Here is a 100,949-nt window from a genome sequence, read left to right on the forward strand (position 1 = left end):
TGGAGAGACAGAGATGGAGAGACAGATGGAGAGACAGAGAGAGATGGAGAGACAGATGGAGAGACAGAGAGAGATGGAGAGACAGATGGAGAGACAGAGAGAGATGGAGAGACAGATGGAGAGACAAAGGGGGAGAGACAGAGAGACAGGGACAGAAAGAGACAGTTATAGAGAGATACAGCAACAAAGACAGACAGTGAAGGAGACAGAAACAGAGTCAGAGATGGAAAGAGACTCAGTGAGAGAGAGACAGAGACAGAGGGAGAGAAGGAGAGAGGGTGAGGAAAAGGAGGAGGAGGAGGAGGACGGACCAGAGACGGGACCCAGAGGCACAGCGGGAAACTGGCAAAGGAAAGCAGATTCCAACAAAAAAGACAGAGAGGGCAGGAAGAGATAGAAATGGAAGGAAAAGGGGGAGAGAGGGGTCTCGGTGGGAGCCGCAGCCTGTGCCCCGCCCCCGCCCGGGTCAGGCCAGGTCCTCCCCGCCGCCGCTGAGCCGTGGCTAATGGTATGATTGCTTGGTGGGGCGGGAGGGGAAGGGGGTGGCAGGCATTTGTCAGGGCCAGTGACAAACGAGCCACCGGAGTCTGGGCTCGGGTGATGGATGGCGCGGCCGGTGGGTGGAGGGGCGGGCGCGGGGGTGGGGGCCCCCGCCAAGATAAATGTTTCCTTCTCCTGGAGCTGGGCCAGGCAGTGGGAGGATGGGGAGGGGGCGACGTATTTATGACGGGCCCGGGTGGAGGAGAGGGGGGAGAACCAGGGGGACAGAAGCCCAGCGGGGATACGGTGGGGGGGGGACCGAGTGGGCACAGGGAGGTGGAGAGAGGGAGAGGAAAGGAGGGAGAAGACACAGAGGCCCCTGGAGAGAGAGATCAAGATAGATAGAAAGAGAGATAAGAAAGACGAGACAGAGAAGACATCCAGACAAAGAGACACAGAGATACAGAAAGAAAAAAAAAAAAGGACAGCCAGGAGACAGGAGACAGACAGACAGACAGACACAGTCCAGGCGGAGATGGAGACAGAGACGGCCTGTCTTTTATAAAGGATCCCTTCTTCCCCCACCCTCCTGAGCAGAGACACAGATTCTTGGTTAGAGCGAGCCTGGAATGAGGAGGAGGAACCACACCTGGGCCCCAGAAGGAGGCAGACAGGCACAGAGCTGTTGATAAAGAGGGGAAACCGAGGCAGGGGGCTAGCAGGCCCAAGAGAGAGGACAGGAGGAACCCAAGGTGGATCCTCGTTCATTCGGTCTGCTCCTGCAGGCTTTCAGAGGGGATCCTGGGGACCGCTGAGGATCCCCAGCGGGCATGGCTGCCTGGTGGGCATAGCCCCAGGGGTCAGTCAGTGCTCAGGCTGGAGCACTGAGGGGCCAGTCCGCTGAGAGATCGCCCAGCCTGTGCTGGGAAGACCCGCGAGGTCCCCCAGATCTACTCATAGAGGGCTCCACGCTTCCCGTCTGTAAAACAGGTGCAGGGCAGGGCTAGAGGGCGGAGACCCCTGCAGGCTGGGAGCTGGGGTCACTGTGATGCCAGCCGGGGGCCACTCAGCCGGGCAGGGAAGACGCTTCCAGACACTTTCACGGAGAGGCCCAAGCACCGCCCTTGAAGAGCCACCAACGGAGGCAGCCAATACGCAGAGACACAGGCACCCCACTCCAGCACCAGGCCTGGCTGCCACCTGCTCCCTCCCCCGGGAACAGAAGGGTCCCAGGACTATTGAAGGGAGACAGCCAGGAAGAGGAGAGAGAGAGAGAGAGAGAGAGAGAGAGAGAGTGTGTGTGTGTGTGTGTGTGTGTGTGTGTGTGTGTGTGAGAGAGAGAGAGAGAGAGAGAGAGACAGACAGACAGACAGACAGACAGACAGACAGACAGACAGACAGACAGACAGACAGACGGACGGAGGGCCAGAGGGAAAGACTGGAGGAAGAGCCTCAGAAAGCCGGAGCCTCCCCTGCCTCCTCCCTCCGTCCCCGCCGGCATCCTCCCCCAATCAATTTCTCTCCCAGACATTCTTAATTCTCCCTTCCCAACATCTCGTCTCTTTCTTTAATTGAGAAGATTTATGCTTCAGAGTCCAAGCCCGCTGCGCTTGTTTGGGGGGTGGCAGGGACGACTCCGGGGTCTCTATTGGAGCTCCTGTCCCCCACTCCCTCCCCCTCCTGTCTGTCTCGCTCTGTCTGCACCTCTCTCTCTCTCCCCTCTGCACCCCCGTCTGTCTCTGTGTCTCTCTCTCTCTGTTTGCCTTTCTCTGAATCACACCCGTCATTGGAATTACCTCCCTCCCCACCCCAGTTAAGCACCGTCGCCATCCCAGGTGCCCCTTCTCTCCCTTCCTGCTCTGTCCACGCCCCCGCACCACTGGCCGTCAGATGAGGCCGCACCTGCTCCTCTAGGTTTCAGAATCAGCCTGGGCTAAGGGGACCTTAGAATGCACCCCCGCCCCAAAAGCAAATAGAGGCAGGGACTCCTAACCCTTGCATCCCTCACCCCAAGTCTTGGCTGAGGGCGAGGTGGGGGTGGGGCAGACCAAAGAGCTTTGTGTCTTTAATTAAAAAGTGATTTAAATTAATTTTCTGCTCCAAAACCCCTATCTGGGGTGCGCCGGCCTTGATGAAGGGAAAGGCCTCCAGACCCCTTCCCCTCCGACTGCCTTAAAGGGCCAGCCTCACCACAGGACAGTCACAGGGGGCAGAGCCCGCCGGCATGGGGACCCCCAGACTCAGCCACGACCCTGAGTCCTGGCACCCTCTAGCTTAACTGTTTCTCCATTATCCACAATCCCCCGCCCCCAGCGCGCATTGCCCATCCTGCAGGGGGGGGATCGAGGCTCAGAGAGGGGAGAGTCTACGGTGGGACCACACTCCAGATTCCCAGGTGACCCCTGGAGATGGCCAGGGAGGGGGTCCGTGGTGTGTCCAGGGGGCTCGGAGAACAGAGAGCCAGAGCGAGAAAGGACGGAAGAAGGGGAGAGAGACAAGGAGACAGAGACTGGGAGAGAGGGAGACTGAGCAGGAACCCCAGCCCTGGGTAGGAGAGGAGGGACCTAGGGGCACCAGGGCCGCAGTCTCTTCCTCTCCTCCCTCCACAGCCTGCCCCTTCCCCACTCCCACCGGGAAGTCCTGCTGCTGCTCTAACCCCAATCCCTCATGCTGTAGCTCTGTACGGCTTACCCTGGCTCACCCCCTATCCGGCTCCTTGGTGGTTCTGTTTAATTTCCGTAAGACAGGAGGGCAGAGAAGCAGGTGGCAGCAGAGGTAGCGCTGTTGATGACAGTCTTGAACTATGTCCTTGGAAGGCTGCCTCCAGCCCTCTCTCAAGGTCTCTATTTCCTTCTGTCTCTGGGTCTCTATCCCTCTCTCTGGATCTGTCCCCCTCTGTCTCTACATCTCTGTACCCCCACCCCCATCAGGGTCCTTGTCCTCCGCGTCCCTGTCCCCTTCTCTCTGGATCTCTGTTCCATTCTTTGGCGCTATTCCTCTGGGGTGACTTTCAGGATTTTGTGGGGGGTCAAGTGTCCTTCTGTGAGAATGGGATAAAAACTATGGGCCACTTCCCTGGGGGAAAAACACAGAGGCACCCAGTCCACAATTTCCCAGGGAACTTTCCCCTGGGTTCACAGGTCTCCTGACAGCCACCTGCACACCCCCGCGGGAAGCTGAAGACACCAGGGACTAAAGACCCCCAATGTAAAAGATGCCATGGGGAGAATGAATCCAGGGTCGCCACCAGCCCCCTCGCCCCCTCCCTCAATAGCCTCTTAGATGTTTCCTGGACACACCGAGCACCTTCTGCTCCCCCGACTTTTCCAGGCTTTGCACCTGCAATTCCCCCTGCCTGGAATGCTCTCCCCAGGTGTGTGCACAGCTCAGATGTCCCCTCCTCTGAGGGCTGTCCCTGTCTGTCCAGCCTACAGAAGCCGCCCTCCCCACGCCGTTCTTACACAGCTTTGTTTCAGAGCACTGGCCATCTCCAGGCAGTAGTTAATATTTATGCATCCATTTACTCGACTACCCTCCCTTCCCTACCCATCCCCAGGGAAAAGTGAGTGCCATAAGACTAAGAAGTTTGCCTTTTGTTCCCTGCTATGTCCCCCGAACACCACCTGGCAAGTAGTAGGTGCTCAAGAAGTTGCTGCTGCATGAATCTTTTTCTTGATCTCAGAACCTCAGGTTGAAAGCTCGCCTTAGGAATCCGATGAAAGCCGCGGACTTGCCCTCCAACACCTTGTGTGGGGGCCCAGGGTTTACCCCACAGACTGCAGGTTCCAGCGACTCCCTGAGAGCAGCTGAGAGGGCTGCAGGCTCAAGACAGGGGCCCAAGACGGCAGAGGGGCCTCCAGTACCCACCACATCCAGAGACAGAAACAACACGCATAGTCACTCCTACACACCACACACATGAAACACACACACCACACAGGTACACACACACAAAAAACACACCACACGCACACCACACAGGTACACACACACACCCCACACACAAAAAACACACCACACGCACGCCACACAGGTACACACACACACACACCCCACACACAAAAAACACACCACACGCACACCACACAGGTACGCGCACACACACACCCCACACACCACACACACCAAACACACACACCACACACCCACCACACACACCACACACACAACACACACAAAAAACACACCACACATCACACAGGTATGCAACACACCACACACAAAACACCATACACCACACAGGCACGCACACACATGCCACACACACACCACACACACAAAACACACACCACACACCCACCACACAACACAAAACACACACACAAAACACACCACACACCACACAGGTATGCACACACACAACACACACCACACAGGTACACACACACGCCACACACACAAAACACACACCATTCAGACCACACACACCACACATGCAAAACACACACCACACACAAAAAACACACACTACACACCACACACATGCAAAACACACACCATACACAAAAAACACACACTACACGCACACACAGGTACTCACACACACAACACAGGTATGCATACACACAGATACACACAACGCGAGTACGCACACACACCACACATGCACACACCACACACACCACCCAAAACATACACCACACACATGCACACACCACACACAAAGCACACCACACATACAAAATACACCACACACACACATGCACACACCACATACACACCACACACACGCACACACCACACAAGCACACCACACATGCACATCACACACCACACACAGACACACATACCACACACACAAAACACAAACACAAAACACACCACACACAGGCACATACACACCACACACAATGCACACACACATGCAAGCACACAACACATACACCCGACACACACACACACACACATAAAGGCGCAGGCACAGGGGCCCCTGTCTCCTAGAGGAGGGAGGGAAAGGGGTGAGGGCAAGAAGAGAAACTAAAATCTAAGCGCTGGCTTCCTTCCGGCCTCCTGTCCTCTCCTCTGATTCCGTCCCATAGGAGAGAGGTGGGGAAAGGGAGAAAGAGAGAAACAGAGAGAGAGGTGAGGGGGAGAGAAACAGAGCGAGTGGGAGTGGGGGGTAGAGAAACAGAGGGAGAGAGAGGTGAGGGAGATAGGTAAGGAGGGAGACAGAAACGGAGAGAGAGATGGAGGAGAGGGACAGACACACAAACAGAGACGGGGAGGGGGGTAGAGGTGGGAGGAGGGAGAAACAGAAAAAAACACTGAGAGAAACAGAGAGAGGGGAGGGGGAGGGGTGAGGGGGAGGAGAGAGACAGAGGGAGAGAGGTGAGGGGGAGAGAAACAGAGAAAATGGGAGGTGGAGGGGAGAGAGACAGCGAAGAGAGAGAAACGGAGAGAGAGAGGTGGGGGGGAGAGACAGAGGAGAGAGAGGTAAGCGGGAAGAGAGAGAAACAGAGGGGGAGAGAGAGGTGGGGGGAGAGACAGAGGAGAGAGAGGTAAGCGGGAAGAGAGAGAAACAGAGGGAGAGAGAGAGGTGGGGGGAGAGACAGAGGAGAGAGAGGTAAGCGGGGAGAGAGAGAAACAGAGGGAGGTTGGGGGTTGGGGGTTGAGGGAGAGACAGAAACAGAGGGGGAGAGAGGCGGGAAGAGGTGGGAGGAGAAACAGAAAAAACAGAGAAAATGAGAGAGAAAAGAGACAGGGCGGAGGGAGAGAGAGAGAGGAGAGGACAGAGAGGAGAGGGGGGAGAGAGACAGAGACAGAGGTGGGGGAGAACTCGAGACAGAGGCGGGTGGCTGCCCGCAAGGGGAGAGGGAGACCCGGGGCGGGGTGGGGGGAGAGCGACCCGGAGCGAGCGCGGCGGGAGGGGCGGGGGCCGAGGAGGACGCGTCCCAGGGCGACTCCGATACAAAAGCCGCCGGGAGAGGCCGCGGGCCCGGGCGGGGCGGGGCGCGGATGGGGAGGGGGGAGGGGGGGGACGGGAGGGGGGAGGGGGGGACGGGATGGGGGAGGGGGGAGGGGGGAGGGAGGGACCCGCAGCCCCAGCCCCGCCCCGCCCCGCCCGGCCGCGCCGGCGGACAGTGGGTTAAGCATCTCCGCCGTGGAACTTCCGGATGTGACCACAGAGAGGGAGAGACCGGGAACGGGGAGCGCGGCCGCCAGCACCCCCGAGCCGCCGCCGGAGCCCCCGCCGCCCCGGGCTGCCCCCAGCCCCTCGCGGTCCCCGGTCTGTCCGTCTTGGGACAGTTCGATTCCCTCCGGAGCCCGGGGAGGGACGGGGGGGCCCAGGGGAGGGGGCCTCGGGCGCCCCGCCCGCGCCTGCTGCCCCCGCCCCAGCGGCGATGCGCTCCTGGCCGTGACCCCCGCTGGGGGCGGGAACCGGGGTCCATGCGCGGAGCCCCGACCCGGCCCGGCGCCTGCCGCTGACGGCGGCGGGGGTGGGGGGGCGCGCGCCCGGCCTCCTGCCCACCCCCTGGCGTCGACACTGCGGGCCGTCTGGGGCTGCGGCCCCGGGCTGCGCCCTCCCCCGCGGCCAGGCTCTGGAGGGACCCGGGAGCTGCCGCCGGCCTCAGCCCATGGCCCGGAGGGTAGGTCTCAGGGCGGGGACCCCGCGGCCCGGCCGCTTCCGCACCCCCTGTCCCTGCATCCCTCCTCTCCGGCGCTGGCCCCGCATCAGCCCATCCGTCCTCTCCACCACCTCTCTCTCTGCCCCTCCCTCCGCCCCTGGGTCTCCCAGTCCCTCTGTGCTCCCTCTCTGCCCCCAGGTGTCCCCTCTCCCTGCCCCTGGGCCTCGCCGCCTCCCCACCGTTTAGCTTCTTCTCCCTGCCTCAGTCTCTCCCTACCTCTCTGTCCCCCTCTGTCTGCCCCAGTCTCCCCCTCCTTTCTGCCTCTCTGTCCCCCTCTCTCTGCCCCGGGTCTTCCCCCTCTTTCTGCCTGTCTGTCCCCCTCTCTCTGCCCCGGTCTCCCCCTCCTTTCTGCCTCTCTGTCCCCCTCTCTCTGCCCCGGGTCTCCCCCCTCTTTCTGCCTCTCTGTCCCCCTCTCTCTGCCCCCGAGTCTCTCTGCTCTCTGTCCCTGGGCTTCCTCCTCCATCTCAGCCGCCCCCACCTCACCGTCCCCCTCCTTTTCTGCCCTCCGTCCTTCTCTTCGCTCTACTTTTGTTCCAAGCCTCCCCTGCCTCTCCAGGGCTAGGAGTGGGACAGGGGTGGGAGGGGCGGTCTCACCAGGCTGCTGGCCCCAGGGAGCCTCTCTCCTTGGGGATGGGAACGGGCATAGGAGACGGGGGAGGAGGTGCGCCCTTGCTTTGGGGGTTCTGGGCGGGCTGTGGGGACCGAGTTTGGTGAGTGTGCCATGAGCAGCGGGGAGCAGTTGGATTCAACTTCAGGGCACAGGAGAAGTTAGAAGAGGAAGAGGGAGAGAGTGGGACACGCAGAGCCAGGGTGCCCAGCCGGGCGAGGGCCGGAGGCAGGAACGTTCTAGCCTCTTCCCAGGGGAGTCCTGCTGCCTCTTTGAGCCTCCATGTCTTCATCACTGAGGAAGGGATTTGACCTGACCTAGTGAAAGGTGCCCCAGGCTTCCCAGGTGCATGGTTCTGTGATGACGGGATGCGGGCGTCCCACCCCATAATGGTGTTTTTCTTGGGTGCGAAAGGGTGTCTCTGTGGTGGTGCCTAGTGACCCTCTCCAGCAACAAGTGCTGACAGCGTGAGCCAGGCCCTGTGCTAAATGCCTCCTTCATTCATTCATTCATTCGTTCATGTGCTAAATGTCTCAATCATGCATTCATTCCTGTGCCTGGTGTTAGGCTGTGTGTGTGTGTGTGCATGTGTGCGTGTATGGGGGGGATTTGGGTGTGACTGACACACGAGCGTGCACGTGGGTTGGTGTGTATGGCTGTGTCTCCGTGTGTGGTGGATTCACGTGGCGAGTGGGGTGTGACATGTTGTTGAGACTTTACTCTGATGTGCATATCTACCAACTGTGAAATGACATAGAAGACGGGCAGGCTTCGTATGTGTACTTTGTGTACAACAATGCGCGGTTCCTGCAGGAGGTGTCCATGGATTTCCCTCTCTGTCTGTCTCTCTCTGTCTCTGTCTCTGTTTCCATCTCTGTCTCCATCTCTGTCTCCATCTCTGTCTTCTCACGCCACTCTCTCCATCTCTCTTCCCTCCCAGCCAGACCCTGCCATCTCTCCCTCTGGGTCCTCCTGCCCGCATGTCAGGAATCTCTGCCTGGACGGGGTCCTCACTCCCACCCAGACAGCTCCAGGGGACCTGGAGGGCTCAAAGGGGCAGGGCTCAGACACTTGGGGACCAGAAGCGGGTTTCTGGGACACAGAGAGGCATCTCCTGGGTTCCAGGATAGAGAAGCTCCTCAGCCGAGTTTCGGGGTGCTGACCCCTCCCTGGGACTCCCCCTTCTCTTCTCACCTTCGCCCAGTACGATGAGCTGCCGCACTACCCAGGCATCGCGGATGGCCCCGCAGCCCTGGCTGGCTTCCCAGAGGCAGTGCCCGCGGCACCAGGGCCCTACGGCCCACAGCGGCCTCCCCAGCTGCTGCCCCCAGGCTTGGACAGTGACGGCCTGAAGAGGGAGAAGGATGAGATCTATGGGTGAGTGGGGGCCGGTCTCAGGCTCCTGTCTCTCTCTCTGTCTTCTGTTTGTTTGCTCCCTGGGTCTGTTTCCATCTCTGTGTATGAGTCACTGTCTCCTCTCCGGGTCTCTTGTCCCCTTCCCAGCTGTTCTGCACCTTGCAGCCCCTCCATTCACCCCCCAGCCTCTCCCTCGACCTCTCTCCTTTCCTGCCTCCCCAGACACCCGCTCTTCCCCCTCTTGGCCCTGGTCTTTGAGAAATGTGAACTGGCTACATGCTCTCCCCGTGACGGGGCTGGAGCTGGGCTGGGGACACCCCCCGGCGGCGACGTCTGCTCCTCTGATTCCTTCAATGAGGACATCGCTGCCTTCGCCAAGCAGGTGGGCACCCCCCACCCGCCAAGCACCGCACCGGAGAGCCAGCGAGGAGGGTTGGGTGGAAGGTGGGACATCCCCTGCCGGCTTCTCTCTTCCCTCCCAGGTTCGCTCTGAGAGGCCCCTCTTCTCCTCCAACCCAGAACTGGACAATCTGGTGAGACCCAAGCTCTCCCCCACACTCCCTCCTACGATGGATCTCCTGTCCTGACTCCCCATCCCTGGGGTTGGTTGAGGGGGTGCAGAGAGGAGGCCACCTGGTCCATGTTCCCAAATGGCCATGATTGTTGCCCACATGCCATGTGGTACAGCCTAGAGTCTGAGAACGGGACCCATGGCCCGAGTTCAAATCCCAGCTCTGCCACTCACCAGCTCTGTGACCCAGGGCAAGTCTCTCTGTGTCTCCGTGCCTGGCGTCCCGTCTGTGACGTGTGGCTGGTAGTAATTTCTGTCTTGGAGGGCTGCTGTGGGGATTTAATGAGTGAATGCAAGTCAAGTGCATGGGACAGCACCTGGCACGGCATAGGGCTGAAAAAGTGTCTGATGTTCTGTCCGTCAGAAGAATAGTACCCATGCCAAAGTGAGCGCAGGGACTGCTTCCCAAGGAGAGGAGGCTGGGTGCGGCAGCTCACACCTGTAATCCTAGCACTTTGGGAGACCAAGGCCAGGAGATAGCTTGAGGCCAGGGATCAAGACCAGCCTGGGCAATGTAGTGACACCCCATCTCTACAAAAACATTTAATTAGCAGGGTGTGGTGGCACACACCTGTGGTCCCAGCTACTTGGGAGGCTGAGGCAGGAGGATCACTTGAGCCCCAAGAAGTCAAGGCTGCAGTAACCCTTGATCAGCTCCACTGCACACCAGCCTGGGCAACAGGGCAAGACCCTGTCTCTCATAGATAGCTAGAAAAAGAGAAAGAGGCCAGTCGCTGTGGCTCACACCTGTAATCCCAGCACTTTGGGAGGCTGAGATGGACAGATCACGAGATCAGGAGATCGAGACCATCCTGGTTAACACGGTGAAACCCCGTCTCTACTAAAAATACCAAAAAATTATCTGGGCGTGGTGGTGGGCACCTGTAGTCCCAGCTACTCTGGAGGTTGAGGCGGGAGAATGGTGTGAACCTGGGAGGCGGAGCTTACAGTGAACCGAGATCGCGCCACTGTACTCCAGCCTGGGCGACAGAGCGAGACTGTCTCAAAAAAAAAAAGAAAAGAAAAAAGAGAAGAGAAAGAAAAACAAAGGGAGGGAGGGAAGGAGAGAGGGAGGGAGGGAGAGAGGGAAGGAGGGAGAGAGGAAGGGCTGGGTGCAGTGGCTCATGCTTGTAATCCTAGCACTTTGGGAGGCCGAGGCCGGCAGATCACAAGGTCAGGAGTTCGAGACCAGCCTGACCAACCTGGTGAAACCCCCTGTCTACTAAAAATAAAAAAATTAGCTGGGCGTGGTGCACTCGCCTGTAGTCCCAACTACTCGGGAGGCTGAGGCAGGAGAATCGCTTGAACCCGGGAGGCAGAGGTTGCAGTGAGCCAAGATCCTGCCACTGTACTGCAGCCTGGGCAATAGGGCAAGACTCTGTGTCAAACAAACAAAAAAAGAAAAATAAAGAAAGAAAGGAAGAAAAGAAAAAAGAAAAGAAAAAAAAGAGAAGAGGCCGGGCACGGTGGCTCATGCCTGTAATCCCAGCACTTTGGGAGGCCGAGGCAAGTGGATCACCTGAGGTCGGGAGTTTGAGACCAGCCTGGCCAACATGGTGAAACTCTGTCTCTACTAAAAATACAAAAATTAGCTGGGCACAGTGGTGCATGCCTGTAGTCCCAGCTACTCGGGAGGCTGAGGCAGGAGAATCACTTGAACCTGGGAGGCGGAGGTTGCAGTGAGCTGAGATCGCTCCACTGCATTCTAGCCTGGATGACAGAGCAAGACTCCATATCAAAAAAGAAAGAGAAAAAAGAAGATAGAGAAGAAAGGAGGGAGAAATACTCCAGCTTCTCCCATCCTTTACTCCCCAAGCTCTTGCCAGGGCTTCCTATTGGCCAAACCCTTTATCAAAGGGCTCTGGGAAATGTAGTTTGCAGGTGGGCGGGGCCTGGAGCTGGGGGCCAACAGGCAGCGGGTGGGAATGCCAGTCTGAACGGCTCACCTTAGCTCTCCCACTTTGTGATGGGCCCTTTTTCATCTCTTGCTACCATTGTCTCTACCTCTGAATCTAACACCCACTGTTTCCTTAATTCTGCACGGCATCTCTGTTCTCTCTTTCCTCTCTGCGCCTGGTGTCTTTGTCGCCCTGTCCCTGTCATTTTATCTCACTCTTTCTGTTTCTCTGTCTCTCCTCTCTTCCTCTTTCTCTTCCTCTTCCTTCTTCCTCCCTTCTCCCTCCCCCGATTCCCTCTGTCTTCCCCGACCTCCTATCCCGAGTTTTCAGATGATCCAGGCCATCCAAGTGCTGCGGTTCCACCTGCTGGAGCTGGAGAAGGTGAGTGCGTCTCACCCCCCAACAGCCTCACTTGCCCACCTCATCCCACCCCCTCTCGTCGCCTCTGCCTGCCACCTTCCAGCTCTCTCCCCACTGGAGTTGAAGCAGAATGCCGCCCCTGTCCCTGTACACCCCAGCCCTGCCCCCCCCGGGTGGCCCCCCCAGTACCCCGGTGCCCCCCCAGGTCCACGACCTGTGCGACAACTTCTGTCACCGCTACATCACCTGCCTCAAGGGAAAGATGCCCATCGACCTGGTCATCGAGGATCGGGACGGCGGTTGCAGGGAGGACTTCGAGGACTACCCAGCCTCCTGCCCCAGCCTCCCAGACCAGGTGGGCCTGGGACGGGCACCAGGCATATCGCCCTGCAGCCACAGCTGTGCCTGGACACTGCATGAGGGCATATGCACACTACACAGCCTCAGACGCAGCCACAGTCAGCCTGATCGCGGGGCACGCATATGCACACAGCCACGTACCCACTACACCACAGCTGTGCAGACTCGGATGCGGCTGGGCGGCGGTGCGCACACATGTGCACACCAGCAGCTGCAGATACCACCCACAGACTCGGCTACACCCACACAGGTCCACACACAGCCACACCAACTCAGCAACAGCCATTTCTGCTCACAGCTGGACAGTAGCATCCACCGTGTACTCACACACACCCCCCAGCCATACGACAGCAGCACAGAACACACAGCCGGGTTCTGGACGCCATTCTCGATTGTGTGTGTGTCCACCACATATGCACCCCCACTCCAGTCACACGAAACAGCCACACAGATGGACATAGAGCCCAACAGCCCGAGGTACTGCCTGGCAAACTCAGATATAACCACGCTTGGGCCCGGACTGACCACGGCGCCCTCTTGCACACACGTGACCCTGGTCACGTAACAGTCGGGCTGCAGCCGAGATCGCACACACACACCACTCACAGCCACACGGCCCCAGATTCATCCACACAGACTTGGAAATAGACTCAACAGGCTCAGGTGGGGCCACAAAGAAACCCAAAGAAGCAACTCAATAAGGTGGCACCATCTCAGACGCAGCCTCACTACAGTTTTATCCACTTAGGACACCAGACGGCAAACACGCACAGCACAGCCGTGTGGATCCCGACTCGCCACGGCTACATACAGAGTAGCGGGGCGAAGCCTCGAGGAAAAGTCACATGAGAGCCACACCCAGGCAATCCTACTGTCAACACACCTGGCAATGACATCTTCACAGCACACGCACACCCACTCCACACCCCCTCAGATACACTCACAGGACAACCACCCCACAGCCAGACACACCCAGACACAGTCCCGGAGCCTTTTTTTTTTTTTTTATGGAGTCTCAGTTTGTCACTCAGACTGGAGTGCAGTGGTACAATCTCAGTTCACTGCAGCCTCTGCCTCCAGGTTGAAGCGATTCCCCTGCCTCAGCCTCCCGAGTAGCTGGGACTACAGGTGCCTGCCACCACGCCCAGCTAACTTTTGTATGTTCAGTAGAGATGGGTTTTCACCATGTTGGCCAGGCTGGCCTCGAACTCCTGACCTCAAGTGATCATCCCACCTCAGTCTTCCAAAGTGCTGGGATTACAGGCGTGAGCCACCGTGCCTGGCCAAGTCCTGGAGCCTTATACCCACTCGCACAGGAATCGCGACAGCAGTGTCACATACAAGACAACCAAACCTTCAAACTGCAGTCACAGAAAGAAAAATGTAGCCTGATGATGGCTGGGCGCAGTGACTCACTCCTGTAATCCCAGCACTTTGGGAGGCTGAGGCGGGCAGATCACGAGGTCAGGAGTTTGAGACCAGCCAGGCCAACATGGTGAAACCCTGTCTCTACTAAACATACCAAAAAAAAATTAGCCGGGCGTGGTGGCACGTGCCTATAATCCCAGCTACTCGGGAGGCTGAGGCAGGAGAATCGCTTGCACCCGGGAGGCGAAAGTTGCAATGAGCCGAGATCGCGCTATTGCACTTCAGCCTGAGTGACAGGGCAAGACTCTGTCTCAAAAAAACAAACGAACAACAACAAAAAAAACCCAACAATGGCCGGGCGCGGTGGCTCACACCTGTAATCCCAGCACTTTGGGAAGCCGAGGCAGGCAGATCACGAGGTCAGGAGATCGAGACCATCCTGGTGAACACAGTGAAACCCCATCTCTACTAAAAATACAAAAAAATTAGCCGGATGTGGTGGCGGGCACCTGTAGTCCCAGCTTCTTGGGAGGCTGAGGCGGGAGAATGGTGTGAACCCAGGAGGCGGCAGAGCTTGCAGTGAGCCGAGATCACGCCACTGCACTGTAACCTGGGCAACAGAACACGACTCTGTCTCAAAAAAAAAAAAAAGAAAACCCAACAACAAATTAGCTGGATGTTGTGGCGTGTGCCTGTAATCCCAGCTACCTGGGAGGCTGAGGCAGGAGAATCACTTGAACCCAGGAGGCGGAAGTTGCAGTGAGTCGAGATCTCACCACTGCCCTCCAGCCTGGGCAACAGAGTGACACTCTGTCTCAAAAAAAAAAAAGGGTGGGAGGGGGTGTGGTCACCAGAACCGGAGAGAGGAGCAGATTGCTTGACAGCGGCTGAGATTTTTGGTAGAAGAATACAGCTAATCTAAAACCACAGGTTGGGCAGATTTAACCCAACCTTAAACTGAAGAAGAAGTGTTACTGCAGTCCATATGGGTGAGCTGACCTCCTGGCGCACGGAGCTGGGTGGAGGGTAAATCCTGCCGATTGTCAGTTCCTCAAAGCGTGTTGGAGTTTGCATAAAGAAACGACGAGGCTGGCTGCAGTGGCTTCACGCCTGTAATCTCAGCACTTCGGGAAGTCGAGGCAGGAAGATCGCTTAAGCCCAGGAGTTCGAGAGCAATCTGGACAACATCGTGAAATCCCATCTCCACAAAAAATAAGAAAAATTAGCCAGGCGCAACTGTAGTTCCAGCTACTTGGGAGGCTGAGGCGAGAGGATTGCTTGAGCCCAGGAATTTGAAGCTGCAGAGAGCTAAGATTGCACCACTGCACTCCAGCCTAGGTGACAGAGCAAGACTCTGTCTCTTAAAAAAAAAAAAAAAAAAAAAGAGAAGGCTGGGCACAGTGGCTCACGCCTGTAATTCCAGCATTTTGGGAGGCTGAGGCGAGTGGATCACTAGGTCAGTAGTTTGAGACCAGCCTGGCCAACATGGTGAAACGCCATCTCTACTAGAGATACAAAAAATTAGCCAGACATGGTGGCACGTGCCTGTAATCCCAGCTACTCAGGAGGCTGAGGCGGGAGGATCGCCTGAACCCAGGAGGTGCGGGTTTCAGTGAACCAAGATCATGCCATTGCACTCCAGCCTGGGCGACAGGGCAAGACTCCGTCTCAAAAAAAAAAAAGAAAAAGAAAAAGATAATACATAATACAGCCCGAGACCCCCTTACCTACAATTCTGAGACCCCTTGGCTACAATCTCTGAAACTTCAAAGTTTTGGATTTTGTCCCATAAATTTAGTGCAAACTCATTTGGCAGCAAAAACGGACCCGAACTACTGAGGGGCTATTTATAGCCTTTATTCTACTTAGTTAAATATTCATCCATGTTGCTGTGGAAATGTTAATGAGTTTGATGACGAGGTTGTGCCCCAGAGCCTGCCTGGGACGGCTGCGAACTGCATGGTGCATGCGCTGATTTACTGCCTAAAAATGTGAAATGGGCCCGGCGCAGTGGCTCACACCTGTTATCCAAGACTTTGGGAGGCAGAGGTGGGCGGATCACTTGAGCCCAGGAGTTCGAGATCAGTCCGACCAACATGGTGAAACCCCGTCTTTACTAAAAATACAGAAATTAGCCAGGCATGGTGGCAGGCATCTCTAATCCCAGCTACTTGGGAGACTGAGGCACGAGAATCACTTGAACCCAGGAGGCAAATGCTGCAGTGAGCCTAGATCATGCAACTACACTCCAGCCTGGGCGACAGAAGGAGACACTGACTCAAAATAAAGTTAAAAATGTGAAATGTTCTGAATCCTGAGACACTTCTGGCCCCAAGGATTTTCGATAAGATGCCATAGACCTGTGTAAGGTCGTCTTGTTCGAGCCTCTATGTAGATGAATTCATCATTGAATACTGGCCACACTCCGTCATGATTATTATTATTATTATTATTATTTTTTTTTTTTTTTTTGAGACGGAGTCTCACTCTGTCGCCCAGGCTGGAGTGCAGTGGCCGGATCTCAGCTCACTGCAAGCTCCGCCTCCCGGGTTTACGCCATTCTCCTGCCTCAGCCTCCCGAGTAGCTGGGACTACAGGTGCCCGCCACCTCGCCCGGCTAGTTTTTTGTATTTTTTTAGTGGAGACGGAGGTTCGCCGTGTTAGCCAGGATGGTCTCGATCTCCTGACCTTGTGATTCGCCCGTCTCGGCCTCCCAAAGTGCTGGGATTACAGGCTTGAGCCACCACGCCCGGCCTACCATCATGACTATTATTATCCTTCGTTTTCTTTTCCTCTTGCTTTATTTATTTATTTATTATTATTTTTTTGAGACGTAGTCTCACTTTGTCACCCAATCCAGGCCGGAGTGCAGTGGTGCGATCTTTGCTCACTGGAACTTCTGCCTCCCAGGTTCCAGCGATTCTCCCGCCTCAGCCTCCCGAGTAGCTGGGATTACAGACACCCACCATCATGCCCGGCTGATTTGGTATTTTTAGTAGAGACGAAGTTTCACCATGTTGGCCAGGCTGGTCTTCAACTCCTGACCTCAGGTGATCCGCCTGCCTCAGCCTCCCAAAGTGCTGGGATTACAGGCGTGAGCCACCGTGCCCAAGCCGGCCTAGTTTTTGTATTTTTAGTAGAGATGGGGTTTCACCATGTTGGCCAGGCTGGTCTCAAATGCCTGACCTCAGGTGATCTGCCTGCCTCAGCCTCCAAAAGTGCTGGCATTACAAGCGTGAGCCACCGTGCCTGGTCCTGTCCTTCATTTTCCAATTAAGGAAACGGAGGCTCAGAGAGGGGAAGTGACCTGCCCAAGATCACACAGCCAGGAGGGAGGCAGGGACTGGCTTCCCATTCAGGAGTCCTAGCTCCAGAGTCCACGCCCCAAGCCTTAGCACTAACTTTTTTTTTTTTTTGACATGGAGTCTTGCTCTGTCACCCAGGCTGGAGTGCAGTGGCACAATCTTGGTTCACTGCAACCTCTGCCTCCTGGGTTCAAGCGATTCTCCTGCCTCAGCCTCCTGAGTAGCTGGGACTACAGGTACGTGCCACCACACCCAGCTAATATTTTGTATTTTTTAGTAGAGACAGAGTTTCACCATGTTAGCCAGGATGGTCTTGATCTCTTGACCTCGTGATCCACCCGCCTTGGCCTCCTAAACTGCTGGGATTACAGGCGTGAGCCACCGTGCCCGGCCGCCTTGGCACTAACTGCTAACTCTTGTTTTCTAGAATAATATATGGATTCGAGACCATGAGGATAGTGGGTCTGTGCATTTGGGGACCCCAGGTCCATCCAGCGGGGGCCTGGCCTCCCAGAGTGGTGACAACTCCAGTGACCAAGGTGAGAATCTTGGGAGGTGGAAAGGAAACATGGAAGTCAGCCAGAGGATTGAAGTTAGATTGCAAGTAGGACTTTCGGAAGGGCAGAGATGGCTGGGGTGTGGAGTGGTGTCTTGGGGGAGAGTCCTAGGGCCCTCTGGTCCTCCACTCTTCACTGCCCACACACACAGCATGCCTGCCCTCCCTCAGGAGATGGGCTGGACACCAGTGTGGCCTCTCCCAGTTCTGGTGGGGAAGATGAGGACTTGGACCAGGAGCGACGGCGAAATAAGAAGAGGGGGATCTTCCCCAAAGTGGCCACCAACATCATGCGAGCCTGGTTGTTCCAGCACCTCTCGGTGAGAGCCCTACTGCCCGGGTGCAGGGTGGGCGTGGAGAGAGGGAGAAGGGTGGGCCACAGAGACCAAAACCCCAGAGACACCCAGAAATGGGAGACTGAGATGGCGGGAAATTTTTCGAGACTCTCTTGGAAGTGGAGAATTGTGACAGGATCCAGCAGCAGTGAGTGTCACCTATGTGCAGGTGCTGCTCAGGACACTTAACTCACTAAGTCCTCCCCGCAAACCATCCATTAACCCACGCATCAATCACCCACCCGCCCACCATCCACCCAGCATACCCTCGGAGGGAGGGGCTACTATTATCTCCATTTAGCAGATGAGGAGGAGACTGAGGAACAGAGAGGTTAGGAGACTAGCCTAAGGTCACACAGCCAGAAGTGGATTCAAATGCAGGCAGTCTGGCCTTAACCACTGCACCATACTGCTTCAAGGACACAGGAGAAAAATAGAGCCAGGAAGAGGCTGAAACAGAGAGACACAGAGACCAAGTCAGAGCAAGATGGGGACAGGGAGCGGCTGAGTCATAGAGGGACAGAGACAGACAGAAACTCAGAGGCAGGGAGGGACTGAATCCCAGAGAGAGAGAGATACAGAGACACACACGCACAGAGATAGTGAGACAGAGAGAGAATGTGAGAGCCACAGAGAGAGAAATGGAGGGCCAGACACAGTGGCTCATGCCTGTAATCCCAGCACTTTAGGAGGCCAAGGCAGGAGGATCGCTTGAGCCCAGGAGTTCGAGACCAGCCTGGGCAACACAGCAAGACCCCATCTCTAAAAAAAAAAAATTAGCCAGGCATGGTGGCACACACCTGTGATCCCAGCTACTCAGGAGGCTGAGGCTAGAGGATCGCTTGAGCCAGGGAGGTTGAAGCTGCAGTGAGCCATGAAGGCATTACTGCACTCCAGCCTGAGTAACAGAGGGAGAACCTGTTTTTAAAAAAAGAGACAGAGAAAGAAAGAAACGGATAGGGAGGGGCCGGGCGCAGTGGCTCATGCCTGTAATCCCAGCACTTTGGGAGGCCGAGGTAGGCAGATCACAAGGTCAGAAGATGGAGACTATCCTGGTTAACACGGTGAAACCCATCTCTACTAAAAATGCAAAAATGTAGCCAGGCGCGGTGGCGGGCGCCTGTAGTCCCAGTTACTTGGGAGGCTGAGGCAGGAGAATGGCGTGAACCTGGGAAGCAGAGCTTGCAGTGAGCCGAGATCGCACCACTGCACTCCATCCAGCCTGGGCCACAGAGCAAGACTCCGTCTCAAAAAAAAAAAAAAAGAAAGAAAGAAAAAGAAATGGATAGGGAGGACTGGGCGCAGTGGCTTACGCCTCTAATCCCAACACTTTGGGAGGCCGAGGCGAGTGGATCACAAGGTCAGGAGATCAAGACCATCCTGGCCAACATGGTAAAACCCCATCTCTACTAAAATACAAAAAATTAGCCGGGCATAGTGGCGCGCACCTGTAGTCCCAGCTACTGGGGAGGCTGAGGCAGAGGAATCCCTTGAACCCCGGAGGCGGAGGTTGCAGTGAGATGAGATCTTGCCACTGCATTCCAGCCTGGCGACAGAGCAAGACTCCATCTCAAATAAATAAATAAATAAATAAATGGATAGGGGGAGGGCCACACAGAGACTCTGACAGATTCAGAGGGGGAGGGGCTGGGCTTTGCTTCCCTCCCCCACGCCAGTGAAGCCCCCTCCTCCATGTCACAGGAGCCCCCCTCCCCCAATACGGTCTCTCTAATCGGATCTGGCCAATTAACCTCTAATTGCTGGAACAGGCGGGGGCTCGCAGGCATGTAATTGTCCCAAGCCTGGGGCTCCCTTGGCCTCCATCCTGGGGAGCGCAGAGACGCTCAGACGCGCCGGCTCTCCCACATGTCTGCCTGGGCTCCCCATCCCCCGGGCCGCGGTGGGCCAGACCGTAGGGTTCAGACTGCGGCCGGCCAGGCAGGCAGAGTGACTCTTGCTGGTGGCCGCAGCACCCGTACCCCTCGGAAGAGCAGAAGAAGCAGCTGGCGCAGGACACGGGGCTCACCATCCTGCAAGTCAACAACTGGTGAGTGGCCCAGGAGGGCCCGCGAGCCGGCCCGGGGCGGGAGCCCGGGAGCTGTCCGCGGTGCTGACGGAGACCCCGAGCCTGGCGGAGCCACTGCCCCTGCTCGCCCCGCCCTGCCTCCCCTGCCGCTGTCCTCCCGGCCCGCTCTGCGTTCGTTTTGGCCTCTCTCCCACTCCCTCTTTTCATTCCCCTCCGTTTCCATGACCGCTTCCCAGGTTCATTAATGCCCGGAGACGCATCGTGCAACCGATGATCGATCAATCCAACCGCACAGGTACAGGGGGAAGGCGGGGACGGAGAGCCTGGGGTTCTTAGGAGGGCGTCAAAGCTGGGTCCAGGGCTTCTTGGAGCTCAGCCTGAACCTCTGAACCCCCTTCGCAGGGCAGGGTGCAGCCTTCAGCCCAGAGGGCCAGCCCATCGGGGGCTACACCGAGACGCAGCCACACGTGGCCGTCCGGCCTCCGGGTAAGCCCCGCCGCCTTCGCTAGGCCCCGCTCCTGCGCACCAGCCCTCTGAAAGATGCCCACCTGAGATTCAATTCAAGCAGAATACAGTGTGTCACTTGCCTAGTGGAGAGCAGGTGATGCCAAGACAGATTTCCTGGTCCCCCACCTTTTCCTTACAACCTCATTTCTTCCAGACTTCAAGCCTTACACCTCAGAAGGCTCCACTTTTTCTTAAAGGGCCAGCACCTTCTTATGACTCAGTCTATCTTGGTAGAGGGATCCCCTGGTGTAGGAAGGGGTGGGGGAGACTTAGAGGCATCTGGGGGTGTCTCTGAAAGACCCACTTACCCTCCTTTCTTGTCTTCTAGGATCAGTGGGGATGAGTTTGAACTTGGAAGGAGAATGGCATTATCTATAGAGGCTGGATGCAGGAGAGGTGTGAGTGTCTAAGGGCTAGGGATTGTGCAATTCTCAAACTTCCATTAGACCTCAGGACTCCGAGAATGGGCACATCCAGAGTAGTGGGTCAGCCTGGGTCTCGGTACTGCGGGTTCCCTGAGGCTTGATGGGAAGATGTTTCATTCATCCATCTGTCCGTCCATCCATCCATCATCCGTCCTTCTCCTCCATCTATCCATCCATCTACCCATTCACTTACCCATCCATATCTTTATCCATCCATTACTCAGTTACTCATCCACCCACAATCCATCCATCCAAACCTAGTCCACCCACCTACCCACTCAATACCCATCTGACCACACATTCACCCACTTATTCCATTCATCTCTCCACTCACCAACCCACTCATCCATCTACCTCCACACTGACCAACCACCCACACATCTACCCGTTTATCTGTGCATTCACCCACCTCCCTACCCAGGCATCCACCCATCTACCCATCAACTCACCCATCCATCCACCCACACATCCCATTATCCATATATCCACCTACCCACCACCTAATATCCATCCATACATACATACATACATACACCCATTCATCTATGATACATGTCCAAACATAAATTGAGCCCTTGGCCGGGCGTGACAGCTCACGCCTGTAATCCCAGCACTTTAGGAGGCCAAGACAGGTGGATCACCTGAGGTCAGAAGTTCGAGACCAGCCTGGCCCCATCTCTACTAAAAATACAAAAATTAGCCAGGTGTGGTGGTGTGTACCCGTAGTCCCAGCTACTCTGGAGGCTAAGGTAAGAGAATCACTTGAACTCGGGAGGCAGAGATTGCAGTGAACTGAGATCAACCTGGGCAATAGAGTGAGACTCTGTCTAAAAAAAAAAAAAAAAAAAAAAAAATTGAGTCCTCACTCCATTCTGACATGCCTCAGGTAGGGTCTGGATCTTGAGAAGATTCTGGTCTTGTGGAGAAGTTGGCAACCCCAGTGATAATCCAGTGCCACAGTTCAAACAATAAAACATAGTTTCCGCATAGGAAGGAGTCATCAGCTATCTCTGGGGTATCAGGGAAGACTTCCTGGAGGAAGTGACCTCTGGATGGGGCACTGAAGGATGAATAGGAGTCCACTGCGCAGAGTAGGGAGTAATGTGGAAGGGGGGCATTATTTGACTCTCCCAGGCCTTGAGTCTCCTGTGGCCTGGTATGCTGGCGGCACTTTACAGCATCTTATTTAGTCCTTACCATGACCCTGAAAGGGAGAGACTATTACAGTCTTCATTTCACAGATAAGAAGACTGAGGTTCAGAGAGAAGAGGTCACTTGCACAGGTCTACTTACCCTGCTTACAAAAGCAGGGGGAACAGCATGTGCAAAGGCCCAGGGTGGGGAGGCAGCCTGGAGTTTCCAAAGCACACATCCGAGTTTGACTCTCTCTGGATTAAACCATTTGTGGCTTCCTAGTGCCATCTGGACAAAGTCCCAATTCCTTAGTTTAGTATCCATCTGTCCGTCCATCCCCTGAGCTACTCTGTGCCCAGCCCTGTGGTGGGTGATACTGGGGACACAACAGTGACCATGACAGCCCCAGCCCTGCCCTTATGGGGCACAAAGTCCAGTGAAGGGGACAGACCCATCCCCAGATGGTGATGCTCCAGAATGGACAGGGCTGGAATGGTGAAGCCCAGGAACTGGAGGAGCTCACAGGGAGCGGGCGTTGGACCTGGGATGGGGGGAGGTCCAACCAGGACCTAGAGAGGGCTTCCTGGAGGAGGGGGCATCTGACCCAGACTGGAGGATTCAAGGAAGGCTGCCTGGAGGAGAGGACTTTGGAGGTGAGACCAGAAGAATGGGAGGAGTGAGGCAGTGCCAAGGCCAGGAGAACTTGGAAGTCTTGTGGCTGTGAGACAGTCCTAGCCCCCTGCACACAAGGAGGAAGTTCTCCTTGGGCTGGGTTGAGGCAGGTGGCCGGACAGGTGGCTAATGAATTCAGGGCCAGCAGAAAGGCCCTGAGAATGAGAGTGGAGGCCTGCACAGGGCTTATGTGTGGAGGCGGGTGCTGGAGGCCGAGCCTGGGAAAAAGAGACAGGTAGGTGTATCCAGGCCAAGTAGGGCAGTGGGAGACTCAGCTCTGCCATGGCCAAGCGTGGATGGGGATGGTCTGGGGTGAGTGTCAGAGGGCCTTTGGATCAGTAGTGATGGAGGGGCCTTCTCACCCCACTGCCCGGATGTCCAGAGGGCTCTTTTCTCCACTCCTTTCTGTCTCCTTTTCTGTCTGTCCACTCCTGAGCATGATTTACTGTAGCCTCAACCTCCCTGGGTTAAGTGATCCTCTGGCCTCAGCCTCCCAAGTAGCTGAGACTACAGGTGTGCACCACCATACCTGGCTAATAATCATTTTTATTTTTATTTTTATTTTTGTAGAGACAGGGGTCTCACTTTGTTCCCCAGGCTGGTCTCGAACTCCTGGGCTCAAGCAATCCTCCTGCCTCTGCCTCCCAAGGTGCTGGGGTTACAGCGTGAGCCACCGCACCTGGCCTCCTCTCTCTCTCTCTCTGTTTTGTCTATTTCCGTATGACTCCTTCTCTCTCTTCCCATGTCATTCTCTCTGATTCCTTCCAGGTCTCTCTCTGTCCCACTCTGCCTGTCTCTCTCCTTGTTCTCTGTCTCTGTCTGTAGGTCTCCCTCCCTCACCTCCACTCTGATTCTCTGTCTCCCTCTTTCTCATCACTGCGTCTCTTCTCTCTGTGGCGCTCGCACATCCCCGCGCCATTCCCTGCCAGCCACTCTGTGTCCCCCTCACGTTGGGGCTGATGAGGGATGCACAGATGGGCTGGGATGGGGCCAGGCCCCCTCCCGCTCCTGACTTGGCCTCTCCTCCCCTCTCCAGAGACCCAGCCTCCGGCTGTGACCCCCGGCCTCCCACCTGGTTCTGGTTCCCGCCTGGTCCTCCAGCTTCAGGACCCCACCTCCAAAGGCCCCTCCGCTCAACGCCTACCTCCCTAGGGCCCTGCTGGGACATGAGTGCCCACCCAAGAGGCTCTCAAGGACACCGGCAAGGCCTCCAGGCCCCAAGCCCCACTTCTGCCTTCACCTCTGCCTGGGACCTGAGCTGGGCTCCTGGGCCTTGCCAGAAGATGGCGGCTAGGGCCTCGCCGCCAGGACAGAGAAGGGACGGAGTGGCTGGGCAGTCAGGGAAGGAGGATCGCCCGGATCCGACATTTTGGAGAGATTCCTTCACCCTCCTGTCCCTCCACCTCCCTTCTCTAATTTCTTGGTTTTTTTTAATGATAAAGTCTTAAAAACACAGAGCCACCAACTGGAGTTCTTGTGTCTATTCCAAGATTTCAAATTCTTACCAATTTGAAGCTCATAAGTCACAAATAAGGATACTGATTGGCCGGGTGCAAGCGCGATGGCTCACGCCTGTAATCCCAACCCTTTGGGAGGCCAAGGCGAGTGGATCACTTAAGGCCAGGAGTTCAAGACCAGCCTGGGCAACATAGCAAGACCCCATCTGTACAAAACAAGCAAACAAATTGCCTGGGCATGGTGGTGCACGCCTGCGGTTTCAGCTACTTGGGAGCCTCCCAGAGTGCTGGAATTACAAACAAGAGCCACCAGGCCTGGCATAGACTCCACCTCTTAACTAGAGGGAACTGCAAAATTCCTGCGAGAGATGTGCGTGCAGGGGAGAATGAAGACTCAGGGCCACGCGTGTGTCACTTTACCAGCTGTGGCTCTCCGATCACGTCCTCTGTCCCATGGGAAATGAGCAGGTTAGGCATGGACAGCCTCACTTCCAAGGCGTCCAGATGGACATGGGTTCAAATCTCGCCTCTGGAATGCAACATGACTTCACCTGTCTGGACCCGTTTCCACATCTGGAGAATGGGGAGAGCGGCTGTGCCTGTGTTATAGAATGATTGTGCTGATGGTGGAGGTATTTTGAGGAACACATGGGGAACTGTGCCCCGTGTGTCAGTGCCCATCACAGGCAGAGGCTATCCTTTGTGACTAGGAAAACAGGCTCAGAAACCAGTGTGAGTCCCTTGGGGTTCTCAGCTTTCCAGACCTCTGTCCCCTCCAGCCCCCAGAGAGAGGGACCACCAAGGCAGAGTGTGGGTCGCTCCCCTGTTTGGCTCTGTCTCTCTCCCTCTGGTACCTTTTTTTTTTTTTTGAGAGGGAGTCTCACTTTCTTGCCCACACCAGGCTGGAGTACAATGGTGGGATCTCAGCTCACTGCAACCTCCGCCTCCTGGGTTCAAGCGATTCTCCTGCCTCAGCCTCCTGAGTAGCTGGGATTACAGGCATGCGCTACCACACCCAGTTAATTTTTGTATTTTTAGTAGAGATAGGGTTTCACCATGTTGGCCTGGCTGGTCTTGAACTCCTGACCTCAGGTGATCCACCCACCTCCACTTCCCAAAGTGCCGGGATTACAGGTGTGAGCCACCATGCCCAGCCATTCTTTCTGTCTGTCTTGTTCAGACCTCATCTCTCTCTGTCCCCTTCCCCACTGGAAACCCGCATCTTTGGGGCCTCCCCCCGCTTCTCCTTCAGAGTCCAGGTGACCTCTCTCCCGCAGACCCAGGCTGCTTCGTCCTGGCTCGCTGCCCTCCAGTCCCCTCTCCCAAGTGCCCCTCAGCCCCTCTGCCATCCAAGCACCCCCTTTGCCACCCTCTCCTTAGAGCCATCCTTGGACCGTCGAGTCTCTCGGGCACCCCCCACCATGCACACTGCTGCTCTGTGTTCAAGGCCCAAGGGGCACGTGTGTGGGTTTTTGAGGGACCCCTGGAGCCCCTTTGGGGTGGGCCACGATGGAGAGATTCGCACAGAGACACACACGTCGCTATGAACAGACACACATGCAAATATGCACATGCACACTCCGAAACATACACACATGAAGGATGCACAGAAGATATGCCACACTCAGCCAGGCGCACTGGCTCATGCCTGGAATCCCAGTACTTTGGGAGGCCAAGGCGGGCAGATCACCTGAGGTCAGGAGTTCGAGACCAGCTTGGCCAACATGGTGAAACCCCGTCTCTACTAAAATACAAAAAATTAGCTGGGTGGGATGGCGCCTGCCTGTAATCCCACCTACTCAGGAGGCTGAGGCAGGAGAATCAGGCTGGGAGGTGGTAGAGATTGCAGTGAGCTGACATCGCGCCACTGCACTCTAGCCTGGGTGACAGAGCGAGATTCCGTCCCAAATAAAAAAGAAAGAAGGAAAATATCTGCTGAGCAGAAGAGTGAATGAACAAAATCTCAGGATATGCCAGGAGTGATGGCTCACGCCTGTGATCCCAGCATTTTGGGAGGCCGAGGCGGGCAGATCACTTGAGGACAGAGACCAGCCTGGGCAATATGGTGAAACCCCATCTCTACTGAAATATAAAAATTAGCCAGGCGTGGTGGTGCATGCCTGTAATCCCAGCTACTTGGGAGGCTGAGGCAAGAGAATCCTTTGAACCTGAAAGGCGGAGGTTGCAGTGAGCTGAGGTCATGCCATTGCACTCCAGCCTGGGTGACAGAGCGAGACTCGTCTCAAAAAAGGAAGAAAGGGACAAGTGTCACAAAAAGCAGAACAGGCACAGGATGAGAGAATGGGCTACCACTTTTATGACCTTATGGAGCCCTTCAGTGAGGGCCGTGTCCCGGGCTGTGTTCTAGGAACCGTATACCTGAGAATCTGTTAAACCCTATGGCAGCCCCGGGAGGTGGGTGCCATCACGGTCCCCATTTCCCAGACGAGGAAGCAGGACCAGAGAGGTGAAGCGGCTCATCCAAGGTCACACAGCTGGAGATTGTGGGGCTGGGCTCCATTTGAACCCAGGCAGCCTGGCTGTAGGCCCTGGGCACCAACCACTGTGCTTCCAGCCTCTTTTTTTTTTTGAGATGGAGTCTCGCTCTCTCTTGCCCAGGCTGGAGTGCAATGGTGCGATCTCAGCTCACTGCAACCTCCGTCTCCCAGGTTCAAGTGATTCTTCCACCTCAGCCTCCCGAGTAGCTGTAATTACAGACACCCCCCATCATGCCCAGCTAATTTTTGTACTTTTGTAGAGATGGGGTTTCACCAAGTTGGCCAGGCTAGTCTTGAACTCCTGACCTCAAGTGATCCGCCTGCCTCGGCCTCCCAAAGTGCTGGGATTACAGATGTGAGCCACTGTGCCTGGCCTGATTTTTAATTTTTTAATTGCTTTTGTTTGTCTTTGAGATAGGGTCTCACTCTGTAACCACGGCTCACTGCAGCCTCAAACTCCAGCACTCCAGCAATCCTCCTTCCTCAGCCCCCCCAGCAGCTGAGACTACGGCCACAAACCACCATGCCTGGCTAATTATTTATATTTGTTGGTAGAGATGGCTTTTCACTGTGTCTCCCAGGCTGGTCTTGAACTCCTGGGTTCAAGCTGTCCACCTGCTTCAGCCTCCCAAGACGCTGGGATTACAGGCATGAGCCACTGCACCCGGCCTGATACTGTTTTTGTGACTATGATGAGAGTTTTATCTCTTCCCAAAACTCCCCCGGACTCAGGTGGGATGGGTGATGGGTAGACAGCAGGAAGGACTTCAAACAATCACCCTCCCTTAAAGGCAGGTGGGGGAAGGAATATGAGGGAGGGGCAGGGCCAGGCCAAAGCTTTGAGGTCGGCTGAGAGGGGAGGCAGTTGTTTAGTGTATCTCCTGCGTGATGCAGGGGAGAGGTCCCAGCCGCTGGGACACTGGGAAGTGGGGGAGGGGACAGCTCTTCTCTTCCCCTCCTCCCCCTTTTCCCAGAACCTGGAAATGCCTCTCATTAACTTAATCCTGTCTAATTAAACCAATTGGATGTGCCTGGGGAGAAGGGAAATTGGGTGGGAGGTTTATTGTAACTAAAAATACCTCCCCCACTTCCTGCCAGGAGGAAGCAGCCGCTGGACCTGCGTGTACGGTAGGTGGGCATTGCAGAGCAGGAGGGGCCCCTGGTCCAGGGGCATCCTGGGTCATGGGGGTGAGGACCCAGGGGATAGGCAGGCGGGGCGTGGGGGCTGCGGTCGTTGTGTGTCTGACCCCTGTGTTTCCTCTCGGCCTGTGGACTTGGAATGTGGTGGTCGAGGGCAGCGGTGGAGGGATGTCGGTGTGGCTGGAGCCACCGCCCGTGTGTCCCGTTGCTGAACATGGTGTGTGTGTCGCTGAGTGGCATCATCCGTCACACGTGCCTTGGTATAGGTTGTGTGTCTCTGTGTAGGTTCCTGCCTATGATGACGAGACTGCACTTGGGTTGGGACTGTGTGAAGAGCTGGTCTCTATCAACCGTGTCTGTGTCCATGGCATCATTGTGTCGCAATCGCTCTCCTCCTAGGTCCGAACTTACAGTGGGACTTTGGGAGGCCGAAGTGGGTGGATCACCTGAGGTCAGGAGTTCAAGACCAGCCTGGCCAACATGGTGAAACCCTGGCTCTTTTAAAAGTACAAAAATTAGGGTGGGCACGGTGGCTCTCGCCTGTAATCCCTGCACTTTGGGAGGCCAAGGTGGGCAGATCACCTGAGGTCAGTAGATCGAGACCAGCCTGGCCAACAAGATGAAACCCCATTTCTACTAAAAATACAAACAATTAGCCGGGTGTGGTGGCAGGTGCCTGTAATCCCTGGCTACTCAGGAGGCTGAGGCAGGAGAATGACTTGAACCTGGGAGGTGGAGGTTGCAGTGAGCTGAGATTGCACCACTGCACTCCATCCTGGGTGACAGAGCAAGAATCGGAAAACCTGACTCCAATGGGGATAATTGGATCTCAGGGTGGCAGGGAGCAAGTCACCGAAATTAATCACCAAAGGCAAGGTGGGCATCGTTACCGCTTGCACAGCAGAGTCCAAGCAGCCATCAGAGTGCTATGACTTGGCCGGGCAGTGGCTTATGCCAGTAACCCCAACACATTGGGAGGCCCAGGTGGCAGAATCTCTTAAGGCCAGGAGTTCGAGATTAGCCTGGGCAACATAGTGAGACCTGTCTCTACAAAAACATTTAAACAATTAGCCAGATGTGGTGGTGCTGGCCTGTGGTCCCAGCTACTGGGGAGGCTGAGGCAGGAGGATCACTTGAGCCCAGGAGGTCGAGGCTGCAGTGAGCTGTGATTGTGCCACTGCACTCCAGCCTGGGCAATAGAATGAGACCCTATCTCTAAAGATAATACATTTTTAAAAAGAATTCCAGGAACCCACCCCTAAAACCAGCCCTTCCCCACCCTCTGCAGAATAAAGGCCCCATCAGAAGGGACATGCTGGGCGTCAGGGTCAGAGGAGGAAAGTCGGAGCTAAGACCTGAAGGATGATGAGCTGTCAGGTGGGTGGAGGGGAGAAGCTCAGGAGACCGGGAAGGGGAAGGCGGAGGTGCACAGGCCCTGACGGGACAGAGGGAGCCGCAGGAGGGAGGCCGGCATGGTGGAACCTTAGGGGAAGGCAATGATCCTGCCTCCCTCCAGGGGGCGCTGAAGAGCCGTAGATTTCTTTCTGTTAACTGCTTTATTGAGACTTGTATCATACGTAAAATTCACCCATTTAAAGCGTACAGTTCAATGGCTTTTAGTGTATTTATAGGGTTGTGCACCTGTCACCACAATCAATTCTAGAATATTTTCAACATCCCCAAAAGAAACTCTGAACGCCCTAACAGTGATTGCTGGCCCCCAGTCCTTGGCAACCACCAATCCCCTTTCTGTCTCCATGGGTTTGCCTATTCTGGACATTTCACGTAAGTGGAATCACGCTACACTGCCCTTTGTGACTGACTTCTTTCAGTAGCATGTCTTCCAGCTGTAGTGTCTGTCAGTCATTCCGTTTTTGTGTGTGTGTGTTTTAGTTTTGTTTCTTTTTTAGAGACAGGGTCTTGCTCTGTCCCCCAGGCTGAGTGCAGTGTTGTGATCTCAGCTCACTGCAACCTGGATCACCCAGGCTCAACTGATCCTCCCACCTCAGTCTCTCGAATAGCTAGGACTACAGGCATACGCCACCACGCCCAGATAATTTTTGTATCTTTTGTAGAGATTGGGTCTCACTATGTTGTCCAGGCTGGTCTCCATCTCCTGGGCTCAAGCCTCAGCCTCTCAAAGAGCTGGGATTAAAGGTGTGAGTCACCACGCCCAGCCTGTTATTCCTCTTCATTGCCGAATGATATTCCATTGTCCTGCAAGAACTTTGAGCAGAGAAGGGACAGATTCGGGCCAGTGCTTTATCCCGCCAGTGGATTACAGGGCATAGGACCGGTTGAATTGTGTCCCGCCAGAGGGTGTGCTAAACTCCTCCTCCCAGCGCCTGGGCATGTGACCTTATTTGGAAAAAAGGTCTTTTCAGATGAGGTCACAGGGTGGGCTCTGGTCCAACATGGCACGTGCCCTTCTACAGAAAGGGACTGCTGGCAGCCTGACAGAAGCTAGAATAGGCTGGGAAGACTCCTGGCAGGTTCCCGAAGGAGCTCAGCCCAGCCGACACCTTGACTTCCAATTTCTGGCCCCTAAGAATGTGAGATATCTGTTGTTTCAAGTCACCCAGTCTGTGGGGTTTTGGTACACAGGGAGGCAGAGCGGAGGCGAGAGGGTGACGAGGAGGGGAGGAGCACAGGGAGGGAGGGGCTCGTCCAGGGACTGCAGGAAGGTGCATAAAGGATATTGGGGCCCAGCAAGGTGGCTCATGCCTGTAATCCCAGCACTTTGGGAGGCCGAGGTGGGAGGGTCACTTGAGGTCAGGAGTTCGAGACCAGCCTGGCCAACATGGTGAAACCCTGTCTCTACTAAAAATGCAAAAATTAGCCAGGCACAGTGGCGGGCATTTATAATCCCAGCTACTCAGGAGGCTGAGGCAGGACAATCATTTGAACCCAGGAGGCAGAGGTTGCAGTGAGCTGAGATGGTGCCACTGCACTCCAGCCTGCATGACAGAGCAAGACTCCATCTAAAAACAAGAAAGAGATTGGTAAACAGAGCCAGGCATTTTGGAGTTGAGGGTGTCACCAAAATGAGCATGTGTCACCTTCCAGGGATGGTCAGTGTGTGGCTGCTACAGCACCTGGCAGGGGGTAAACGCCAAAACATGGCTGGGCGTGGTGGCTCACACCTGTAATCCCAGCACTTTGGGAGGCAGAGGCAGGAGGATCGCTTGAGCCCAGGAATTCAAGACCAGCCTGGCCAACACAGCAAAACACCGTCTCTACTAAAAATATAAAAAGTTAGCCAGGCATGGTGGCACACGCCTGTAGTCTCAGCTACTTGGGAGGCTGAATCTGGGAGGTGGAGGTTGCAGTGAGCCAAGATTGCCCTACTGCACTCCATCCTGGATGACAGTACAAGACTCTGTCTCAAATGACAGTACAAGACTTTGTCTCAAACGCTCACACACACACACACACACACAGCAGAAAATGGAGGGAGAAAGGACAGGGCCTATGGACAGGGTGCAGCAGGTGACAGAGAAAACCTATATCCATATTTCTGACTTGGGAAGTAGCCCTATTTGTCTCTGATGTCACAGGAGAAGAGTGACTGTCAAATGTTGGTTACTTTTCCTGTTGCCTTAGTGATCACTGTAGCTGATGTTTGCTGAGAACCTTTTATGTGCCAATCCCTGCTCTAAGCACGTGGACTAATGCATCAACTCTCAACAACAATGGATCTTTAACTTCCTTTTGCAAATGATAAAGTAGACATACAAAATGAGGATGACAATTCTCCTTGCCGACTCCCGGCCCATGGGGCTCTCTGTGATTCAGCAATGGTTGGCCCCTGGGGAGGGGAAACTGTGGCCTGGGTACTTGCACTATGTTTGTGCAAGATCTGTATTCTGAAAATTATGAAATATTGCTAAATTAAAGAAGCACCGGCCAGGCGCGGTAGCTCACACCTGTAATCCCAACACTTTGGGAGGCTGAGGCGGGCAAATCACTTGAAGCCAGGAGTTTGAGACCAGCCTGACCAACATAGTGAAAACCCATCTCTACATAAAAATACAAAAAAAAAAAAAAAAAAAGCTGGTCACAGTAGTGCTTCCCTGTAATTCCAGCTACTTTGGAGGCTGCAGCATGAGAATCACTTGAACTCAGGAAGCGGAGGTTGCAGTGTGCTGAGATTGAGCCATTGCTCCATCGCACTCCACCCCAGATGACAAAGCGAAAATCTTTTTCCTTTGTTTTTTTTTTTTTTTTTTTTTTTTTTTTTTTTTTTTTTTTTGAGACGGAGTCTTGCTCTGTAGCCCGGGCTGGACTGCAGTGGCCGGATCTCAGCTCACTGCAAGCTCCGCCTCCCGGGTTCACGCCATTCTCCTGCCTCAGCCTCCGGAGTAGCTGGGACTACAGGCGCCCGCCACCTCGCCCGGCTAGTTTTTTGTATTTTTAGTAGAGACGGGGTTTCACCGTGTTAGCCAGGATGGTCTCGATCTCCTGACCTCGTGATCCGCCCGTCTCGGCCTCCCAAAGTGCTGGGATTACAGGCTTGAGCCACCGCGCCCGGCCTCTTTTTTTTTTTTTGAGACGGAGTCTCGCTCTGTCACCCGGACTGGAGTGCAGTGGCCGGATCTCAGCTCACTGCAAGCTCCGCCTCCCGGGTTTATGCCATTCTCCTGCCTCAGCCTCCCGAGTAGCTGGGACTACAGGCACCCGCCACCTCGCCCGGCTAGTTTTTTGTATTTTAGTAGAGACGGGGTTTCACTGTGTTAGCCAGGATGGTCTCGATCTCCTGACCTCGTGATCCGCCCGTCTCGGCCTCCCAAAGTGCTGGGATTACAGGCTTGAGCCACCGCACCCGGCTTTTTTTTTTTTTTGAGACAGTCTTACTCTGTCACCCAGGCTTGGAGTGCAGTGGCACGATCTCGGTTCACTATAACCTCTGCCTCCATGTTCAAGTGATTCTCCTGCCTCAGCCTCCCAAGTAGCTGGGATTACAGGTGCGCGCCACCACACCAGGCTAATTTTTGCTTATTTATTTATTTATTTATTTATTTATTTATTTATTTTATTCTGAGACAGAGTCTCGCTCTGTCACCCAGGCTGGAGGGCAGTGGTGTGATCTCAGCTCACTGTAACCTCTGCCTCCCAGGTTCAAGCAATTCTCCCGCCTCAACCTCCCAAGTAGCTAGAACTACAGGCGCATGCCACCACACTCAGCTAATTTTTTGATTTTCCCGACCTCAAGTGATCTGCCTGCCTCAGCCTCCCAAAGTGCTGGGATTACTGGCATGAGCCACCGCGCCTGGCCTAGTCAACTGATTTTCAGTAAAGGTGTCAAATTAATTCAATGGGGAAATGAATACTCTTTTCAAAAAATGGTTCTAGAACCATTAGACATCCATATGCAGAAAAATGAGCCATAAGCATTAACTCACGTCATACACAACGCCTAACTGGAAATGGACCAAAGACCTAACAGTTTATATTAAAAATGTAAAATGATTAAACTAGAAGAAGACATAAGAAAAAAACTTCATGATCTTGAGGGTAGGCAAAGATTTGTTAGGTAGAACACAAAAAGTAGAAATGATAAAAGAAAATGATAATTTGAAATTCCATCAAAATACAAAACTTCTTTTGTCCAGGAGCAGCGGCTCACGCCTGTAATCCCAGCACTTTGGGAGGCCACTGTGGGAGGATCGCTTAAGCCTAATTCAAGACCAGCCTGGGCAACATGGCGAGACCCCATCTCTACAAAAAAAATACAAAAATTAGTTGGGTGTGGTGGCACTCGCCTGTAGTCCCAGCTACTCAGGAGGCTGAATTGGGAGAATCACCTGAGCCCAAGGAGGCTGAGGCTGCAGTGAGCTGTGACTACACCACTGCACTCCAGCCTGGGCAACACAGTGAGACCCTATCTCAAAACAACAACAAAAAAACTTCTGCTCTGCAAAAGACACTGTTAAGAAAATGATAAACGTGGGTCAGGTGCAGTAGTTCATGCCTGTAATCCCAGCACTTTGGGATGCCAAGGTGAGAGGATCACTTGAGCCCAGGAAGTCAAGACCAGACTGGGCAATATGGCAAAACCTCATCTCTACAGAAAAATACAAAAATTAGCCAGGTGTGGTGGCATGTGCGTATAGTCCCAGCTACTTGGGAGGCTGAGGTGAGAGGATCACCTGAGCCTGGGCAGGTTGAGGCTGCAGTGAGCCATGATCACACCACTGCACTCTAGCCTGGGCAATGCAGTGAGACCCTGTCCCAAAAAACAAATTTTGCTCTGCAAAATATACTGTTAAGAAAATGATAAAGACCGGTCAGGTGCAGTGTTTCACACCTGTAATCCCAGCATTTTGGGAGGCTGAGGTGGAAGTATCACTTGAGGCCAGGAGTTTGAGACCAGCCTGGGTAACATAGCAAGACCCTGCCTGTCTACAACAAAAATAAAAATAAATATAAATATAAAAATAAAAAAATATAAACAAATAAATAAATAAATATAAATATAAAAAAAATAGAAATAATCAAATGAAAAGGCAAGTATAGACTTGGAGAAAATTTTTACAATACACATATCTAACAAAGGACTTGTTTCACCATGTAATCCCAGCACTTTGGGAGGCTGAGGCGGGAGCATCACCTGAGGTCAGTAGTTCAAGACCAGCTTGGCCAACATGGTGACACCCTGTCTCTATTAAAAATGCAAAATTAGCTGGGCATGGTGGCGGGTGCCTGTAATCCCAGATACTCGGAAGGCAGAGGCTGCAGTGAGCAGAGATTGCACCATTGCACTCCAGCCTGGGCGACAAGGGTGAAACTCCATCTCAAAAAAAAAAAAAAAAAGAATGTCGGTCACTCCTGGGAGACAGGAGCTGGGCTGCAGCGGTGGAGGGCTGCTGGTGTTTTACTTTATCTGGATGCTGCTGGCACAGGTATGTTTCATCTGGGAAAATTCGCCAAGCTGTTTACTTATAATTTGTGCATGTTAGCCTTCAAGAGGAACATTTTAAAAGACTGTTGAGGTCAAGTGTGGTGGTTCATGCCTGTAATCCCAACACTTTAGGAGGCCGAGGCGGGCAGATCACCTGAGGCCGGGAGTTCGAGACTAGCCTGACCAACATAGAGAAATCCCTCTCTCTACTAAAAATACAAAATTAGCTGGGTGTGGTGGCATGCGCCTGTAATCCCAGGTACTCGGGAGGCTGAGGCAGGAGAATCACTTGAACCCGGGAGGCAGAGGTTGCAGTGAGCCAAGATTGCGCCATTGCACTCCTGCCTCGGCAACAAGAGCGAAACTCCATCTCAGGGAAAAAAAAAAAAAAAACTGTTAAATGAGCCGGGTGCAGTGGCTCACACCTGTCATCTCAGCATTTTGGGAGGCTGAGGCGGGCAGATCGTTTGAGCCCAGTGGTTCCAGACCAACCTGGGCATCATGGCGGAACTCTCTCTACAAAAAACAAAAAAACCACAGAGAACAAAAAAACCTATTCACACACAAAAATTAGCCGGGCATGGTGGCACACGCCTGTAGTTCCAGGCACTTGGAAGACTGATTTGGATCATTTGAGCCCAGGAGGTGGAGGCTGCACTGAGCTGAGATTGCACCACTGCACTCCAGCCCTGGCAATACAGAGACCCTGTCTCAAAAAAAAAAAAAAAAAAAACTTGTTGAATGAATCTGTTACTGAAATACCAGGGGTTCAGTCCAGGTCCTGCTGCTGGTCGCACAGAAAGCCAGTCACTAAGATGAGTATTGCCAAGGAAGAAGGTTTTAATCAGATGCGCAGCCAAGGAGAGAGGAGATCAGTCTCAAATCCATCTCCCTGACTAAAACTAGGGGTTTACGTACTTTTTTTCTTTGAGATAGGGTCTTGCTGTGTTGCGCAGGCTGGAGTGCAGTGGCACCATCTCAGCTCACTGCAATCTCCGCCTCCTAACATCAAGTGATCTTCCCACCTCAGCCTCCCGAGCAGCTGGGGCTACAGGTGTGCACCACCACACCTGGCTAATTTTTGTGTTTTTTAATAGAGACAGGGTCTCGCTATGTTTCCCATACGGCCTCGAACTCCTGGACTCAATTGATCCACCCTTATGGGTCTCCCAAAGTGCTGGAATTACAGGTATGAACCACCATGCCCAGCCTTTTATTTTTTTCTGTTTCTAATATGGTGAATCACATTGATTTTCAAATGTTAAATCCACCTTGAATTCCTAGAATGAGCCCCACTTGGCCATGATGCACTGTATTTACACATTGCTGAATATGATGTGCTGAACTTCTATTTAGGGTTTTTGTGTCTATGTTCGTAAGGCATATTGGCCTAGAGTTTTCTTTTCTTGCGTTGTCATAGCCTGGTTTTAGCAACAGGATAATGCTGGCCTCATAACATCAGTCAGGAAGCATCCTCCCCTATATTGTAGATGAGTGGGTGTGGGCGAGTGTAATTTCCATGTTTGGTAGACGTCACCAATGAGCCCGTCTGAGCCTGTTCTCTTTGTTAATTATGAATTACATTTCCTTAATAGAGTTGTTCTGGTTATCTGTTTCTTCCTGAATGAGCTTTGGGTAGTTTGTGTCTTTCAATAATTTTTTCCATTTCAAATGAGTGGAATTTCTGTGCAGCACGTTATCATATTCCCTTCTCCTTTTCGTATCTGTAGGACCTACAGGTTGTTCTCCTTCCATTCCTATGCCATGCCTTGTTTTTCTTTTTCTCCTGAGTGATTTTATTGTCTTTTCGTTTTCTTTTTTTTTAGAGATGGAGTCTCGCTCTGTTGCCCAGGCTGGAGTGCAGTGGCACGATCTCGGCTCACTGCAAGCTCCGCCTCCTGGGTTCTAGCAATTTGCCTGCCTCAGCCTCCCGAGTAGCTGGGATTACAGGCACATGCTGCCACACCTGGCTAATTTTTTGTATTTTAGTAGAGACGGGATTTCACCGTGTTGCCCAGGCTGGTCTCAAACTCCTGAGCTCAGGCAATCCACCTGCCTTGGCCTGAATTTTTTTTTTTTTTTGAGATGGAGTTTCACTCTTGTTGCCCAGGCTGGAGTGTAGTGGCGTGATCTCGGCTCACTGCAACTTCCACTTCCCAGGTTCAAGCAATTTCCCTGCCTCAGCCTCCTGAGTAGCTGGGATTAAAGGTGCCTGCCACCACGTCCAACTAAGTTTTTGTGTTTTTAGTAGAGATAGAGTTTCACTATGTTGGCCAGGCTGGTCTCGAACTCCTGACCTCAGGCGATCCACCTGCCTCAGCCTCCCAAAGTGCTGGGATTACAGGCGTGAGCCACTGCGCCCGGCTCGGCCTGTTCTTTTCTTTTTTATTGGGAATGGGTCTTATGGTGCAGCCCGTGGTCCTATGTGAACACCAGTGCCCCCAGCCCCCTGCACAACTCTCAAAGTGACCCAGGTGGATGGGCAAATTCAGGGTCCCCCTACTTCAAGGGGAAGCAGAGACTGAGGATGGACTCGAGAGAGTGGCTGTGGAGGTGCTAAGAACCTGCACCTGGAACCAGGAGACATGGGAGGTCCCTGCTGGCTCTAATGCCCCTCCTACCCAGGACGCCTCAGGCAGCACCCTGCAGCAGGAAGAAGGAAAGCTAGACCCTGGGGAGGACTAACGGAGCAGCCGCTGGTTTTTGGATGGGCAGGTGCAGGCTTAACAGTGTGTGTCAGCGTGTGAGGCTTTATTCACAATCCACGCTCCAGCCCCTCCGCACTGGGACAGGACCACAGGGCTAAGCCCAGGCTGGGGGTCCTGCCCCTAGTCCTGGGCTGGAGGGCAGGTAGGCTGCAGGGAGCTGGGCAGGGCTCCTGGCCCGGCTCACACGTGTTGCTTCCGGTGGCGCAGCACCTCTGTGGGTGTGAACAGGAAGTCCTTCCCGCACGCCTCACAGTGGTAGGGCCTCTGCAGGACAGACGTCTTCTGGAGGGTCTCGGGGGCAGCTTCCTCAGCCCCTAAGGGAGGAAAAGGAGGAGGCTGTGAGGGGGGTGTTCCAGTGCACATGTCTACCTGCACCCAAATGGCAGGCACCCGTGGGACTCAGGTTCTCTCCTGGCCTTTGGGGAACTAAGTTTTGCCTCCTCCAGGAAGCCTTCCTGGATTAATAAAAATACACAGGCCTGTCTTTACTCTGCATTCCTGCCAGTGAGAGAGACAAAGAGAAAGATACAAGGAGCAACATGGAGACTGAGAGGCAGACAGAGCCAGCCCTGGGGTGGGGGCACGTGGTCCCGGTGCTGTCTCCCCCACTGAACCCCAGTGTGTAGCATCCCTGGGTAACAACAGGGTGGATATGACCAAGGCAGAGACAGCTGCAGGACAGAGAAAAAGAACAAGAGACATAGCTACAGAGACAGAAACGAAGAGACAAAGACAGCAACATAGAGACACCACAGGGGACAGGCAGGCAGAAAGAGGTGGCGCTGCAGGCCCTCCCCACCCTGGGCTCCTGATCTTCAGGTCAAAGCCTGTGTGTGGCACCAGCCAGGGCCAGCAGGTGGAGGTCGTCAGTTCTCGGAGCATCTAGCAAGTGCCCGCACACACAGGAGATCATCATGGGATGGACAGACGGCCGGGCAGAGGGGGCCCGGTCCCCACAGTCCCGTGCTTACCTGGGGGCCCATCCTGTGGGGCCTGAGGGCAGGTGTTCTCGTGGGCGATGTGCTCCAGGGGCGTGAGGGGCGCATGCAGGCCACAGTGGGGGCAGGTCCAGAAGGTTCGGAGACAGTCACTGTACAGGTCCGTGTCACTCTGCGGCAGGCCAGCTGTCAGGGCTGGGCCCCCACCAAGTGCCACCCACCACCCACTGCCCCCCCGGGACCCTTCCCAGAAGCCCTCAGGGCCATGGGCCCCATGCGGGAATCACATCCTCGGACTAAGGCGAAATGAGGCTGTGGGGTCAGGGGTGGGGTCTTCTTGAAATCCCACCTTCAGGGAAGGAGGGTTCATGCTCACCGTGAGGCAGTTGTAGGTGAGGAAGTCGGTGACTGCATAGCCCCCCTTGGTGGGGTGGGGGGACAGGGTGGAGCTGCCAAAGAGGCCAGGAAGATGGGGGGTGGCTGGGATGGTCTGGGGTCCCACATACAGGTTCTGGGCTTCTAGCCCCGTGAGCCGCCGGAGGCTGTAAGGAATCTAAGGAAGGAGAGACAGGAAATCGAGAGAGACAGGCTCAGGGAGATGCTGCCAAAGCACCTGGATCCAGCTGTGCCTGAAGCCCTCCCTCGGGCTTTGTAGTTACAGAAGCCAAGTGCTTAAGCCAATCACAACTTGGCTGCAGACACGCATGACCAGGGGTTTGTCTAGAATATCCTGATAACCCACCCCCGTCTAAATTGCCTTCCCCAGGCCCCTCTTCTGCCCCTGTCACTGGTGGGACCCCATTCAGACCTTGAGTCTAACCTTTAAGTCTGGCCGCCTCACCCCTCCTCCTCCTAGCATGTCAGCCTTGGTCCCCCTCCATGGCTCACTGGGTTCCTGCCTCTTTGTCCTCAAGCCCCTCTACTCCAGGAAGTCAGCCTGAATTGCACCCTTCTCCTCACCCCACCCACATGAAGTAGAACCAGGAGCAATTTCTGCTCCCCACCTAAGAGTCAGTGGCTGGTTTCAAGTCTGCTCAGTCAGTTCTTCCCATCCAAAAGCAGATACCTACGGCTTCCCTCTCACACCTTGTCCGTCCTTGACTGTTAGCAAGGGGGGATCAGCCACGCTTACAGAACGTGCTTAGTAAACAGAGCAGCAGTGGGTAGCATGGCCTCTGGAACCAGGCTCCTGGGATCAAATCCTGGCTCCACCCAGACCAGTGGAGTGACCTTGGGTGAGTGACTGAACCTCTGTGGCCTGAAAACCCCCAAATGGGCCGGGCGCGGTGGCTCAAGCCTGTAATCCCAGCACTTTGGGAGGCCGAGACGGGCGGATCATGAGGTCAGGAGATCGAGACCATCCTGGCTAACACGGTGAAACCCCGTCTCTACTAACCATACAAAAAAACTAGCCGGGCGAAGTGGCGGGTGCCTGTAGTCCCAGCTACTCGGGAGGCTGAGGCAGGAGAATGGCGTGAACCCGAGAGGAGGAGCTTGCAGTGAGCTGAGATCCGACCACTGCACTCCAGCCTGGGTGACACAGCAAGACTCCATCTCAAAAAAAAAAAAAAAAAAAAAAGAAAACCCCCAAATGTGCCCAGTGAATGGGAAGCCAGGCCTTCCGGAGGCTCAAGCCCAGTGGCAGACGCCCCCTCTGGCCATAGGCAGGCACGGGCACCCTGGTGGAAGGTACCTTGGATGCCGTGAACTGCAGGAGTTCCTTGCTCAGGGTGGCCACCTCCTTGGGGCTGACTGGCGCATCCTGCTCCTCCTCTTCCAGCCGCCGCTGGGCCTGATGCGCCAGCTGCCGGTCCAGGGCACCTTCCCAGCGGGCACGGAGCCGCAGGGAAGCCGCCAGGAGCCGGACAGCACTTTCACTGTCTGCCAGCTGCAGCTCCAGCCAGCCATCGGCCACCAGGCGGGAGCAGTCACCGTTGGTGTCCAAGGACCGGCTAAAAAGCAGGAGGGACTGGAAGAGAGGGAGCAGAAGACAGGGAGTAGGTGTGGGGGCAGGGCGATGTTGGAGACAGGCCCTGCCCGGCTGGGCTCCTGCCCACCCACCAGCCCTGTCTATGCGAGGCATCCACCTACCCACCATCTACCCGCTGTACCAGGCGCCCCTGCGGGTGCTGGGGATACGGCATGAAGAAGGCAGCCGCTGAGTCAGGGAGGGGGCTGGGGTTGCAGGGTGGCGGGGGCAGATGGGAGCATGCTGGGAGAGAGACAGCTGCATTCTCAGGCAGGGTGGCAGAGGGACAGCAGGCACTCAGACACACATGACGTGCAGCGAGAGCCCAGAGCCTGAGCACACGCTCCTCTGTGAGGACGGAAGTCAGGGCTGTAATTACCAGTGCTGTGGCTCATTTGATGTTGGAGAAAATTCTTGGGGCTGGGGCCAGGGCAGAGGAAAGGGCAGGACTGGCCATGCGTGGATGGTTTGGGGGCCGGGGATGGTACAGGAGGGCTCCATATACTGTTCTGCTTGCTTATGTGAATGTGAAGTGTCTCCATCTTCTTTTTATTGTTATTATTTTTATTTATTTATTTGAGATGAGTCTCGCTCTGTCGCCCAGGCTGGAGTGCAGTGGCGCGATCCTGGCTCACTGCAACCTCCACCTTCCAGGTTCAAGCGATTCTCCTGCCTCAGCCTCCCGAGTCACTGGGATTACAGGCGCCCACCACCACACTCAGCTAATTTTTGTATTTTTAGTAGAGATGGGGTTTCCCCACATTGGCCAGGTTAGTCCCAAACTCCTGGCTTCAACTGATCCACCCACCTCGACCTCCCAAAGTGCTGGGATTAGAGGCATGAGCCACCGCGCCCAGCTTATTATTTTTTGAGACAGGGTCTCACTCTGTCACCCAAGCTGGAGTGCAGTGTCAACAATCACAGCTCACTGCAGCCCCGACCTCCCAGGCTCAAGCGATCCTTCTGCCTCAGCCTCCCAAGTAGCTGGGATTACAGGTGCACACCACCACGCCCAGCTAACTTTTTAAAATTTTTTGTAGAGATAGAGTCTCCCTATGTTGCCTAGGCTGCCCTTTGAACTCCTAGGCTCAAACGATCCTCCCACCTCAGCCTCCCAAAGTGCTGGGATTCTAGGTGTGAGCCGGCCAGATTCTCTCAACAAGCGGTCCAGTGCAGGGAGAGAGCGCAGCGCCTCAGGTAGCAGGTCTGTTCCGCTTCCTGCGGTCCGGCTGGTTGCCAACCCTCCGTCCCTCGGTGCGTGCTGCCTGCTTTCCCATGCTCACACGAGCGCCTGGCATCGCCCTTTTGGTTTACCGTCTGCCTCCACCATCCTATCTGAGCCCCATGAGGGTGGGGAGTGTGGTCGACGTTGACCACAGCTGCACCCCCGGCCCCCAGAACACTAACAGTGCCTGGCCCACCAGGCGGGCTGGAGGGAGGTGTGGACATGCACAGAAGTGACTGAGCTGAGCTGGCTTTCGTGGTGCTGGTGGCAATCACAGTGTCAACAAAACCCTGAGGCTCTGGGAGCCCGCAGGTTCCTCTCTTCCCTCCACGTTCTCTGGGACCCACGCTGGGGAGTGCTGGTAGTGAGCGGGAGGCAGGAGGGGGCAGCGTGACCCGGGAGCTCTGGTTTGGCCACCTGCTCGCTGTGTGACTTAGACAGGTGACGTGTCCCCACCCCTGCCTCAGCTTCAGTCCCCTCTATAAAGGAAGACCTGCAGGGCTGCGTGAGGACTCCAAGGCCAGGCCTTGGATCACGGAGACACTCGAGGAGCACTCGGGGCAGGGCAGCGGCTGCCGTGGGGCCCATGGCTCTGCTGCCGGCACCCATGCAAGGGCATCCACGATCTGAGTTCGGCCTCAGCCTCCACCCAGGCCGCGCCCTTCCTCTCTCTCCTGGTGGCTGCCAGCCCTCCTGGCTGGGACCCTGTCCCAGCTCTGCTCAGAAGTCCCCAGGGTCCTGTCTCCCTTGCCTCTCTGGCCTCATCTCCGCACACTCCCCCTTGCCCACTGCACACCAGGCACGTGTCTGCCTCAGAGCCTCTGCACAGGCCACTCCACTGCCTGGGGCATTCTGCCCCGAGATCCACACACTCTCCTCTTTGGGTATCTACTTGGGGACACCAGGTGGCCTTATGCCACACCCTGTGTCCACCCTCACCCCACTCTCTATTGCCCAGCACCACCTTCCCACGGGTCGCTCAGGGCGTCACTGTGCTACTGCTATCACTGTCCCCTGCCACGGGAGCCCGGGAGGGCAGGGGCTGGGCTTCTTGCCTGGTTCCCTGCTGCACCCTTGGCACCTGGCACAGCGCCTGGCACCCAGCAGGCACTCGGCAGGTAACTGTTGAGCAACTCCATGAATGAGAGAAAAAGCGGCCACAGCAACGGCCCAAGGCGGACGCCTGCGGCCAGCCCAGGTGCCAGGCAGCCCCTCCAAGCCCACGCGGTGCCCCCACCCACCACCCTGGGCAACGCAGCTCTCATATCTGGGCATGGGGGCAGGGTGGGGCAGAGGCCGACCTGGAGGGCAGGGATGCGGACGCAGTTCACCAGGTATGGCTTGTTGGTCTCCAGCAGGGACACGAAGCTGAGGAGCTGGTGTTCGCTGCTCATCTTGTCCTTGTCGTCTGAAAGGTTGAGGAGGACCACTCAGGCCCACCCTGGCCCACCCAGGCCCATCAGAGGCCCGCCTGGCCCACCCAGTCAATGTACACATCAGTAGAAGAATATGCTCACAGCATGGCTTCGGTGGCCTGGCCAAATCTTGAGTGTGACTCCCAGCAGGCAGCCATGTCTGCAGCGAGACACCCTTCCATGCACACGGGCGCCGGGGGGGCCTCCCCCTGCAGGACCCAGGTGGGAGCTCACAGAGCCCACGGGACAGGCCCCTGACCGGTGTTCACTCCCTGGGCACAGCCACACTGGCTCAGGTTGGCTATCACCACCATGGGGAGGGCAAGGCCCAGCAGGGGTGAGTCACCCAAGGCTACCCAGGGAGGCCTGGCCCTGGAACCTCCGCTCCTGCGGGCCCCTGTCAATACCAGTCTGGACCGGTGTGGGAAGGGTCAGGGGGAGCCCCAGCCAGAGGGGCCTGGGAGTTCACGGTATCCCCGCCCCTCACATCCCAGATGGGGGTTCCTTCCACCTGGGCTCACTGTACCTCGGCTTCCATCGCAGCTGCCAGCCTCTGGCTCCTGTGCATGCAGCACCTCGGGGCTGCCAGCAAAGACGCAAGTGGGGTGCAGCACGGCGCCCTGCTTGGCCTGTGTATGGAAAATCTGTGGAGGACGGAAAGGAAGCACAGGCCCTCCTATCTGCTCTCTCCTCTGCCCAGGATGCCTGTCCTCCACCCTCTGGCCCAGGTCCCCTCCTCCAGGAAGCCCTCCTTGACTCCTCCAAATCTGGGGCAGGTGCCCCCTATGGGCTCCTACAGTGCCCTCAGCTCCCCAAGCCCTGCCCACTCTGGGTTGTCTGAGGACAGGTCTGTCCTCCCACTGGGCTGTGAGCCCCATGGGGACAGAACCAGGGTTGTTTCAGTCACCCGTGGTCCTCCAACAGCTCCTGGGGGCAGGTGGGCAGGGATGAGGACCTCAGGGCACTCAGGACAGGCACTCAGGGTTCGTGTGTTGGAGGACGAAACATAGGATGGGGCAGAACAGGCCCCACCTGGTCTGAGTCCTTTCGGCTGCTGTTGAAGGCGTCGGGGACAGCCAGCTGCGGGTACAGGCCCCGGCCCAGCACCAGCTTCAGCAGAGCCAGCTGCTCGCGGCTCAGGTCCTGGGCTGAGCTGGCAGCGGCCTGCAGCTGCGCCAGGTCATGCCGGAGCTTGAACTTCACATCCTGGGGGGAACATGGGAAGGCAGAGTCTTAGGGGACCTGAGGAGCTCCTACCATGATCCGCAGACCCCCAGGCGCTGCAGATACCTGGGGCCAAGCACCGTCCACGGAAACACGGCTCCTGAAATGAGGACAGGGCCATGGCCCCTGGGACCTCCCAGAAGAGATCAAGACCTACCTTGGTAAACCCCACCCACCTACCCCCACACCCCACAGCCCATGGCACCCACCTGGATGTCCACGCCATCGCCAGCCCCTGGCGGGGCTGGGCCAGCCCGGTCCTCCTCGCTGGAGCCGCCGTCCTGCTCCTCCTGCAGCCGCAGCACCTTGCGCCTGCGCCCTGCGCCCTCGTCGTGCTGACGTTTCAGCTGGTGCAGGGCCCGGCACTCCCGGCGCTGTTGCAGCCGACTGTAGCTGTCCCCCACCTGCGTGGCCTGGGCCCCAGTCATCAGCCCGTGGTCCTCCAACAGCTCCTGGGGGCAGGTGGGCAGAGGTGAGGGCCTCAGGGCAGGCTCAGTGGGCTCTGGACTCATATGGAAATGGGGACCCTCCCGGTGGCAGGGCTGCTAGTGCCCAAAGGGGGCTGAATGAGGACAGCCCCTCGCGTGGTGCTGGGCGCGGATCGCTGCTCCAGAGGGAGAGCTGTCTTCACTGTAGGCGGAGGGAACACTGGGGCCAGGGGCAGCAGGAGGCAGGCAGGGGCGCCCAGTGCCTTCTCCAAAAGCTGGCTCCAGGCTCTGGTGACTGCCCCACCTGCCCCTCGGGTCTGGGGCAGGGGACATATACTGGATATCCAGATGCCCCCCAAGGAGCCCTGCTTTCCCACACAGCCCTGGTGGGCGTCCTGCATTAGCGCTTCCTAGTGTAGCCCTGGGGCATCTGGGAACTTGGTGGGAATGCCAAGTCCTGGGCCTCATTCCAGAACGACCAAGTGGAGAGTGGAGGGGGTGGGTGGGGCTGGGCATCTGGACTCAACAGACCCTCCAGCTGACTGTGACCCATAAAATCGGAGACCCCTGCCTTCCCCATGCCCTCTCCGTGCCCACACCTTGTCAACATTCCTCAAGCGACCCGATTTGGTTGGACCCTCTGTTTCCTGCTGAGCCCTGGCCGATGGAGGACACAGGAGATTGTGTGTGCATGTGTGTGTTAGTGTCTGTGTGTTTGCATGTGTGTGTGCAAAGGGCTCACACTTTCTATTAGATTCTCAAAGCATCTGGGAACCAGTGAAGCCTGAACACTGCTCTAGCAGCCAGAGACCTCAGGACCGATGCTGAGAGCGGTCAGGGCATCTGTGGTCCCCAACACCGGGACCCCAGAAATTGCACAGGAGGCGTCGGCTGGGTGACTGCCCATTCTGGGCCTCAGCTTGCCCATCTCCAGCCAAAGAGAACAGGTTCCACCAGGAACTCTTATTCTATCCTCAATCCATGGATACAACCACGGAAAAGGGCCTAACAGCAGGTCTTTCTGCACTCAGATTGAGAACATCCATGGAGTATCCATGAAACAAGCTGCGGAACTGTGTGGGCACAGGAGAAACCCAAATCGTTTTTTTTTTTTTTTTGCCCAGGCTGGAGTGCAATGGCTCAATCTTGGCTCACCACAACCTCTGCCTCCTGGGTTCAAGCGACTCTCCTGCCTCAGTCTCCCAAGTAGCTGGGATTACAGGCACTCACCACCAAGCCTGGCTGATTTTTGTATTTTTAGTAGAGACGGGGTTTCACCATGTTGTCCAGGATGGTCACGATCTCCTGATCTCGTGATCCGCCCGCCTCAGCCTCCCAAAGTGCTGGGATTACAGGCGTGAGCCACCGCGCCCGGCCGACAGGTGCTATTTTTATCCTCTCTTTTTTCTAGGGGAAGCTGAGGCCCAGAGACAAGCAATAACATGCCTGGGGCCACGCTGTCAGAAATGGCAGAGCCAGGTTCGTGGCTGGGGTGTCTGGCTCCAGATGTGCCGGCCCCAACCACAACCATAGGCTGCCTCCAGCACCACGTCCATGCAGCCAGCTCAGCGTCCCCGGCCGGGAGGGCGAGCTCTTCCCGAGGATGCTGCGTGTCCACTGACTCCGTCCACCCCTCCAGGAAGCCCTTCTGGATTTCTGCTCCCTTTGCCCTGCCCGGCTGCCCCAACACCTGGTCACCGGGTGGGGGGGAGGTAGGTGCGGGGGGCTCTGGTCTGACTGCTGTCCGGGGAGGGGAGGCAGGGTTCTGGGGTGTGCTTGCATGCGTCTGCCTGGGCGGGGCCGGCCTTACCCCTCCTCCCGAGCCTCACCTTGAACTGGCGCCGAAGGTTGGCCATCTCGTACAGCCGATGCTCCTCTATGCCCCGGCGGCGGCACCACTTGCGAGAGTTTCTGCTTCGTTCAGATTTTACCTGAGGGGAGGAGCAGACGCCAGGGTGTCAGGGCCTGGCCAGCTCAGGGAGGGAGGGGCTGACCCAACACCCGAACCCCAACACGAGCATCCCTCAGGGACACCTGCTCTCCTGCTTCCAGGTCTCAGCCCCAGTGGCCCCTCCTATGGGAAGCCCTCCCAGACTACCCCCACACTGGGTTCGACGCCCCTCTGGGCTCTCCCAGCCCCTTGGACTCCCCATTCCAGCCCTCTCTGGGTTGTCACTGTCACATCAGCGGTCTGTCTCCCTGCACTGGGCTGTGAGCCCCGGGCGGGCAGGACCAGGGTAGTTTGACACTGATGGATCCTCAGCACTACGGTACAGGGCCAGCGTTAGGGTGAGGACTCAGGGGACATATACTGGATATCCAGATGCCCCCCAAGGAGCCTGGACTTTCTCTAGATGGCATAGGTTTTCATCAGTGCTCCAGAAACCCAGGCTCCTATCTGCCCTGGGCCTGGGCACATGCTGTCTCGAGCCAAGGGCATGGATGGTGGAGACTTGGCCAGGCAGGCCCAGTCTGTGGAGGGCTCAGTAGTCCTCCCAGGGTAGGACACGAGGAGGAGCCACAGCCACAGAAGGCCTTGGCCCTGAGCAGGGTGACAGACAGAGGGGCCCCACCACCAGCCTCACCTGCACCCAGGCGTTGAAGACATTGAAGAGTGTGAAGGGGTCACCCTGGTCGCTCTCCAGTGGCCGCCGTGCTGCTGCACACTCTGGGCTGCTCTGGGCGCTGCGGGTGAAGGGTGACTGGACGCTGAGCGCGGCCGCGATGGTGAGCACAGGCTCCACCAGGCTGAACATGGAGCCCAGGATCAGCATCTTCCCTGGAGCGGAGACACGGGGCTGAGGCTCCTGGGTGCCAGGACAGGCGCAGCCTTCACCCCTCGGGGCCCCGACCCGCCCTTCCGCCTGCCCTCCTGCTTCCACCCCCTCCATCTTGCCCACTATGGGCCTCGTGACCCAGATGGACAGATTCAAACCCACGCGCTGTGCTTTCTGCTCATGAGACCGTGGGCAAGGGCCTCGGTTTCCCCATCTGTAGGTTGGAGATGGCCAGTGCCTGCCTCCTCGGACACACAGGAGACACTAAGCGCCGGCTACTCCTGTCACCAAGTTCCCCACTCTGCTATTTACAACACACCCCCCAGCGCTCCGACGCTTCCCTGGCTTGGTCTTTGCTCTAGGAGCTCATTTTGACCCATCGTGGTGGACACCTCTCCTCCGCGCTAGAGTGTGACCTGTGAGTGAGTCCCTCTCTGCCCCGGCACAGGCACGCACTGACTCCTGTGCCTATCACAGGATGAAGCTTCTTCTGCTACCTTTGTTTAAGTCAAGGTGGAGGTGGAAGAGGAAGAGGGGACAGAAGGCAGGGGAGAGATGGAGAAAGATGGGGCAGGGGCTGGGAGAGGCAGGGAAAGGGCAGGAGGGGCAGAGGGGAGGCCACGGAGAGGAAAGTGTCAGGAACCATCTCCCAGGGTGGCCGAAGAGCTGGTGAACACTGTCTCCATCTGTGAGTGCTCCACAGCGGACATCTAGACATCCCCTGGTTCTGGGTGCCCAAGCTGATGCTGGACTTCCGGGGACTCCCTTGTCCTCCTGTCCTGTGGCTAGTGGTCTGTGACATGTGTCTGACCCGCCCCCACTCTTTCCCTTTGCTGACTTTCCGCAGTGCCTGTCACAAAACTGGACTCAAGCAGATCACCTGAGGTCAGGAATTCGAAAGCAGCCTGGCCATCATGGTGAAAACCCGTCTCTACTAAAAATAGATCCAGGCATGGTGGTGGGTGCCTGTAATCCCAGCTACTTGGGAGGCTGAGGCAGGAGAAGTGCTTGAATCCAGGAGGTGGAGGATACAGTGAGTAGAGATAGCACCACTGCACTCCAGCCTGGGTGACAGAGTAAAACTCCATCTCAAAAAAAAAAAAAAAAAAAAAAAACAAGGCCAGGTGCGGTGGCTCACACCTGTAATCTCAGCACTTTGGGAGGCCGAGGTGGGTGGATCACCTGAGGTCAGGAGTTCGCGACCAGCCTGGCAAACCTGGTGAAACTCTGACTCTACTAAAAATACAACAATTAGCTGGGTGTGGTGGCGGGCACCTGTAATCCCAGCCACTTGGGAGGCTGAGGCAAGAGAATCACTTGAACCCTGGAGGCGGAGGTTGCAGTGAGCTGAGATCGTGCCATTACACTCTAGCCTGAGTGACAGAGCAAGACTCCGTCTCAAAAACCAACCAAACAACAACAACAAAAAAGCTGGCCTCATAAATCAAAGGTGGCCCTAAAGTAGGGCTCAGGGCTGTACTGTGCAGGCCCCTGTCTTATTCCAGGATGCCCCAGCTCTGTCACCAGGGACAAGTGGCCCCACCTCGCCGTGCCGCTGCTTCCCCATCTGTAAATGGGGGAACAACAGCATCGGCCTCTCCTCAGGCTGCCAAGAGGCTGGTGTGTTTCACCCCGTGAAGCATTCAGAACTCCACCTGGCACAGAGGACGCCCAGCACAGGGTCATCCGTGCCTCTTGGTTCGCACTGTGACCCTGAGCAGCAGTTCTCTGAGCCTTGTTTTCCCCACAGGGAAAGTGGGGGCACCTGCCCCCAGCCCTCAGGGAGATAATGTGTGTGAGGCACTTAGCATCACCTCCGATCAAAGCCAGGCTTCCCCCAGGCTCTCAGGAGCCTCCTGGGCCCAGCCTCAGTTTCTCCATCTCCATCTCCACACTGGGGACGATCAGAGGCCCTGCCCTCAGCAGGTAAGGATGAAATAATGGACAGTCCACAGAGCCTTTCCCCGGCACACAGCAAGCGCTCACAGAACATTCTTCTGCTTCTCAGCTCAGATTCTCCCTGCTCTAGCCCTGTTTCCTTCCAAAACAAAAATGAGGCCAGGCACAGTGGCTCACGCCTGTAATCTCAGCACTTAGGAAGGCCGAGGCTGGCTGATCACTTGAGGTCAGGAGTTCAAGACCAGCCTGGCCAACATGGTGAAACACCGTTTCTACTAAAAATACAAAAATTAACTGGGTGTGGTGGCACATGCCTGTAATCCCAGCTACTCAGGAGGCTGAGGTGGGAGGATCACTTGAACCCGGGAGGTGGAGGTTGCAGTGAGCCAAGATCACGCCACTGCACTCCAACCTGGAGGGCAGAGTGAGACTCCATCTCAAAACAAATAAATAAATAAAAATAAATCAAACAAAAATGAACCATCTTCTCAGCCCGGGCAGCCCTCCGAGCCCAGCGGATCCAGCCTCCTGCCCACACTGAAGCCCGCTGTGCTACAAGGATGGGGGACTTCAATGGTGTTCACACACACAGGGGCGGTCCTGCCATGGTGGGCCGCAGGCTGCTGGAAATAGAAAGTCTTGACTCAGGAAAATTGGGCAAGATGAGCAAGCCTCAGTCAGCGAACTCCCCAGGAGGGGTGAGCATGACTCAAGAATGAGGGAGAGGAAGAGTTTTGACATCCTTGAGCCCGCAAGAGAGGGGCGCAGGGCAGAGCTGGGGACACGCTGTGCAGAGGAGAGAGGTGGGAGGGGTCTGAGCTGTGGAAAAGCCAGGACTTCTTTCTGTGTTTGGGGGATCTTGGGTACCCCACCTGCCTGTGCCTCCCAAGGGAGGCCCTGTGATTACCCCAAGTGCTGGGGAATTCAAGCGAGACAGCCAGTCTTTCCTGTCACTCGCGCCGGGGCACTTTGCGTCACATTCTCTGAAACAGCCTTGCAAGCCAGACACCACAGGCCACCCCCAGCCTCTAGCGGTGGCATCTGCAGCGTCAGCCGAGTGCCTTGAGACACTGATGGCACGCCACAGGATGGCCACAAGAGCGACAGGGTCAGAGGGTCTGCTGGCCCTAAATCCCTCAAGATGAACGCCCTATTCCTGATGACACATAGCATGGGGACGAGGAGCACCACATCTGCTTGTGACTGGCTACTGAAGACCTGAGATCAGGAGGGCCGGGAACTGAAAATGGTCTCCATCCACCTCTGTGGACCCGGCCTTTCTAGATCCTCACAGAACCGCCAGGTCAGCTGATGAATTTTCTGGCCACCTTCAGTCACGTAGAACCCAGTGCCACCTAAACACTTCCCATCTAATTCAAAGCTACTCACCTGACCCAGGGCCAGAGGGACAGCTGTTCCCTCCCCTCCTTCAGGCCTCTGCCCAGGTGTCACCATTCAGTGAGGCCTCCCAGGACAGCCGCATAACACTGCTCCCAGCCCCCACTGTGCCCCCCGCGCCCTGCATCCACCCGAGCAGGAACCAGCGGCTGACATTCCGCGTTTCACTCATTTATCTGCCCCTGTCCATCTCCTCTGTTACATGTGAACTCTGTGAGGGCAGGAGTTTTGTTTTATTCACTGTCATATCTCTGGCATCTAGAACTGTAGCTATGTGTGGCCAGAGGTGGCCATATTGGACAGTGCAGATGTAGCATGAGGGCGTTCAGGCAGTGGGAACAGCCAGTGCAGAAGCCCTGTGGGGGGCACATGCCTGCTGCTACGGGAACAGTGAGGAGTCCGGTGTGGCTGCAATGGAGTGAGAGGGAGAAGACGCAGCAGGTGCTCAAAAATTATTTAATGAATGGGCCAGGCACTGTGACTCAAGCCTATAATCCCAGCACTTTGAGAGGCCGAGGTGGGGCAGATCACTTGAAGTCAGGAGTTCAAGGCCAGCCTGGCCAACATGGTAAAACCTTGTCTCTACTGAAAAAACAAACATTGCCCGGGCACGGTGGCTCACGCCTGTAATCCCAGCACTTAGGGAGGCTGAGGTGGGCAGATCACTTGAGGTCAGGAGTTCGAGACCAGCCTGGCCAACAGGATGAAAGCCCATCTCTACTAAAAACACAAAAATTAGCCAGGCATGGTGGTGTGAGCCAGTAATCTTAAGTTACTCAGGAAGCTGAGGCAGGAGAATCGCTTGAACCCAGGAGGTGGCAGTAAGCTGAGATCACACCACTGCACTCCAGCCTAGGCAACAGAGCAAAAACTGTCTCAAAACAAAACAAAACAAAAATTAGCCAGGTATGGTGGCAGGCACCTACAGTCGCAGCTACTCGGGAGACTGAGGCAGGAGAATTGCTTGAATCTAGGAGGCGGAGGCTGCAATGAGCTGGGATCACACCACTGCACTCCAGCCTGTGTGTGTGTGTGTGTGTGTGTGTGTGTGTGTGTGTGTGTGTGTATGTGTGTATATATATATATATTATTTTTTTTTTTTAATGGGCCAGGCATGGTGGCTTAAGCCTGTAATCACAGCACTTTGGGAGGCCAAGGCGGGCAGATCACCTGAGGTCAGGAGTTCGAGACCAGCCTGACCAACATAGAGAAACCCCATCTCTACTAAAAATACAAAATTAGCCAGGTGTGGTGGCGCATGCCTGTAATCCCAGCTACTTGGGAGGCTGAGGCAGAAGAATTGCTTGAAATCAAGAGGCGGAGGTTGCGGTGAGCCGGGATGGCACCATTGCACTCCAGCTTGGGTAACAAGAGTAAAACTCAGTCTCAAAAAAAGAAAAAAAAAAAAAAGTATTTAATGAATGAATGGGACTGTTGGTTAATATCTCCCGTCTTCTCCCTCTCACTCCATTGCAGCCACACCGGGCTCCTCACTGTTCCCGTAGCAGCAGGCATGTGCCCCCCCACAGGGCTTCTGCACTGGCTGTTCCGACTGCCTGAACGCCCTCATGCTACATCTGCACTGTCCAATATGGCCACCTCTGGCCACACATAGCTACTGAGCAGTTGAATATGGCTGGTCCAAGCCAAGATTTCCAAGACTCTGTATGGTAAAAAATAACATAACATCTTGCAAAAAATGTTTATATTGATTATGTTAAAATTATGATGTTTTAGGTATATTAAGTTAAATCAGCTATTTTATCAAAATGAATCTCACCTGTTTCTTTTTGCTTTTTTTTTGTTTGTTTTTTGAGATGGAGTCTTGCTCCGTTGCCCAGGCTGGATTACAATGGCATGGTCTCGGTTCACTGCAACCTCTGCCTCCCAGATTCAAGCGATTCTCCTGCCTCAGCCTCCCAAGTGGCTGCGATTACAGGCTCACGCCACCACACCCGGCTAATGTTTGTATTTTTAGTAGAGACAGGGTTTCACCATGTTGGCCAGGCTGGTCTCAAACTGCTGACCTCGTGATCCACCCACCTCAGCCTCCCAAAGTACTGGGATTACAGGCGTGAGCCACTGTGCCCAGCCTGTTTTTGCTTTTTTAATGTAGCTACTGGGAAGTTTTAAATTACATACAGGGCTCACATTCTATTTTTATATTTCTTTTTTTTTTGGTAGAAACCAGGGTTTTGCTATTTTGCCCAAGCTGGTCTCAAACTCCTAGGCTTAAGCAATCCACCTGTCTCAGCCTCCCAAAGTGCTGGAATTACAGGTGTGGGCCACTGTGCCGGCCATGTTTCTCTACTTCTGCTGGCAAGCATGTTCTAGTATTTGCATGGCTCCTAGCCCTCATCTCCGTTTCTCTGCACAGATGTTACCTTCCCCGTGAGGTCTGCCTTATACCTGAGACCTGTATTAGAAACTACAACTCCCCATTCCCCAACCCCGTTGTTTCTTCTCTCCAGAACACTAAGCACCATCTGATTTACTATACCTTTTCCTTATTGTCCTAATTTATTGCTGGTTTTCTTCACCAAAATGTCAGCTCCCTGAGGCTAGAGATTTGTGTCTGTTCTGTCCACTGCTATATGCCCAGCACCTAGAACAGTGCCTGGCCCAGTGAAGAGTGAATAAATGAACTGGACCCAGGGAAGAAACAGACAGACTTGCCCCCGGGTCACTCAGAGAGTTAGCTGTGCCCACACCCGCTCCTGGTGCCCTGTGTGATCACGAAGGGGATGGGTACTCACCAATCACAACGTCCACAGGCAGCTGGGCCAGCAGGGACCCAATGGGCGTGAGGGCCTCTGAGCTGTCCAGGGCCCCCTGGTCCCGGAGGTAGAGGATGGCGGTCTCCAGGCTGGCTGGTGGTGGGGGCTCGATGAAGGGGAAGGTTCGGGGGTCCCCCACGCTCATGCTCTTCATCTAGAATGAGAAGAAAAACCCCTAAGATTGGGAAACACGAGAGCCACTGTGCAGCACAGAGGGGCTCAGGGATCACAAACTCATGACATTTTAAAATTCCCAGTTCGGCGGGCGCAGTGGCTCATGCCTGTAATCCCAACACTTTGGGAGGCCAAGACGAGTGGGTCACTTGAGGTCAGGAGTTCGAGACCATCCTGGCCAACATGGTGAAACCCTGTCTCTACTAAAAATACAAAAATTAGTGGTGGTGTGCGCCTGTAACCTCAGCTACTCGGGAGGCTGAGGCAGGAGAATCGCTTGAACCCAGGAGGTGGAGATTGCAGTGAGCCGAGATCGGGCCTCTGCACTGCACTCCAGCCTGGCAACACATCAAGACTTCATCTCAAATTCCCAGTGTCAGCCAGGCACAGTGGCTCACGCCTGCAATCCCAGCACTTTAGGAGGCCACGGCAGGTGGATCACTTGAGGTCAGGAGTTTGAGACCACCCTGGCCAACATAGTGAAACCCTGTCTCTACTAAAAATACAAAAATTAGCTGGGTGTGATGGCGTGCGCCTGTAATCTCAACTACTTGGGAGGCTGAGGCAGAAGAATTGCTTGAACCTGGAGGGCGGAGGTTGCAGTGAGCAGAGATTTCACCACTGCACTCCCAGCCTGGGCCACAGAGTGAGATTCCATCTCAAAAATAACATAACATAACATAACATAACATTCCCAATGTCAAGATCCATTGTACAGAGGCAGGCAAGGAGGGCTGCTGTCTCTGTCTCCCTAGCACCTCTTCCCCCAGACCCTGACCATGGACGAGAGGCACGTGACCTGAGCTGGACCAATCAGAATCTCCCTGAGACTGCAGCCAGGAAGAGCATTCCCAGCATCCTCTCTGGTTGTGACCAGGATGGAAGCCTATATTATTAACCCAGAACTGCTATGACTTTTGACTTTGTCCATTGTTTGGAAATGGGCCCATCTACAGCAGATGGAGAAATTCTTGGATTGTTCCTAAGTTAGACATACCATCTCACGAATGCACAAAATGGTAAGATCCCCCTTTCTGCCTACAATTGTTTCAGTTGTATTTCTCTCACTTGCAACCAAAAGAATCCCAATTAATGCAGTGGCCCAGGCAGGCAGCAGGGGGTGGGAGAATTAAGTGACAGCATATGTCCACCCCGGAGCCTGGCGTGGCATACGTAAGCAAACAGCACCTCTCTGGAGACTGGAAGGAGGAGAGGCTAGCAAGGCGGTTCATGTGATGGCCAGAGAGTGAGAAGGAAGCCCAGAGAGCCTGTTCGCCTAGCTTTGATCCGAGGGCACTAGAAGTTCTGGCGTCCACCTGCAAGCAGCTGCTGCTCCTTCCTCCCTGCTGACCAAGCCTTGATGTTGTCTAGGAGCTCACCCAATACTCATTTAAAAACCTTTATAGGCCAGGCGTGGTGGCTCATGCCTGTAATCCCAACACTTTGGAAGGCCAAGGCAGGCAGGTCATCTGAGGTCAGAAGTTCAAGACCAGCTTGGCCAACATGGTAAAACTCCCTCTCTACTAAAAATATAAAAATTAGCTGGGCCTGGTGGCACCCATCTGTGGTCCCAACTACTCGGGAGGCTGAAGCAGGAGAACCACTTGAGCCTGGGAGGTGGAGGTTGCAGTGAGCCGAGATGACACCACTGCACTCCAGCCTGGGTGACAGAATGAGACTCAGTCTCAAAAATAAATAAATAAATAACCTTTACATTAGCAGCTCTAATTTAAAGAGGCAGGGGGCAGGGCATGGGTTTTTTTAAATTCTGTAGGTGTTTCTAGTATGCAGCTAGGGCTGAGACACTGCTCTGATCAACTCAGGCAATGCCACAACCCTAGACAATTGCTGGGCATAGGGTAAACATATGTGACCTGCTTCTGCTGACAAGAGAGGATGAGAGACTGGCCAGAGGCTTCTAGAAAGTGTTCCCGTGGTCTCAAAAATTAGACCCACAGAGAAGGGCAGTTCCTTGCTTCTGCCTCTGGATGGTAAAGGAGGAGGAGGTGACACCCACCGTGCCTGGGGCCAGTGGCCACTCACGAAGCAGGCTCTGATGCCTGGTGGCCTCGGATGGAGCCCTGACTCTACTACTTGCCAACTGTGTGACCTGGGGCAATATTTTCTCTCTCTGTGCATCCTTCTTCTGGTCGAAAAATTAAGATAAGACAACCTACCCCATGGACTTTGTTTTTTTATGAGACAGGGTCTTGCTCTATCACTCAGGCTGGAGTGCAGTGATGCAATCAAGGCTCACTGCAGCCTCGACCTCCTGGGCTCAAGCGATCCTCCTGCCTCAGCCTCCTGCGTGGGACCACAGGTGTGTGCCACCGCACTGGACTAATTTTTAAATTTTTTGTAGAGTCAGGGCCTCACCGTGTTGCCTAGGCTGGTTTCGACCTCCTGGCCTCAAGCAATCCTCCTGCCTCAGCCTCCCAAAGTGCTGGGATAACAGGCATGAGCCATTCATTGTTGCTGCGGGAAGTCAGGGACCCTGAATGGAGAGACTGGCTGAAGCCGCAGCAGAAGAACGTAAATTGTGAAGGTTTCATGGACATTTATTAGTTCCCAAAATTAATACTTTTATAATTTCTTACGCCTGTCTTTACTGTAATCTCTGAACATAAATTGTGAAGATTTCATGGACACTTATCGCTTCCCCAGTGAATATCCTTGTGATTTCCTATGCCTGTCTTTACTTAATCTCCTAATCCCGTCATCTTCTTTGTAAGCTGAGGAGGATGACTGTCACCTCAGGATCCTGTGATGATTGTGTCAACTGCACAGATTGTTTGTAGAGCATGTGTGTTTGAACAATATGAAATCTGGGCATCTTGGGCCGGGCGCGGTGGCTCAAGCCTGTAATCCCAGCACTTTGGGAGGCCGAGACGGGCGGATCACGAGGTCAGGAGATCGAGACTATCCTGGCTAATACGGTGAAACTCCGTCTCTACTAAAAAATACAAAACACTAGCCGGGCGAGGTGGCGGGCACCTGTAGTCACAGCTACTCGGGAGGCTGAGGCAGGAGAATGGCGTAGACCCGGGAGGCGGAGCTTGCAGTGAGCTGAGATCCGGCCACTGCACTCCAGCCTGGGCGACAGAGCGAGACTCTGTCTCCAAAAAAAAAAAAAAAAAAAAAAAAGAAATCTGGGCATCTTAAAAAAAAGCACAGGATAACAGCGATGTTCAGGGAACAAGAGAGGTAACTTTGAACTGGCCGCTGGTGAGCCGGATGGAACAGAGCTATATTTCTCCTCTTTCAAAAGCAAATAGGAGAAATATTGCTGAATTCTTTTTCTCAGCAAGGAACATCCCTGAGAAAGAGAATGCGCCCTGAAGGTAGGCTTATAGACGGCCCCTTTTAAGGCGTGCAGTCCTTTTATGGTCAAGCCCAAGGGATGAAATAAGCCCCGGTCTCATGAAGTGCTCCCAGGCTTATTAGGTGGAGGAAAATTCCCGCCTAATAAATTTTGGTCAGACAGGTTGTCTGCTCTCAAACCCTGTTTCCTGATAAGATGTTATCAACGACAATGTGTGCCCAAAACTTCATTAGCAATTTTAATTTCGCCCCATCCTGTGGTCCTGTGATCTCACCCTGCCTCCATTTGCTTTGTGATATTTTATTACCTTGTGAAGCAGGTGATCTCTGTGACCCACACCCTATTCATGCACTCCCTCCCCTTTTGAAAATCGCTAATACAAACTTGCTGGTTTTACAGCTCAGGGAACATCACAGATCCTGCCGACATGTGATGTCTCCCCCAACACCCAGCTTTAAATTTCTCTCTCTTGTGCTCTTTCCCTTTACTTCTCAACCCAGCCGAGGCACTTAGGAAATAGAAAAGAACCCACGTTAAACATCGGGAGCGGGTTCTCCCAATAATTGTGCCTGGCAGCACCAGTATTTTTTTTAAAAAAGATGAAATCAAACAAAATAGAAAATAGTGTGCACCTCCTGCAGGAAGGCCACTGGTTTGTGCTACACCTGCACGTGAGCTTGTGGCAGACACCATCAGCTGCTCCCAACTTTCCTTTTCCTTTCGTTCCTGAGCACAAGGACTACACTTCCCAGCCTCCTTCATGGTTGGGCGTGGCCACAAGACTGAGGATGGACCGGGAGTGGTGAGGGCAAGGCAAGTGTGCCATTTGCAGGCTTGACCCGCAAACTCTCCTGTACTCACTTCCCACGCCCTTGACCCTTTGGCTGGTTGGACACACAAGCAGGAAAAGCCCCTGGGGAAATGATAGAGCCACAAGAGGGAAGGAGCCTGGGTCCCTGAATAAAGAAAATTGCCTGCCAAGCTGGAAACCACCATTCCACTGTTGGCCATTCGTGACTGTGTGTATTTGTCATGGCAGTCTAACCTATGCTAAATTAACAAATGAGGTACAAATCATGACATAAAATGTATTGAGAAACCCTGGTTTTAAAAGCCCTTTCCTGCTAGGTTTCCTGTTACAGCTGAAAGCATTCTGATTGAGTCACTGGTTCTTCCTTTTACCCTATAGAAATTTTTTTTTTTTTTTTTTTTTTTGAAATGAAGTCTTACTCTATTGTCTAGGCTGGAGTGCAGTGGCGTGATCTCGGCTCACTGCAACCTCCACCTTTCAGGTTCAAGCAATTCTTCTGCCTCAGCCTCCCAAGTAGCCAGGATTACAGGCGCGCACCACCACACCCAGCTAATTTTTTGTATTTTTAGTAGAGACTGGTTTCACCATGTTGGTCATGCTGGTCTCAAACTCCTGACATCAAGTGATCCACCTGCCTTGGCCTCCCAAAGTGCTGGGATTACAGGTGTGAGCCACCATGCCCAGTTGACCCTGTGGATTTAAGGAACAATTCTCCCCTCAACAAGGGTTTTGACATTCCCCTCAGTGGCTTGGCTAGCCCTATCCTTCCTGGCCCTGACACTCTGGAATTGGTCCTGTGTAAATGCTTCCTGGCTGGCCGGGCACAATGGCTCATGCCTATAACCCCAGTACTTTAGAAGGACAAGGTGAGAAGATCACTTGAGCTCAGGATAATGAGACCAGCCTGGGCAACACAGCAAGACCTGATCTCTACTAAAAATTTAAAAAGTTAGGCTGAGCACAGCGGCTGCTGCCTACAATCCCAGCACTTTGGGAGGCCAAGGCAGGTGGATCACGAGGTCAGGAGAGTGAGACCATCCTGGCTAACACGGTGAAACCCTGTCTCTACTGAAAAAAAAAAAATACAAAAAATTAGCTGGGCGTGGTGGTGCACGCCTGTAGTCCCAGCCACTTGGGAGGCTGAGGCAGAAGAATCATTTGAACCCGTGAGGCAGAGGTTGCAGTGAGCCAAGATCGCGCCACTGTACTCCAGCCTGGGTGACAGAGGAAGACTCCACCTCCAAAATAAATAAATAAATGAATAAATAAATAAATAAAATTTTAAAAGTTAGCCAGGCATGGTGGTATGTGCCTGTGGTCCCAGCTACTTAGGACGTGGAGGTAGGAGGATCATTTGAGCCTGTAAGGTGGAGGCTGCAGTGAGCCGTGATCACACCACTGCACTCTAGCCTGAGTGACAGAGCGAGACCCTATCTTAAAATAAAATAAAATAAAATAAAATTTAAAAGGCCTCCCAGGTTCCTCCCTGTGCCAGCAGTCAGCATATAGTCCCGTTTCTGCCCGTGCCTCACCTGCAGCACCAAGGAGTCCAGGGCCACTCTCCGAATTTCCGGGACCGGGTAGGGGGCAAAGGCATCATAGTCCGATTCGGCATAGAGGCGGAAGCAGACTCCGGGACCCGTGCGGCCTGCCCGGCCCTTCCGCTGCTCTGCGCTGGCCTGACTGATCCAGAACTCCTGCAGCCGCTGCAGCTTGGCCTGCGGGTCGTAGCTCATCTCCTTCACCTTCCCTGGATGGGAGCAAGGAGGAAAGGGAGTCTGTGTGTGGCAGCCACGTGCGGCCGGCCACACGCCTGGCCTCACTCCTTTATTCTGTTAATGATAACCGAGGGCTTATTCTGAGTCCAACTCTGACATTTTATTTATTCTTTCATTTCCTCACTTACACATCTTTTTTTTTTCTGAGACAGGGTCTCATTGTCTCCCAGGCTAGAGTGCAGTGGTTCAATGTGGTTCAAATACAGCTCACTGCAGCCTCAACCTCCCAGGCTCAAGTGATGATCCTCCTAGCTCAGCCTCCCGAATAGAGCTGGGACTAAAGCAGCACGCCACCACGCCCAGCTAATTTTTTGTAGAGATGGGGTTTCACAGGCTGATCTCACACTCCTGGGCTCAAGCAATCTGCCTCCCTCAGCCTCCCACAGTGATGGGGTTACAGGCATGGGCCACTGCACCCAGCCTTTCACTCACACATCTTTTCATTTATTTTCCCAAGTCTTTGTTTCTTCAGAGGTTCATTTATCCAATCAATACTTATTAAGTACCTACTATGTACCACGCACTGCAGTAGGCGCTAGGGGAACAGCAATGAGCTAAACAAAGGCCCTAGTCTCACGGGATTGAACAGAGCACTGTATTTCCTCCAGTGGTAAAACAACCTTTTTTCACATTTTACTTATTTATTTATTTTTTTTGAGACGGAGCTTCGCTCTTATTGCCCAGGCTGGAGTGCAATGGTGCAATCTCGCTCACTCCGCCTCCCACGTTCAAGCAATTCTCCTGCCTCTGCCTCCCGAGTAGCTGGGATTACAGGAACCCACCACCACGCCCAGGTCATTTTTGTATTTTTAGTAGAGACGGGGTTTCACCATGTTGGCCAGGCTGGTCTCGAACTCCTGACTTCAGGTGATCCACCTGCCTCGGCCTCCCAAAGTGCTAGGATTACAGGCATGAGCCACCGCACCTGGCAGGCACTATTTTTTAAATTTCTCTCTCTTTTTTTTCAAAACCGGGTCTCGCTCTGTTGCCCATGCTTGAGTACAGTGGCACAATCACGGCTCACTGCAGCCTCAACTTCCTGGGCTCAAGTGATTCTCCCACATCAGTTTCCTGAGCAGCTGGGACTACAAGCACGCACCACCAAGTCTGGCTAATTTTTGTATTTTTAGTAGAGACAGGGTTTCACCATGTTGGCCAGGCTGGTCTCAAACTCCTAACCTCAAGTGATCTGCCTGCCTTGGCCTCCCAAAGTGGTGGGATTACAGGCGTGAGCCACTGCACCTGGCCTAAAATGTCTTAATGGCACATGAAATTATGAGCCATTTTACCATCAATGGCATCCCAGAGTCAACACGACCAGGTAGCTGCTGACACTTATTGAGTGATGGCTCTGTGCCAGGCACTAAGGCACCCAAGGGTGTTAAGTCATTTAATCCTCATAACCTGAGGGAGGGCATGTCATTGTCATTTTACAGGTAAGTCAACCGATGCATGAAGTGTCAGTGACATGACCCCAGCCACTCAGCCAACACTGAACCCGGCCAGGCAGGCTCCAGTGTCTCCAAACACGATGCTATGCTGACCTCCCAGCGAACATTCAAGTCAGGAAGACAGAAAGTGAACAAACACAGCAGCACATATAAAACAGAATGCCAGACCAGGCGCAGTGGCTCACGCCTGTAATCCCAGCACTTTGGGAGGCCGAGGCAGGCAGATCACTTGAGGTCAGGAGTTCAAGACCAAGTGGCCAACATGGTGAAACCCTGTCTCCACTAAAAATACAAAAATTAGCTGGGCGTGGTGATGCACGTCTGTAAACCCAGCTACTTGGGAGGCTGAAGCAGGAGAATCGCTTGAACTTGGGAGGCAGAGATTGCAATGAGCCGAGATCGCATCACTGCACTCCAGTCTGGCAACAGAGCGAGACTCCGTCTCAAAAAAAAACAAAAACAAATTGAATGCCAACCCCCCTCATATGAGAAGCAACACTGGATGGAGAAGGGGGAGGGGATATCTCTTAGAGTGGACAGGATAGGCCTCTCTGACGGGGGGACCTCTATGGAGGCTCTGAAATGAGGTGAGGGCCTCAGCTGTGTGAATACCTGGAGAAAGACAGCTCTCAGCAGAGAGAACAGTAAGTGCAAAGGCCCCGGGGCAGAAGTAGGCTTGGGAGGCGTGAGAAAAATTAAGATGTTGCCACTGGTCCACGGCCCCACATGTCATCTTCCAGCATCCCAATTCCGGAAATCCAAAATCTGAAATGCTCAAAAATCTGAAATGTTTTCAGCGCTAACATGACCCTCCAATAAAATGCTCACTGGAGGATTTCAGATTTTTCGATTTGACATGCTCAAATAATAAAATAGATACAAATACTCCAAATTCCAAAAACCCGAAATTCCAAACACTTCTGGTCGCAAGCATTTTGGACATGGGAAAGTCAACTGTACTTCCCACTTCAAACTGGTGCGTCCCTGCCACACGTGTACACCTCCGGATCCCACGCTCCTATCTAAGTCCTTGCGGGTGGCGGGTAGGGGCTTGTGGTGGTCTTTACCAGAATCTACTACAAAGCGGATCCCATCAATGGTGACTGAGGTCTCGGCGATGTTGGTGGAGAGGATGCATTTCCGGACTCCAGGAGGCGCCACATCAAATACCTGGGGGAAAGGGAGGGGGTGGCGTCAAGAACTAACTCAGCCCCGATGAACCTGTATGTCCAATTTCCCGTCCACCCCCATGTCAGCAGCTTCCCTGGAATCCTTTCCTCCTCCAGAGACCTCCCTCTCGGAGACAGCTCACCATCCACCCCATCACCTGGGCCATCCTGGGCCCTCCCCCATCCTCAGATGGAGGCAGTCTTGCTCTGTCACCCAGGCTGGAGTGTAGTGGCATGATCTCAGCTCACTGCAACTCCACCTCTTGGGTTCATGCAATTCTCTTGCCTCAGCCTCCGGAGCAGATGGGATTACAGGCGCGTGCTACCATGCCTGGCTAATTTTTGTATTTTAAGGAGAGATGGGGTTTCACCACGTTGGCCAGGCTGGTCTTGAACTCCTGACCTCAGGTGATCCACGCGGCTAGGCCTCCCAATGTGCTGGGATTACAGGCATGAACCACCACACCCACCCCCCGACCTGAACATCTTGAACTTTTTTTTTTTTTGAGACAGGGTCTCACTCTTTGGCCTACATTGGAGTGCAGTGGCATGATCACAGCTCACTACAGCCTTGACCTCCCGAGCTCATGTGATCCTCCTGCATCGGCCTCCCAAGTAGCTGGGATTATAGGCACATGCCACCATGCCCAGCTAGTTTTCTTTTGTTTTGTAGAGACAAGGTCTCACTATGTTGCCTAGGCTGGTCTCTAACTCCTGAGCTTGGGTGATCCTCCTGCCTCAGCTTCCTGCGCTGGGATTATATGCTTGAGCCACCGCACCAGGCCATCTTGAACTTTTCTTGAAATCCTTCCCTCCTCCCACAGCCCGGCCCCTGCCCTGGTTCAGGCCTCTCCTCACCTACTCTAATCCTGCTCTAGCTTCCCCTCAGATCTCTGGCCTGTAGACTCACATGGCAGCCAGAGGGATCTGCTGAAGCACAAACTGGCACTGCCCTTGCTGGGGGCCGAGGTGGGAGGATCGCTTGAGCTCAGGAGTTTGAAACCAGCCTGGGCAACACAGTGAGACCTCTTTGCTACTAAAATTAAAAAAGAAAAATTAACTGAGGCCAGGCACGGTGGGTCACACCTGTAATCCCAGCACTTTGGGAGGCTGAGGCAGGCAGATCACTTGAGGTCAGGAGTTCAAGACCAGCCTGGCCAACATGGCAAAACCCTGTCTCTACTCAACATACAAAAGATTAGCTGGACGTGGTGGTGTGCACCTGTAGTCCCAGCTACTCGGGAGGCTGAAGCAGGAGAATCGCTTGAACCTGGGAGGCAGAGGTTGCAGTGAGCCACAATCACGCCACTGCACTCCAGCCTGGGTGACAGAGTGAGACTCTGTCTAAAAAAATAAATAAATAAATTAACGGAGTATAGTGACACACACCTATAGTTGCTACTTGGGGGACTAAGGAGAGGGGATCACTTGAGCCCAAGAAGTCAAGGCTGCAGTGAGCCTCGATTATGCCACTGCACTCCAGCCTGGACAACAGAGCAAGACCCTGTTTCAAAAAAAAAATAATTGTTTTGGAACACAGACTCACCCACTCAATTTATGGCTGCTTTCATGCTGCAACAGTGGGGCTGAGTAGCTGTGACAGACAGACAGCCCATGGTCCATAGCGCTGACAATATCTACTCTGATCCTTTCTAGAAAGTTTGCCGATCTCTGGTTTAGAGCATGGGCTCCAGGGCCAAACTACCTGGGTTCGCAGCCTGACTCTGCCACTAGGTGGCTACGACTTTGCACAAGTGCAGCCCCCGAGCCGTGCGTCTGTGGAGTTACACAAGTCCTGTGTGCAGCCACCCCTGACTCATGCAGACCCCTCGCCTGCCCCACTTGGGCTTCCTGTGATACCTTGTCCTGGTCGGCCACAGACAGGGCGCTGTGCAGGGGCAGCACCACCCAGCGCTGGGTGTGGCTGGCATAGGTCTGGGCGGCCTCCAGCACGGTGCTGATCTCCGCCATGCCGCTGAGGAAGACGAGGAGGTCGCCCCGCTCCTCAGGCGGGTACTTGTGGTCAATGGACTCCAGTACCCTCAGGAAAGGCCGTGGGTCCAGCTTCTCTGACTTGGACGTGGTCGGCTTCGCCTCCTGTGGCTGGTACACGACCTGAGAGGAGACAGCCCCAGGTAGAAGCACACCTTGTCCCTCCAGCTCAGAGCAATGGGCTGGGGAGGCTGCAGGCTGACGGGGGAGACCCAGTTGACGGAGAAGACACAGTGCAACAGGTACAGGCTGGTGGGCAACTCTGTTCCATGTGGTCATTCAGGGATCCAGGTTCCTCCTTTCTCATTAGTCTACCATCCCACTGGGCAGGATTTCTCAAAGTCAGCAAGATTGACATTGCAGGCTGGACAATTCCTTGCTGTGGGGGCTGTCCTGTGCATTGTAGGATATTTAGCAGCATCCCTGGCCCCTACCCACTAGATGCTAGTAGTCTTCTCCTCTGGTTGTGACTATTAAAAATGTCTCCAGATATTGCCACATGTTCGCTGGGGGGCAAAACCACCCCTAATTGAGAAACAGGCGATAGACAGCACACTGCAGTTAGATAATTTCTGAAGGATGTAATAAAAAGACAAAGTAACAAAGCAACTGCAAGGCTTGTGGGGTGCTGGTAATGTCTGACTTTTCTAAACCTGGGTGCTAGCTACGTAGATGTATTTAACTGGTGAAAACTAATTGAGCTATATATTTACAATGCATGCATTCTCTTGTGTTTAGAGTAGCTTCAACAAGAAAAAAATTCTAGGTGATGGAACCAGGATGAAAACCCTAGAAATCAGGTTGGTTGGATGACCAGGAGAGGACTTCGGCCTGAGCCAGGTTGGCTGGCTGATTTCCAGGCATAGTTGGCTCACACCTGTAATCCTAGCTCTTTGGGAGGCCAAGACGGGAGGATTGCTTGATCCCAGGCAGACAACATAGCAACACCTCGTTTCTGCTAAAAAAAAAAAAAAAAAAACCCTAGAAAACATTTCTCAGGAAGCAACCTCATTCTTTCTTTCTTTTTTTTTTTTTTTTTGAGACAGGGTCTCGCTCTGTCACCCAAGCTGGAGTACAGTGGCATGATCTCGGCTCACTACAGCCTCCACCTCCCAGGTTCAAGCAATTCTCCCACCTCAGCCTCCTGAGTAGCTGGGATAACAGGGGTGCACCACCACTGAAGCTAATTTTTGCATTTTTAGTAGAGACAAGGTTTTACCATGTTGGCCAGGCTGATCTCGAACTCCTGACCTCATGTGATCCACCTGCCTCGGCCTCCCAAAGAGCTGGGATTATAGGCATGAGCCACTACACCCGGCTGGCACTCTCTCTCTCTTTTCTTTTCTTTTTTTTTTTTTTTGAGATGGGTCTTGCTCTCTTCCCCGGGTGGAGTGCAGTGGCATGATCTCAGCTCACTGCAACCTCCGCCTCCAGGCTCAAGCAATTCTCCTGCCTCAGCCTCCCAAGTAGCTAGGATTACAGGCACACGCCACCGTGCCCAGCTAATTTTTGTATTTTTAGTAGAGATAGGATTTCACCATGTTGGCCACGATGGTCTCGAGCTCCTGACCTCATGATCTTTCTGCCTCAGCCTCCCAAAGTGCTGGGATTATAGGCACGAGCCACCGTGCCCGGCCCATTCTTTCTTTTTTTAAGGCTGCTTAGAAGGCAAATTGATGGGCATTTGGAACCAGAAATCACAAGAGACAATGAAGTCTTTCCTGTAAATCTTGACTACACAGATAAGGATAATTCACTAAGACAGTGTTTCTCAATTAGGGGTAGTTTTGCCCCCCAGCGAACATGTGGCAATATCTGGAGACATTTTTAATAGTCACAACCAGAGGAGAAGACTACTAGCATCTAGTGGGTAGGGGCCAGGGATATTGCTAAATATCCTATGATGCACAGGACAGCCCCCACGACAAGGAATTATCCTTGACTGCAATGTCAATCTTGCTGACTTTGAGAAATCCTGCCCAGTGAGATGGCCGACTAATGGGAAAGGAGGAGCCTGGATCCCTGAATGACCACATGGAACAGGGTTGACCACCAGTCTGGATCAGTCACACTGTTATCTAAGAGAAATAAACTTCTCTTATTTGAGACTTTACATTTTTGTTTTTTTTTTTTTTTCTTTTTGTTTTTTGAGACAGAGTCTTGCTGTGTCATCCAGGCTGGAATGCAGTGGTGCAATCTCGGCTCACTGCAAGCTCTGCCCCCCGGGTTCAAGCAATTCTCCTGCCTCAGCCTCCCAAGTAGCTGGGATTACAGGCGCCTGCCACCATGCCTGGCTAATTTTGGTTTTGTATTCTTAGTAGAGAAGGGGTTTCACGGTGTTCGCCAGGATGGTCTCAATCTCCTGACCTCGTGATTCGCCTGCCGTGGCCTCCCAAAGTGCTGAGATTACAGGCATGAGCCACTGCGCCCAGCCATTTTTGGGTCTTCTTCTAACAGCTTTTACTCTAATAAGCACTTAGCACTCTAACCAGGTCATTATGAATGCTCAGAAAATGGTAGCTTTAAAAAAAGAGAACATCTTTAAATAAAAGAGATGGGCGATACAGCCGCAGAGAGAAGAGGCATGTCCAGGTTTGGACAGAGACCAGGTTGGAGGTCTGGGGATGTAGGAGGAGGGGAAAGTACTCACTGTGATGGGGAACAGCCTCCCGGGCACCTGTACCACGGGTGCATTGCTGAAATAGCTGGAGAAGAGCGAGATGTTGATGGTGGCCGACATGAGGATGACCTTGAGGTCAGGCCGCTTGGGCAACAGGCGCCGGAGGACACCCAGGAGGAAATCATTGTGGAGATGCCGCTCATGGACTTCATCCACAATCAGGACCTCGTACTGGGGCAGACTGGGCTCCCGCTGGATTTGTCGCAGAAGCAGGCCCACCGTCAGGAATACAATCTTGGTGGCCGCCGAACGCGTGCTCTCAAAGCGGATCTGGTAGCCGACCTGGGGTGGGATGAAGAAAGGTGTGGTCAGGAGAGGACCCTGAGCCTGGGTATCAGCCCCTGGCCCTGCCCAAATTGAAAATCTAAGCAGGCCAGGTGCAGTGGCTCACGCCTGTAATCCCAGCACTTTGGGAGGCCGAGGCGGGCGGATCACCTAAGGTCAGGAGTTCGAGATCAGCCTGACTAACACAGAGAAACGCCGTCTCTACTAAAACTACAAACAAAATTAGCCGGGCGTGGTGGCGGGCGCCTGTAATCCCAGCTACTTGGGAGGCTGAGGCAGGAGAATCGCTTGAACCCAGGAGGCGGAGGTTGCAGTGAGCCAAGATCTCACCATTGCACTCCAGCCTTGGGCAACAAGAGTGAAACTGTGTCTCAAAAAAAAAAGAAAAAGAAAAAGAAAAAAGAAAATCTAAGCAAATGCCATGCCTAGCCATCAGACTCTGGAGTCCAACAGCTTGGGTTGGAATCCTACGTCTGCCACTTAGTGCCACAGACCTTGGGCAGGCAATGCCATCCCTTATAGTTTTCCTCCTAGACGCTGTGAGAATGCCATGTGACAATGCACAGAAAGTATCTAGCACTATACCTCATGTATATATAATGTTTACTGTAATACCAACAACCTTTTCTTGAGTCCCTACTATGTGCCAGGACATTATGTGCCACTCTAAGTGCTTTATGTATATCAACCCATTTCATCCTTATGACCACCATGATACAGAAGGACTATTATTGGCCTTCCAAGATGGCAGTTTGCATTGCGGTGATTGCCAAGAATTACCTTCGCAGTTGGGTGCGATGACTCATGCCTGTGATCCCAACACTTTGGGAGGCTGAGGTGGGTGGATCACCTGAGGTCAGGAGTTTGAGACCAGCCTGACCAACATGGTGAAACCCCATCTCTACGAAAATTACAAAAATTAGCTGGGTAGGGTGGTGGGTGCCTGTAATCCCAGCTACTCAGGAGGCTGAGGCAGGAGAATTGCTCGAACCCGGGAGGAGGAGGTTGCAGTGAGCTGAGATCACTCCACTGCAGTCCAGCCTGGGTGACAGAGCGAGACTCTGTCTCAAAAAAAAAGTGACGAGCCTTTAGGACACTTCCCATTGTTTCGCCGTTAAACTGCTACACTGGTAACGCCAGCTCCTTTGTCATATAGACCACGGACAAGCCAATCTGTGGATAAAGTTCTAGAAGAATCATTACTGGGTCTAAGGGTAAGTGCTTCATTTTTTTTTTGAGATGGAGTCTCGCTCTGTTGCCCAGGCTGGAGTGCAGTGGCGCGATCTCGGCTCACTGCAATGTCCGTCTCCTGGGTTCAAGCAATTCTCCTGCCTCAGCCTCTTGAGTAGCTGCGACTACAGGCAACCGCCACCACACTCGGCTAATTTTTTGTATTTTTAGTAGAGACAGGGTTTCACCGTGTTAGCCAGGACGGTCTTGATCTCCTGACCTCATGATCCGCCCACCTCAGCCTCCCAAAGTGCTGGGATTACAGGCTTGAGCCACCGCGCCCGGCCAAGTGCTTCATTTTTATTGATACTGCCATATGGACAAGCAACCTATTCCCCCAAGGTCGCCCTGGAAAAATCGGAAACCTGGTGCATCCCACTCACCTGTGAGCCATACTGACTGAGGCTCTCAAAGCCGACACGCTTGGCCAGTGAGATGCAGGCGATCCGCCGGGGCTGGGTACACGCCACGTGACTGAAGCCAGCAGTCAGCAGGTACTGGGGCACCTGAGTGGACTTGCCACAGCCGGTGTCACCGGCCACGACCACCACCTGGTGCTCCTTCAGTGTCTGCAGGATTCGGTTCCCATACTGGGCGATGGGGAGGGCTGCCCGCTCACGCTGCAGCTTGGCCAGACGCCCAAATGCCTGCTTCTGGCCAAAGTCCAGATAGTGCAACAGGGCCCGGCGGAACTCGGACACTCTCTCCGCAGGCAAGCGCCTGCCCAGCCCCTGAGAGCCCCGTGTGTCAGGGCCAAGAACAGAGAGGTTGATGCGGTAACGTGGGTCATAAGTGCAAGGTAGGTCGGCCAGCGCTGGGATGCTGTGCTTGGGCTGTCCAGGGTCTTTCTCCTCCTTCCTGGAGGTCTTGAGATTCTGGAATCTCTGCAGGCGCTCAAAGAAAGTCCAAAACTTCTGACATTCCTCAGAACCCTGACGGATGTAATCCTCCTCACGGAAGAAGGCATCTTCCAAGAGGCGACGTGTCTCTGGACAATTCCAGTCCCATTTCTCCAAGGCCTCTTCCTCGCTGGGAGCCCAGTGGTGGTCTCGGCGATCCCTGCCCTCTCTTGTTCTAGGAGGAGGCATGTTACTAATCCACAATGGGGGTCTCAGTTCTGATCACCCAAAACAAATATTCTCATCCATTCCCAACCTGCAACAATTTAAGAGGCCAGTGCCTTAAATTGCAACAGAGAACTACTTTATCTTCAAAGAGCTAATTTTTCCTCCTAGTCACAGCACAGGACCACCACAGATGATAAAGTGGTCAGGGGACTGCTTGAGCTGATGACACAAAGGGTACCTCATGATACCTGCAGTGATCTCTGGGATGAACACAAGTTCATTCTGGGTTTTCAGGTCCCTGGATTCTTAGGAGAGAGAACAGAAGACATTCATTCACTTTTGGGAACAGTGCCTTCTTTTTTTTTTTTTTTTTTTTTTTTTTTTTTTGAGGTGGAGTGTAGCTCTGTCGCCCAAGCTGGAGTGCAGTGGCCGGATCTCAGCTCACTGCAAGCTCCGCCTCCCGGGTTCACGCCATTCTCCGGCCTCAGCCTCCCGAGTAGCTGGGACTACAGGCGCCCGCCACCTCGCCCAGCTAGTTTTTTGTATTTTTTAGTAGAGACGGGGTTTCACCGTGTTAACCAGGATGGTCTCGGTCTCTTGACCTCGTGATCCGCCCGTCTCGGCCTCCCAAAGTGCTGGGATTACAGGCTTGAGCCACCGCGCCCGGCTTTTTTTTTTTTTTTTGAGGCAGGGTCTCACTGTTTCCCAGGCTGGAGTGCAGTGCCGCAATCATGGCTCACCGCAGCCTTGACCTCCTGGACTCAAGCGATCCTCCTGCCTCAGCCTCCCGAATAGCTGGGACTACAGGCACACGCCACTATACCCAGCTAATTTTTTACTGTTTGTAGAGATGAGGTCTCACCATGTTGCCCAGGTTGCTATCAAACTTCTGGGCTCAAGCAATTCCCCCACCTCAGCCTCCCAAAGTGTTGGGATTACTGCTGTGAGCCACCATGCCCAGCCCATTTTTAGAAACATTTCTAACAGCCTGTTTCTCAAGCACTGAACCAGGAAAAGGAGGTAATGAATACTACCACCAGAGTCCTCACAGATGGCCATGATCACATCATCTCTCATGTGACACACACGTCATCAGACTGTGACAATCCAGTGATGGGGACTGTGATAACAGAACCCTAGGGAGCTGTGGGACACAAAAGGAGGTTCCTCCTCCTTCCCATGCTTGGGAATCGTGGAAGGATCCTGGGAGGAGGGGATGTTTGACCTGACACCTAAAGGAGAGATGTAGGTCACATGGCCAACCAACAGCAGAATCTTGTCTCAAAAGGTAGTAACAGGAGAGAGGTGTGATGTAATGAAAAGAATAAGGCGAGGGTTCTTCACACCGGGTCCAGTGAGATTCAGAACACTGAGATAAAAGGCAAAATTTTGCAAGTGTTATATATTATTTTTGCCTGCCTGGCACAACCCCTTACTTCTTTTCTGAGGATAGTATCCATCTTCCTTTGGAGAACAGCCCTTCCTCGATTCTACATGGTTCAAGGGCCTTTAAGTCAAAGAAGCACTATTGGGTAGGTAAGTGACAAAGACCTGGCCAATCATGGTACTCTACTCCCCCTCTAACCAATGATTGGTCTGAGAAGGGGACACATGATCGAAGAAGGGCCAATCAGGGCCCTTTTGTGGAATTTACACTCGGTTGCTAGGACAGAAAAGCTCTCATTTTATCCATTATAATCAGGCAAGTTTGATATAAGCCTGGAGCTGTTTGTAGTAGCTCTGAAACATGAGAGTCTTTCCTAAAATCTATCCTAGAGAAATAACTAGATACAGGCACAAGGATATCACTGTGCATCACAGGGAGAGGGTGAAAGAGGGAGAGGAAGAGAAGCTTGGCAACATCATTTAGGTCTTGAAGCTTAGTTTCCTTCAACCCCCCACTTCTCAGCTACACAAGAAAATGCCTTTTTGCTTACAGTTAGAGTCTTTTGTTTTTGTTTTGAGATGGAGTCTTGCTCTTGTCACCCAGGCTGGAGTGCAGTGGTGTGATCTTGGCTCATTGCAACCTCCACCTCCCGGGTTCAAGCAGTTCTTGTGCCTCAGCCTCCCAAGTAGCTGGGATTACAGGCGTGTGCCACCATGCCCAGCTAATTTTTTGTATTTAGTAGAGACAGGGTTTCACCATCTTGGCCAGGCTGGTCTCAAACTCCTGACCTCAAGTGATTCACCCACCTCAGCCTCCCAAAGTGCTGGGATTACAGGCGTGAGCCACCGTGCCCAGCTCCCTGGGCAAATTAACCTCAACTAACTTCAGGCAGTTTTCATCACGTATAAAACAGAGATAATATCCTCTCAAAACTTTACAACATTTAACCATCAATCTTGGTAGAGAGAAGCTAAGTAGTTAAATAGTAACTAGAAACAGAAAACAGAAAACTAACAAGCAGAAAACAGCAAGAGGAAGTGGGGCAAAATCTGGAAACAAAATTAGACTCAAAAGGCCACAGTTCCCTATCATAATGATGCTAATCCACCTACTCTTGTGTTTTCCTGTTCTAGGAGGGAAGCAAGTTGAGGGCTTGGAGTGTTACTGTGACTCTGGGTCAGTGATTCTTAGAAAATGAGAGTGTTCCAGCCAGACGCGGTGGCTCACAACTGTAATCCCAGCACTTTGGGAGGCAGAGGCGGGCGGATCATGAGGTCAGGAGATCGGGACCATCCTGGCTAACATGGTGAAACCCCGTCTCTACTAAAAATACAAAAAAATTAGCCGGGCGTGGTGGCGGGCACCTGTAGTCCCAGCTACTCAGGAGACTGAGGCAGGAGAATGGCATGAACCCGGGAGGCGGAGCTTGCAGTGAGCCGAGATCGTGCCACTGCATTCTAGCCTGGGCGACAGAGCGAGACTCCAACTCAAATAAATGAAAAGAATATGAGAGTGTTCCTCTGAGGCTACAAACTGCCTATGCATGCTGAGCCCCACTGACAGCATCCCGTGCCTCTCAAGGTGTCTATCTTTTTCAGCTTCTAGGCTGTCTGCATCTTCTAGTTTCTGTATAACTGTGTCTCTTACCATCTTTTGGTCTCTTGGCCTATTTGCCCTGGGCTCATGGCCTTTAGTGGGTTTGTTTCCCCCTCTGTCCCCTCTCTCTCTCTCCACTCCATCATCAGGCCTCTGTCTCTTTTTCAGTCTGTCTTGTTCATCACCCTCATCTCTCTTCCCTGTCCTGTTCTGGTCTCATCTCTCTCCATTTATCTGAGTCATTTCGTAGTCTGATTTTCTCTGTAATCCAGCTCTTCCTTTCTCCATCTCTCTTCAGTTCTCCATTTGACTTTCTCCATCGTTCTCATTTTAAAAAAAGCTTTTTCAGGCCGGGCACTGTGGCTCACGCCTGTAATCCCAGCACTTTGGAAGGCCGAGGCAGGCAGATCACCTGAGGTCGGGAGAGCGAGATCAGCCTGACCAACATGGAAAAACCCCATCTCTACTAAAAATACAAGATTAGCCGGGCGTGGTGGCACATGCCTGCAATCCCAGCTATTTGGGAGGCTGAGGCAGGAGACTTGCTTGAACCTAGGAGGCGGGGGTTGCAGTGAGCTAAGATCACGCCATTGCACTCCAGCCTGGGCAACAAGAGTGAAACTCCAAACTCCATCTCAAAAAAATAAAAATGCTTCATTTTTGTTTTTTCGAAATAGGGTTTCACTCTCTCACCCTGCCTGGAGTGCAGTGGCGCAATCACAGCGTACTGCAGCCTTGACCTCCCAAGCTTGAGCGATCCTCTCACCACAGCCTCCCAAAGTGCTGGGGTGACAGACGTGAGTTACCGCGCCCTCTTTCTCATGTTCTGTTTTAATCTTTTTTTCCTCCCTTGTGTCCTTCCAGTGTTCACTCTCCATCACCTTCTCTCTCCATTTCCCCATCTAATACTTTATCTCCCAATATCAGAAGCTTTAATAATAGCTCATGCTTACTTACTTACTGCTTACTCACGTTAACACACAGACCTATTCCTATCCCACACCTATGTACATACACACACACTTTTCTCACGACTGTAAGGCACTATGATCACCCCCTATTTTACTGAGCAATAGAGAGGCTAAGTGAGTAGCCAAGTGTCAGATGAGGAACTCAATCTAGGAGTTCCGGCTCCACTCCCTCACTTTTCCATTTCTCAGCATCATTCTCCATTACCTCCAGTTTTTGTGGGGTTCTCCCTACTTCACCGTCTCCACCCTTCCATATCTCTGGGTGTCCCACATGATTCAGTGTATCGTTTCTCCATCTAAATCCCATTTTTTCTGTTTCTAGCGTCCACGATCAGTTTCCGACTTTCCCCTCCACTCCCCAAGTTTAAGGGCGACGACGCCTCTCGGCCTCGTGGTCTGAAGCTCTGGCTGGAACCTATCGCAACTCTCGCCCACGCTCTCTAGTTTTCAGCTTCCCTCCTCTCCCAACACCCTCGTCTTTCAGTCCCTCAGTTTCTCGAGGCTTGTTTTCGTGCCTCCATTTCTTTCCGTCTCTGGCCTGTCGCCCAGGTTCTCCCAGAGACGCTCAGGGGCCATCTCCGTCCGCGTCTGCCGGCCCTTCGGCTGCCTCCTACAGTTCTCTTCATCTCGAGATTTCCCTCGCCCCTGGGCTCACACCCCAAATTACCCCCGATAGGCCCAACTCCAGCAGCCATCGCTGCCACCACCCGGTGCACCCGCCCCGCCCCGCCCCGCTCCGCTCCGCTCACTTACTACAAGCCGCGAACGCCTTAACTTCCGGTCCCAAGAGCCCTAGTCTTGCGCCTGCGCACACCGCCATCTAGGTCTGACCCCGCCCCGCCACCACAGAGGAGCCAATCGGAAGCTCCGGGCTTCCCAAGACCCATCCTGCGCCTGTGCACAGCACGCTTCCGCCCCGCCTCGCGTGGGGCGGAGCCTCTAGAGATTGCGCCCTCTAGAGGCCAGTAGAGGCGTTGCGGTACAGACTTGCAGGCACGTCCTCCCCGACCCCTCCCTCTCCTCCCCAGGCATAGCCAGGTGCACCCAAGCCCCGAGCACAGGCACTTTTTTTTTTTTTTTTTTTTTTGAGACGGTGTCTCGCTGTGTCTCCCAGAGTGCAGTGGCGTGATCTCAGCTCACTGCAACCTCCGCCTCCCAAGTTCAAACCATTCTCCTGCCTCAGCCTCCCGAGTAGCTGGGATTACAGGTGCACACCACTACACCCAGCTGATTTTTGTATTTTTAATAGAGATAAGGTTTCACCATTTGGGCCAGGCTGATCTCCAACTCCTGACCTCAAGTGATCCTCCCGCCTTGGCCTCCCAGAGCATTGGGATTACAAATGTGAGGCATCACACTCAGCCTTACCTCTTTTCTTTCTACAACCCCATTTTCTGTTACCTTTCCCTGCAATAAACTCAATCACACACCTGCAGGAAACTATCTCATTAGCCAGGAATGCACCCTCTCTTTTATTAAGTGAAAGAAGAAACTGGGCTTGGCACGATGGCTCACGCCTGTAATCCCAACACTTTGAGAGGCCGGGGCGAGTGGATCACCTGAGGTCAGGAGTTCCAGACCAGCCTGGGCAACATGGCCAACCCCTGTCTCTACAAAAAAATACAGGCCGGGCGCGGTGGCTCAAGCCTGTAATCCCAGCACTTTGGGAGGCCGAGACGGGCGGATCACGAGGTCAGGAGATCGAGACCATCCTGGCTAACACAGTGAAACTCCATCTCTACTAAAAAATACAAAAAAAACTAGCCGGGCGAGGTGGCGGGCGCCTGTAGTCCCAGCTACTCGGGAGGCTGAGGCAGGAGAATGGCGTAAACCCGGGAAGCGGAGCTTGCAGTGAGCCGAGATCGCGCCACTGCACTCCAGCCTGGTCGACAGAGTGAGACTCCATCTCAAAAAAAAAAAAAAAACAACAACAACAACAATTAGTCTGATATGGCAGTGTGTGCCTGTAGTCCGAGCTACTCAAGAGGCTGAGGTGGGAGGATCGATTGAACCCAGGAGGTTGAGAGACTGAGGTTGCAGTGAGCCATGATGGTACCACTGCACTCCAACCTGGGTGACAGAGCCAGACTGTCTCAAAAAAAAGAAAAAAGTTGTATGTCTTAAAAAAAAGAAGGACTCTAAAGTTTTTGGCCTGAGCATTTGGAAATACGAAGTCACTGTCTACACCATCAGGAAGACATGGGAGAGAGGCTAGAGAGAAAATCCAAAGTTCTATTTTCAGCATATTGTTTGAGTTACGCATTGGACATCAACTGGGGATGTCAAGTGGAAAGCTGGATATAATTATCAAACCTTTGGAAAACAACTTAGAGATAGAGAAGCCAATTCATACATTATTATCAAAAGAAGAAGAATAAATGGACTAAGCATTCTGCTTAAAATTTCCAAACAAGGTCGAGTGTGGTGGCCCACGCCTGTAATCCCAGCACTTTGGGAGGCTGAGGCAGGTGGACCACCTGAGGTCAGGAGTCCGAGACCAGCCAGGTCAACATGATGAAACCCTGTCTCTACTAAAAATATAAAAAATTAGCCAGGCATGATGGCGGACACCTGTAATCCCAGCTTCTCGGGAGGCTGAGGAAGGAGAATCGCTTGAACCCAGGAGGCGGAGGTTGCAGTGAGCCAAGATGACATCATTGCACTCCAGCCTGGGCGACAAGGAGAAACTCCGTCTCAAATAAATAAATAAATAAATAAATAAATAATCCAAACAATAACTATAATTTTTAAAAAAGGAAAATTGGAAGAAATGAACAACAAATGTGAAATCAAGAAAAAAGCCACAGTCTATCAATAACAGGGTTAAATAGCAAGCTTGAGTCTAGTTCTTAGAGAAATTACTAATAACTTGGTTCTTTGAAAACTTAAGGAAACCAATATTTCTATGGTAAAAAAAAAAAAAACAGCAGAAATAAACAAACCTTAGAACAAAAAAAGGGAAGTTATAACAAAACAGATGGCTTTTAATAGTCAAAAGGATTTTATGTAACATTGCACAGACATACATTTGAAAACTCCCATGAAATGTATTCTAGTTCAAAAAGAAAGGCTAATAATCTACAAAATGAAAACATCTCAAAAACTACAAAAGATGTTTTGTAAAAGTTATCAAAGCACGCTCCTAAGTGGCACCTGGTCCCAATAGATTAATGGGAAGATTTTGCAAACTTTAAGCCCCAAAGTGGAGTTTTAGCTCACGAGGATTCTTGGCTTTGCCCAGAAAAGAATTCAAAGGCGAGCACGGGCAAGGTAGAGGAAAACAGCTTGCTTTCTTTCCTTCTTTCTTTTCTTTTCTCCTTTCCTTCCTTCCTTCCTTCCTTCCTTCCTTCCTTCCTTCCTTCCTTCCTTCCTTCCTTCCTTCTCTCTCTCTCTCTTTCTCTCTTTCTTTCTTTCTTTGACGGAGTCTCGCTCTGTCGCCCAGGCTGGAGTGCAGTGGCGTGATCTCGGCTGGCTCACTGCAAGCTCCGCCTCCTGGGTTCACGCCATTCTCCTGCCTCAACCTCCCAAGTAGCTGGGACTACAGGCACCCGCCACCACTCCCGGTTAATTTTTTGTATTTTTAGTAGAGACGGGATTTCACTGTGTTAGCCAGGATGGTCTCGATCTCTTGACCTTGTGATCTGCCCGCCTCGACCTCCCAAATTGCTGGGATTATAGGGGTGAGCCACCGCACCCGGCCTCCTTTTTTTTTTTGAGAGGGAGTCTCGCTCTGTTGCCTAGGCTGGACTGCAGTGGTATGATCTGGGTTCACTGCAACCTCCGCCTTACAGGTTCCAGCGATTCTCCTGCCTTAGCCTCCCAAGTAGCTGGGACTATAGGTGTGCACCACCACACCCAGCTAATTTTTGTAATTTTAGTAGGGATGGGGATTCACCATGTTGGCCAGGCTGGTCTCGAACTCCTGACTTCATGGATCCGCCCGCCTGGGCCTCCCCAAGTTCTGGGATTATAGGTGTGAGCCACCACGCTGGGTTGAAAACAGCTTTATTGAAGCAGCAGTGTTACAGCTCTGTGACTGCTCCTGCCCAGCAGGGATACCCCACAGGCCGTGTGCTGAGACTAACTGCTCAGGGCAGTTCTGTAGTTATAGTTATACATTTCTTTTTAGACAAAGTCTTGCTCTGTGGCCCAGGCTGCAATGGCGTGATCTGAGCTCACTGCATCCTCTGCCTCTGGGGTTCAAGTGATTCTCCTGCCTCAGCCTCCCAAGCAACTGGGATTACAGGCACCTGCCACCACGCCCGGCTAATTTTTGTATTTTCGGTAGAGACGGGGTTTCACCATGTTGGCCAGGTTGCTCTCAAACTCCTGACCTCGGGTGATCTACCTGCCTTGGCCTCCCACAGTGCTGGGATTACAGGCATGAGCCACCGCGCCCGGCCTAGACCTATTTTTAACTACATAGAGATTAAGGAGCAGATTATGCAGAAATATCTAGGGAAGGGGTGGTAACTTCTGGGTCGTGGGGTCACTACCATGGAAAGGGGAAGTAACTCCTGAGTGTTGCCATGGCAATGGCAGACTGACATGGCACACTAGTGGGCGTGTCATAGAAAGTTGTTACGGGCTGGGCATGGTGGCCCACACCTGTAATCCCAGCGCTTTGGGAGGCCGAGGTTCGCAGATCACCTGAGTCAGGAGTTCGACCAGCAGGAGAATCGCTTGAACCCCGAAGGTGGAGGTTGCAGTGAGCCAAGATCGTGTCACTGCACTCCAGCCTGGGTAACAGAGCAAGACTCCTTCTCAAAAAAAAAAAAAAAAAAAAAAAAAAAAAAATGTTGCTTCGGCCTCCTCCCTGTTTTAATTAGTCCTCAATTTGGTCCAATGTTTGAGCCCCACCTCCTACCTCAAAGGAGGTGTATAAATTGTTCCACGACAAATTTTATTTTACAAGACAGCCTTGGTCTTAATTCAGGCATGAGGATTCTGAGTAAAATACTAAGTAACAAAATATGTGATACCAATGCTTTCTAATTGAACTCCTCTCTACCAAGATTAGTAGATCTAATCTACTCCAATAGATCCTAATAGTTAGGCAGGAATATCATCACCCCTCTTCAGCCTGAAGAAGTTACAGAAGATGGATCTTCCTCCCTCTACAACCCTTAGGATTAAAGCTTCTCTTATAAAAGGGAGTAGGGGGGCCAGGCGCAGTGGCTCACACGTGTCATCCCAGCACTTTAGGAGGCCGAGGCGGGCGGATCACGAGGTCAGGAGATCGAGACCATCCTGGCTAACACGGTGAAACCCCGTCTCTACTAAAAAATACAAAAAATTAGCCAGGCATGGTGGCAGGCGCCTGTACTCCCAGCTACTCGGGAGACTGAGGCAGGAGAATGGCGTAAACCCGAGAGGCGGAGAGAGCTTGCAGTGAACCGCGATGGTGCCACTGCACTCCAGCCTGGGTGACAGAGTGAGACTCCATCTCAAAAAATAAAATAAAATAAAATAAAAATAATAAAAATAAAAGGGAGGAGGGAAATGTCAGACGCATGTGAACCAGAGTGATTCCATCTTGAATAGGAGCTGGGTGAAATAAGGCTGAGGCCTACTGGGCTGCATTCCCAGGAGGTTAAGCATCCTAAGTCACAGGATAAGGCCAGAAACGGTGGCTCACGGCTGTATTCCTGGCACTTTGGGAGACTGAGGTGGGCGGATCACCTGAGGTCAGGAGTTCGACACCAGCCTGGCCAACATGGTGAAACCCTGTCTCTACTAAAAATACAAAAATTAGCCAGACGTAGTGGCTGCGCCTGTAATCCCAGCTACTCGGGAGGCTGAGCCATAAGAATTGCTTGAACCTGGGAGGTGGAGGTTGCAGTCACCTGAGATCATGCCACTGCAATCCAGCCTGGGTGACAGAGCAAGACTTCATTTCAAAAAAATAATAATAGGCCAGGCATGATGGCTCACACCTGTAATCCCAGCACTTTGGGAGGCTGAGACAGGCGGATCACGAGGTCAGGAGATCGAGACCATCCTGGCTAACACAGTGAAACTCTGTCTCTGCTAAAAAAATAAATAAATAAATACAAAAAATTAGCCGGGCGTGGTGGCAGGTACCTGTAGTCCCAACTATTCGGGAGGCTGAGTCAGGAGAATGGCATGAACCCAGGACGCGCAGCTTGCAGTGAGCCGAGATGGCACCACTGCACTCCAGCCTGGGCAACAGAGAGAGACTCCGTCTGAAAAAAATAAAAAATAAAAATAAAATAAAAAATTTAAAAATTAGTCCAGTTGTTAACCTTGGGGGATTTACAGTTTAGCTGGGACCTTGTATTCCAGAGACTCAGAGAAAGGAAGAGCCCATTCTCTCTGGAAGGTGTATAAATCAGGGAGGGCTTCCTGGAGGAAGTGACATTTGAGGGAGGCCTTGAAGGAAATTATTGATGATGAAGAGCAGGAGTGTCAGAGTCAAGTAAAACTAGGATCAAATTCCAGCTGTCCGGTGTTCTTGCTGTGTGATCTTGAGTAAATGACCTCTCCTCCCTGGACCTCAGCTTATAAAATGAAGCATGCCACCCTATCTCCCTGGGCTGTTATAAGAATGACCTTAAAGGAGAAACTATGTGTAAAATGCTATTCTGGAGTAATGACTGCAGACACAGGTACCACTATTATGTTATTTAATTATTTATTTATTTAGCAGCAGGGTCTCACTCCGTCACCTAGGCTAGAGTGCAGTGATGCAATCATGGCTCACTTCAGCCTCAACCTCGCAGGCTCAAGCAATCCTCCCATCTCAGCCTCCCTAGTAGCTGGCACTACAGGCATGTGCACCAAACCAGGCTAATTTTCTTTTTTTTATTTTTGTAGAGATGGGGTCTTGCTCTGTTGCTCAGGCCAGTCTCCAACTTCTGGGCTCAAGGGATCCTCTCGACTGGGCCTCCCAAAGTGGTGGGATTACAGGTATGAGCCACCGTGCCTGGCCTATTATGTAATTTAAGAGATCTGAGCAGGTAGAGTTCAAGAGTAAATTCTAGAGAGTATTTTGTAACAGAAATCTCTTTTATGATGGCAGTGTTCTATAGCTGTGCTGTTGAATACAGCAGTCACCGGCCATATGTGGCTACTGAGTGCTTGAACTATGGTCAGTGTGCCTGAGGAACTGAATTTGAAATGAAAATTTGTTCTTTCTTTCGAGATGGAGTCTCACTCTGACATCCAGGCTGGAGTGCAGCAGTGCGATCTAAGCTCTCTGCAAACTCCACTTCCCGGGCTCAAGCAATCTACCTGCTTCAAGGAGGATTGAAACAGAAGGATTCAAGCAACTCCCTCCTCAGTAGCTGGGACTGCAGGCACGCCCCACCATTCCTGGCTAATTTTTGTATTTTTTATAGAGATGGGGTCTTGCTATGTTGCCCAGGCTGCTCTCAAACTCCTGGGCTCATGCAATCCTCCTGCCTCAGCCTCCCAAAGTGCTGAGATTATAGGCGTGAGCCACCACGCCTGGCCAATTGATTCTAATTTGAATAGCCACAGATGGTTCTTGATTGTTGAACTGCACATCATAGATCAGAAGGACATTCCAGTCAGTGGCACAGCTTCAGGAAAGATGCAGAAGCAAGAAAATAATATAGCCCAAAGGGTGTGTGTTAGCTTCCCACGGCTGCTGTAAAAAACACCCCAAACATAGTGACTTAAAACAATGCAAATGTATTTTCTTAAAGGTCTGCAGATCAGAGTTCTGAAAGTGTCAGCAGGTCTGCGTTTCTTCTGAGAGCTTCAGAGAAAATCAGTTTTCTTGTCTGTTTCAGCTTCCGGAAGCTGCCTGCATTTCTTGGCACCCCCTCACGTCACTATGACATCTGCTTCCGTTGTCACATCTCCTGTAACTGACCCTGACCCTCCTGCCTCCCTCTTAAAAGGACCCTTGTGACTCCATTGAGTCCGCCCAGACAATCCAGGATAACCACCCCTTCTCAAGATCCTTAATCTCATCTGCAAAGTCCCTTTTGCCATGGAAGGTCACCTGTTCAGAGATTCAGAGGATTCAGATGTGGACACCATTGGGGGTCATGATTCTATCTGCTATAGGGTATGAGAAGCCAGAGAGGAAGTGTGTCCGTGGTGGAGACAAGCCTTGAATGCCGAGCTAAGGAGCCTGGACTTGGTCTTTCCTTCCAAATAGATCCATAACCTGTCAGCCCCTCACCACCTCGACTCTGTTACCCTGATCCAAATCGCTATCACCTCCTGCTTGGACCATTGCAGTAGCCTCCTCTCTGGGATCTTCACTGCCCACCCTCCATAGTCTCATCTCCATCAGCAACCAGAGGGATCCTGCTAAAATCTTTTGGCCAGGTGCAGTGGCTCACGCCTGTCATCCCAGCACTTTGGGAGGCTGAGATGGGCAGATCACGAGGTCAGGAGATGGAGACCATCCTGGCTAACAAGGTGAAACCCCGTCTCTACTCAAAATTAAAAAATTAGCTGGGCATGGTGGCAGGCACCTGTAGTCCCAGCTACTCAGGAGGCTGAGGCAGGAGAATGGCGCGAACTCAAGAGGTGGAGCTTGCAGTGAGCCGAGATTGTGCCACTGCACTCCACCCTGGGCGACAGAGCGAGAGTCTGTCTCAAAAAATAAATAAATAAATAAAATCTTTTAATTTTTTTTTTTTTTTTTTTTGAGACGGAGTCTTGCTCTGTCACCCAGGCTGGAGTGCAGGGGCTCGATCTTGGCTTACTGCCACCTCTGCCTCCCGGGTTCAAAACGAGTCTCCTGCCTCAGCCTCTCAAGTAGCTGGGACTACAGGCATACGCCACCACGCCCGACTAATTTTCGTATTTTTAGTAGAGATGGGGTTTCACCATATTGCCCAGGCTGGTCTTGAACTCCTGACCTCAAGTGATCCTCCTGCCTCAGCCTCTCAAAGCTCTGGGATTACAGGCATGCGCCACCGCAAATGGCCCTGTATATCTTTGTTTAAAGTCTGTCTTCCTCCACTAGAATATCAGCTCCCTGAGGGCAGGATTTGTGTCTGTTTTGGTCACTACTACATCTCCAGTGCCTAAAAAGGCCTTGCACATAGCAGGTGCATAATGGGTATCTGTTGAATGAAGGAATAAAATGAAGACATCATTGAGCTCCTGGATCCAGCTATGCCTGAAGCCAGTCTTGTGAAATGGGATAGGAAGATACACATCCACAGTGTCTCTCCAGCCTACACCTCCATCTCCGAGACCAGTTCATGGCTGGTGGATTTCTTGCTGTCCACAGTTTCATCCCTACCCTGGGACTCCCTCAGGGCCCAGTGACAGGCAGCTGGCAGTGACCGGCGGAGTTGAGCCCTCCCGAAATACAGGAAAAGCATGGGATTGAGGCAGCTGTGAGCGAGGGCAAGGCCCACGACGAGGGGTTCAGCCCGCAGGGCCCTGGCCAGGAGTGCAGAGTTCGGGGCTGCCGCAGTGAGCACCAGCCCCAACAGGTGGTAGGGTGTCCAGCAGACAAAAAACCCCACCACAATGGCCATGCCCAGCGGCCAGCGGTGTCGGGCTGCCCAGCACAGGAGGGCACCGTGGCAGCTGGCCACAACCACCAGGGGCCCCAGGAAGCCAAAAAGAAACCGGACGGCGGTCACTGCGTTCTCGGTGCTGGAGGAGCCACCGTAGTCCACCACACACTGCAGCCGGGCAGGGAAGTGCTCCTGGTGCAGCCGGCGGTAGATGGCAGAGGGCACGGTGAGCAGCAAGGCCAGCGTCCAGGCTGCCCCGCAGGCCACCTGCACCCCGCACGCCCGCTGAACCTTCGACCACCAGGCAGGCCCGAGAGCCAGAAAGCAGAGGTCGGCACTGAGAGCTGCCAGGAGCAGGACGCTGGCATACATGGTCAGCAGGATGACGGAGGGCAGCACCCGACAGCCCACTTCCCCATATGGCCAGTGGCCCCCACGGGCAATGGGCACTGCCAGGATGGGCAGAGACAAACAGCACAGCAAATCCGCCACGGCCAGGTGGAGCAACCAGGTGGCACCCACCCTCCGGCGGGCCTCCTTCCCAGCCACCCAGGCCACCATGGCATTGCCCGGCACCCCCACCAGGAAGATGGCAGCATACAGTGGGAGCGGGGCCACGCGCAGCGGGTCGGTGGCCAGGCAGGCGCCATCCAGGCAGTCCACAGGGAGGTCCAAGAGGTCGCTGTAATCCCCATACTCGTAGCTGATAGAATCGTTCCCCATTCAGGCTCCTGGTGTCTGGGCAGGGAAGAAAGACAATGAAAACTCAGAGGAGGAAACTCCACGGCCCTGGAGATCTAGGGTGTCCATCAGCCCGGCCCACCAGCACCTTGCAAACTGGAATACTGCGTCATAAGAACTCCGGTGCTTTAGGATATTGGAATTCTAGGCTGAGTGTGGTGGCTCACACCTGTAATCTTAACATTTTGGGAGGCCGAGACGGGCAGATCACTTGAGGCCAGGAGTTCAAGACCAGGCCAACATGCCGAAACGCCATCTCTACTAAAAATACAAAAATTAGCTGGGTGTGGTGGTGTGTGCCTGTAATCCCAGCTACTTGGGAAGTTGAGAATCTCTTGAACCCAGAAGATACAGGAGGCAGTGAGCTGAGTTCACACCACCGCACTCCAGCCTGGGAGACAGAGTGAGACTCCGTCTCAAAAAAAAAAAAAAAAATTGAATTCCAGAACTTAGTGTTGTTAGAAGTAGCTCGGTGGCATCTTGGAATTCTAGAATATTACAATGCTAGAACCCTAGTACCTTGGACTATTGGGGCTGGGCACGGTGGTTCAGGCCTGTAATCGCAACAGTTTGAGAGGCCAAGGTGGGAAGATCGCTTGAGGTCAGGAGTTCTAGATCAGCCCGGGCAACATAGGGAGACCCTATCTCTACAAAAACTTTTTAAAACGTAGCCAGGCATGGTCATGTGTGCCTGTAATCCCAGCTACTGAAAAGGCTGAAGTGGGAGAATCACTTGAGCCCAGGAGACTGAGTGAGCTTGATCGTACCCCTGCACTCCGGCCAGGATGACAGAGTGAGACTCTGTCTCAAAAAAGAAAAAAAAAAATCGGAAAAAAAGAAAGAAATGAGCAAAATCCAAAATCCACAGTATTTTAGAAGATGATAAATACTGTGGGAAAAGTATCACACAGGGAAGCTGGCTATGTTGGAGTTTTAAAGGCATGGTCAGGGAAGGCTTCTCTGAGAAGGCGACATTTGCATAAAAATCTGAAGGAAAGGTGGGAGAGATGCATGGAGATCTGGGGGAAGAGTGTTTCAGGCATCGAGAACAGCCAGTGCAAAGGCCCTGAGGTGGGAACATGACAGTCATGTCTGAGAACAGCAAGGAGGCCAGTGCAGCTGGAGTGGAATCTGCCAGCGGGAGAGGGCTGGAGGCAATAGCCGAGTCATCAGGGGCCGGGCACAGTGGCTCACGCCAGTAATCACGGGACTTTGGGAGGCCAAGGCGGGCGGATCACCTAAGGTCAGGAGTTTGAGACCAGCCTGGCCAACATGGTGAAACCCCATCTCTACTAAAAATACAAAAATAGCCTGGAGTGGTGGCAGGCGCCTGTAATCCCAGCTACTCAGGAGGCTGAGGCAGGAGGGATCAATTGAACCAGGGAGGCAGAGGTTACTGTGAACTGAAATCATGCCACTACACTCCAGCCTGGGCAACAGAGCAAGACTCCATCTCAAAAAAACAAACAAACAAACAAAAACAGTTATCGGGGCCACGTGGGCAACGCAAGGACGTCATCATTTATTCCAAATGAGACAGGTGCTGTAGGAGGGTGCTGAGCAGAAAAGCGACATAATCTATCATAGTAATAATTTTTTTCTTTTTGAGACAGAGTTTCACTCTGTCACCCAGGCTGGAGTGTGGTGGCATGATCTTGGCTCACTGCAACCTCCGCCTCCCAGGTTCAAGCAATTCTCCTGCCTCAGCCTCCCAAGTAGCTGGGATTACAGGTACCTGCCACCACGCCTGGCTAATTTTTGTATTTTTAGTGGAGAAGGGGTTTCACCATGTTAGCTAGGCTGGTGTGGAACTCCTGACCTCAGGTGATCCACCCACCTCGGCCTCCCAAAGTGTTGGGATCACAGGCATGAGCCACCATGTCCGGCCACAATAATATTATTATTACTATTTTTTGAGACGGGGTCTGGTTCTGTAGCCTGGACTGGACTGCAGTGGCGCTATCTTGGCTCACTGCAGCCTCCACCTCATGGGCTCAAACAACCCTCCACCTCAGCCTCCAAAGTAGCTAGGACTACAGGTGCACACCATCATGTCTGATTAATTTCTTTTTTTTGGAAGTCATCTGGTTCCACCTCTTGAATTCTGGGGCACAAGCAACCTGCCTTGCCTCAGCCTCTCAAACTGCTGGGATTACAGGCGTGACTGCCACTGTGCCTGACAATAATAATAATAATAATAAAATTATCATTATTATTAGAAGCCATCATTTATTGAACACTTTGTGTTTTGTGCCAAACTTTTTTTTTTTTAGGGACAGATCTTGCTCTGTCACTCAGGCTGGAATGCAATGGCACTATCATGGCTTACTGCAGCCTCGAACTCCTGGACTCAAGTGGTCCTCCCACCTCAGCCTCCTGAGTACGTGGGACTACAGGTGTGCACCACCGCATCTGGCAAATATATATATATATATCTTAGAGACAGGGTCTCACTCTCTTGCCAAGGCTGGAGTGCAGTGGTGCAATCACAGCTCACTGCAGCCTCAAACTCCTGTGCTCAAGCGACCCTCCCACCTCTGCCTCCTGAGTAGCTGGGACTACGGGCAGTGGCCACCACGCAGCTTTAAACACTGTGTCACTGAAACTATTTTATTTTATTTTATTTTATTTTTTTTTTTTTTATTTTGCTGAGACGGAGTCTCACTCTGCTGCCCAGGCTGGAGTGTAGTGGCGCTACCTCAGCTCACTGCAATCTCTGCCTCCTGGGTTCAAGCAACACTCCTGCCACAGCCTCCCGAGTAGCTGGGATTAGAGGCGTGCACCACCATGCCCGGGGCTAATTTTTTATATTTTTAGTAGAGATGGGGTTTTACCATGTTGGCCAGGCTGGTTTGGAATTCCTGACCTCAAGTGGTCTGCCTGCCACAGCCTTCCAACATGCTAGGATTACAGGCGTGAGCCACCGTGCCCAGCCTCACTGAAACCTTATAACAACTGTCTGAATTTGACACTACTGTTATATTTATTCTACAGACAAGGCACAGCGAAGTTAAATAACTTACTTAAGATCACTCAGCTAAGTAGGTAAAAGTTTTTTTTTGAGACAGAGTCTCGCTCTGTCGTCCAGGCTGGAGTGCAGTGACACAATCTCGACTCACTGCAACCTCCACCTCCAGGGTTCAAGCTATTCTCCCGCCTCAGCCTCCTGAGTAGCTGGGACTACAGGCAGCCACCACCACGCCCAGTTAATTTGTGTATTTTTAATAGAGACGGGGTTTCACCATATTGGCCAGGCTGGTCTCGAACTCCTGACCTTGTAATCCGCCCACCTCAGCCTCTTAAAGTGCTGGGATTGCAGGCGTCAGCCACCGCGCCCGGCCCCTAAGTAGGTAAATTTCAAAGTGTGTTAGTCCCTGCTGCAGAACCCCATGCCCTAGAATATTACCATCTCCAAATCTCAGGCTCTGGAGAGCTGGCAGGCAGTACAGCAAGTGGCCCCGCGCAGCCCCGGGTTCTGTGACTGTGGGTGTCAGTTGCAGCTGGCTGTGTCTATTTCCTCATCGGGAAAACAAGAGTCACGGAGGTGAACCTACCTCTCTGGTGTGGGGAGTCCTTGAGGAGTTAAGATGTGTCTAGCACGTGGCACACAGGCTCAGGTAGACGAAGCTTGGGTAGCACAGGACCCAGGCAGGAGTCCCCACCACCCCATCCCCACAATGTCAGTGTGCCCCGGCCCTGCGGCTCTCTGCTGACTATTATGGGTTGGGTGGCACTGCCCAGCACTCCAGCTGGTGTTGAGGCAACAGGAAGGACAGAGAGGAAGTTCGGGCACTCCCCTCCTCCATGCCAGGCAGCAGCGAAGAGGCCAGGCCACTTGGTGTGTGTATTTGGAGGCTGCATTCCACATTCATATTATTTTTATCCCTAGAGTAAAAGGTGTGCAGAATTTAGCCAGGTGCAGTGGCTCACACCTGTAATCCCAGTACGTTGGGAGGCCAAGGAGGAAGGATCGCTTGAGGCCAAGAGTTCAAGACCAGCCTAGGCAACACAGTGAGACCGTCTGTCTCTACAAAAAATTTAAAAATTAGCCAGGCATAGTGATTCATGCCGGCAATCCCAACCTTTTTGAAGACTGGGGTGGAGGATCATATGAGCCCAGGAGTTCGAGACTGCAGTTAGCCATGATCGCGCCACTGTACTCCAGCCTGAGCAACAGAGTCCCTTGAAAAAAAGAAAGAGGCCGGGCGCAGTGGCTCGCGCCTGTCATCCCAGCACTTTGGGAGGCCAAGGCAGGCGGATCACGAGGTCGGGAGATCGAGACCATCCTGGCTAACACAGTGAAACCCTATCTCTACTAAAAAATACAAAAAAATTAGCTGGGCATGGTGGCGGGTGCCTGTAGTCTCAGCTACACGGGAGGCTGATGCAGGAGAATGGCGTGAACCCAGGAGGTGGAGCTTGCAGTGAGCTGAGATCTTGCCACTGCACTCCAGCCTGGGCGACAGAGAGAGACTCTGTCAAAGAAAGAAAGAGAGAGAGAGAGAGAGAGAGACAAAGAAAAACATTTACAAACTGAACGCCCCCCCCCAGCTGGGCACAGTGGCTCACGCCTGTAATCCCAGCACTTTGGGAGGCTGAGGCAGGCGGATCACTTGAAGCCAGGAGTTGGAGACCAGCCTGGGCAACATGGTGAAACCTGGTCTCTACTAAAAATACAAAAATCAGCCAGGCATGGTGGTGGGCACCTGTAATCCCAGCTACTAGGGAGACCGAGGCAGGAAAATCACTGGAACCCAGGAGGCGGAGATTGCAGTGAGCCGAGATCCCGCCACTGCACTCCAACCGGGGCGACAAGAGTGAGACGCCATCTCAAAAAACCAACAAATAACAACGAAAACCCTCCAATTCCTACCAGCTGTGTGGCCTTGGGCAAGTTACCTAACCTATCTGTGCCTTAGTAAAATGGGAATAATAATATACCTGCCTTAGGGGGTGTGGTAAGAATTCAGCGAGTTAGAAACGTAGAACTGAGTGTATGGCGCTGGTTTTCAGTGGGTGTCATACGCATGCTAGCCGCTGTTATCACTGTCCACACGCATCCTCTCACCCCACAAAGACTCCACCCTTCCTGGCCCCTGTTTATTACAATCTGGGGAACTTTCTGTGCGTTGTAATTTGTCCAACTGTAAGCCCAAAACAATGGTATCGCAGATGGGATTTCCTTTGTAACGTTTTAACCAGAAATGGGAGCTTTCAACACACATTGTTCCATTGCTTCATCTTTTCACTTAACGTGCCAGATATCTGTCTTCCTATCTGTACAGATATCAACCCCATTCATCCCCAAAGCATCAAAAACAGTCCACTGTCTGCCCAAGTCATGCTTATTAACTAAAGGCCATTCAATAACAATGGTAAGGAGAATAATGAGAAACAGGGCCGGGTGCAGAAGCTCACACCTGTAATCCCAACACTTTGGGAGTCCTAGGCAGACGGATCACTTGAGGTCAGGAGTTCGAGACCAGCCTGGGAAACATGGTAAAATCCCATCTCTACTAAAGAAAAAAAAAAAAAAAATTAGCTGCACGTGATGGCAAGTACCTGTAATCTCAGCTACTCAGGAGGCCGAGGCAGGAGAATCCCTTGAACCTGGGCGGTGGAGGTTGCAGTGAGCTGAGATCACACCACTGCACTCCAGCCTGGGCGACAGAGTGAGACTCTATCTCAAAAAAAAAAAAAAATTGGATTTGGTTTAGATGATTTTGTCTTGCTGTTGGGTAATATAAATGTTCTGAACACATTTGAGGTAGGCTATGCCCGTGAAGTCAAGGCTGCAGTGAGCCAAGATCGTGCCACTGCACTCCAGCCTGGACAACAGAGTGAGACCCTGTCTCAAAAAAAAAAAAACAAAAACATAGGCTATGATGTTCGGTAGGCTAGGTGTATTAAATCCAATTTGATTTAGGATATTTTATTTTATTTTTATTTATTTATTTATTTTTTTTGAGACGGAGTCTCGCTCTGTCGCCCAGGCTGGGGTGCAGTGGCCAGATCTCAGCTCACAACAAGCTCCGCCTCCCGGGTTTACGCCATTCTCCTGCCTCAGGCTCCCGAGTAGCTGGGACTACAGGCGCCCGCCACTTCGCCCGGCTAGTTTTTTGTATTTTTTAGTAGAGACGGGGTTTCACCATGTTAGCCAGGATGGTTTCGATCTCCTGACCTCGTGATCCGCCTGTCTCGGCCTCCCAAAGTGCTGGGATTACAGGCTTGAGCCACCGCGCCCGGCTGATTTAGGATATTTTAAACTTACGATGGGGTTTTTGTTTTGTTTCATTTTGTTTGTGTTTTTGTCTTGTTCAGTCACCCAAGCTGAGTTCAATGGTTCAATCTCGGCTCACCGCAGCCTCTACCTCCTAGGCTCAGGTGATCCTCCTGCCTCAGCCTCTGGAGTAACTGTGACTACGGGTGCACACCATCACGCCCAGTTAATTTTTTATTTTTTGTAGAGATAGCTTTCACTGTGTTGCCCAGGCTGATCTCGAACTCCTGGGCTCAGGCAATCCTCCCACCTCAGCCTCCCAAAACTGCTGCCATTACAGGTGTGAGCCACTGTGCCCAACCTTATGATGGGTTGATAGAGATGGGACCCCATCGTTAAGTCAAAGAGCATCTGTACTTACATCTAGATTCTAAAGCATAGGTGCCCTTCTTATTATTTCATAATAATTAAAATAGTAGATGGCTTTTATTGAGCACCTATGATCTACAAGATATAACCCTTATCACAAACTCTTGAGGTCAATATCATCATCCTCATTTCACAGAACATCAGCTCCTTCTGGCCTTGGGTGCCACTGTGTCCCTGGCATCTGGGACAGAACCTGGCACACAGCACAGGCACGGTCGATATTTGGTAAGTGAAAGGATAAAAGAGTAAACTGAGGCACAGAGAAACTAAGTGGTCACTTAGGTTTCTTTTGTTGTGATTGCAAGCACCCTCATGTGTGCCCCTTGGTGCACGCCTGTCTGTGCATCCAGTCGTGCTGGATCCTCTGCTCTGGAAAACTCTGGAGTACAATCAAAGAAGGTTGGCCGGGCACAGTGGCTCACACCTGTAATGCCGGCACTTTGGGAGGCTGAGGCAGGTGGATCACAAGGTCAGGAGATCGAGACCATCCTGGTTAACACAGTGAAACCCCGTCTCTACTAAAAATACAAAAAATTAGCCGAGCGCAGCGGCGGGCGCCTATAGTCCCAGCTACTCGGGAGGCTGAGGCAGGAGAATGACCTGAACCCAGGAGGCGGAGCTTGCAGTGAGCCGAGACGGCGCCACTGCACTCCAGCCTGGGTGACAGAGTGAGACTCTGTCTCAGAAAAAAAAAAAGGCTGAACATTCTTCCTTCCTGAACATCCATCTTCTAGGATTCCTCCCTCACGACCCGGCGATCAGCCTCCTTCCCGGAAAAGCACACATATGCTCACCAGAACACACATGCCAGAATGTTCACAGCAGCCCAAGATGAGAAACCGTCAAATAGCCACTCACAGCAGAATGGATCAAACACATCATAGGGTGTTCACCCTGTGGAATATTCTACACGGTGAGAATGAACAAACACCATGCAAGAATGTGGACGGATTTTGTGATAGAACATTGAGGGGGCTAGGCACAGCGATTCATGTCTGTAATCCCAGCACTTTGGGAGTCCGATGTGGGAGGATCACCTGAGGTCAGGAGTTCGGGAGCAGCCTCTCCAACATGGTGAAACCTCGTCTCTACTAAAAATACAAAAAACAATTACGGCCAGGTGCAGTGGCTCACGCCTGTAATCCCAGCACTTCAGGAGGCCGAGGTGAGTGGATCACCTGAGGTCAAAAGTTGGAGACTAGCCTGACCAACATGGTGAAACCCGTCTCTATTAAAAATACATAAATTAGTTAGGTGTGGTGGCGGGCACCTGTAATCCCAACTACTCAGCAGGCTGAGGCAGGAGAATCACTTGAACCTGGGAGGCGGAGGTTGCCATGAGCCAAGATCGCGCCACTGCACTCCAGCCTGGGCAACAGAGCAAGACCCTGTCAAAGGAAAGAAAGAGAAAAGGAAAGAAAGAGAAAAGAATTGGAATCGCTGAGTGAAAGGGCTTGCTCACTACGCATGCTACAGTTCGGTGGATTTGCCGGAAGCTGCAGGAATTCCTGCAGGTTTGAGAGAGGCTGTTTGCCTTACACCTGTGTGTGAAAAACCATTTGGGCCGGGCATGGTGACTCACGCCTGTAATCCCAGCACTTTGGGAGGCCAAGGCGAGCGGATCACCTGAGGCCGAGAGTTCAAGACCAGCCTGACCAACATGGAGAAACCCCATCTCTACTAAAAATACAAAATTAGCTGAGCGTGGTGGCGCGCACTTGTAATCCCAGCTGAGACAAGAGAATCGCTTGAACTGGGGAGGTGGAGGTTGTGATGAGCTGAGATGGCACCATTGCACTCCAGCCTGGGCAACAAGAGTGAAACCCCGTCTCCAAAAAGAAAAAACGTTTAGATCCTTTGACCAGAGCTTTGCTGCTGGGCTGCCCAAGTTAATTCCAAGAGCCCAGGACTCTGACGTGCATTCCAGTGTGGCCATAATGAGACTGCACTTCTCCAACTCTAGTTCTGCTTCCCAGATTCTGAAAGTAACGATTCCGGGAAGCCAGGATCATGCAATCTCTCTCCCTCCTTCCCGCCCTTGTTGCCTCCATCCTTACCGTCTCTTCCCAGAGGGTCCCCACGTGAGTCAAACGCCACTTGGGAGCGCAATCCGGGCCCACAGCCAGGACCCAGGAGGTCTGGGGTCTCTCCCTGCCGTGTCTGGCAGCTGGTAGAGTCCTGGAAATCCGTCCTGTTTGCCAGAAGCTGCTGCCGGACGCTTCTGAGCACTGCCACCTCACCGGTCCCAGTAAATCTTTATAAGCAGTACAGACTAGGAGTGGCCTTGTCTCACTCTCAGGGTGTGTTTGTCCTGTCTTCTTCCCATGACTCAGAACACAAAATTACGGGGCGGCTGGCAGGGCTAGAGAGGGCTCGTGGGTGGAGGGCTGATCCCAAGTCCCCAACCCTAGTCTGGAAGTCCCAGCTTCCTGGAAGTCAGACCTGCACGCGGTTTGCTCTTCAACCCCTTAGAGGTCTTGGCCTGGATTTCGTTTTCCCCACAACATGCCAGCTGCCCCCAGCCACCTCCAGGCCTCTCTTACTGTGCTCAACCGCTCCCTTCTGCAGCCTCAGGACAGACAAACGTCCCTCCGTCCTCCTTGGCTCTGAGGAAAGCAGCCTGGGGTCACGTTCTCCACAAAAAGACCGCTGCAGTGGAGTGCAGGGCCCACGGCCTCAGTGGTAGAAAAAGCACAAACAGCTCCTTCCTTGGGCCTCGATTTTCCATCTGTAACATGGGAAGATGTTGTTGGCCATAGTGACACTTTACTTTTTTTTACAGATGGAGTCTTGCTCTGTCGCTCAGACTGGAGTGCAGTGACAACATTATGACTCACTGCAGCCTCAAACTCCTAGGCTCAAGTGATCCTCCTACCTCAGCCTCCTGAGTAGCTAGGACTACAGGCATGCACCAAACATGCCTGGCTAATTTTTAAAAATTTTTTGTAGAGTTGGGGTCTTGCTGCATTGCCCAGCCTCAAGCCATCCTCACACTTCGACCTCCCAAAGGGCTGGGATTACAGGAGTGAGTCAACATGCCCAGCCATCATAGCAATTCTTTTTTTTTTTTTTTTTTTGAGATGGAGTCTCGCTCTGTCACCTAGGCTGGAGTGCAGTGGCCAGATCTCAGCTCACTGCAAGCTCTGCCTCCCAGGTTTACGCCATTCTCCTGCCTCAGCCTCCCTAGTAGCTGGGACTACAGGCGCCCGCCACCTCGCCCGGCTAGTTTTTTTTTGTATTTTTTAGTAGAGACGGGGTTTCACCATGTTAGCCAGGATGGTCTCGATCTCCTGACCTCGTGATCTTCCCGCCTCGGCCTCCCAAAGTGCTGGGATTACAGGCTTGAGCCACTGCGCCCGGCCCCCATAGCAATTCTTTTTTTTTTTTTTTTTTTTTTTTTGAGACAGAGTTTCGCAATTTTTGCCCAGGCTGGAGTGCAATGGCACGATCTCGGCTCACTGCAACCTCCGCCTCCTGGGTTCAAGCGATTCTCCTGCCTCAGCCTCCCGAGTAGCTGGGATTACAGGCATGTGCCACCACCCCGGCTAATTTTGTATTTTTAGTAGAGGCGGGGGTTTCTCCATGTTGGTCAGGCTGGTCTTGAACTCCCAACCTCAGGTGATCCACCTGCTTCGGCCTCCCAAAGTGCTGGGATTACAAGCGTGAGCCACCGCGCCCGGCCCTATAGCAATTCTTAACCTCTCCCAGCATACCACCGTGACTGAGAACAAGGACTCAAGGGCCAGAATGATAAGATTCATATTCCAGGTCCACATACCCTCATCAAAACTCAGGGCCTCAGCCCCTCTGAACCTCAACTTCCTCATCTGTGCAGTGGATGGTTGCTATGAGCATTTGATAAATTTAAAACGCACAGAACTGGCTGGGCGCGGTAGCTCACGTCTGTAATCCCAGCACTTTGGGAAGCCGAGGCAGGTGGATCACTTGAAATCAAGTGTTCAAGACCAGCCTGGCCAACATGGCAGAACACCATCTGTACTGAAAATACAAAAATTAGCCAGGCGTGGTGGCGCGTGCCTGTAGTCCCAGCTACTCGGGAGGCTGAGGCAGGAGAATCATTTGAACCCAGGAGGCGGAGGTTCCAGTGAGCCGAGATCTTGCCACTGCTCTCCAGCCTGGGTGACAGGGTGAGACTCTGTCTCAAAAACAAAAAAAACCAGAACAGTACCTGGCACATAGTATACGCTAGGTTCATGCAACAGCAACAAGACTGTAGTAGGAATTCGCAAAGTACACACACCATGCAGGCTTAGCAAGAGGAAGTGGCTCCAACCCCTCCTTTGGAAACTCTTTATTCAGCAGTTCTTTCTGTTCGTGCTTTTTTCTGTGCGTGCTTTAGGGATTCAAGGGAAATATTTACACACTTCTTTTGTTATTGTTTTAGAGAATGAAATAACTTTCCTAGAGGAAGTTGTTGGTGAGACAAGAGGCTGGGACTCACTGTTTGACCCACGGCGTCCTCCACTCTGTTTCCCCATCTAGGTGACCCTGCGTTGGCCGACCCTCACCCCGGACCCTCAGAGAGACAAACATCCCCCAAGTCCCCTCCCCTCCTCTTCTGTCCTGGGAGGCCAACATGAGGCCCCCTCCTCTCCCATATCCTGCCAGCCCCAGTCTCCTGCGGGAACCTGCCTTGGCCGGAAGAAGAGATTAAGAGGAAAGAAACCGAGGTGGATCCTTCCCTTTATCAGCTCAAACTTTCTTGAATCTCAAAAGTTTGCAATGGTCTGTTCCTCAGATGCTTCATCTTGATAAACTCCTGATCCGGCCACAAAGGTTCTCAACATACCTTTCTTAGGATGCCAGCCTGGCAGGATGGCTCACGCCTGTAATCTCTGCACTTTGGGAGGCCGAGGTGTGAGGACGGCTTGAGGCTAGGATTTTGAGACCAGCCTGGCCAACATAGTGAGATGCTGTCTCTGGACGGAGTCTCGCCTGAGACGGAGTCTCGCTCTGTTGCCCAGGCTGGAGTGCAGTGGCGTGATCTTGGCTCACTGCAAGCTCCGCCTCCCGGGTTCAGGCCATTCTCCTGCCTCAGCCTCCTGAGTAGCTGGGACTACAGGCGCCTGCAACCACGCCCAGCTAATTTTTTGTATTTTTAGTAGAGACAGGATTTCACCGTGTTAGCCAGGATGGTCTCAATCTCCTGACCTTGTGATCTGCCCCTCTCGGCCTCCCAAAATGCTGGGATTACAAGCGTGAGCCACCGCGCCCAGCCAAAAAGAATTTTTTTTAAGTGTCTTAGATTTGAGGCTGGGCACAGTGGCTCACTTCTGTAATCCCAGTACTTTGGGAGGCCAAGGCCAGTGGATCACCTGAGGTCAGGAGTTCCAGATCCACCCGGCCAACATTGTGAAACCCCATCTCTACTGAAAATACAAAAAAAAAAAAAAATTTGTCAGGCTTGGTGGGACGCACCTGTAATCCTAGCTACTCAGGAGGCTGAGGCAGGAGAATTGCTTGAACCTGGGAGGCGGAGGTTGCAGTGAGCCAAGATCGTGCCACTGCACTCCAGCCTGGGCAACAGAGCGAGACTCCATTTCATAAAACCAAAAACAAAACAAAAGTCTTAGATTTGGGAAGGCAAAGATTTTCTGGTGTCCCTGGAGCTGAGGGCTGTTACTTAGGGGTCTGGGGGTTGCTATGGGACAAGAACAGGGTCTCTACAGGTCTCAGAAGGCAAGAGGGGGGCCAGCGTGTATATGGAGGGGAGTAGAGGGGGATTCTCTGTCAGCCACCCTGTGAAAAGCCGAGCACCACCCCCTCAACTCACCAGCCATTTCCTCCTGGGAGAAACTTTGAATGAGAACATCCTACAGGATCTTTTTTTTGTTTCTTTTTTTTTTTCCCTTTGGAGACAGAGTCTTGCTATGTCACCCAGGCTCAAGTGCAGTGGCAAGATCTCGGCTCACTATAACCTCCACCCAGGTTCAAGCAATTCTCCAGGCTTGGCCTCCCAAGTACCTGGGATTACAGGCACCCGCCACCACACCCAGCTAATTTTTGTATTTTTAGTAGAAATGGGGTTTCACCATGTTGGCCATGGTTGTTTCGAACTCCTGACCTCAAATAATCCACCTGCCTCAGCCTCCCAAAGTGCTGGGATTACAGGTGTTAGCCACCACAACCAAGCATCCTAAAAGGTTCTTAAGTCAATCCATATGAAATTGTCATTTTTCTAGGTCAAAAAAGGTTGAATTTCTCTTTTTTTCTTTCTTTCATTTTTTTTTTTTCAAAACAGACGGGGGTCTCGCTATATTGCCCAAGCTGGTCTCGAACTCCTGGCCTCAAACAGTCCTCCCACTTTGGCCTCCAAAAGTGTTGAGATTACAGGCATGAGCTACCATGTCAGGCCAGAAGGTCAAATTTCAGCAAATCTCTAGAGTTAGAATGTACATGAGTGGTCGCCAGGGGTTGAAGGGGTAAAGAATGGGGAGTGACTGCTTAATGGGTACGGCGTTTCCTTTTGGAGTGATGAGAATGTTCTGGAACAAGATAGCAGTGATGGATGTACAACAATGCAAATGCATGAAATGCCACTAATGGTAAATTTTATGTTATGTGCATTTTACTACAATTTTTGTTTTACTCATTTTCTTTTTTTTTTTTTTGAGACGGAGTCTCACTCTGTCACCAGGCTGGAGTGCAGTGGCTCCATCTTGGCTCACTGCACCCTCTGCCTCCTGGGTTCAAGTGAACCTCCTGGGTTCCTGCCTCAGCCTCCCGAGTAGCTGGGACTACAGGCACGCGCCACTATGCCCAGCTAATTTTGTATTTTTAGTAGACACAGGGTTTCACCATGTTGGCCAGGATGATCTTGATCTCTTGACCTAGTGATCTGCCCGCCTCGGATCACTCTGTCACCCAGGCTGGAATGCAGTGGTGTGATCTCAGCTCACTGCAGCCTCTGCCTCCCCAGCTCAAGTTATCCTCCTGCCTCAGCCTCCCAAGTACCTGGGACTACAGGTACATGTCACCACACCTGGCTGATTTATTTATTTATTTATTTATTTATTTATTTATTTATTTTTGTAGAGACAGGGTCTCACTATGTTGCTCAGGCTGGTCTCGAATTCTTGGGTTCACGTGATCCTCCCACCTCAGCCTCTCAAAGTGTTGGGATTACAGACAAGCCACTGTGCCATGGCACCACAATTTTTCAAAAGCAACAAATAAATAAATTATTACACACACCTGCCACCCCAAATTAGACTAAATTTTGGCAATTTCGTAGCGTTCAAACTAATGGAATTACAGGGCTTGACAGGATGAGTGACTAATGGAGAGGACCATAGACTTTTTCTCTTTTGAACAATGTAATATTAAACAATATATATGTGATATTTGATGCATAGGAGAGAATGTCTTAATGTATATGAGAGTCATAAAACATAATCACAGCCTGGCATGGTGACTCACACTGTAATCCCAGCACTTTAGGAGGCTGAGGCGGGCGGATCACAAGGTCAAGAGATCGAGACCATCCTGGCGAACATGGTGAAACCCGGGGTCTACTAAAAATACAAAATTAGCTGGGCCTGGGACAGTCGCCTGTAATCCCAGCTACTCAGGAGGCTGAGGCAGGAGAATCACTTGAACCCAGGAGATAGAGGTTGCAGTGAGCCGAGATGGTGCCATTGCACTCCAGCTGGGTGACAAGAGCAAAACTCTGTCTCAAAAAAAAAAAAATATTAGCCAGGCATGGTGGCGGGTGCCTATAATCCTAGCTACTCGGGTGGCTGAGGCAGGAGAATTGCTTGAACCCAGGAGGCGGAGGCTGCAGTGAGCCAAGATCGCACCACTGCACTCCAGCCTGAGTGACAGAGCAAGACTTCATCTCAAAACCAATCAAGCAATCAAAGACTCTGGAGACTAGAATATCGGAATCACAGACTCTTAAAATATTGGCATCATAGACTGTTGAATCCAACAGATCCTACAATGTGAGTCACAGTCTATTTGAATCACAGGATCCTAGAATGTCACACCAGAACCTCGGAGGGTTAGAAGTACAGCTCCAACAGTTAGATGTTCGAATTCTGTAGACGCTGTATACATTAGTCAAGGAAGTCTGGCCCTGAGCAGTCCAACACTGCAGCCACCAGCCACGAGAGACTACGGACCACTTGAAATGTCCTCGGGTCCGACATAAGAAGTGCTGTGAGTGTAAAATACACACTAGATTTTGAAAACACAGTACCACAAAAAAAAAAAAAAAGAATATGAAGTCTCAAGAATCTGTTTCAGCCGGGCGCGGTGGCTCAAGCCTGTAATCCCAGCACTTTGGGAGGCCGAGACGGGAGGATCACGAGGTCAGGAGATCGAGACCATCCTGGCTAACACGGTGAAACCCCGCCTCTACTAAAAAATACAAAAAAAACTAGCCGGGCGAGGTGGCGGGCGCCTGTAGTCCCAGCTACTCCGGAGGCTGAGGCAGGAGAATGGCATAAACCCGGGAGGCGGAGCTTGCAGTGAGCTGAGATCCGGCCACTGCACTCCAGTCTGGGTGACAGAGCGAGACTCCGTCTCAAAAAAAAAAAAAAAAAAAAGAATCTGTTTCTATTGAACACATATTAAAATGGTACTCTCTTAAATATATTGTACTAAATAAAACGTATTACCAAAATTAATTTTACCTGATTCTTTTTGTTTCTTTTTGTCTGTTGCTTGCCTGCGGGAAAGGATGAATATCATTCTATTTCTTTTTTTTTTTTTTTTTGAGACAGGGTCTTACTCTGTCACCCAGGCTGGAGTGCTGTGGCCGGATCTCAGCTCACTGTAAGCTCCGTCTCCCGGGTTCACGCCATTCTCCTGCCTCAGCCTCCCGAGTAGCTGGGACTACAGGCGCCCGCCACCTCGCCCGGCTAGTTTTTTGTATATTTTTTAGTAGAGACAGGGTTTCACCGTGTTAGCCAGGATGGTCTCGATCTCCTGACCTCGTGATCCGCCCGTCTCGGCCTCCCAAAGTGCTGGGATTACAGGCTTGAGCCACCGCGCCCGACACACCCACCTATTTCTTTTGTTTGTTTTTAATTTTTGTAGAGACAGGGTCTCACTATGTTGCCCAGGCTGGTCTTTAACTCCTAGGCTCAAGTGATCCTCCTGCCTCCTGGTTCACAGTCTATTTCTTTCTCTTTTATTTTATTTATTTGTTTAGAGACTGAGTCTTGCTCTGTCACCCAGGCTGGAGTGCAGTGGTACGATCCCAGCTCACTACAACTTCCGCCTCCCAGGTTCCAGTAATTCCCCTGCCTCAGCCTCCGGAGTAGCTGAGACTACAGTCATGCGCCACCACGCCCGGCTAGTTTTTGTATTTTTAGTAGAGACGAGGTTTTGCCATGTTGGCCATGCTGGTCTTGAACTCCTGACCTCAGGTGATCCACCCACCTTGGCCTCCCAAAGCCCTGGGATTACAGGTGTGAGCCACTGTGCCCGGCCACGAACGGTCTATTTCTATGGGATTGTGCTCATATAGAGAAATGCCTTCCTGGCTCTGAGAGGTGTGAGGTTCAGGAAGGTCACGTGGCAAAGATAAAGAGGAGGCGGCTTTGGTCTCAGGGCTTGGGGGCACCCTGGTCTACAGTGTGGCCACGTGAATAAGATCCCAGGGCTGCAGGGAGTGGGGGTGGGTGCAGGAAAGGGGATACAGCCTGACTCAGCCAAGCCCATCATCCACTTCCCTTCCCTACCACTTCCCCTTCAGAACTTGTTGACCCAGCAGATTCCCCAAGCTGCAGATCTGGCAATTGTCTGCCCCTTCAGCCCACTTCCGTCCTGGGCAAGGCTGGTCAACACCAGATGGGGGCTGCCTTGGAAAGGCTACCTGGATCCCACTCCTTGGCCTCCAATTGTATCTAGAAGACCGCTGTGGGGCCCAGCTCTTGGGACACTATCTCCTTCCCAAATCAGGGTGGGGAGAAAATACCTACTGCCTGCAACTTCTGAAGTCAGGAAAGCTACAGGATGACTGGGAATAGAGATAGAACTTAGGGGTTGTGGAGGCAGAGGAGGAAGTCAGGGAGGTCTTCCTGGAGGAGGCAGCCCCTGAAGGAAGGTAGAATAGAGGCAGAGATGGTCTGGGAAAAACAGAATGAGCAGCCAGGAAATCAGGGAAGGGGCAAGGCAGAGAGCCGAATGGGAGAGGATGGAGGGCATGGGCCAGGCAGGGCATGGGTTGGGAAGGAGGTAGCATCCGGGATGGGCCCCAGGCTCAGGCCTGGGTGACTGGGAGGACCGTGGGGTTGTGTCTGGAGTCCGGAGGGAAGGGGAAGAAGAGGTTCCGGGGAGACTGCGGAGGTCAGTCTGGCTGTGGCAAGTGGGTGGGGAGGCCAGGTGTGGAAAGAGAGAGGCTGAAGGTATTGGGTGAAGCTGCAGGAGTGAGCGCACCCAGTGAGTTGGACACACAGCTGAGGAACGCCAACGTCGAAGAGGAAAAAACTCTGCAAGGGACGCAGAGAAGGGTCCAGCAGAGAGGCAGAGGGAAACTGTCTAGGTCAGGGGCAGCCATGGAAGAGACCGGAGCAGGCAGGAGGAGGCCAGGAGCTCAGGAGGTTGATGTTGTCTTCTTGGGGAGGGAGCTGCCAGGAGCCCACCCCCAGGAGCTGAAGGTGGCTGGGGCTCAGGTCCTTCCCCGTGACCTCAATGCCCAGGGAATCTGCACGATTGAGCACAAGTTCCAGAGTGGATCTTGTCCCAGGTACCAACATCTCCTTTCAAGCAGGCACAGACGCCACTCACAGCCGCTTCTGCAAGCTCAAGAGACTGCAGCATCCGTCCGTCGAGACACTCAGGCAATTTTTTTGTTTGTTT

At 53.0% G+C, this 100,949-nt stretch overlaps 3 protein-coding genes across 10 annotated transcripts; 1 reads left to right on the forward strand and 2 right to left on the reverse strand.

Annotated features, from left to right (window-relative positions):
• The first annotated feature begins 6,525 nt into the window (after positions 1 to 6,525).
• MEIS3 (Meis homeobox 3) lies at positions 6,526 to 24,043 on the forward strand. 2 transcript variants are annotated; one of them, XM_073016250.1, is made up of 13 exons: positions 6,526 to 7,067; positions 8,918 to 9,090; positions 9,292 to 9,451; positions 9,552 to 9,602; positions 11,869 to 11,919; positions 12,104 to 12,253; positions 17,359 to 17,470; positions 17,659 to 17,807; positions 19,793 to 19,869; positions 20,085 to 20,143; positions 20,251 to 20,334; positions 20,684 to 20,751; positions 23,623 to 24,043. In XM_073016250.1, the coding sequence occupies exons 1-12, from the start codon at positions 7,056 to 7,058 to the stop codon at positions 20,731 to 20,733; spliced, it is 1,128 nt and encodes a 375-aa protein (XP_072872351.1). In that variant the 5' UTR covers positions 6,526 to 7,055; the 3' UTR covers positions 20,734 to 20,751; positions 23,623 to 24,043. The 2 variants fall into 2 exon arrangements, with proteins under 2 accessions (XP_072872351.1, XP_007995550.1); XM_007997359.3 differs by having other exon boundaries at positions 12,155 to 12,253; positions 20,684 to 20,753.
• A 13,275-nt stretch (positions 24,044 to 37,318) lies between these two features.
• On the reverse strand, positions 37,319 to 74,111 carry DHX34 (DExH-box helicase 34). 4 transcript variants are annotated; one of them, XM_037991891.2, is made up of 18 exons: positions 74,007 to 74,111; positions 68,616 to 69,604; positions 66,688 to 66,999; positions 63,906 to 64,160; positions 61,944 to 62,046; positions 61,489 to 61,641; positions 59,180 to 59,397; positions 53,320 to 53,494; positions 47,075 to 47,268; positions 46,319 to 46,420; positions 44,271 to 44,513; positions 43,870 to 44,043; positions 43,364 to 43,481; positions 42,724 to 42,830; positions 39,922 to 40,197; positions 38,605 to 38,781; positions 38,262 to 38,400; positions 37,319 to 37,604 (listed from the first exon to the last, which is right to left on the reverse strand). In XM_037991891.2, the coding sequence occupies exons 2-18, from the start codon at positions 69,318 to 69,320 to the stop codon at positions 37,471 to 37,473; spliced, it is 3,585 nt and encodes a 1,194-aa protein (XP_037847819.2). In that variant the 5' UTR covers positions 69,321 to 69,604; positions 74,007 to 74,111; the 3' UTR covers positions 37,319 to 37,470. The 4 variants fall into 4 exon arrangements, with proteins under 4 accessions (XP_037847819.2, XP_072872350.1, XP_037847821.2 ...); XM_073016249.1 differs by lacking the exon at positions 74,007 to 74,111 and adding an exon at positions 71,237 to 73,944; XM_037991893.2 differs by lacking the exon at positions 61,489 to 61,641.
• A 2,105-nt stretch (positions 74,112 to 76,216) lies between these two features.
• C5AR2 (complement C5a receptor 2) lies at positions 76,217 to 95,076 on the reverse strand. 4 transcript variants are annotated; one of them, XM_073016253.1, is made up of 2 exons: positions 94,930 to 95,076; positions 76,217 to 83,467 (listed from the first exon to the last, which is right to left on the reverse strand). In XM_073016253.1, exon 2 carries the CDS (start codon positions 83,450 to 83,452, stop codon positions 82,439 to 82,441), a length of 1,014 nt encoding a protein of 337 aa, XP_072872354.1. In that variant the 5' UTR covers positions 83,453 to 83,467; positions 94,930 to 95,076; the 3' UTR covers positions 76,217 to 82,438. The 4 variants fall into 4 exon arrangements, with proteins under 4 accessions (XP_072872354.1, XP_072872352.1, XP_072872353.1 ...); XM_073016251.1 differs by lacking the exon at positions 94,930 to 95,076 and adding an exon at positions 92,177 to 92,849; XM_073016252.1 differs by lacking the exon at positions 94,930 to 95,076 and adding an exon at positions 88,891 to 89,006.
• Positions 95,077 to 100,949: the final 5,873 nt, after the last annotated feature.

The sequence above is a fragment of the Chlorocebus sabaeus genome, chromosome 6 (assembly GCF_047675955.1).
Source record: "Chlorocebus sabaeus isolate Y175 chromosome 6, mChlSab1.0.hap1, whole genome shotgun sequence".
Classification (NCBI taxonomy): Eukaryota; Metazoa; Chordata; class Mammalia; order Primates; family Cercopithecidae; genus Chlorocebus; species Chlorocebus sabaeus.

Coding starts and splice junctions, on each gene's coding strand:
- MEIS3 (XM_073016250.1), top strand. Junction 17,471..17,658: donor TGACAACTCCAGTGACCAAG/GTGAGAATCTTG, acceptor GCCCTCCCTCAG/GAGATGGGCTGGACACCAGT. Junction 20,144..20,250: donor CGATCAATCCAACCGCACAG/GTACAGGGGGAA, acceptor CCCCCTTCGCAG/GGCAGGGTGCAGCCTTCAGC.
- DHX34 (XM_037991891.2), bottom strand. CDS start 69,320: ATGCCTCCTCCTAGAACAAGAGAGGGCAGGGATCGCCGAGACCACCAC. Junction 53,495..59,179: donor TGGACTCCTTGGTGCTGCAG/GTGAGGCACGGG, acceptor TTCTCATTCTAG/ATGAAGAGCATGAGCGTGGG. Junction 44,514..46,318: donor ACCTTCGGCGCCAGTTCAAG/GTGAGGCTCGGG, acceptor ACCTGCCCCCAG/GAGCTGTTGGAGGACCACGG.
- C5AR2 (XM_073016253.1), bottom strand. CDS start 83,452: ATGGGGAACGATTCTATCAGCTACGAGTATGGGGATTACAGCGACCTC.